The 139,669-nt window shown below is 48.3% G+C and overlaps 1 protein-coding gene, 1 long non-coding RNA gene, 3 other non-coding genes and 2 pseudogenes across 9 annotated transcripts, besides 18 other annotated features; 5 read left to right on the top strand and 2 right to left on the bottom strand.

Annotated features, from left to right (window-relative positions):
- Positions 503 to 726: a silencer, noted in NCBI's record as "fragment chr1:26982412-26982635 (GRCh37/hg19 assembly coordinates)". NCBI's record gives its function as "represses an EF-1alpha promoter that drives an FKBP-Casp9 reporter gene in an ReSE screen in phorbol 12-myristate 13-acetate-treated (for megakaryocytic differentiation) K562 erythroleukemia cells {active_cell/tissue: K562(+PMA)}" and the evidence as "EXISTENCE:reporter gene assay evidence [ECO:0000049][PMID:32094911]".
- Positions 14,258 to 14,361, top strand: LOC124904813 (small nucleolar RNA U13). The gene has a single exon (XR_007067409.1). It is a non-coding gene; the product is annotated as a small nucleolar RNA U13 (small nucleolar RNA).
- Positions 34,694 to 35,409: an enhancer, noted in NCBI's record as "H3K27ac hESC enhancer chr1:26947729-26948444 (GRCh37/hg19 assembly coordinates)". NCBI's record gives its function as "activates a minimal SCP1, AML or CMV promoter by ChIP-STARR-seq in naive H9 embryonic stem cells {active_cell/tissue: H9 hESC(naive)}" and the evidence as "EXISTENCE:reporter gene assay evidence [ECO:0000049][PMID:30033119]".
- Positions 35,387 to 35,606: an enhancer, noted in NCBI's record as "active region_514". NCBI's record gives its function as "activates an Ori minimal core promoter by ATAC-STARR-seq in GM12878 lymphoblastoid cells {active_cell/tissue: GM12878}" and the evidence as "EXISTENCE:reporter gene assay evidence [ECO:0000049][PMID:35858748]".
- Positions 35,647 to 35,786: an enhancer, noted in NCBI's record as "active region_513". NCBI's record gives its function as "activates an Ori minimal core promoter by ATAC-STARR-seq in GM12878 lymphoblastoid cells {active_cell/tissue: GM12878}" and the evidence as "EXISTENCE:reporter gene assay evidence [ECO:0000049][PMID:35858748]".
- Positions 36,007 to 36,316: a silencer, noted in NCBI's record as "silent region_485". NCBI's record gives its function as "represses an Ori minimal core promoter by ATAC-STARR-seq in GM12878 lymphoblastoid cells {active_cell/tissue: GM12878}" and the evidence as "EXISTENCE:reporter gene assay evidence [ECO:0000049][PMID:35858748]".
- LOC124904769 (U7 small nuclear RNA) lies at positions 54,215 to 54,278 on the top strand. The gene has a single exon (XR_007067342.1). It is a non-coding gene; the product is annotated as a U7 small nuclear RNA (small nuclear RNA).
- On the top strand, positions 63,101 to 63,402 carry RN7SL679P (RNA, 7SL, cytoplasmic 679, pseudogene; annotated as a pseudogene).
- Positions 73,642 to 73,711: an enhancer, noted in NCBI's record as "active region_512". NCBI's record gives its function as "activates an Ori minimal core promoter by ATAC-STARR-seq in GM12878 lymphoblastoid cells {active_cell/tissue: GM12878}" and the evidence as "EXISTENCE:reporter gene assay evidence [ECO:0000049][PMID:35858748]".
- Positions 76,628 to 76,757: an enhancer, noted in NCBI's record as "active region_511". NCBI's record gives its function as "activates an Ori minimal core promoter by ATAC-STARR-seq in GM12878 lymphoblastoid cells {active_cell/tissue: GM12878}" and the evidence as "EXISTENCE:reporter gene assay evidence [ECO:0000049][PMID:35858748]".
- RPS6KA1 (ribosomal protein S6 kinase A1) lies at positions 81,622 to 126,886 on the bottom strand. Of its 5 annotated transcripts, none has more exons than NM_002953.4 (22): positions 126,664 to 126,886; positions 119,678 to 119,722; positions 109,664 to 109,780; positions 109,377 to 109,458; positions 105,170 to 105,250; positions 104,924 to 105,003; positions 103,150 to 103,256; positions 102,396 to 102,433; positions 101,909 to 102,051; positions 101,426 to 101,496; positions 101,022 to 101,110; positions 99,929 to 99,993; positions 99,547 to 99,649; positions 97,710 to 97,840; positions 95,796 to 95,921; positions 95,513 to 95,602; positions 94,984 to 95,142; positions 85,037 to 85,198; positions 84,722 to 84,798; positions 84,354 to 84,471; positions 83,286 to 83,423; positions 81,622 to 82,568 (listed from the first exon to the last, which is right to left on the bottom strand). In NM_002953.4, the coding sequence occupies exons 1-22, from the start codon at positions 126,724 to 126,726 to the stop codon at positions 82,446 to 82,448; spliced, it is 2,208 nt and encodes a 735-aa protein (NP_002944.2). In that variant the 5' UTR covers positions 126,727 to 126,886; the 3' UTR covers positions 81,622 to 82,445. The 5 variants fall into 5 exon arrangements, with proteins under 5 accessions (NP_002944.2, XP_024304639.1, NP_001317370.1 ...); XM_024448871.2 differs by lacking the exon at positions 126,664 to 126,886 and adding an exon at positions 125,209 to 125,246; NM_001330441.2 differs by lacking the exons at positions 119,678 to 119,722; positions 126,664 to 126,886 and adding an exon at positions 113,426 to 113,535.
- Positions 102,054 to 102,105, bottom strand: MIR1976 (microRNA 1976). Its single transcript, NR_031740.1, has one exon. It is a non-coding gene; the product is annotated as a microRNA 1976 (primary transcript).
- Positions 110,020 to 110,069: an enhancer, noted in NCBI's record as "active region_510". NCBI's record gives its function as "activates an Ori minimal core promoter by ATAC-STARR-seq in GM12878 lymphoblastoid cells {active_cell/tissue: GM12878}" and the evidence as "EXISTENCE:reporter gene assay evidence [ECO:0000049][PMID:35858748]".
- Positions 110,740 to 110,929: a silencer, noted in NCBI's record as "silent region_484". NCBI's record gives its function as "represses an Ori minimal core promoter by ATAC-STARR-seq in GM12878 lymphoblastoid cells {active_cell/tissue: GM12878}" and the evidence as "EXISTENCE:reporter gene assay evidence [ECO:0000049][PMID:35858748]".
- Positions 111,000 to 111,169: an enhancer, noted in NCBI's record as "active region_509". NCBI's record gives its function as "activates an Ori minimal core promoter by ATAC-STARR-seq in GM12878 lymphoblastoid cells {active_cell/tissue: GM12878}" and the evidence as "EXISTENCE:reporter gene assay evidence [ECO:0000049][PMID:35858748]".
- Positions 113,668 to 114,312: an enhancer, noted in NCBI's record as "H3K27ac-H3K4me1 hESC enhancer chr1:26868826-26869470 (GRCh37/hg19 assembly coordinates)". NCBI's record gives its function as "activates a minimal SCP1, AML or CMV promoter by ChIP-STARR-seq in naive H9 embryonic stem cells {active_cell/tissue: H9 hESC(naive)}" and the evidence as "EXISTENCE:reporter gene assay evidence [ECO:0000049][PMID:30033119]".
- Positions 114,555 to 114,604: a silencer, noted in NCBI's record as "silent region_483". NCBI's record gives its function as "represses an Ori minimal core promoter by ATAC-STARR-seq in GM12878 lymphoblastoid cells {active_cell/tissue: GM12878}" and the evidence as "EXISTENCE:reporter gene assay evidence [ECO:0000049][PMID:35858748]".
- Positions 114,985 to 115,034: an enhancer, noted in NCBI's record as "active region_508". NCBI's record gives its function as "activates an Ori minimal core promoter by ATAC-STARR-seq in GM12878 lymphoblastoid cells {active_cell/tissue: GM12878}" and the evidence as "EXISTENCE:reporter gene assay evidence [ECO:0000049][PMID:35858748]".
- Positions 115,045 to 115,094: an enhancer, noted in NCBI's record as "active region_507". NCBI's record gives its function as "activates an Ori minimal core promoter by ATAC-STARR-seq in GM12878 lymphoblastoid cells {active_cell/tissue: GM12878}" and the evidence as "EXISTENCE:reporter gene assay evidence [ECO:0000049][PMID:35858748]".
- Positions 117,478 to 117,657: an enhancer, noted in NCBI's record as "active region_506". NCBI's record gives its function as "activates an Ori minimal core promoter by ATAC-STARR-seq in GM12878 lymphoblastoid cells {active_cell/tissue: GM12878}" and the evidence as "EXISTENCE:reporter gene assay evidence [ECO:0000049][PMID:35858748]".
- Positions 124,458 to 125,369: an enhancer, noted in NCBI's record as "H3K27ac-H3K4me1 hESC enhancer chr1:26857769-26858680 (GRCh37/hg19 assembly coordinates)". NCBI's record gives its function as "activates a minimal SCP1, AML or CMV promoter by ChIP-STARR-seq in primed H9 embryonic stem cells {active_cell/tissue: H9 hESC(primed)}" and the evidence as "EXISTENCE:reporter gene assay evidence [ECO:0000049][PMID:30033119]".
- On the top strand, positions 125,249 to 127,527 carry LOC124903884 (uncharacterized). The gene is made up of 2 exons (XR_007065558.1): positions 125,249 to 125,449; positions 126,086 to 127,527. It is a non-coding gene; the product is annotated as an uncharacterized LOC124903884 (long non-coding RNA).
- Positions 125,370 to 126,280: an enhancer, noted in NCBI's record as "H3K27ac-H3K4me1 hESC enhancer chr1:26856858-26857768 (GRCh37/hg19 assembly coordinates)". NCBI's record gives its function as "activates a minimal SCP1, AML or CMV promoter by ChIP-STARR-seq in primed H9 embryonic stem cells {active_cell/tissue: H9 hESC(primed)}" and the evidence as "EXISTENCE:reporter gene assay evidence [ECO:0000049][PMID:30033119]".
- Positions 126,522 to 127,001: a silencer, noted in NCBI's record as "silent region_482". NCBI's record gives its function as "represses an Ori minimal core promoter by ATAC-STARR-seq in GM12878 lymphoblastoid cells {active_cell/tissue: GM12878}" and the evidence as "EXISTENCE:reporter gene assay evidence [ECO:0000049][PMID:35858748]".
- DPPA2P2 (developmental pluripotency associated 2 pseudogene 2) lies at positions 136,383 to 137,530 on the top strand (annotated as a pseudogene).

The following is a 139,669-nucleotide window of genomic DNA, read 5'->3' as shown; positions in this document are numbered from 1 at the left end:
CAAAAACTGCAATCGCTTTTGCACCAACCTTAGTATGTTTAATGTTTGAGGAATCACCAAGCTGTTTTCTAGAATGCTGCACCATCTTACATTCCCATTAGTAATGTATGAAGGTTCCAATTTCTCCATATCCTTACCAATACTTATTATTACCTATTTTTTTGATTAGCATCATTCTAGTGGATGTGAAGTGATATCTCATTGTGGTTTTGATTTGTATTTCCCTAACATTTACTGATGTTTAGCATCATTCATGTAAATTATTGGCCATCTGTATAGCTTCTTTGGAGAAATATCTATTCAAATCCTTCGTCCTTTTTTTTTTTTTTTTTTTTTTTTTTTTGAGACAGAGTCTCGCTCTGTCGCCCAGGCTGGAGTGCAGTGGCACAATCTTGGCTCACTGCAACCTCCGCCTCCCAGGTTCAAGCAATTCTCCTGTCTCAGCCTCCTGAGTAGCTGGGACTACAGGCGCACGCCACCACACCCAGCTAATTTTTTGTATTTTATTAGAGACAGGGTTTCACCATGTTGCCCAGGCTGTTCTCGAACACCTGAACTCAGGCAACCTGCCTGCCTCGGCCTCCCAAAGTGCTAGGATTACAGGCGTGAGCCACCACGCCTGGCCTGTCCATTTTTTTAGTTGGGTTTGTTTTTCAGTCAGTGAGTTCTAGGAGTTCATCATGTGTTCTGGATATCAATCTTTTATCATATATATGATATTCAAATATTTTCTCCCATTCTGTGTGTGGCCTTTTTACTTTGTTGACAGTGTTCTTTGATGCACACAAGTTTTAAATTTTGATATAGTTCAATTTATTTATTTTTTTCTTTTCCTTTTTTAAAAATTTGTTTATATACAGGGTCTCGTTCTGTTGCCCAGGCTGGAGTGGTCAGTGGTGCAATCATAGCTAACTGTAACCTCGAACTCCTGCATACAAGCGATCCTCCCTCCTCAGCCTCTCGAGTAGCTAGAACTGCAGGCACACTCAGAGATGGGATCTGGCTAACTTGTCCAAGTGGTCTCAAACTCCTGGCCTCAAGTGATACTTCTGCCTTGGCCTCCCAAAGCGCTGAGAATACAGGCATGAGCCCCATGCCCCAATCCTCAATTTATCTATTTTTTTCTTTTGTTGCCTATGCTTTTGGTGTCATATTCAAGAATCATTGCCAAATCCAATGTCATGAAGCTTTTCTCCTATGTTTTCTTCTGAGAATTTTCTAATTTTAACTATGATATTAGATCTTTGACCCATTTTGAGTTCATTTTGTATTCAATGTAAAGTAAGAGTCTTTTGCTTATGGATATCCAATTTTCCCAACACCATTTGTTAAAAAGACTGTTCTTTCCCCTATGAAATGATTTTTTTTTTGAGACAAGGGTCTCCCTCTGTTGCCCAGGCTAGAGTGCAGTGGCACGATTATGGCTCACTGCAGCCTCGACCTCCCAGGCTCAAGAGATCCTCCCATCTCAACCTCTTGAATAGCTGAGACCACAGATATGTGCCACCATGCCCAGTTAATTTTTGTATTATTTGTACAGATGAGGTCTCATCATGTTTGATCTTGAACTCCTAGGCTCAGCTTCCCAAAGTGCTGGGATTATAGGCATGAGCCACTGTGCCCGACCCCATTAAATGATCTTGATACCCTTGTTGAAAATCATTTAATCATATACTTGAGAGTTTATTTCTGGGCTCTCTATTCTATTCCATTGGTCACATCTGTCTTTATGCAGAATAGACTTTTAAAGATACCATTTTAAACTATTTGGGTTATCAAATCATTCAGTACTAGAAAAAATGTGGGGAGATGAGAATTCTCACACATTGCTGGGGGAAATAAAAATTGCTATCTCCTTCTGGAAAGTACTGTGGTAATATCTTTAAAAATGTAACACATAATTTTAATGCAGCAATTTCACTTTTGGGAATCTTTTCTATAGATATAAAAACACCAAGGGAGGGAGGGGAGGCAAAAAAAATTAAACATCAATACGTAAGACTATGCATACAAATATATTTATTGTGGCATCCTTTTTTTTTTCTTTTCTGAGACAGGGTCTCACTCTGTTGCTTAAGCTGGAGGGCAGTGGCATTGTAGCCCACTTTTTTTTTAGAGACAGGGTCTTGCTCTGTTGCCCAGGCTGGTCTCGATCTTCTGGCCTCAAGCAATTCCTCCTGCCTCAGACTCCCAAAGTGCTAAGATTACAGGTGTGAGCCACTGTGCCCAGCTTCTTGTGGCATCCTTTGTAGTGGGAAGAGGCTGAACCGGAAAACAGTCGAGTACCTACTCTCTCTCCATCTTTCTTTCCCTGGAGTCACATGCATTTTAATCTCTGTTTCTTTTTGTATTTCTTCCTGAACTTGTAGGTGGACCAACAATATCAGTAGGCTGATTCTCTTTGATCTTTACATATTTCAGTGCTCACTACTGTCTCAAGCTAGAGTTTCTATTTTGTTCACTTATAAATCTACTATTAATATATTTATATTTATTTTTATTTTTAGAGAAGGAGTTTCACTCTTGTTGCCCAGGCTGGAGTGCAATGGCGTGATCTCGGCTCACTGCAACCTCTGCCTCCCAGGTTCAAGTGATTCTCCTGCCTCAGCCTCACAAGTAGCTGGGGTTACAGGCACCTGCCACCACACCCGGCTAATTTTTTGTATTTTTAGTAGAGATGGGGTTTCACCATGTTGGCCAAGCTGGTCTTGAACTCCTGACCTCAGATGATCCACCTGCCTTGGCTTCCCCAAGTGCTGGGATTACAGGCATGAGCCACTGCGCTCAGCCAATATATTCCTTTTTAATTTCAGTTTTTATAATTCCAGTTCTCTGCCAAATCTTTCAAGTTTGGCTTTGATCTCCTTAAACATAGTACACAGAGTTGTTTATAGTCCGTATCTAGTCATTGCAGAATATGGAATCCCTGTGGGTCTGTTTCTATTATCTGTTATTTGTCCTCCTTATTTCTGGTATTTTGTCTCCTTGTGTGCCTGGTTGTCTTTTTGTTTAAGCTATTTTGATTCTTGTTCCTAGAAACCTGGTTATTCTTGTACTGAACATTGTATTTGAAAGAAAATTATAGGCTGGGTGCGGTGGCTTGTGCCTGTAATCTCAGCACTTTGGGAAGCCAAGGCGGGCGGATCACTTGAGGCCAGGAGTTTGAGACCAGCCTGGCCAACACAGTGAAACCTTGACTCTACTAAAAATACAAAAACTAGCCGGGCGTGGTGCACACACCCGTAATCCCAGCTACTCAGGAGGCTGAGAGGCAGAAGAATCATTTGAACCCAGGAGGCGAAGGTTGTAGTGAGCTGAGATCGTGCCACTGTTCTCCAGCCTGAATGACTGTGTCTCAAAAACAAACAAAAAAGAAGGAAGGAAGGAAGGAAGGAAGGAAGGAAGGAAGGAGAAATAGGAAGGAAGGGAAAGAAAGAAAATTACAGAAACAATTGAGGCCTGGGATGATGTTATTTTTTCTCCAAAGTGGATTTGGTTTTACTCTTGCCACTAGCAATTAGGGGCAACTTAATGTAAGTTCAGGCCTTGAGATTTTTCTGGGCCACTTAGATGATTTGAATTCAGTCTGCAGTCTACATGAGAGTTACTTTACTTGTACTCCCTTATACCTACAATGCAGGGTTTTAAAGTCCTAGGCCAAATCCGAGGGTGATATAGAAGGGCTGCCACCCTTTATTAGTCCTGGACTCCAACTTTTGTCCCCATGGGCTCTTAAGGCTGCCAAACATACATCTTAGCTTTCTAATTACTTGTTCTGCATCAGCAAATGCCTCAGACAAAGCATCGAGTGCTAGCTCCTCACTTCAAATTCCTTACCAATCCAAAATCTTGGCCCAGTTAATTCCTCACTATTTCGTTAGTTATGATATACTTTTAGAGGATGCATTTTATTTTTCATCCAGCTGATTAGCTGTATTCAGTAGGAGGGCTGGCTGAAATTACATTGTATGCCATTAACAACAATGAAAGTCTATACAGTTTACTTTATTCCTGAATGATAAAAATCTCGTTAGCTCTAGTCAAGGGCTCATTCCTGATTTTGTGGCCAGGACTACAGAGCCATTCAATATATAGGGTATCCACTATGTATTGACTTTGGGAAGGGCAGGTTGCTAAGAAGGGGATGCAAGTATAGGAGAAATGACTGGCATCTCTTATATACCAAATTACATTCTCTTCTCTAAATATACCCTCCTATATCATATTCCAGTGCTTTTTCATATGCTATCCCTTCAGCCAGAATTTCTTCCCATCCTGTTCACCGGGTAAACGCCTGTTCCTTTTTGAAGACTTAGCTCAAGTATTGCAACTTCATCTCAAAAACAAACAGGCTGGGTACAGTGGCTCACACCTGTAATCCCAGCACTTTGGGAGGCTGAAGCAGGCGGAACACTTGAAGTCAGGAGTTCGAGACCAGCCTGAGCAACGTGGTGAAACCCCGTCTCTATTAAAAATGCAAAAATTAGCTGGGCATGGTGGCAAGTGCCTATAATCCCAGCTACTGGGGAGGCTGAGGCAGGAGAATCGCTTGAACCCAGGAGGTGGAGGTTGCAGTAAGCCAAGAATGTGCCACTGCACTCCAGTCTGGGTAACAGAGCGAGACATCATTGCAAAACAACAACAACAACAACAACAACAACAACAACAACAACAAAAAACCAGACAACTCTTCATCTGTATGCCCTTTGAAACTTGCATAAAGCTTTTCATAGCGGTTATTTTATCCTTCAGGATCGGAACTATTTTTTCACCTATGTGACCTGAGATTTTGCCAGGCACACTCAACAAATACTTGGTGAATTAATAAATGAATGAATGAGAGGGAAGAACACTAGATTAGTTTTATGAGACAATTTCCAAGTTTCTTCAGATCTTATGTTCCATGATTCTATGAAATTCAAGCTCAAAAAATAACTTAATTCACTGGTTTGTCATTCACTGGACCTTAATACTTACAAAAAATAGTTCCTCTTCCTTCTAAGAATAAATAAACAGGTGTGTAGGCTTGATGCGGTGGCTCACTCCTGTAATTCCAGCACTTTGGGAGGCTGAGGCAGGTGGATGACCTGAGGTCAGGAGTTCGAGACCAGCCTGGCCAACATGGTGAAACCTCGTCCCTACTAAAAATACAAAAATTAGTCAGGCATGGTGGCGGCTGCCTGTAATCCCAGCTACTGGGGAGGCTGAGGCAGGAGAATTGCTTGAACCCAGGAGTCAGAGGTTGCGGTGAGCCGAGATTGCACCATTGCACTCCTGCCTGGGCGACAGAGCAAGACTCCATCTCAACAATAAATAAATAATTAAATTAAATTAAATTAACAGGTACGTTTTGAGAAAGAACTGACAATGATATAATTTAGAGGCAATTTCCTAATGTCTTTTACTCTACTAGACTTGGCACTCTCAGATTCTGAACGAGTCATCAAACACATTAGTTAGCTTTATGGCTACTTCACACTTTTCCCATCTCCCTCTCCATCCTTACAAATTCCTATTTTTTTTCTTCTCACATTTTCATCCCTTTTAATTTTCTTTTTTCTCTCTCTCTCTCTTTTTCTTTCTTTCTTTATTTTATTTATTTATTTTTTTTAGACAGGGTCCTGCTCTGTTACCCAGGCTGGAGTGCAGTGGTGCGATCTCGGCTCACTGCAACTTCCGTCACCGGGCTCAAGCGATTCTCCTGCCTCAGCTTTTTGAGTAGCTGGGACTACAGGTGTGTGCCACCACTCCCGGCTAAGTTTTGTATATTTAGTAGAGACGGGATTTCACCATGTTGGCCCTGCTGGTCTTGAACTCCTGACCTCAGGTGATCTGCCCGCCTCGGCATCACAAAGTGCTGGGATTACAGGCATGAGCCACCGGGCCCGGCCTTCCCTTCTAACTTTCTATATTTTCTTCCATACAAATAATATTTATTATTATTATTATTATTTTTAGACGAACTCACCCTCTTGTCCCCCAGGCTGGAGTGCGATGGTGTGATCTCAGCTCACTGCAATCTCTGCCTCTTGGGCTCAAGCGATTCTCCTGCCTCAGCCTCCCAAGTAGCTGGGATTACAGGCACCTGCCTCCACGCCCAGCTAGTTTTTGTATTTTTAGTAGAGATGGGGTTTCACTGTGTTGGCCAGGTTAGTCTTGAATTCCTGACCTTGTGATCCACCTGCTTTGGCCTCCCAAAGTGCTATGATTACAAGTGTGAGCCACCGCACCCCCCACCATAAAAACTTCTTAATAAATTGGCCAGGATGATCTTGTTCTTCTCTTCTAGCCATCTGTTAACATTCTACTACCAGTGTTTCCTGAGCCAACCATATTCCTTGAAATAATGCTAGGTGTTCAGGGTGAAGTAAATTTAGTAAATACTGCATATTATATCCCTCTCTTGGATATAGTCATAATTCATATTAGTATAATAAAGGCCCTCAGAAGGTCTACAGTGAAAGAAATCTGCTTAATTTTGTTTAGCTTATTGTACTTAGTAAATACCTTTTTTTTTTTTTCTGAGATGGAGTCTGGCTGTGTTGCTCAGGCTGTAGTGCAGTGGTGCGATCTTGGCTCACTGCAACCTCTGCCTCCCAGGATCAAGTGATTCTCCTGCCTCAGCCTCCTGAGTAGCTGGGATTACAGGTGCGCACCACTATGCCCGGCTAATTTTTGTATTTTTAGTAGAGGCAGGGTTTTACCATGTTGGTCAGGCTGGTCTTGAACTCCTGACCTCGTGATCTGCCCATCTCGGCCTCCCAAAGTGCTGGGATTACAGGCGTGAGCCACCATGCCTGGTCTATACTTAGTAAATACTTTCTAAGTGGCAAGTTGCAATTCAAATGTCACTTTTTACATGAATCTTTTTTTTTTTTTTTTGAGACGGAGTCTTGCTGTCGCCCAGGCTGGAGTGCCGTGGCGCCATCTCGGCTCACTGCAACTCCGGCCTCCCAGGTTCACGCGATTCTCTTGCTTCAGCCTCCTGAGTAGCTAGGATTATAGACACCCACCACCATGCTTGGCTAGTTTTTTTGTATTTTTAGTAGAGACAGAGTTTCACCATGTTGGCCAGGCTGACCTCAAGTGACTTGCCTACCTCGGCCTCCCAAAGTGCTAGGATTATAGGCATGAGCCACCGTGCCCGGAATGAATCCTTTCATGACTCCCAGAGGCAGAATTCAACGTATCTACCACTGAATTCACATAGCTCAGAGTTACATTATAAAGTGCTATAAAAATAATGGTTTCTGATCAGGCATGATGGCTCACACCTGAAATCCCAGCACTCTGGGAGGAGTTTGAGACCAGCTTGGGCAACCTTGTCTCTACAAAAGAAAAAAAATTTAATTAAAAAATTAGCTGAGCGTAGTGGCGTGCACCTGTAGTCCCACCTACTGGGGAGGCTGAGGTGGGAGGACTGCTTGAGCCCGGGAGGTTGAGGCTGCAGTGAGCCATGATCACGCCACTGTACTCTAGCCTGTGTAACAGAATGAGAGTCTGTCTCAAAGAAAAAAAAAATAGTTTTCGTTAATATTGTGGTGTAATATTTTTATAGCAAACAACAGAAAAATCATCTTGAAATATCTCTTTTTTTTTTTTTTTGAGACGGAGTTTCTCTGTCGCCCAGGTTGGAGTGCAGTGGCGCGATCTCGGCTCTCTGCAGGCTCCGCCCCCCGGGGTTCACGCCATTCTCCTGCCTCAGCCTCTGGAGTAGCTGGGACTACAGGCGCCCACCACCTCGCCCGGCTGATTTTTTGTATTTTTAGTAGAGACGGGGTTTCACCGTGTTAGCCAGGATGGTCTCGATCTCCTGACCTCGTGATCCACCCGCCTCGGCCTCCCAAAGTGCTGGGATTACAGGCGTGAGCCACTGCGCCCGGCCTCGAAATATCTTAAACAATTAAGGGAATTTAGTCATCAGCTGAAAATTCAGGCAAAGCTTTGTCCTCAGTGTTAAGGCTCAATGATGTTACCAAAGACCTGGTTTCTTTCCATTTCTCCTTCTGAAATATTTGATATCCCTAAATTTGTGTGTGTGTGTGTGTGTGTGTGTGTGTGTGTGTGTGTGTGTGTGTGTGTGTGTTGGAGACAGAGTCTCCCGCTGTCGCCCAGGCTGGAGTGCAATGGCGCAATCTCAGCTCACTGCAACATCCGCCTTCGGCGTTCAAGCAATTCTTCTGCCTCAGCCTCCTGAGTAGCTGGGATTACAGGCACCCACCCCGCACCCAGCTAATTTCTGTATTTTTAGTAGAGACAAGTTTTCACCATGTTGGCCAGGCTGGTTTCGAACTCTTGACTTCAGGTGATCCACCTGTCTCGGCCTCCCAAAGTGCTGGGATTACAGGCGTGAGCCACCACGCCCGGCGCCTAAATTTGTTCTTTTGTGACGTCAGTATGGTTACAGCAGCTTCTAGAAGGGCTATCTGTGTTTTCTTCACCTCAAATAGGAAGATAATATCTCTCAAGGAAACTCCTTCAGAATAACAAGAAAGTATGCTTTCCAGAAGCCCCAGCAAAGGTCTTTTTATATCTCACTGGCCTGAATTAAGGTCACCTGTTCATCACTGATCTAGTCAATGTCTATGGGGATAAGCGTGTGCCGGGCTTAAGCCAAGTTACCCCTGGATGTAAGAGTGGAGTCAGCTTCCTTATGTGGTTACACATAAGAGAATACGCATCCTGTTACTAAGAGGAAAGAGAAAGACTGTTGGGCAGTCAAAACCAACAAAAATTCACTGCATGATGCTGACCACATTCAACTACTTCTGTATTAATACTTTGGTTAGTACACTAATGAAAATTTCTGTATAAATTAATATTCACACAAAAACTTGTACATGAACATTCATGGCATCAATATTTTTTGTTTGTGTGTCCATTTTTTAACTCAAAGACTTTGTTTTATTACAGTGCATAGACTGGGATCGATGGGAAGATGTAGATGTCGTGGGCAACCATGGTTAGCATCGTTAGCCCATCCCCATCGTCATGAATGTATCAAAGATGCCTCTACTCTGCATCATGGTTTTCCCAATGCCGCCCATCACCTCCTGATCCTGCATCCCAATCCTGAGACAGAGGGTGCTGAGGAGCACCGTGGCCACCATGGCCACTGTTCAACCCATTATCAAAGCCTATCTCCATGCAGTCAAAGCAGCCTGGCTGAGACTGTCCCTAGGGACCCACAACCACTGGCATCTCGCTCTCAGCCTTGGTCGCTCAGCTCTCCATAGCATTGAATTCATAATAGCCAAAAAGTGGAAACAATTCTAGGGTCCATCAGCTGATGGATAAACAAAATGTGACATAGCCACAAAATGGAATATTATTCAGCAATAAAAACGAGTGAAATACTGATACCTGCTATAACATGCATGGAACTGAAAACATTATGCTAAGTGAAAGAAGCCAGTCACACCAGGCCACAAATTGTGTGACTTATTTTATATAAAATATGTACAAAGTAGATTAGTGATCACCAGAGGCTAAAGGAATAGGGTTTAGGGCATGACTGCTAATGAGTAGAGGGTTTTCTTTGGGGGTGAAAGAATGTGCTGGAATTAGGTAGTGGTGTGAATATACTCAAATCACTGGATTGTGCACTTTATTTTATTTATTTATTTTTGAGACAGAGTCCCAGTGAGTTGCCCAGGCTGGAGTACAGTGGCGTGCTATTGGCTCACTGCAACCTCTGCCTCCTGGGTTCAAGTGATTCTCGTGCCTCAGCCTCCCAAGTAGCTGGGATTACAGGCATGTGCCACCATGTCCGGCAAATTTTTGCATTTTTAGTAGAGACAGGATTTTCCACGTTGGTCAAGCTGGTCTCAAACTCGTGGCCTCAAGTGATCTGCCTGCCTCAACCTCCCAAAGTGGTGGGATTACAGGCATGAGCCACTGCGACTGGCCCTCTTTTTTCTTTTTTCTTTTTTTTTTTTTGAGACGGAGTTTCGCTCTTGTTGCCCAGGTTGGGGTGCAATGGCGCAATCTTGGCTTACCGCAACCTCTGCCTCCCAGGTTCAAGCCATTCTCCTGCCTCAGCCTCCCAAGTAGCTGGGATTACAGGCATGTGCCACCATGCCTGGATAATTGTTTTCGTATTTGTAGTAGAGACGGGGTTTCTCCATGTTGGTCAGGCTGGTCTCAAACTCCCGACCTCAGGTGATCCGCCAGGCTTGGCCTCCCAAAGGGCTGGAATTACAGGAGTGAGCCACCACGCCAGGCCTATTGTCGTTTTTTGGAGACAGAGTCTTGCTCTGTTGCCTAGACTGGAGTGCAGTAGCACGATCTTGGCTCACTGCAACCTCTGACTCCTGGGTTCAAGTGATTCTCCTGCTTCAGCCTCCCCAGTACCCACCATCACACCCATCTAATTTTTGTATTTTTTGTAAGGATGGCATTTCACCGTGTTGGCCAGGCTGGTCTCGAACTGCTGACCTCAACTAATCCGCCCGACTCAGTCTCCCAAAGTGCTAGAATTACAGGCGTGAGCTACCACGCCCGGCCTAAAGAACATTTATTGATCACACTACTGGTTAAGTGGTGCAAAAGAAACACACAACTTTTTATCTACACAGTTCTATAATTTTTATGAAAATCAGGGACCTTGAACATACATCATGTTTAATAAGGAATCAAAGCAATTGCTAACAAATTCAGAGCATTCCTCTGGACTCCTTCAACCGGTTCTAACAGTTGCTCTCCAAGGTAGAGATGGCAAAATGTTGTGATTACCAAGGAGCCACCTTTGAGAAAGATTAAGAGGGCAGTGTGGCCAGATAGGCCATCAGCAATACATTTCATCAGAATAAGGGAAGAGGATGCATCTGTTTAACCATATTCCCAAAAAAGTAGAGACTGGAAAGAAAAACAGAGAGAAAGCCAATAGTGTTAGCAGCTCTTTCAGGGGGAACAAAAAGAGAAGATGAAGTGTGACCAAGTGTACAAAGCTGGAAGGATGCAAGAAAAAATTGCCATCTAGTAGTTGCTTCAGCTCTTTTTTTTTTTTTTTTTTACATATTTCAACTGTTTTATTTGCTTTCTGGGGTGTCAAATGTGAGCGCTCTCAGGGTCCAGCCCCAAGCAGTGTCCAGCAGATTCTTCTCCGCCCAAGGGTCCTGGACATGGAGGTTTCAGACAAAAGGCACTGGCTGGAGCTCTGGAAGTCAGGCAGAAGCCACCCTGAAGCTGGGGGTCTCAAGTCTGCCTTTGGGGAGAGAAAATACATTCACTTTGGCAGGATTGGTTTTTCACTTTTGGATGAGGTCAGGGTCTGAGTCCTCCCAGCTCTCCTTGTCTTGCAATGTGTTCTGCAGATCCTGGTGGCATTTCTGCAACTCCTGGAACCTGGAGACATATGGATCAGAGTGCTCATCCAAGGCAGGAACCCCAGAAGGTTCTCCCCGGGCAAAGGCAGGGCGCTCCACCCTCCAGGGTACCTCTGACAACATCAGTAATATCAGCAGCATCTGAGAGCAACGCCATGGCACAGGTCCTGGCCTGCGCGTGATGGTCCTGGTGCTGGTTGCTATCTAGTTGCTTCAACTTTAATGTGAATATATCCACTGTCTCTAGAGAAGGACCAGTAACCTAAAACTAAAGGAGAAACTAAATAAAAAGAATAATACAAGTTTACCAAAGACTAAATCACAAAGTGGATTTCCTTTTTTCCTAAATTAGCAATAGTGAGAAATGGCCGGGCGCAGTGGCTCACGCCTGTAATCCCAGCACTTTGGGAGGCCAAGGCGGGCGGATAAGAGGTCAGGAGATCGAGACCATCCTGGCCAACACGGTGAAACCCTGTCTCTACTAAAAATACAAAAAATTATCCGGGCGTGGTGGCAGGCACCTGTAGTCCCAGCTACTCGGGAGGCTGAGGCAGGAGAATGGCATGAAACTGGGAGGCGGAGCTTGCAGTGAGCCAAGATCGCAGTGAGCCACTGCACTCCAGCCTGGGCGACAGAGCAAGACTCTGTCTCAAAAAAAAAAAAAAAAAAAGCAACAGTGAGAAACTTCCAGTGTTCCAAAAGTACTAATTTAAACCATTTCTTTAATCCTTTGAAAGGCTTCTTTTTCACTAGTTGCTGCCGTTATCTCCCAGAAACATTAGTGACAACCCATGTGACTTTAATATAATTTCTCAAGGTCTGCATGGGAATTTTCAGTGTATTGTGTTCAAGAAACTCACCTGCTCCAACGCAATATTTGTAGCGAACTATAGAAATGATCCCTGAGGCCAGGTGTGGTGGCTCACATCTGTAATCCCCGCAGTTTGGGAGGCTGAGGTGGGCAGATCACTTGAGGTCAGGAGTTCAAGACCAGCCTGGCCAACATGGTAAAACCCCATCTCTACTAAAAATACAAAAATGAGCTGGGCATGGTGGTGGGCACCTGTAGTCTCAGCTACTCAGGAGGCTGAGGCATGAGAATCACTTGAACCTGGGAGGCGGAGGTGGTTGCAGTGAGCCAAGGTTGTGCCACTGCACTCCAGCCTGGGCGATAGAGCAAGACTCAGTCTCGAAAACAAAGAAGAAATGATCCCTGAAAGTATAGTCTTCAAACCAATATTTGTATTTTTGTACACAGAAAAAAAGTTTTGAAGCTTGGGGGTGGGCTAAAGAAAAGTGAAAATAGACAATACACTTTTTTTTTTTTTTTTTCTGAGACAGGGTCTTGCTCTGTCACCCAGGTTGAAGTGCAGCGGTGTGATCATAGCTCACTGCAGCCTCAACTTCCTGGGCTCAAGCAATCTGTTCACCTCCGATTTCTGAGTAGCTGGGACTACAGGCACACACCACCACACCCAGCTAATTTTTGTAGTTTTTGTACAGACAGGGTCTCATTATGTTATCCAAGCTGTAATACTTTTTTTTGTTTTTTTGAGCTCGTTCTGTCACCCAGGCTGGAGTACACTGGCGCGATCTCGGCTCACTGCAACCTCCACCTCCCTGGTTCAAGCAATTCCCCTGCCTCAGCCTCCTGAGTAGCTGGGATTACAGGTGCACGCCACCATGCCCGGCTAATTGTTTTTGTATTTTTTTTTTTTTGAAACGGAGTTTTGCTCTCGTTGCCTCGTTGCCTAGGCTAGTGGTGCAATCTCGGCTCACTGCAACCTCCACCTTCCGGTTTCAAGAGATTCTCCTGCCTCAGCCTCCCAAGTAGCTGGGATTACAGGCGCCCACCACCACGCCCAGCTAATTTTTTTGTATTTTTAGTAGAGACGGGGTTTCACCATGTTGGTCAGGCTGGTCTCGAACTGCTGACCTCGTGATCCGCCCGTCTCGGCCTCCCAAAGTGCTGGGATTACAGGTGTGAGCCACCGCACCTGGCCCTTTTTTTGTATTTTTAATAGAGACGGGGTTTCACCATGTTGGCCAGACTAGTCTTGAACTCCTGACCTCAGGCAATCTACCCGCCTCGGCCTCCTAAAGTGCTAGGATTACAGGCATGAGCCACCACACCCGGCCTGTAATAAATTTTTAAAGGCCTCTTTGGCAAATGTTTGGTAGATGAACAAACGGCTAGCAGTGAAGAATTGGGAGGGATATCAGGGACAGAGCAAGTGGCTGATTACCCTTTGAGCACACTCTTTTTTTTTTTTTTTTTTTGAGACAGGGTCTTACATTGTCACCCAGGATGGAGTGCAGTGGCACAATCTCGGCTCACTGTAGTCTTGATCTCCCAAGTTCAGGTGATCCCCTGCCTCAGCCTGCCCCCTAGTAGCTGGGACTACTGGTGTGAGCCACCACACCCGGTTAATTTTTGTAATTTTTTCTTTCTTTTTTTGAGACAGAGTCTTGCTCTGTCGCCCAGGCTGGAGTGCAATGGCATGATCTCAGCTCACTGCAACCTCCGCCCCCCAGGTTCAAGGGATTCTCGTGCCTCAGCCTCCCAAGTAGCTGGGTCTACAGTCATGTGCCACCACACCCAGATAATTTTTGTATTTTTAGTAGAGACGGGGTTTTGTCATGTTGGCCAGGCTGGTCTCGAACTTCTGGCCTCAAATGATCTGCCCGCCTCGGCCTCCCAAAGTGCTAGGATTACCCTACCAGCCAAATTTTTGTACTTTTTGTAGAGATGAGATTTCACTATGTTCCCCAGGCTGGTCTTGAACTCCAGAGCTTAAGCATCCCAAAGTGCTAGGGTTACAGGTGTGAATCACTGAGCCTGGCCTGAGCACATTCTTTATTGAACAAGTGGCCACTTATATAGTATTTTTGCCAAAAATATTTACCTTTAATTATAAAGAAATAATCAGATCATTTTGTAGTTCATAAGCATGATGATTGGGCATTCACATGGATGTGTGAAATGTGCCATCCACAAACATTGTTATGATGTTGGCACATTACCTGTCTGACATGAAAAAGAGGAAAAAGGGCTGGGCGCAGTGGCTCACGCCTGTAATCCCAGCACTTTGGGAGGCTGAGGCGGGCAGATCACGAGGTCAGGAGTTCGAGACCAGCCTGGCCAAGATGGTGAAACCCCATCTCTACTAAAAATACAAAAATTAGCCAGGTGTGGTGGCAGGCGCCTGTAATCCCAGCTACTTGGGAGGCTGAGGCAGGAGAATCGCTTGAACCCGGGAGGCGGAGGTTGCAGTGAGCCCAGGCAATGCCATTGCACTCCAGCCTAGGCAACAGAGTGAGACTCTGTCTCAAAAAAACAAAAACAAAAAACAAGGTAATAGTGTTTTTAAAACAATGTAAATATTATAAGCAGTAATCAGACAAAACTAATTCAAAGCTGTAGCTGAACTCTTTGCTTTCAAAGTTGAAAAGGAAATGAAAGCAATTTTTTGCAGGTAAATCAGTAAAATAAATACTATGGAAATGAGGAAAACATGGACTAATCAGTTCAATTCTGTAATGATATGTGACCAAATGGCATCTATGCAAGTGACAAATCACAAAATAAACCAACTAAAGAATAATCTTCAAATGTACTTTTAGTTCTTAGCTGCAAAGATGCTGGTCTGCATTCATGTGCATTGCTAATTTAAGAAAGAGAGCCTGGGCCAGGTGCGGTGGCTCACACCTGTAATCCCAGCGCTCTGGGAGCCCAGGGCTGGCATATCACCTGAGGTTGAGACTTTGAGACCAGCCTGACCAACATGGAGAAACCCCGTCTCTACTACAAATACAAAAACAATTATCCAGGCATGGTGGCGCATGCCTGTAATCCCAGCTACTTGGGAGGCTGAGGCAGGAGAATGGCTTGAACCTGGGAGGCAGAGGTTGCGGTAAGCCAAGATTGCACCATTGCACCCCAACCTGGGCAACAAGAGCGAAACTCCGTCTCAAAAAAAAAAAGAAAAAAAAAGAGGGCCAGTCGCGGTGGCTCACGCCTGTAATCCCACCACTTTGGGAGGTTGAGGCAGGCAGATCACTTGAGGCCACGAGTTTGAGACCAGCTTGACCAACATGGAAAATCCTGTCTCTACTAAAAATGCAAAAATTCGCCGGACATGGTGGCACATGCCTGTAATCCCAGCTACTTGGGAGGCTGAGGCACGAGAATCACTTGAACCCAGGAGGCAGAGGTTGCAGTGAGCCAATAGCACGCCACTGTACTCCAGCCTGGGCAACTCACTGGGACTCTGTCTCAAAAATAAATAAATAAAATAAAGTGCACAATCCAGTGATTTGAGTATATTCACACCACTACCTAATTCCAGCACATTCTTTCACCCCCAAAGAAAACCCTCTACTCATTAGCAGTCATGCCCTAAACCCTATTCCTTTAGCCTCTGGTGATCACTAATCTACTTTGTACATATTTTATATAAAATAAGTCACACAATTTGTGGCCTGGTGTGACTGGCTTCTTTCACTTAGCATAATGTTTTCAGTTCCATGCATGTTATAGCAGGTATCAGTATTTCACTCGTTTTTATTGCTGAATAATATTCCATTTTGTGGCTATGTCACATTTTGTTTATCCATCAGCTGATGGACCCTAGAATTGTTTCCACTTTTTGGCTATTATGAATTCAATGCTATGGAGAGCTGAGCGACCAAGGCTGAGAGCGAGATGCCAGTGGTTGTGGGTCCCTAGGGACAGTCTCAGCCAGGCTGCTTTGACTGCATGGAGATAGGCTTTGATAATGGGTTGAACAGTGGCCATGGTGGCCACGGTGCTCCTCAGCACCCTCTGTCTCAGGATTGGGATGCAGGATCAGGAGGTGATGGGCGGCATTGGGAAAACCATGATGCAGAGTAGAGGCATCTTTGATACATTCATGACGATGGGGATGGGCTAACGATGCTAACCATGGTTGCCCACGACATCTACATCTTCCCATCGATCCCAGTCTATGTACTGTAATAAAACAAAGTCTTTGAGTTAAAAAATGGACACACAAACAAAAAATACTGATGCCATGAATGTTCATGTACAAGTTTTTGTGTGAACATTAATTTATACAGAAATTTTCATTAGTGTACTAATCAAGGTATTAATACAGAAGTAGTTGAATGTGGTCAGCATCATGCAGTGGATTTTTGTTGGTTTTGACTGCCCAACAGTCTTTCTCTTTCCTCTTAGTAACAGGATGCGTATTCTCTTACGTGTAACCACATAAGGAAGCTGACTCCACTCTTACATCCAGGGGTAACTTGGCTTAAGCCCGGCACACGCTTATCCCCATAGACATTGACTAGATCAGTGATGAACAGGTGACCTTAATTCAGGCCAGTGAGATATAAAAAGACCTTTGCTGGGGCTTCTGGAAAGCATACTTTCTTGTTATTCTGAAGGAGTTTCCTTGAGAGATATTATCTTCCTATTTGAGGTGAAGAAAACACAGATGGCCCTTCTAGAAGCTGCTGTAATCATACTGACGTCACAAAAGAACAAATCTAGGTGCTGGGCACAGTGGCTCACGCCTGTAATCCCAGCACTTTGGGAGGCCAAGGCGGGTGGATCACGAGGTCAGGAGTCCAAGACCAGCCTGGCCAAGATGGTGAAACCCCGTCTCTACTAAAAATACAAAAATTAGCTGGCCGCAGTGGTGGGCACATGTAATCCCAGCTACTCAGGAGGCTAAGGCAGGAGAATCGCTTGAACACCAAAGGCAGAGGTTGCAGTGAGCTAAGATTGCGCCATTGCACTCCAGCCTGGGCGACAGAGCGAGACTCTGTCTCCAAAACACACACACACACACACACACACACACACACACACACACAGGAATATCAAATATTTCAGAAGGAGAAATGGAAAGAAACCAGGTCTTTGGTAACATCATCGAGCCTTAACACTGAGGACAAAGCTTTGCCTGAATTTTCAGCTGATGACTAAATTCTCTTAATTGTTTAAGATAGTTGGAGATGATTTTTCTGTTGCTTGCAATCAAAATATTACACCACATTATTAAAGAAACTTATTTTTTTTTCTTTGAGACAGAATGTCACTCTGTCACACAGGCTAGAGTATAGTAGCATGATCTTGGCTCACTGCAGCCTCAACCTCCCGGGCTCAAGCAATCCTCCCACCTCAGCCTCCCCAGTAGGTGGGGAGTAGGCACCCCAGTAGGCACCCCAGCAGGTGCACGCCACTAAGCTCAGCTAATTTTTTAATTAAATTTTTTTTTCTTTTGTAGAGACAAGATTGCCCAAGCTGGTCTCAAACTCCTGGGCTCAGGAGATTCTCCCACCTTGGCCTCCCAGAGTGCTGGGATTTCAGGTGTGAGCCATCATGCCTGATCAGAAACCATTATTTTTATAGCACTTTGTAATGTAACTCTGAGCTATGTGAATTCAGTGGTAGATACGTTGAATTCTGCCTCTGGGAGTCATGAAAGGATTCATTCCGGGCACGGTGGCTCATGCCTATAATCCTAGCACTTTGGGAGGCCGAGGTAGGCAAGTCACTTGAGGTCAGCCTGGCCAACATGGTGAAACTCTGTCTCTACTAAAAAAAAAAAAAAAAAAAAAAAAAAAAAAACTAGCTGAGCACGGTGGTGGGTGCCTATAATCCCAGCTACTCAAGAGGCTGAAGCAGGAGAATCACGTGAACCTGGGAGGCCAAGGTTTCAGTGAGCTGAGATGGCGCCACGACGGCACTCCAGCCTGGGCGACAGAGCAAGACTCCGTCTCAAAAAAAAAAAAAAAAAAAAAAAGATTCATGTAAAAAGTGACATTTGAATTGCAACTTGCCACTTAGAAAGTATTTACTAAGTATAGGCCAGGCATGGTGGCTCACGCTTGTAATCCCAGCACTTTGGGAGGCCGAGGTGGGCGGATCGCGATATCACGAGTTCAAGACCAACCTGACCAACATGGTAAAACCCCGCCTCTACTAAAAATACGAAAATTAGCCAGGCATAATGGTGTGCACCTGTAATCCCAGCTACTCAGGAGGCTGAAGCAGGAGAATCACTTGAACCTGGGAGGCAGAGGTTGCAGTGAGCCAAGATCGTACCACTGCACTCCAGCCTGAGCGACAGAGCGAGACTCCATCTCAAAAAAAAAAAAAAGTATTCACTAAGTACAATAAGCTAAACAGGCCCGGTGCCATCTGGCTCACGCTTGTAATCCCAGCACTTTGGGAGGCCGAGGTGGGCGGACCACGAGGTCAGGAGATCAAGACCATCCTGGCTAACAGAGTGAAACCTCGTCTCTACTAAAAATACAAAAAAATTAGCCAGGCGTGGTGGCAGGCGCCTGTAATCCCAGGTACTTGAAAGGCTGAGGCAGGAGAATCACTTGAACCTGGGAGGTGGAGGTTGCGGTGAGCTGAGATTGCACCACTGCACTCCAGCCTGGGCAACAGAGCGAGACTCCGTCTCAAAAAAAAAAAAAAAAAAAAGGGGTTATAGGAGGAAGAAAAAGATTAACTAATAAAAGAAACTCAAAGACTATTTCTAGAAAAGCCACATGGCAGAAGGAGGAAAATCAAAAACATTGACCTTTCTCTTTAGAAGTAAAGCCTCCCCCAACCCCAAAATAATAATAATAGTAACAATGATAGGCCGGGTGTGGTGGCTCATGCCTGTCATCCCAGCACTTTGGAAGGCTGAGGTGGGCAGATCACCTGAAGTAGGGAGATCAAGACCGGCCTGGCCAACGTGGTGAGACCCCATCTCTACTAAAAATACAAAAATTAGCTGGGCATGGTGGCGCATGCCTGTAATCCCAGCTACTCGGGAGGCTGAGGCAGGAGAATTGCTTGAACCCCGGAGGCGAAGGTTGCAGCGAGCCAAGATCACACCATTGCATTCCAGCCTGCGCAACAGAGTGAGACTTCGTCTCAAAATAATAATAATAATAATAATAATAATAATAATAAAATAAAATGAAAGAAGTAAAACCTCCCTTGACTTCTTACATCTATCAATCAGTACTTATCCAAACTGTTACCGGAAAGGGGTCCCGATCCAGACCCCAAGAGAGGGTTTTTGGAACTCTCGAAAGAAAGAATTTGAGGTGAGTCCATAGAGTGAAGTGAAAGTAGGTTTAATAAGAAAGTAAAGGAGGCCGGGCGCGGTGGCTCACGCCTGTAATCCCAGCACTTTGGGAAGCCGAGGCGGGAGGATCACGAGATCGCCACCATCCTGGCTAACATGGTGAAACCTCGTCTCTACTAAAAATAGAAAAAATTAGCTGGGCATGGTGGCGGGTGCCTGTAGTTCCAGCTACTCGGAAGGCTGAGGCAGGAGAATGGCGTGAACCCAGGAGGCGGAGCTTGCAGTGAGCCGAGATCGTCACTGCATTCTAGCCTGGGAGACAAGGAGACTCCGTCTTAAAAAAAAAAAGAAAGAAAGAAAGTAAAGGAGTAAAAGAATGGCTACTACATCGGCAGAGAAGCAGCATGGACTGCTCGACTGAGTATACTTATGGTTATTTCTTGATTATGTGCTAAACAAGGGGTGGATTATTCATGAGTTTTTCAGGAAAGGGGTAGAGATTTCCCAGGAACTGAGGGCCCCTCCCCTTTTTAGACCATATAGGGTAACTTCCGAATGTTGCCATGTCATTTATAAACTGTCATGCACTGGTGGGAATGTCTTTTAGCATGCTAATGCATTATGATTAGCATATAATGAGCAGTGAGAACAACCAGAAGTCACTTTCATTGCCATCTTGGTTTCTGGGGGATTTTTGTTTGAGACAGTGTCTCACTCTGTTGCCCAGGCTGGAGTGCAGTGGCACAAACACAGTTCACTGCAGCCTCAACCTCAGGTGATCCTCTCACCTCAGCCTTTTGAGTAGCTGGAATTGTAGGCGGTTGCCACTACACTTGGCTAATATATATAATATATAATATTATATATATTATATATTTTATATATATTTTTATATATTATATATATTTTTATATATTTTATATTTTATATATAATATATTATATATGTTATATATATTATATGTTTTATATATATATAATATATATAATATATATATAAACTTCTTGTAGAGATGGGGTTTTGCTATGTTGCCCAGGCTGGTCTCAAACTCCTGGGCTCAAGCAGTCCACCTGCTTCAGCCTCCCAAAGTGCTAGGATTACAGGCATGAGCCACTACGCCTGGCCACCATCTTGGTTTTTGTGGGGCTTGGCTGGTCTCTTTACATCTTATTTTATCAGCAAGCTCTTTGTGACCTGTATCTTGTGCCGACCTCCTATCTCATCCTATGACTAAGAATGCCTAGCCTCCTGGGAATGCAGCCTAGTAGGTCTCAGCCTTATTTTACCCAGCCCCTATTCAAGATAAAGTCACTCTGGTTCAAATGCCTCTGACATATTTCTCCCCTCCCTTTTACAAGGGGACTCTTAATCCTAAGGGTTTTAGAGGGACAAAAATCCATCTTCCGTAACTTCTTCAGGCTAAACAGGGACAATGATATTCCTGCCTAACTACTAGGGTCTCTTGTATTCAGGGTAGAGAGGAGCTCAGTCAGGAAGCATCAGTATAGTAAGGACCATTCATAACTATGAATTTCGACAAAAGGGGATATCTGGAAGATTAACAAGGATTAAATTTAAGAAAACATTGAGGGGGAGGAGAGGTTGGAGGAAAAAAAGAAAAAAGAAAACATTGAGTAAGCTTATCCTGCATTCCTACACAAAGGGTACAACAGCAATATATTCCACAACAGTAAAGCAAAATAAGAAAAATTATCCCAAGTAAACTAAATAAGAAGGCTTTCCATTAACTGAGCAATTGCTGGAATCAAGCTAATATGGAATCACTAGCTGATTCCAGTACGTGCCCAGAATTAGAATACTGATCCAGATTTTTACACTATCCATCCCTCTTGTTTCTTCTGAGCTGCAGTCAGAGATCACTGGTTGATTGGCAGGAATAACCAGGGTTGGTATAAATTGCAGAAAAAAAACCCTCAAAAACAACTGATGAGACTAGACTCTAATAACAGGTGTAGCATATTTCTTAAAACATAATTTTTTGGGCCGGGCGCGGTGGCTCACGCCTGTAATCCCAGCACTTTGGGAGGCCAAGGCGGGCGGATCACAAGGTCAGGAGATCGAGACCATCCTGGGTAACACGGTGAAACCCCGTCTCTACTACAAATACAAAAAATTAGCCGGGCACGGTGGCAGGGGCCTGTAGTCCCAGCTACTCGGGAGGCTGAGGCAGGAGAATGGCATGAACCAGGGAGGCAGAGTCTGCAGTGAGCCGAGATAGCGCCACTGCAGTCTGGCCTGGGCGAAAGAGTGAGACTCTGTCTCAAAATAATAATAATAATAATAATAATAATAATAATAATTTTTCGGCTGGGCGCAGTGGCTCACACCTGTAATACCAGCACTTTGGGAGGCTGAGGCGGGCGAATCACAAGGTTAAGAGTTCGAGACAAGCCTAGCCAACATGGTGAAACCTCGCCTCTACTAAAAATACAAAAAATTAGCTGGGCGTAGTGACAGGCGCCTGTAATCCCAGCTACTTGGGAGACTGAGGCAGGAGAATCGCTTGAACCCAGGAGGCAGAGATTGCAGTAAGCTGAGATTGTGCCACTGGACTCCAGCCTGGGCGACAGAGTGAGACTCTGTCTCAAAAAATACAAAAAACAAAAAACAAAAAAAAACTACACATAATTTTTCTCTCTCCAGTCCTCATTTTTATTAAAAACAAATCATGATAGGACTAATTTGTTTGCAAAATAAGCTTTAGTCTTATTATACTTGGCCTGATTATTTGCATAAAGCACAGCAAGAATAATAATTTCCCATATAGGCTCATTTGTAAATTGGCTTTGATGGAACTTTGTTCCATGAGAAATCTCAGGTAAGAATTTTTTTTTTTTTTTTTTTGAGACAGAGTTTCGCTCTTGTTGCCCAGGCTGGAGTGCAATGGTGCAATCTCGGCTCACCTAAACCTCCACCTCCCGGGTTCAAGTGATTCTCCTGTCTCAGCCTTTCAAGTAGCTGGGATTACAGGCATGTGCCACCATGCCTGGCTAATTTTTTTGTATTTTTAGTAGAAACGGGGTTTCACCGTGTTAGCCAGGATGGTCTCGATCTCCCGACCTCAGATGATCCACCTGCCTCAGCCTCCCAAAGTGCTGGGATTACAGGCATGAGCCACCATGCCTGGCAAGATAAGACTTTTTAAAGCCTTAAGCTCGGCCATGGGTTTGTGCCATCAAATACCTATATGAGTAAGGTAAATTCCTCTCCTCTTGAGGTCCAAAGATAACATGGGGTTCCTAGGCTTGTCAGAACGTGACATTCTTTACTTATCATCATAGGTCAGGAACCCTGTAACCCTGCACAGGGCCTGCGTAGACAAGGTATGAGAACATTTTTTTCCCCAAGTGTTTTTTTTTTTGGAGACAGAGTCTTGCTCTGTCACCCAGGCTGCAGTGCAGTGGCATGATCCCGGCTCACTGCAACCTCCGTGGCCCAGGTTCAAGCAAATCTCCTGCCTTAGCCTCCTTAGTAGCTGGGATTACAGGCATGCGCCACCATGCCTGCCTAATTTTTGTATTTTTAGTAGAGGTGGAATTTCACAATGTTGGCCAGCCTGGTCTTGAACTCCTGACTTCAGGTGATCCACTCACCTCAGCCTCCCAAAGTGTTGGGATTACAGGCGTGAGCCACCGTGCCTAGCCCCCAAGGGTTTTTTGTTTGTTTGTTTTTTGAGACGGAGTCTCACTCTGTCGCCCAGGCTGGAGTGCAGTGGCGCGATCTCGGCTCACTGCAAGCTCCGCCTCCTGGGTTCACGCCATTCTCCTGCCTCAGCCTCCTGAGTAGCTGGGACTACAGGCACCTGCCACCACGCCTGGCTAATTTTTTGTATTTTTAGTAGAGACGGGGTTTCACCATGTTGGCCAAGATGGTCTTGATTTCCTGACCTCGTGATCTGCCCACGTCGGCCTCCCAAAGTGCTGGGATTACAGGCATGAGCCACCGCGCCCAGCTCCCCCAAGGGGATTTTATTAGCTCTATAAGTCAACTTCAATTCCTTAAAACAGTCTGTTTGTACCTGAAAGCATGCCATTTCAGTCAAAGCCTTGATAAATTAATGAGTATCTCCAACTGTGTTCTGTTACAAAAGACAGATTTTTTTTTTTTTTTTTTTTTGAGATAGTCTTGCTCTGTCACCCAGGCTGGAGTGCAGTGGCACGATCTCAGCTCACTGCAACTTCTGCCTCCCGGGTTCAAGTGATTCTTCTGCCTCAGCCTCCAGAGTAGCTGGGATTACAGGCACCTGCCACCACACCCAGCTAATTTTTGTATTTTTAGTAGAGATGGGGTTTCACCATGTTTGCCAGGCTGGTCTTGAACTCCTGACCTCAGGTGATCCACCTGCCTCGGCCTCCCAAAGTGCTGGGATTACAGGCATGAGCCACCACGCCCAGCCAAAAGACAGATTCTTATTGCACTTATGCAAATAACTGTATTGCCATAAGTAAGAATACTTACAAACAGTTTCCAAAGTTTGGAGAAACCAGGGAGAAAGGAAGATGCTCCAAATTTTGTTTGTAGGAGTATACTTTAAAAACAATTCAGTTGACTGAGAATAAAAGAACTTTTTTTCTTCAGAAAAATAAGATCCAAGAAGTGAAAAAAGCATAAAAACCTTTTAATATATGCATAGTTTGGATATCTACTTTTAATTAAGCTGACTTAACCAAATCTTTTATTATCAGACTCTAGCTAGGCCAAACAGCCTATATTTCTGGCTTTTGAACTTTACCAAAGGTAACCTCCCAGGTGTTCAGAGAAGAAAAAATTCAAGATGGGAAGTCAGAAGTTGTACATAGAGGGGAAGGAAATCAACAAGTGGCAAAGGTCACACAAATATCAACCAGAAAGTATTTATTCTCTAGGCTGAAAATTTAACCCAGGGTGCCATTGTGAAAAGACAAAACCTTAGCTACTAAGCTACAGCATTAGGCAGTTTCCATTGCTCTTCCCAGACGGAGCCTAGAGCAGTCAATTTTGAGCTTGCAAAGGCTTTTAACTACTCAAGATAATTTTTAGAGCTAACTATGACATGAACTCCAAAATTCCTGTCCTCTGGATGGCGGAAACCAAGAGAAAGTACCACCACGTGGTTACAAGGTCAAGCTCCCAAGGACATAAAACAAGACAAGAGGGAAATTTTATCCAGTTTTTGTTTCAGGGACCTCCAACAAAGTTTGTAACTGACCAGTTTGCCAGGCTGGCTTGAACAGCAGGCTTATGAGGCCCTAAGTCCATGTTCTATCCTAAGGTACTTCTTTTTATGACAGAACAATACAGAAAGATAAATTCATAGCACAAAGCACACCACATTTGCTATAGCTTAAGACTAGCCTCATGAATCTTTAATTAATCAAAAATTTGCAGAGGAGACAATGATTTTTACTGTTCCCACAACCAGTTTGCACAGAGGAGAGGCCAGAAGTCTGACTGGTAAGAAACTCTTACCCTTTTGCCAGCATGCCAGGTTTCTGGGGTTCCCTTTTCCTTTTTTTTTTTCTCTTTTGTGAGATGGAGTCTCACTCTGTCACCCAGGCTGGAGTGCAGTGGCACGGTCTTGGCTCACTGCAACCTCCACCTCCTGGGTTCAAGCGATTCTCCTGCCTCGGCCTCCCAGATAGCTGGGATTACAGGTGCATACCACTATGCCCAGCTAATTTTTGTACTTTTGTACATGTTGGCCAGGCTGGTCTTGAACTCCTGACTTCAACCTGAACCACCACTCCCAGCCGGGTTCCCTTTTCCTGAGTGGCCCTAGCAACCCTGCTTGCTGCACCATAGCCCTGGGGGCCTAGCCACAATACAAAGGAAAATCATCGCTGGGCACAGTGGCTCACGCCTATAATCCCAGCACTTTGGGAGGCTGAGGCGGGCGGATCATGAGGTCAGGAGTTCCAGGCCAGCCTGGCCAACTTAGTGAAACCTGGTCTCTACTAAAAATACAAAAATTAGCCAGGCATGGTGGCGCATGCCTGTAGTCCCAGCTAGTCGGGAGGCTGAGGCAGGAGAATTGCTTGAATGAGGAAGGTGGAGGTTGTCGTGAGCCAAGATCGCGCCACTGCACTGCAGCCTGGGCAACAGAGTGAGCCTCTGTCTCAAAAAGAAAGAAAGAAAGAAAGAAAATCATCGTTTTCCATTTCACGGAACCACAGGCAAAAGCCTCTCAATTTTGCAAGATGCCACCCAACTAGCTGCATGGGGGAACCAAATTAACCTTTCCCATTCCAACCAGAGCAAAATACGTGTCACAAAACATAGACATTAGCCATTCCCCTTAGTGGCCAATATTTAACTGGCAAAGCTCAAACTTGCCTCCGGTTGGGCCCTGTCATCTTTGATCCACTCAGTATGGGGTGGAATGACCTCCAACCAGGAATTTCAACATGTGGTCTCTGGGCAAGAAGGAAGAATAGACAGTTGCCCTGAGTACAGAAAAGACAGGAAAGGGAAAGGAGTCAGAGAGAAAGAGAAGCATTGCCTGCAGTGGGGTGGGGAAGGCTAGGAGCTAGGGAGGCCAGAGAAAGGCCCACCCATTGCAGCGACACTGAATCAAAAGCTCAGGTGGCTGCTTGTGAGTCAGGAAGGGATTTTTTTTTTTCCAGCAGTCCCATCAGCTCTCAAGTTTCTCCCTTTGGGGAGAAAAAAAGCTCCCCATATCCCGTGATTCTATACTTGCCTAATCCTGTCACCCACAGCCATCAGCAAAGATTGCAAGGCAGATTAATCCAAACAGAATGGTGGTTAACATCCCATAGTGCCAAATCCACTTTTAACCAAGAGGGACTTTACCGAGGGAGGCCTTGTTTTTTTATAAATTGAGACGAGGTCTCACTATGTTGCCCAGGCTGGTCTCAAACTCCTGAGCTCAAGTGATTCTCCTGCCTCAACCTCCTAAAGTGCTGGGATTACAGGTGTGAGCCACCGCACCCAGCCTAACCCCATAAATCTTAGGAAGGACTCTAACCTTCCTAAGTTGGGAGGCTGAGGTGGGAGGATCACCTGAGCCCAGGACGTCAAGGCTACAGTGAGCCATCATCACACTGCTACACTCTAGCCTAGGCAACAGGGTGAGACTGCATCATAAATAAATAAATAAATAAATAATCTAAGGTCCAGATAGAATGTGGGTGCTGAGAGGCTGGGCGAAGTGGCTCACACCTGTAATCCCAGCACTTTGGGAGGCCGAGACGGGTGGATCATGAGGTCAGGAGTTCAAGACCAGCCTGGCCAAAATGGTGAAACCCCATCTCTACTAAAAATACAAAAATTAGCCAGGTGTGGTGGCGGGCACCTGTAATCCCAGCTACTCAGGAGGCTGAGGCAGGAGAATTGCTTGAACCCAGGAGGTGGAGGTTGCAGTGAGCCAAGATCGTGCCATTACACTCCAGCCTGGGCCACAGAGCAAGACTCCGTCTCAAAAAAAAAAAAAAGAAAGAAAGAAAAAGAAAGAAAAGAAGGCTCCCAGGTGGTGAAAGCTAATGTAAGCCAAGATGGAAATTTGGAGGAATCTGAAGCCTAGCAAGAATCTCATAGCGATTGTCAGCATAGAAGAACAGCCAAGGTAGGGAAAGAAAACTGAGAAGTTGGAGAATAAAGAGCAGGTGACTCTTGAGCTGTCTTTAAGTGCTTCTACTAATGAAGTAAGAGAAGAGAAAATATGCCACTACTTCGTAATATCATTACTGATATTAGGTTGAACCATATGAAATTGTTGATATTCGATTGCTATGAAAATGACAATTTCATATGGTCTAACTTAATATTTTACATTATCTCATTTGGAGACAAGGAGTGCTCACACTGACGACAATTAGCAGTTAGCCGATTTATGTGGAAAATGATAGATTTGATTTCTTAATTTTTTGACAAAGCTGATATTACTCAGTTAACCACTAAAACTATTAAGTTCTATTATTGTGATTAGATTAAACCCTTTAAGAATGTAATTTTGATGCAACCATAAAAAAGAACATGATCCTGTCTTTTGCAGGAACATGGATGGAGGTGGAGGCTATTATCCTCAGCAAACGAATGCAGGAACAGAAAACCAGACCGCATATTCTCACTTATAAGTGGGAGCTAAATGATGAGAACTTATGAACACAAAGAAGGAAACAAGAGATACTGGGGTCTATTTGAGGGTGGAGGGTGGGAGGAGGGAGAAGAGCAGAAAAGATAACTATTGGGTACTGGGTTTAAGCAGAAAAGATAACTATTGGGTACTGGTTTCATCCTGGGTGATGAAATAATCTCTACAACAAACCCCCATGACATGAGTTTACCGATGTAACTGATATTTACATGTATCCCCAAATCTAAAATAAAAGTTTAAAAAAAGAATATAATTCTGAGATGCTATATTCTCCTTTTTTTCAGTATATTATGCCTTAGTTGTCTACCAATTAAGGAAACTGAGTCATAGAATCACAGAAATGAAAACCATGCAATTATCTTTTTATTTTATTTTATTTATTTTTTGAAATGGAGTCTCTCTGTGTCGCCCAGGCTGGAATGCAGTGGCACGATCTCGGCTCACTGAAACCTCTGCCTCCCAGGTTCAAGCAATTCTCCTGCCTCAGCCTCCCAGGTAGCTGGGACTACAGGTGCACACCACCACGCCCAGCTAATTTTTGTAATTTTAGTAGAGATGGAGTTTCACCATGTTGGCCAGGCTGGTCTCGAACGCCTGACCTCAAGTGATCCACCTGCCTCAGCCTTCCAAAGTGCTGGTATTACAGACATGAGCCACTGCACCAGGCCAATTATCTTTAGAGTAGATAATATTTATGAGACCTTGAAATGCAGTGGCTTACAGAAAGAAATTTAAACAATAATACATCATTATATGGGAGAGGGAGTACAAATAATACCATATAAAAGAAACAAACCATATGCAGGAAAAGGCTGGCAATAAGAAAGACATTGAGCCTACAAAAGGTAAAGGATATTCCAAACTCCACAGCTCAAAAACTTCAAACTGATCTTTGCCTAATCACGAAGGAACTGAAAGAAGCATTTAGTTACGTTACTCTGGTTCCCTAATAAAAGGAACTAGCTCTAAGGAACTAAAAAACTAAAAAAGAGAAGTAAAAAGGGGTGGCTCAACCTTTGCCATCCAAAAAAACACCAAAGGATTCAGTTGGTGTTGTAAAACGAGGACTGACTTCTGCAGATCTGGGTTTTGGCCCTAACTCTGCCACTAAATTGTTGTGTGACCTTCAGCAAATCTTCATCTTTCAAAATCTGAATTTTCACCTCTTCAAAATGAAGATGTGGAACAAATGATCTAAAACAATATAATTTCCAACTTAGAGAAAAATTTCAAGAACAGTACAAGAAACTCCCAGAAGTCCTTTATCCAAATTCATAAATTAATTACATTTTGCTCCATTTGCTTTATTATTCTCTCTTTACATACATAGTTATAAATATATGCACATTTTTTCCTGAAATATTTGAGATATATTCGAGACTCATTACCCCTGAGTGTATTTCTTAATAACAAGGTCGGCCGGGCGCGGTGGCTCAAGCCTGTAATCCCAGCACTTTGGGAGGCCGAGGCAGGTGGATCACGAGGTCAGGAGATCGAGACCATCCTGGCTAACACGGTGAAACCCCATCTCTACTAAAAATACAAAAAAATTAGCCAGGCGTGGTGGCGGGCGCCTATAGTCCCAGCTACTCGGGAGGCTGAGGCAGGAGAATGGCGTGAACCTGGGAGGCAGAGCTTGCAGTGAGCTGAGATCGCGCCACTGCACTCCAGCCTGGGTGACAGAGCGAGACTCCGTCTCAAAAAAAAAAACAAAAAAAAAAACAAACAAGGTCATTGTCTTATGTTACCACAGTATAGATATAAAAATCAGGACATTTAACATTGATGTAATACTATCAACTAATTCATAGTCCATATTACATTTCGTTAGTTGTCCTAAAAATATTATTATTTTGATAGAGACAGAGCCTTGTTCTGTTGCCCAGCTGGAATGCAATGGCTGAATCATAGTTCACTGCAACTTCAAACTCCTGGGCTCAAGCAATCCTCTTGCCTGCCAAGTAGCTAGGCCTACAGGCATGTGCCACCACATCAGGCTAATTTATAAATTTTTGTTGTAGAGAGTAGGTCTCACTATATTGCCTAGGCTGGTCTCCAATTCCTGGCCTTGAGAGAGAGCCTCCTGCCTCAGCCTCCCAAAGTGCTGGGGTTATAGGCATGAGCCCTAAAAATATGATATAAGACTATTTTTTTCCTGGTCTGGAATCAAATCCAAGATCACATACTGCCTTTAGCTGTCATGTCTCTTTTGTCTACCTTAATCTGTACTAGTTCCTCAGTCTTTTCTTTCTGTTTTCTGACCTCGACATTTGTGAACAGTACAGGCCAGTTATTCTATAAAAGGCCCTCAGTTTGGGTTGGTCTGAGATTTTCTCGTGATTAGATTCAGCTTGTGCATTTTGGGCAGGGTTACCATTGAAGCAATGTTGTGTCCTCAGTGCTTCTTATTAGGAGGCCCATGGAAGTCAGTTGGTCCTAATATCAGTGATATTAGGTTTCATGACTTGGTTAAAGCAGTGGTAATGAGGTTCCTCCACTATTTTCCCTTGTAACTATTAAGTAACTTATGGACAGATACTTTCCTATGTAAATAACCCTCTCCTTATCAAACTGCCACCCACTAGTTTTAGCATCCACGAATAAGTTTCTTACTCCATCATTCTATCTATATTTACTAGTTATCATCCTATTGTAAGGAAAACCTTGCCCTTTCCCTACATTTATATTATTATTCACCTAGAGGCTGATGATAAAGGAAATGTCTGAATTCCATTATGATAAAGCTGACAATTGCTATCAATTTTTCTATAGGTGTTGGTCTACAATGTGATTTTCCCTCAAGAAATTAAATAGTGCCACTGCTCTCCAGTTCAGTAATACATGAACCACAGCATTTTGACTCTAATGTACATGGGCCATTGTTGTAGGTTATGAATATCAATACAGTAATATACAAAGGTTCTTAAAATTAACCTTGGATTTAATAAGAGGTAACACATTTTCACATATAATTTTTTCATTTTACTTAAGAAAGACAATGTTCTTGGGGTTCTTCCGATTAAAGTTCTGAATTTAAATATTAGAAATAAAATAGGACTGAAAACCCAGTTACATTATCTTATAGCACCAACCCCATAAGAGGTATCAGTTTGCAGACCAGGATGTAACAATGAGGTTGAAGTTGCAGTGAACTCTGGACACAGAGGCAGAAGCTTGGCAGAAATATTTTAAAGGAGCCAAAAGAAACTAAAGCTCATAAGGTCACATCAGAAAGGTAAATTTGAAAAATACAGTTTAAATGCAACGCTTTCTAAATTGGTCAAAAAGTACTTAGGTTTCAGTTATATGTTCAATCACTTGACTGTAAAGTGATTTTCTTTCTTTATTTAATTTTTTTTCTTTTTTTTTGAGATGGAGTCTTGCCCTGTCGCCCAGGCTGGAGTGCAGTGGCGTGATCTCGGCTCACTGCAACCTCCATCTCCCAGGTTCAAGCAATTCTCCTGCTTAAGCCTCCCAAGTAGCTGGAATTACAGGAATGCCCCACTATGCCCAGCCAATTTTTTTGTATTTTTAGTAGAGATGGGGTTTCACCATGCTGGCCAGGCTGGTCTCGAATTCCTGACCTCGTGATCCTCCCGCCTCGGCCTCCCAAAGTACTGGGATTACAGGCATGGGCCACTGCACCCGGACCTTTAATTTTTTTTTTTTTTTTTGAGACGGAGTTTTGCTCTTGTTGCCCAGGCTGGAGTGCAATGGCGCATCTCGGCTCACTGCAACCTCCACCTCCCAGGTTCAAGCGATTCTCCTGTCTCAGCCTCCCGAATAGCTGGGATTACAGATATGTGCCACCATGTTTGGCTAATTTTGCATTTTTAGTAGGGCTAATTTTGTATTTTTAGTAGAGACGGGATTTCTCCATGTTGGTCAGGATGGTGTCGAACTCTTGACCTCAGGTGATCCACCTGCCTCAGCCTCCAAAAGTGCTGGGATTACAGGCGTGAGCCACCGTGCCCGGCCTCTTTATTTAATTTTTATACAGACAGGGTCTCACACTGTTGCCCAGAGTGGAGTGCAGTGGTGTGATCATACCTCACTGCAGCCTCCAACTCCTGGGTGCCAGCAATTCCCATGCCTCAGCCTCCAAAGTAGCTAGGACTACAAGTGAGCACCACCACACCCAGCTGATTTTATTTTTATTTTTATTTTTTTGTAGAGACAGGGTCTTGCTATGTTGCCCAGGATAATCTCAAACTCCTGGGCTCAAGTGACCACCCCCCAACCTTGGCCTCCCAAACAGGGATTACAGGCATGAACTACTGTGCCTGGCCTGTAAAGTGGTTTTCTTTGAGGGGTGAATGGATAAGAGCTTGGGGTCTGCCAGGCACGGTGGCTCGCGCCTATAATTCCAGCACTTTGGGAGGCCGAGGCAGGTGAATCACGTGAGGTCAGGAGTTCGAGAACAGCCTGGCCACCATGGTGAAAAATATCTGTACTAAAAATACAAAAAATTAGCTGGGCGTGGTGGCAGGTGCCTGTGGTCCCAGCTACTCGGGAGGCTGAGGCAGGAGAATGGCGTGAACCCAGGAGGCGGAGCTTGCAGTGAGCTGAGAACAGGCCATTGTACTCCAGCCTGGGCGACAGAGCAAGACCCCGACTCAAAAAAAAAAAAAAAAATTGGCTGGGCGCGGTGGCTCACTTCTGTAATCCTAGCACTTTGGGAGGCCGAGGCGGGCGGATCACCTGAGGTCGGGAGTTCCAGACCAGTCTGACCAACATGGAGAATCCCCATCTCTACTAAAAATACAAAATTAGCCAGGAATGGTGGCGCACGCCTGTAGTCCCAGCTACTCAGGAGGCTGAGGTACCAGGAATGGTGGCGCACGCCTGTAGTCCCAGCTACTCAGGAGGCTGAGGCAGGAGAATCGCTTGAACATGGGAGGCGAAGGTTGCAGTGAGCCGAGATCGTGCCATTGCATTCCAGCCTGTGCAACAAAAGCGAAACTCTGTCTCAAAAAAAAAACAAAAAACAAAAAAATTAGCTGGGCATGGTGGCGGGTGCCTCTAATCCCAGCTGAGGAAGGAAAATTGCTTGAACCCGGGAAGCGGAGGTTGCAGTGACCCGAGATGGCGCGACTGCACTCCAGTCTGGGCAACAAGAGCGAAACTCTTGTCTCAAAAAAAAAAAAGAAAAAAAAAAAAAAGGTTTTGGGCCTGTCAAACCTAAATCAAAGGGTTCTGCCCCCTTCCTACTTTAGGAAAGTTTGAAATCCAGTGTAAACTAGATTTAATACTGGTCTTCCTTAGAACTCCTCATCAAATCTATGTATGTAGGCAAGTGCTTAAATCCAAGACAATTTCATCCTTCCTCAATTAAAAGCTATGTATGTGAACACATATGTAAAGCTAAACAGTACATAATTCCTAAGACTTTACCATCTTTCTTCAGTATTTTAAATCTTAGCCGGGCATGGTGTCTCATGCCTGTGAACCCAACACTTTGAAAGGCCGAGGCAGGAGGATTGCTTGAGGCCAGGGGTTGGAGATCAGCCTGGGCAACATGGCAAACCTCCCCGCAATCTCTCCAAAAAAAAATTTAAAAATTAGCTGGGCATGGGTTATGATTGAGCCACTGTTCTCCAGCCTGGGCAACAAAGAGAGATCCTGTCCCTAAAAAATTAAAAATTAAAAGTTTTTGGAGAGCTGGCCACCCTTACACTTACATTTCTCTTTCCTGCCATTCATTCCTATCATCTTATTTTTTAACATCGGACTGTGTCATCATTCTTCATATTCCTATTACATCACTGCCTACTCCTGTTTCTTTCTATTTGGACAATTCTTAGTTATTTACTGTTCCCATCTCTTCATCTACATATTCAGAACCTGAGCCTGGCGCGGTGGCTCACGCCTGGAATCCCAGCACTTGGGAGGCCGAGGCGGGCGGATCACGAGGTCAGGAGATAGAGACCATCCTGGCTAACACGGTGAAACCGCGTCTCTACTAAAAATACAAAAATTAGCTGGGCGTGGCGGCGTGCGCCTGTAGTCCCAGCTGCTGGGGAGGCTGAGGCAGGAGAATGGCATGAACCCGGGTGGCGGAGCTTGCAGTGAGCCGAGATCGCGCCACTGCACTCCAGCCTGGGCGACAGAGCGAGACTCTGTCTCAAAAAAAAAAAAAAAAAAGAACCTGAGAGCAGCACTTAAGGAGAGAAAAAAGCATTTTGGAAACCTCCAATTAATATATAACTTAAGCGATAAAATAATGGAATATTAAGGCTGGGCACGGTAGCTCACGCCTGTAATCCCAGCACTTTGGGAGAGCGAGGTGGGCCGATCACCTGAGGTCAAGAATTCGAGAACAGCCTGACCAAAATGGCGAAACCCCGTCTCTACTAAAAATACAAAAATTAGCCGGGGCCGTGGTGGCACGCACCTCTAATCCCAGCTACTTGGGAGGCTGAAGCAAGAGAATCGCTTGAACACGGGAGGTGGAGGTTGCAGTGAGCTGGCGCCACTGCACTCCAGCCTGGGTGACAGAGGGAGACTCGGTCTCGAAAAAATAATGAAATACTCTAGACGAAAACAATGAATTTTTACCCATATAAGCCTGTGGTGGAGAAAAGTTTTATCTCTACCACTAGATTGATTACTTTTTAAAAAATTTTTTATAAATAAAACCAACCATATTAACAAAAAGGAAAAGGTATCTTTTATTTTATTATTTATTTATTTATTTATTTTTGAGATGGAGTCTTGCTCTGTCGCCCAGGCTGGAGTGCAGTGGCGTGATCTCGGCTCACTGCAAGCTCCGCCTCCCGGGTTCACACCATTCTCCTGCCTCAGTCTCCCGAGTAGCTGGGACGACAGGCGCCCGCCACCACGCCCAGCTAATTTTTTGTATTTTTAGTAGAGACGGGGTTTCACTGTGTTAGCCAGGATGGTCTCTATCTCCCGACCTCGTGATCTGCTCGCCTCGGCCTCCGAAAGTGCTGGGATTACAGGTGTGAGCCACCGCGCCCGGCCAGGAAAAGCTATCTTTTAAAATTAAAATGGTAGTTTGGTGTTTTTTTGAGGGGTCACATTTCATGAAAATGTTCTCAAACCCTAAGGAACAGTGTTGAGCCGGGACAGCGAATAGGATAATTACAAAATCTAAGAGAAAGCATTACACATCGTGCTTAAAAACGACTTTACGTTTAAAAGATAACCTGTCTCACGTCTATAAACCCCGTATGCCAGCTAAAATCTCTCACTGGCCCTTCTTCTAACGTAAGTCATCGTTACACAGTTGACCTGCGATGTACATTATTTCTATGGCTTTTGCTAACTGGGCTGGTGGTGTTTGGTCAGAAAGCTTGAGGGTCCTAAGAGGAAAGGTTTAGGCGCTGGTTTTCTAAGGTTGCTTAAATTAGAGAAAGTCGAGGGTTTATCCTTCTAGCGGCAGTTACGGTGCTGGATTTCGGGAACTCGAGGAGCCTTTAGGGGTCAGGCCGTCAGAGCCGTGGACCTTAATTTCCCCATCTCTAAAATGGGGAAGGAGGCTGCTCTCTGAGGAAGGCAGGAATACAGGATCATAACCCGCCGCCCAGCCAACGTGAGAGCAGCCATCCAGTAAGAGCAAGGAGGCGGCGGGGCGGAGAGGAGCGAGAACAAGGCAGTTTGCAGGAAGTGCTTCAGGGTTGGGAGGGGAGACTGAGGGCGGAGGCGGGAATGTGAAAGCTGAGCTCTAGCTGCGGAGTTTGTACCGAAGCTCAGGAAAGGCGGGTCGAAAAAACTGGGGTGAAGGGGTTATTCAGTGGATGGGCAAGACGGGCCGCCTCTCCCGAAGAGAGAGAGCTGGATGCGGGGAAGGCTCTGAGGTGGCGGCTGAGGAACGTGGGGGAAAGGGGGAGGTGAACGCGCTCAGAAAAGGGGCGGGAAGCGCGCGCCCAGCACCTCTAGTCCGCAGACCCGGGTTTCTGACCGCGCGCTCAGCGTCGACGGTGCGGACGCTAGAACGGCAGCCGCGCGGCCCTCCTCGCCCCGCCGGGATCTGAGAGGCCCGCAGCGTGTCCCTCGAAGTGGCGGGCGGGCTCCTGTCTCCTCGGCCGGGAGTTAGGAAGCCGAGGAAGGGAACACGTTGTTCTCTTTTGCTCTTTTCGTTCCCCTCCCCCACGAAGAATAGGGCAGGAGGCCCTGGGCGTGTCGGAGCGAGTCCGCTCCGGGTTTTCCCGCCCACTTCAACTCTGTGAGCCCTTCGACCGCGCGGCGCTTCACTCCACCGGGCGCGCCCGAGCCCTCCGCCGGAACTCGTTCCGCCTCCCCCACACATCCTTCTCCAGGAATGGAAGTGGGCGCTCAGACCTAACTACCTGAGATCCTGCTGGCTGGGCCGCTACCCCTTATCTCTTCGGGGTTCCAACTCCGACAGCCCCTCGCAACTAGAATTCCCCTCTAACAAGGTCGCTCTGAGGGACTACTTGATGTCTCCGTGCGCTCGGTGGTGCGGCCGCGCTCTGAGCTCTTCCTGGAAACTCCCGCCTCGGGGAGCCAGGAGAGCCGGGCCGGGGGGAGGGGTGCGGAGGGGACGCACACGCCCCCTGTCCCGCGGGAGGGCTCCGCGCCCCCGCCCTTCTCTCCGCGGATGGGAGGGAGGGCGCGAGCGGGGGAGGGGAGGGAGTGGGGCGCGGAAACGGAGGGGGGGCGGCTTCCCGCCCCATCCCCCGCCTCTAGAACAACGGGTTCCCGCTGCTGCCCCCTGCCGCCCACAGTGCTCTGCGCCCCTGCGGGGCTCCGAGAGGGGCGTCGGGGGCGCAGCTGCCGCCGGGGCCGTGGGAACCAGAGCTGAGAGACACAAGAACTGACCGGTTTCCTGTCAGAAAACTTCCAGTTACTTTAGAGAAGCACGTTGGGCCAACTTGTCCCAGTCTGCGTGGGCCACATTTCACTCGCCTAGTGACCTCCCTTCTACTTTAAAACAACGGGGAGTAATCTTGGGGGAAACGGTCGGTTGGTAAAACGAAGAGCAACAAACGCCACGCTGCTCTGCTCTGAGCCAAATGAATTAAAGTACTGATTGTGGAGAATTTTTAAAGGGCTACCAACAGAAGGAACTCGGGTTTTTCGAGTGACAGCTTTTCCCCCGTCTGTACACTAAGATTTAAGTCACGAGAGTTTTTTACAGCAGTACATTCGCTTGTAAGCTTACTTGAGTTTGTGATTTTTAAAAACCTCATGAACTTTTCAAAAGAGAGGCGTTTGTTTCTGAATCCAACAGGAAAAACACGAATTCGAAAGAGCCTGAAAAAGTTCAATTAGAATAGCAGCCACATTTCAACATTTCCCAGATTTTGCAATATTAAACTGTGAGGGTTTGTGCCAAATGTTAAGGCAAGAATTCTTACTGCCAAATTACAAATTTCTCAAAATGAGGGGTGATCAACCAAATTGCTGCCAGACCCCATAAACAGGCACTAACAGCACTGCTATAATTACACCTTATTATCTCCCTCGCAGCCTTATTTGATTCACTGCCGGATAAAATTTTCATCCCGGGTGTCACTAGCTGGCCTTTTTCTGGGGCTGAACAATCGCACACCTCCCATGCCTCAGTTCGTTCAAGGAACCCAATAACCCGTCGCCCTCTATTCTATTCTCTAGTACATCTCTTCCTCAAATGCAACTCCAATCAGATAGGATATTTTCACCCAACGTCCCTTGGGACTGAAAAATGAAAACAAACTTATCAGAATCACAGGAAAATTTCTTCTTTGAAGAAAAAGATTTAGGCCAAGAAACCAAATTTGTTGTTTAACTTGAGCCCCCTAAGGGGATTTAGCATAGTGGGCTGAATGCGGTTAAACCAGCTTAATCACTTTCTTTGTTCTGGGCTCTTTGCATTTATTTAATGTGTTTTAACACGATTTAACACAATCTAAGCTAATTTCTTCAGTGTTAGTGTAGCATCTATATTGTAGACCATACAACACAACCAAACGTAAGTTTCTGTGGAACCCATGACATTTTGTAGACTTCTGTACTAAACTGCTATATGACCAAGACTTTAAAAGTGGGTTTTATTCGGGGGCGGGGTGGGGGGGCGGGGAGTGGAAGGAGGTCATGTTTTCATGTTTTTTTTTAATCCAAATATTTAAAAAGCACAAAATATTGTCCACGTAGACCACTTAATTCTTCTGTTAGATCAGCTAGGAGCCACAATTACACATTTTTGTCTGAAAAAAAAATTTTTTTTTTTGCAACAGGAAGAAAAGGAAGAGATCATGCTGGATCTCATCTGATAGATTATGATTCTTCTGGCATTTACGCTCCCTCTTAAATAACAGTTCTACCCTGCTCTTAACCAGCCCAAGATTGAGGGGCATTCATTCACAAATGACTCTTGAGCCTCTTTCTGAATGTCTACTTCCTTATAAAGCCAAAACCTCAATACCAACGCTTCAGTAATCCAGGCTTGTAAAGATGCAGGCAGAAAACCCAAGTGCCTGGAAGAAATAATTTTTCTGTTCTACCTTTAACTTATCTTACAAACATGCAGGAATAATAATAGCTGTGAGCCAGACACTGTTTGTTCTAAGCCCTTTATAAGAATTAACTCCTCAAATCGCTTGAGCCCAGGAGTTCGAGACTAGCCTGGGCAACACAGTGAGACCTTGTCTCTATTAAAAATAAGAAGTTACCCAGGTGTGGTGGTGCATGCCTGTGGTCCCAGCTTACTCAGGAGGTTGAGGCAGGAGAATTGCTTGAGCCCGAAAGGTCGAAGCTGCAGTGAGCCAGGTTGGGGCCACTGCATTCCAGCCTGGGTGACAAAGGAAGACCCTGTCTCAAAAAAATAAAATTAGGCTGAGTGTGGTGGCTCATGCCTGTAATCCCAGCACTTTGGGAGGCCGAGGCAGGTGGATCACCTGATGTCAGGAGTTCGAGACCAGCCTGGTCAACATGGTGAAACCCCGTCTCTACTAAAAATACAAAAGTTAGCTGGGCACGGTGGTGCGTGCCTATAGTCCCAGGTACTCGGGAAACTGAGGCAGGAGAATCACTTGAACCCAGGAGGTGGAGGTTGCAGTGAGCCGAGATCGTGCCACTGCACTCCAGCCTGGGCGACAGAGTGAGACTGACTCAAAAAAAAATTAAATTAAAAATTATTTTAATTAGCCCAAACAGGGCTAAGAAGTGAGTACAACTGAATTGTTGCCACTATTTTACAGATAGTACATGGAGACACAGAGCAGTAAGCTGGCCCAACAACACCTAGCCTGGAAGGAACAGAGCTAGGATTTGAACCCAGACTGTTTCCATTATGTTTTCCACATCACCCAAGCTGTTTATAAGTTTAAATGTCCATAGAGTGAAGAGTATCATTAATTTACCACCTTTTGCATTCATAATATCTCCTATATGAGTAAGTCCTGGGCCATATTTTTTTCCTTTGGAACTCTGATAAAGTGAAATATGTGGAGATCTACTTAGGAAAAGCATTCCCAAATCAGATTACTTTCTTGGAAGCTAGCCTCAGACTGTCAGGATATGCATTGTAAGTGCTAAGCAGGACAAACACACCCAGCCTCACTGGTTAATAATGTTTCAAGCTGGGCACAGTGGCTCACGCCTATAATCCCAGCACTTTGGAAGGCTGAGGCTCAGAGGTCGCTTGAAGCCAGGAGTTCGAGACCAGCCTGGCCAACATGGTGAAACCCTGTCTCTACTAAAAATACAAAAATTAGCCAGGCATGGTGTCATGTACCTGTAGTCCCAGCTACTTGGGAGGCTGAGGCATGAGAATTGCTTGAGTCTGGGAGGCAGAGGTTGCAGGGAGCCGAGATGGTGCCACTGCACTCCAGCCTGGGTGACAGAGTGAGACTGTCTCAAACAAGACAAAAATGTTTCAGAACACGTCTACCTTACATTATAAAAAAGCAAGACAGTTTTTCTGACTTGGATTCTCTGATGTTGGAAAGGTAGAAACCAGGAGGTAAAGTGGGATGAGAGAAGGCGATGGAAGGAAACTGAGAGAAAATAAGTGTAACATATGTGCACATGGAGAAATCAGTACCACATGCAAAGAATGAGGATCAAGGTCATGCAGAATAGAAGTGTGTGGGTGTGTTATGACAGAACTAGAAGAGGAGCATAAACATGAAAATCAAGTACATGGCAAGGGGAGGTGGTGGGGAGTCAGGTTGGTGGTTTTCTTCAAATAAGTGATGGTATTAGAAGATGAGACCAAAAGAAAAAAATTAATTCAAATTTTAGCCTGTATTAATAGAAATATAGCATCTGGAACATGGAAAGAGCCTCAATTTATTCTGTATTAGACCACACGTAAGCAATATGTTCTCTTTTAGAAGGATGTAATAGAACAACCAACCAAGATGGTGAGGGAACTTCTTCACAAACCCTGGCTTATGAAGAAGAGTTGAGAATTCATGAGTGATCAAAGACCATCTTGAAACACCTGATGGACTATTATGTACAAAGAAATTAGACTTGTCCTGGGAGGCCCCAAGGCTCCGGAACTAAGAGATAGGAACTTCAGAAACATATGTTTTAGCTCAGAATATGGAAGAAGTCATGTGAATATGAAATAGGCTGCCTTGGAATGTAACAAGCTGCACATCACTCAGTGGAGGCAAAGTGTGAATTGTCACTGTCCTATATAATGTTTAAGGTGCCTTTCATCCTTATTCTGTGCTTCACTTGGACACTGTAAAGAGGGGGAAAATAACATAACCTACCTCATTAGGTTGTTGGAAAGCACCTAGCACTCTCCAAAAGTCAGCTGATAACATTCTTGAAGTTCTAAGGTTCAATATTTCTGAATTTATCAGTGGGTAATTATCCTGTGTTTATAGATCACTTCTCTGACATTATCAATATTATCCTGAATGGTGGCTTTGGTATCACTCAGCATCCTTGGGATATTCTTGTGTACCTAAAACTTACTTAGTAGTGTCCAGGGAGCAATATTGTGACTTCTACACCACTAGAATCTTAAAAATTGAATTGTGGCCAGGCACAGCAGCTCATGCCTATAATCCCAGTACTTTGGGAGGCCGAGGTGGGCGGATCAGTTGAGCCCAGGAGTTCAGGACAAGCCTGGCCAACATGACAAAACCCCATCTCTACTAAAAATACAAAAAAAAATAGCCGGGTTTGGTGGTGGGCGCCTGTAGTCCCAGCTACTCGGGAGGCTGAGGCATGAGAATCGCTTGAACCTGGGAGGTGGAGATTGCAGTGAGTGGAGATCAAGCAAGACTCTGTCTCAAAAAAAAAAAATCGAATTGTAACACCACACTGCAATTCTAGAGGCCAACAACATGTTAAAATAATGTGGGCAGGGCACAGTGGCTCACACCTGTAATCCCAGCACTTTGGGAGGCCAAGGCGGGCAGATCACGAGGTCAGAAGTTTGAGACCAGCCTGGCCAACATGGTTAAACCCTGTCTCTACTAAAAATACAAAAATTAGCCGGGCATGGTGGCGTGTGCCTGTAGTCCCTGCTACTTGGGAGGCTGAGGGAGGAGAATTGCTTGAACCCAGGAGGCGGAGGTTGCAGTGAGCCGAGATTGCACCACTGCACTCCAGCTTGGGCGACAGAGTGAGACTTTGTCTCAAAAAAAAAAAAAAAAAAAGAAGATAATGAAAAAAGATAATGTGAACTGGCCAAGAATCGCTTGAACCCAGGAGGCGGAGGTTGCAGTGAGCCAAGATTGTGCCACCACACTCCAGCCTGGGCAACAGAGTGAGACTCTCTCTTTCTCAAAAAAAAAAAAATAATAATATTAAATAATCAGGTAATGTGAAGTGAGTGGCTATAGGAAGGGTGAGGAAAATAATCAAATCTGGCAGACTAAGAGAACTCAAGCAGTGCAGCTTTGCGTGGATGGTTGAAAAGCAGTAGCAACTGAGATCAGCCTTATACTTCACATACAAAAATCAGATGAGATGACTCATCTTGAGCAAAAAGTGTCATGAAGCCCATGAAACCAACTAGAAAAGCTGGGTACTGGGAGACAAAGACAAGCCAACCAGTGAGCTGGTTACCTGTTCACCCTGGGAAACTGGTTCTCTAAAAATTGTTATTTTATGGAAAATAAGGCTGACCTCAGCAGCATCTTTAGACAAAAATAAGACACCCATGACTGTTAAAAGAAACAATGAAGTTGTCTTAACAATCAGAACCAAATTCTTGGTTCCTCCAATCCAAAAGGGAAAATTGAGAGGAGGCAGTATGGCTCTGTAGTCAGACAAACCTGAGACTAGAATCCCACCTCTGCCTCTGCTAAGTGACTAGAGCAAGTAGCTTTACCACTCCAAGCCTCAGTTTTGTCATCTGTAAATGGGAATAATAACACAAAGCATGTTGCAAGGATTATTTGATACTTTAAATGTAAAGCATACTTAGTACAGTTCCTGACATGTAGAGCCCAATGTTATCAAAATAAAGTTTTATTGGGGGGAAAGGGGAAGAAAATGTGACCATATTAGTGTTTGTGATATAGACTCTGCTATATAGAGATAGTGACATTATACAAAGGAAATGGAGAGCCATGATCTCCTATCTTAGGTGATCACTAAAGGGCCTAACTAAAGCTTAGAATTTCCATAGCTTGTGGGAGAAAGCCAGCTGAAATAGAATTGCAAGTGTCCTTGCTCCAAATGCAAGGTAAATGATTTCCCTTCTTTCTCCTTTGGTTCTGTTTTTCTCTTCATGCTTTAATCATTTTGACACCAAGCTGTACAAAAGTAATTTGAAATTAACATGTCTGACACTTGGTAGCTAGCAGAACCTGATTCTGAACCCTGCCCCCTCTCCAGGGCAGCCAGAAGTCATCTTTCATTGGTTACTGGTCCTGCAGCAGCTGATGAAGGGCCCAGGAAAATACATCCAACAATTAATTTGCTAATTTAGTTTTCTGTTTAATCTGAAACCAGAAAATCTTCTATCACCCAGAAGCTTGGCTTTCTGGCTTGAACATTGACTTCTGAAACTTCTTGTTTAGTGAGCAAAGAAATAGAAGAGAAAGGGAAAAAGCCTAACTACTTAGGTACATATCGTTACCCCTGTGCCCGTCTATTTTCAAAATGTTTTTCTGTAGGATCATAGAGTTCACAATTTCTTTTTCTTCTTCTTCTTCTTCTTTTTTTTTTTTTTTTTTTTTTTTTTGGTTAGAGACAGGGTGTATGTTTCTCAGGCTGGAGTGCGGTGGTGCAGTCACAATTCACTGCAGCCTCAATCTCCCAGGCTCAGACAATCCTCACACCTCAGCTCCTTGAGTAGCTGGGACCACAGGTGCGCACCACAATGCCGGGCTAATTTAAAAATTATTTGTAGAGTGGGTGCGGTGGCTCATGCCTGTAATCCCAGCACTTTGGGAGGCCGAGGCAGGCGGATCACCTGAGGTCGGGAGTTCGAGACCAGCCTGACCAACATGGAGAAACCTTGTCTCTACTAAAAATACAAAATTAGCCAGGCGTGGTGGCGCATGCCTGTAATCCCAGCTACTCGGGAGGCTGAGGCAGGAGAATCACTTGAACCCGGGAGGCGGAGGTTGCGATGAGCTGAGATCACGTCATTGCACTCCAGCCTGGGCAACAAGGGCAAAACTGTCTCAAAAATAATAATAATAATAAATTAAATTAAATTATTTGTAGAGTTGGGGTGTCCCTATGTTGCCTAGGCTGGTCTTGATCATCCTGCCTTGGCCTCCCAAAGTGCTGAGAAGCCACTGTGCCCAGCCTTTTTTTGTTGTTGTTGTTGGGGGTGGGGCTGGGGGGCGTGAGGTACAGGGTCTTGCTCTATTGCCCAAGCTGGTCTCAAAGACTTGGCCTCAACTGATCCTCCTGCCTTGGTCTCCCAAAGTGCTGGGATTACAGGGGTGAGGTACTGTGCCCAGCCCCACGAGTTATTTTACCAGGAGAATTGGAAGCAATACCTTCATATTCAGTGTAGGTAAGTGCTTTGTGAGCTATGGAGAATTTCCAGACCAATATATGTTTAAGATTTAGAAAACTACTTTAGGGTTTCGAACAGACCCAGATGAGTTTCTAACATTTGAAGTAAGTATTGCTCTAAGTTGTAAAGCAGCTTTCAGCTTCCCTGGAAACTTTCCACTGATTTCAATAGGAAGAGGCAAAGGAAATTTGTATCAGAGATTGAAGAGATTTGTATTTGACTCTTGGCCCAGAAGACAGACAACAGGTATGCTATGACAGGTTCCTCTGGTAAGTTTTCCCTTACTGCCTTACTGGAGAGTAGTTCAATTAACAGGAAAAAGGGGCAGGCTTAACTTTTTTTTTTTTTTTTTAAAGAGATGGGATCTCGCACTGTCACTCTGTCACCCAGGCTGGAGTGCAGTGTCACAATCTCAGCCCACTGCAGCCTTCGCCTCCCGGGTTCAAGTGATTCTCCTGCCTCAGCTTCCCAAGTAGCTGGGACTACAGGCGTGTGCTACTACACCCAGCTAATTTTTGTACTTTTAGTAGAGATGGGGTTTCACTATATGTTGGCCAGGCTGGTCTTGAACTCCTGACCTCAGGTGATCCGTCCTCCTCAGCCTCCCAAAGCACTGGGATTACAGGTGTGGTGTGAGCCACCGTGCTTGGCCCGCTTAACTCTCTTTCTTTCTTTTTTTTTTTTTTTTTTGAGATGGAGTCTCATTCTGTCACCCAGGCTGGAGTGCAAGTGGCACGATCTTGGTTCACTGCAACCTCCACCTCCCAAGTTCAAGCGATTCTCCTGCCTCAGCCTCCTGAGTAGCTGGGATTACAGGCATGCACCACCACACCCGGCTAATATTTGTACTTTTAGTAGAGATGGGTTTTCGCCATGTTGACCAGGCTGGTCTCCAACTCCTGACCTCGAGCGATCCACCCACCTTGGCCTCCCAAAGTGCTGGGATTATAGGCATGAGCCACCGCGCCCGGCCAGCCCGCTTAACTCTTAAGTATGTACCAAAACCCATGCCCTTTCTATTACTCAGAATGTATTTTACTCAGTTGGTGATTTGATTTTACTTCCTATTTTCCCATCTCAGTCACGTTAGACTTTTTTGCCTGACTTCTAAGACCTTGTGTATTCTGTCCCAACCCTACTTATCAATCACTATTTCTAACTCTTCATCAAAGTGTCTATTCTAATTTGGCCAAACTCACCGTTCTGAGAACGTGCCCCTATGTTCCTGCCTCCGAACCTTTGTTCATTTCCCTACTGATTTTCCTCCACATGCTTCTCTCTCCTTTATTCAAATCCTATCTGAACCTTGAGGCCCACCAGGGTCTTATTTCCTCAACTCAGTCTTCCCCACTACTAATTTCTCCCTTCCTGTACATCGATAGCATTATGTAGTGTTCCAAATTGTTGACCACTCTAGTGAAAATCATGTTCAGTTATTTCATATCTCAGGTCTAACTTTACAAATAAACTATATTTTATATACCTTTATAAAATATATAAAGGTATTTCTTGGGTATCCCTTACAGGGATTCCTCACTGGCCATTCATGATAATCACTGGATGCTTATTTAAAAAATAGATGATCAGGTTGTATCCTCCCAGAGATTTTGTTTTGTTAGAACTAAGATGGGCTAAGGAATCTGTATTTTTTGCATACATTCAGGTACCTAACTAATCCCCTGATAGGAGTTGGAGAATCACTGCTCATAGCACTTGCCATAGAAGACACTCAACTTGAGTATAAACATTTGGGTGTTAATTACATATACAGTATATACTTATTTATACTACATGGTGACCTCATAGGTGGGCACTCTACAACCAAGTCTACACTTTAGGGCACAAGTTGGAAGGCAGATAATCTGGTTCACTCTCCGTGGCACCGGTTTGGTATGTTTGAAAACAGAATCTCCTTTAGGTCTGTGATCTCTTGGTAATTACGTTTGCAGAGTAGAACAGGTTGATAGAATTGTAGCTGATTAAAAACAGTTTCCTATTCTCAATCAATTGCAGTCTGTAGCATTTGTTTGTGGAGTGATATTTAGGGGGAAGGAGACTGATGTGGGAAAAAGCTGGTCAAATTCTGCCCCAGGCATTACAAAATTAGTAAAATGAATCTTCCTGCCCACTCCTCACCTCATATCCTAAATCCAGCTCAAGTGTTAAACGAAGAAGGATTAAGCTGTGATTCCCCTCCTGGGGTACTTGTGTTTTAGAGGGAATCCTCTGAAAGTGAGAAGAGAGGATTATCTTAATGACCCCCAATCTTACTTGACAGGCAGACTGCCCAGAGCCCGAGATTTGGGAGAGCATTCTCTTACAAGATGACCCCCTGGACACCACTCTGCTTCTTCCTATAGTTTACAATTCTAAGTAGAATAAACAGTGACTAAAAAAGTTTCCATTATTCTCAGAGCTGAGCAATTTAGATGTGGACATGCTGGTCTGCTATGGGTATTGTTAGAAGAAACATTTGGGTTGCAAAGTCCCATCACTGTTTTGCTGAAATGCCATATTGTGGATTTTCCATATTCTCACACTATTAGATTCAAAGAGAAAACTCATGAGTGTTCTTTATATTCGTTCAGCAAATATTGAGTGCCTATTATGTCTCAAGTATTGTCCTATATGCTAGGGATAAAACAGTGAACAAAATTCATGGAGGTTACATTATGGGAGAGACAGCAAAGGGGTGATGAGAGAGATATATAAACAAAATAATGATATATGTTAAATGATAAGTGCTGTGGAGGAAAAATAAGCAGAGAATGGAAATGAGTGTTGGGGGAGGGTTTAAATTTTAAATTGAATGGGCAGGGAAGATCTCACTGAGAAGGTGACACTACAGTAAAGAAGAGGGTGAGGAAGCAAACAAGCTATGCACATATCTGGGAAAACAAAGTTCCTAACTGGTTTAATACTTCTCAGATCCTAGGTTAAGACCTTTAATTTGTTAATTTGAACCTAATTCTAGCACCATTGCTAAATGCATAATTTTCCCTTTGAAAGCTACTCAGTCATCAAAAATATAAAGTCCCATGAGTCTTGGTTGAAAATTTCATATCAAAAAGTAAATTTTGGCCAGGCACAGTGGCTCACACCTGTAATCCCAGCACTTTGGGAGGCCGAGGCGGGCAGATCACCTGAGGTCAGGAGGTCGAGACAAGCCTGGCCAACATGGTGAGACCTCGACTCTACTAAAAATACAAAAAATAATAATAATAAATTTTCTTTTTTTCAAGATGGAATCTCACTCTGTAGCCCAAGCTGCGTGCAGTGGCGCGATCTTGGCTCACCACAACCTCCACTTCTGAGGCTCAAGAGATTCTCGCGCCTCAACCTCCCAACTAGCTGGGACTACAGGCATGTGCCACCATGCCCAGCTAATTTTCTTGTATTTTAGTAGAGACGGGATTTCGCCATGTTGCCCAGGGTGGTCTTGAACCTCCGAGCTCAGGCGATCCACCTGCTTTGGCCTCCCAAAGTGCTGGGATTACAGGCGTGAGCCACCATGCCCGGCCAGTTTTGTGGGTATTTTTTAAGTAAAAAAAAAAAAAAAAAAAAAAAATACCAGGCCAGGCACTTGTGGCTCACACCTCTAATTCCAGCACTTTGGGAGGCTGAGGCAGGACAATCACTTGAGCCCAGGAGTTCAAGACCAGCTTGGAAAACATAGTTAAACCCTGTCTCTACAAAAAAATAAAAATAAAAATTAGCCAGGTGTGGTGGCATGTGCCTGTAATCCCAGCTACTCAGGAGGCTGAGGTGGGAGGATCCCTTGAGCCTAGGAAGTTGAGGCTGCAGTGAGCTGTGATCACAACACTGTACTCCAGCCTGGGAATGAAAAAAATAAACAAACCAACAAAAGAATACCAATAAGAGCCTTATATGTCGCTCAGCATTTCAGCAAATATTTATTGATAATCTACTATGAGCCAAGTATTGTATTAGGCATTGGATATACACATGGTGGTCCCTGCCTTCATAGAATTTACAGTCTAGAGGAAGAGACAGACAGTAAACAGGTAAACAGAATTATAAATTGTGATGAACTTTTCTGAATGAAAAGAACAAAGCCTGAAAGAGAGAATAATGGTATGAACCTCCTTCAAGATTGATGGTCAGGAAACGCCACTCTGAGGAAGTAAAATTTCTGGCAGGATGAGAAGGCACCAGGGTGAGGGTCATTCCAGGCAGAGAGAAGAGAGTATGTGTAATTTTCTGTTTGTTTGTTTGTTTTTGAGACGCAGTCTCACTCGGTCGCCCAGGCTGGAGTGCAGTGGTGTGATCTCAGCTCACTACAACCTCCACCTCCTGGGTTCAAGCAATTCTCCTGCCTCAGCCTCCCGAGTAGCTGGGATTACAGGCGCATCCACCCGGCTAATTTTTGTATTTTTAGTAGAAACGGAGTTTCACCATGTTGGCCACGCTGGTCTCGAACTCTTGACCTCTGGTGATCCACCCGCCTTGGCCTCCCAAGTGCTGGGATTACAGGTGTGAGCCACAGTGCCTAGCCAGTGATAGTTCTTAAGATGGAAAGTTACGGCTAGGCATGGTGCCTCACGCCTGTAATGCCAGCACTTTGGGAGGCTGAGGAGGGTAGATCACCTGAGGTTAGGAGTTCGAGACCAGGCTGACCAACATGGTGAAACCCTGTCTCTATTAAAAATGCAAAAATTAGCCGGGCATGGTGGCACACACCTGTAATCCCAGCTACTCGGGAGGCTGAGGCAGGAAAATCCCCTGGACCTGGGAGGCAGAGGTTGCAGTGAGCCGAGATCGCACCATTATACTCCAGCCTGGACAACAAGAGCGAAACTCCCTCTTGAAAATAAAAAAAAAAAAAGATGGAAAGTTATCAAATTCTGGCCGGGTGCAGTGGCTCATGCCTGTAATCCCAGCACTTTGTGGGGCCAAGGTGGGAGGATTACTTGAGCCCAGGAATTCAAATGGGCAACATAAGGAGACCCCCCAGTGTCTACAAATATATATATATATATATATATATTTTTTTTTTTTTTTTTTTTTTTTTTTGAGAGGGGTCTTGCTCTGTCTCTCAGACTGGACTTCTGTGGCATGATCTCGGCTCACTGCAGCCTCTGCCTCTTGGGTTCAAGCGATTCTCCCGCCTTAGCCCCAGAGTAGCTGGAACTATTGGCGCGAGCTGCCACACCTGGCTAATTTTTTGTATTTTAAGTAGAGACGGGGTTTCACTATGTTGGCCAGGCTGGTCTCAAACTCCTGGCCTCAAGTGATCTGCTTTCCTCGTCCTCCCGAAGTGCTGGGATTACAGGCATGAACCACTGTGCCCAGCCTACAATTTTTTTTTTTTAATTAGTTGAGTGTGGTGGCATGTGCCTATAGTCCCGGCAATTCAGGAGGCTGAAGTGGGAGGATCACTTGAACCTGGGAGGTCAAGGCTGCAGTGAGCTGTGACATGATCTCTGATCTCACTTCTGCACTTCAGCCTCGGTGATGGAGCAAGACCCTGTCAAAAAAAAAAAAAAAAAAAAAGAAAGAAAGAAAGAAAGAAAGAGAGGAGAGGGGAGGGGAGGGCAGGGGTTGGGTTACCAGGTTCTATTTGTTACCAGACGAACACAAAAAGAAGCTCAATGTAGCTGACAGGTTGGAGAGGTAGGTGAGGCCAGTCCATACAGGGCTTTCTTGGACCTCAAAGGAGTTTGTATTTTATTCTAAATACAGTGAGAAGCCATTAGAGAATGGTAAGTTAACAAAGAGAGAATTGAGAAGATCCTAGAGCCACAATATTTCAAAAGGTTTCTTACTGATGAAGAAACTGATGCTCAGAGAGGTTCGGTGACTTGCCCAAGATTACACAATCCATAAACCGTGGAATTGAGATTTAGTCTCTCACAGCCTCTGATTCAAGGACTCTGTTCTTTCCACTATTATCTAATACTTGCTTGGGCCAAAAGCTTCACAATATTCTTGACTCCTCTCTATTTCTCTTATATTCCTCATCATATCCATCAGCAAATCCTGGCACCTCTACGTCCAAAATATGACCACTTGTCACCACCTGCACTGCTATCACCCTGACCCAAGCCACCATTATTTCTTGCTTTGATTCCTGCAATTGCCTCCTAACTGGTCTCCCTGCTTCAGCTCTTCCACTCCTACCTTCTATTTTCTACACAGCAGCCATAATAATCCTTTAAAAACATAAATCATATTTACAACTATTATGTACCCATAAATTTTTTTAGAGGCTGAGTGTGGTGGCCTGTGCCTGTAACCCCAGTGTTTTGGGAGGCCAAGACAGGAGGATCACCTGAGGCCAGGAGTTTGAGACCAGCCTGGGCAACATAGTGAAACCCGATCTCTTCAAAAAAATTTTAAAATTAGCTGGCATAGTGGTTCACACCTGTAGTCCTAACTACTTAGGAGACTGAGGCAGGAGGATCACTTGAGCCCAGGAGTTCAAGGCTGCAGTGAGCTATGACTGCGCCACTACACTCCAGCCTGGGTGACCCCGTTGTAAAAAAATTAAATAATTTTATGTCATATCATAAAACATAAGTCTTTCCCCTACTAAAAACCCTCCAGTGGCTTCTCATCTCACTCAGAATAAAAAACAGAGAGGTCGAGCACAGTGGCTCACACCTGTAATCCCAGCACTTTGGGAGGCAAAGGCGGGCAGATCACTTGAGCCCAGGAGTTCAAGACCAGCCTGGCCAACATGGTGAAACCCTGTCTCTACTAAAAATATAAAAGTTAGCTGAGTGTGGTGGTGCACACCTGTAATCCCAGCTACTTGGGAGGCTGAGGCAGGAGAATCGCTTGAACCTGGGAGGCGGAGGTTGCAATGAGCCAAGACTGTGCCACTGCACTTCAGCCAGCCTGGGCAAAAGAGCGAGAGTCTGTCTAAAACAAAACAAAACAAAATAAACAAAGACCCCACAATGATTTACAAGGCCTTACAAGTCTGTCCCCTCCACTCCCACTTTCCTGACCTCTCTTACATCTTTCCCTTGGCTTATTCTATTTAGCTACAATTGGTCTCCTTCAACAAGGAAACTCCTGTGTCAGGACCTGTGCATTTGCTGTGCCCTCTGCCTGGCAAGCTCCTCCCCCTCATATTTATATGGCTTGTTCTCCCTCTTCTTTTATGTCTCAGCTCAAATCACCTCATCAGTGAGTTCTTTCTGTCTACCCTTTGTAAACTAAAAAAACTCTGTCCAGCCGGGCGCGGTGGCTCACACCTGTAATCCCAACACTTTGGGAGGCCGAGGCGGGCAGATCACAAGGTCAGGAGATCGAGACCATCCTGGACAACATGGTGAAACCCCATCTGTACTAAAAATACAAAAAATTAGCTGGGCATGGTGGCGCGTGCCTGTAATCCCAGCTACTCAGGAGGCTGAGGCAGGAGAATTGCTTGAACCAGGGAGTCGGAGGTTGCATTGAGCTGAGATCACACCATTGCCCTCCAGCCTGGCAAGAGAGTGAGACTCCATCTCAAAAAAAAAAAAAAAAAAAAGACTCTGCTCAAACCATAATTTCTATCTCCCTTAACACTGCTTTATGATTCTCAATACCCTCATTATCATTTAATACACTATAGGTCTACTTACTTATTATTTTGATCCTTCCCATTAGAATGTAAGTTGCATGAGAATAAGAACTTTATTTTATTTTCTGTTCTTAGAACACTGTTTTCAGCTCTGATAACACTGCCTGGCACATAGTAGGTGAATAGAGGCAGTTGACTAAAGAATAGGACCGATGTTTTCAATGACTGAATTAACAGAAAGACAAAGTCATTCTTCTGAGGATGGGAAAGCATGTTGTAAACTAGGAAATGATATAAAAAGTTTATTTCTTCCAGTTGGTTCTTGATTTCTAAGTCTTATGATCCTCTTTGAAAACCTTTACTAAATAGAGTAGACTCAAATGATCTTGGATGCAATGCTGACTCTTGGTAGGCCACCAAATACATAACTGGGTGTCAGGAAATGCGGTCTTGCCATCTTTCTCAGGCTCACTGCCATAGCTAGCAAGGACCTCTTGCTCCTTTCTTAGGTATCCTTGCATGCCTTTGGCTTTTCAGAATTTTTTATTCTGGGGAATGGGAGTGATGGTTGATGCCCTGTCTGTAGTTGAGATTCTGTACAGGGAAAGTCATTCAGTTAAATCAAGCAGTATTGAATTCCTAATTGACACAAATGAGACAGACAGACAGCTGGAGGAGTGGGGGAGGGACAGAGAGCAGGTGCCCTGAATAATGGACAAAGAAGAGAGGCAGAATATAAATTGAAGCTAATGGTGAAGAAGCTCACTGTGAGTCTAGATTTTGTGCCACAAGAAAAGTAAACTTTGCCACAGCTTACTTTACGTAGAGCGGAAAGGATCCAGTGGTGTTTTTGCCAAGGATAAGGCAACAAGTTCCAAATGCTTGTGCCATTTTGGCTGCCCTGATGGCCAAGTTTGCCTCTTTTCAGGTACCATCATTTGTGAGAATCACTCTTAGTAAAGTCCTCATTCTGTGTTTTTTTCCAAAACAAACTTAATCACGTAGTGTTTGAACGAAAGAAACTGCTTTGAAAATTCTATTTGTCAAACAAAGGGATTCTTAACACGTAAGTTAGGAAGGTGAAGGGAAGGATGTTTCTAGATCTTCAAATGCCAGACATAGGGGGCATTCCTGCAGAGAAGGCATGTATCTTGTCAACTCCAGAATTTCCTCTGAGAATGCTGGGGGCTTTTTTCCTCTCAGTCCCCTCTTGATCAGAGCTTTGACTCCCCAGCTCAGACAGTTCTTTTCTGTAGCCATGGGAATTGCTCCCATAATTAGCAGTGTCTCCTGCCTGGAACTCAGACAAGTAAATGTTCAAACCTGGCAGCCGATCCTGGGAAGGAGAGCTGATTAAATCTTTCCTGTCGAGAGGCACCTTTTTGATTTGAATGTGACACCTACATCCCCCACCTCAGGTTTGTCTGGGGGAAGCAGTTTTGCCCATATCTTCATAACTGAAGATCCTGGTATTTTAAAGACACATTTAATCTTAAAAGGAGCCCATTGGTTTCCCAAGTTAAGTAACTTAGGAAAAAGCCTAGGCTTTTTTCCTCTCCTGGCCCCTTCTCCACTAAACACCACCCTGTGTTTGGTATGATGAAAGCTCCTGCTACACAGGTATCATCAAATGCCAGAGGCCTTGAGAAATAAAACGAGTTCAGAACACCACTAAGTACACATAAGTATTAACTACAAATGGAGGAGTGAAAGAGCAGGCAAACTATTTCTTTAGAAGTTTTAGTAAGACGGGCTGGAACCATCAAGCCCCAAAGTGAATACTCTTGGTGATATTCCGTTCCAGGAAAGCTTTCTACAGGCGGAGGTGTATTCTTATCTGGATGTAGCTGGATTATGTACTACCATTCAAACACTTTTGGGAGAGACAATATCCATTTTCCTACTGACATCAAGGCAGCCTTTTAAGTTTATCCAGATTTATTTTGGTTAGTGCAATAAAAAAGCAAGGTTGGAGAATTATGTTTAACAAAAATAAAGTCATTGTATGCTTAAAGTTTCCCACTGAAAGCTGCTTTTAAAGCAGTTTGCTGCTGCTCAGCTCCAGTCACCTCAGCAATACTTGCATTCAGTCAGATTGGCTGTGAACAAAGCAAATTTACTTCACACACAACAGCCCTAAACCTCCACTCTCAGGACAGAAGTCTTCCTTAGCAATGTTTTCTACATGGCTCTGGTTAAGGGCCATTCACTTACCTCTAACCTCTTTCTCCTGGGAGACAAAGGCACCTTTGGGCTGAAGTGACACAGGAGAGTTAGAATCAGATTTGTTATCGACATTGCAGCCTTCAGTTTCAGTAAGAGGCTAAATCTGTCTATTCCAACTACAGGAAGGCAATCTTTATAACCCCTGGAGCACTTGGCCAATTATGCACCTGCAAATATACCATACAGGACATTTCAGGTTCCTAGGCACTTTGAAAACCGATACTTAAACAGACTCAAGGGATGCTATCACCCACCTCGAATAATAGCTGCTTTGGAATCTGTTATTGGCACCAGAAAAAGAAAGAGTCCTCTGAAGTCATTCTAAAGCCATTTTTATTGTGCATTTTCAAACAAAGAACCTCACCAAAAGAACTTCTGTTACAAAATCAGGGTAGAAAGTCAAACTCATCTCATCTAAGAGTCAATTACCCTGGCAATTTTGTGAGGCGATGGGAAATGAGCGTTAGAGGAGAGGACTGTGGGGAGGAGGTGGGATTGGCTTTTAAAATCCCCTGGGTGAGAAGGGTGTTCCCACTGACTCTAAACCCTAACAATTGCAACAGAAGGGCCTCTGTGACTTTCTGGCTATAAACTTTTTATGATTATTAACTGAGGAAACCTAGAATATGTGGAATTTTAACAGTTGGCTTTCAACCTCCATTTGCTCCTTTCTCAGAAACTTGGTTTTGCACAGTGTAATAATCTAAGGCTCAGAATTTATGTTAGTTACCTTGCTGTTCCTTGATAAAAAGCTACCTTCTTACATATCTTACTTCCAATAAAGAGGCAGATTCCCTATGTACTGTTTATCTCGGGAAAGAAATACATGTGGGAAAAGAAGCAATTTTCTTCTCATTGCAATTAAATTAAATCATGACCACCTGTTGTGGGATTATCCTGCCATCTGCTGTTCAAAAGAGAAACAACAGCAGAGAACCAGAAAGAAGAGGCAAAATGTTGGAAAGCTTTGCTCCCAGATGTCCATCAGTTGATTACGGTTATTGGTATAGTTAAAATTTTCAGTGTTACACCTCTTTTAGAATTTATCTATCAGGTTTTCCAGTGTTCACTGAAATTTGTCTCTTAGACAAGTTCTAAAAGAGCTGTAACACTGAAGATGGTTCTCTTCTCTGGAAAAACTTCCCACGGGAAAAACAAAAATCTTCCTTTAAAAATTTTTTTAAAGGATCTCACTTTCTTTCTTTCTTTCTTTTCTTTTTTTTTTTTTTTTTTTGAGATGGAGTGTCGCTCTGTTGCCCCGGCTGGAGTGCAGTGGCGTGATCTTGGCTCACTGCAACCCCCACCTCCTGGGTTCCAGCGATTCTCCTGCCTCAGCCTCCAGAGTAGCTGGGATTACAGGCATGTGCCACCATGCCAGACTCATTTTCGTATTATTATTATTTATTAATAATAGCTATTGTTTTAGTAGAGACGGGATTTCACTATGTTGGCCAGGCTGGTCTTGAACTCATGACCTCGGGTGATCCACCCGCCTCGGCCTCCCAAAGTGCTGGGATTATAGGCATGAGCCACCAAGCCCGGCCTCACTTTCTATTTATTTAATTTTTTTGAGACAGGGTTTGCTCTGTTGCCCAAGTTGGAGTACAGTGGCATGATTATGGCTCACTGCAGCCTCTAACTCCTGGGCTCAATTGATCCTCCCACCTCAACCTCCCAAGTAGCTGGGACCACAGATGTGCGCCACCCCAACCAGCTAATTTTTGTTTTTATTTAAAAAATTTTGTTGAGACAGAGTCCACTCTGTTGTCCAAGCTGGAGTGCAGTGGTGTGATCATGGTTCACTGCAGCCTTGACCTCCCAGACTCAAGTGATCCTCCCACCTCAGCCTCCCAAATAGCTGGGACTACACCACTATGCTCAGCTAATTTTTGTATTTTTTGTAGAGATAGTGTCTCCCTATGTTGCCCAGGCTGGTCTCGATCTCCGGGGCTCAAGTGATCCTTCTGCCTCGGTCTCCCAAAGTGCTGGGATTACAGGTATGAACCACTGTGCCTGGGCTGATTTTTTTTAATTTTTAAATTATTATTATTATTTTTTTGAGACTTGCTCTGTTGCCCAGGCTGGAGTGCAATGATGCAATCTTGACTCACTGCAACCTCTGCCTCCCGGGTTCAAGCGATTCTCCTGCCTCAGCCTCCCGAGTAGCTGGGATTACAGGCACGCACCACCATACCCGGCTAATTTTTGTATTTTTAGTAGAGATGAGTTTTCACCATGTTGGCCAGGCTGGTCTTGAACTCCTGACCTCAGGTGATCCGCCTGCCTTGGCCTCCCAAAGTGCTAGGATTATAGGCGTGAGCCACTGCTCCCAGCCCTGATTTATTATTAATATTTTATTTTGTCTACAGGTTTTCCCCAATCTTTTTTGTTTGTTTGTTTGTTTTGTTTTGTTTGAGACAGAGTCCAGGCTGCAGTGCAGTGGCACGATCTCGGGTCACTGCAACCTCTGCCCCCCAGGTTCAAGTGATTCTCCTGTCTCAGTCTCCTGAGTAGCTGGGATTACAGGCACGTGCCACCACGCCCGGCTGATTTTTTTGTATTTTTAGTAGAGACGGGGTTTTGACATGTTGGCTAGGCTGGCCTCGAACTCCTAACCTCAGGTAATCCACCCACTTCTGTCTCCCACAGTGCTGGGATTACAGGCGTTAGCCACTGTGCCCGGCTGTTTCTCCCTAATCTTATCCATATCCCTGGTTTCTTCCTTGGGATTAATAGGGAAAATATGAAACTTTAATTTTCCCTCACTCTTGGCAAAATAATAATAAGATTTATAATCCTATTAAAAGGCATATTCTCCACTCAGTAATCTAAGTCATATGAGTGCGTCCCCTGGGCTTTTCATTGTCTACCACTCTAATTGTCTCCTATCTGGTCTTCCTTTCTCCAGGGCATTGTTCACACCACTGCCAGTCAGAGTAATCATTTTCCAATGCAAAATTGGTCAAGCCATTCCCCAGCTCAGAATCCTTCAATGGCTCTCACTTTCTTTCTTTCTTTTTTTTTTTTGAGTCTCGCTCTTGTCACCCAGGCTGGAGTGCAATGTGCAATGGCGCAATCCTCTGCCTCCCCGGTTCAAGTGATTCTCCTGCCTCAGCCTCCTGAGTAGCTGAGATTACAGGTGCCTGCCACCATGCCCAGCTAATTTTTGTATTTTTAGTAGAGATGGGGTTTCACCATGTTGGCCAGGCTGGTCTCGAATTAAAGTGCTGGGATTACAGCCATGAGCCACTGCACCTGGCCGGCTCTCACTTTCTTGTAGGATTAAGTTCAAGATCCTAGTCCTGACATTCAAGGCCTTTGGGTTGAATTTAAGTTCCCTGATTTATCAGGTTATTTTATACCTCTTTGATTTTGCTTGTGCTGTTTTCCTTGCCAGAAACACCCTTTCTGGCCATATATACCTGACAAACCATGCCCATCTTTTAGGTAGCTGGATGTCAGCTCTTCTGGAAATCTCTCTTGGTTTTCTGCCCCCTGATAGAACTGGTCATATCCTCTTTTGTGCCACTGGCTCCCCTTCCCCAACATACTTTAATGACATCACTTATCCCAAGGTCATATAATTTTCTATTTCCTTTTCTGTCTCCCTCACTAGAATAAAAAGCTCCTTAATAGGTTATGAGTTTCCTACTAGATTATGTATCTCAGCACCTAGAACTGTGCCTGGTTTATAGTAGATGTTTAGTAAATGTCTGTGGAATAAATCCTGTAGAATTTATCTAGCATTTTAACTTTTTTGTTGTTTGTTTGTTTAAATTTAATTAATTTACTTATTTTTGAGACAGAGTCTCACTCTGTCACCCAGGCTGGAGTGCAGTGGCACAATCATAGCTCACTACAGCCTTGACCTCACGGTCTCAGATAATTCTCCCACCTCAGCCTCCTGAGTAGCTAGAACTACAGGCACCCACCACCACACCCAGCTACTTTTTGTATTTTTGGTAGAGATGGGGTTTCGCCGTGTTGCCCAGGCTCTTCTGGAACCCTTGGGATCAAGCAATTTGCCCTCCTTGGCCTCCCAAAGTACTGGGATTACAGGCATGAGCCACCACGTCCAGCCTAGCATTTTAACTTTCAAAGGGCTTTCTCTGCACTGTTTCATTTTATCTTTTTTGATCCTGCGAGAAAGTAAGGGCAGGTATTAATTTACTGTGACCACTTTATGGATGAAGAAAGGGAAACAGCAGACAGCTGGTAAGTGGCAAAGCAAGAATTTGAGCCCAGTTTTTCTGAGAAGAGAAAACCACGACCCTGTATACTGTCGCTCTGCCCAGATCTTCTCAGATCTTCTACCAGTTCCTCCTGACCCTCCCTTGGCTTCTGTTTGTTTTTGCTCCCAGTAACCAGCTCCTGAGACGACACTTCAAAAGAGGAAGATCCTCAAGTTACTAGAATGGTTTTGTTCCTTACTTATTCCCTGGTCTCTAGCAAATGATTGATTAGATGCAGGAGTCTGAAAGACTGGCATTCTTGCCTCTGGGTAGAGTTTATACTCTTGAGCTCCTTCAGGGATTAATAGGGATTAAACTACTCTCTTGAGGACTTTGCCTGAAATCTCACCTTTGCGTGGCTTTTTGCTTTTTCCCTTCCCAGCTCAACTTCTCCTATGCCCTACTGACTTCTTGGAGCGTTTCCTTAAGACCCTGTCCCCCACCCCACCCCCGCCAAAAAAAAAAAGAGAAAAAAAAGGCTGGGCATGATGGCTCATGCCTGTAATCCCAGCACTTTGAAAGGCCAAGGTGAGGATCACTTGAGCCCAGAAGTTCAAGACCAACCAGAGCAACACAGTGAGATTTCATCTCTGCAAAAATTAAGAAAATTAGCTGGGCATGGTGGCACATGCCTGCAGTCCCGGCTACTCGGGAGGCTAAGGCAGGAGGATCAATTGACCTGGGAGTTAAGTCTGGCTGCAGAGTCATGATTGTGCTACTGCACTCCAGCCTGGGTGACAGAGTGAGACTGTCTCCCAAACAAACAAACAAACATCTCTTACTGAGAAATCCTGTTTCAGGGTCGGCTTCCAAGTTTCCCGAGGCATCCAACTAAGTGTGTCCTTAGCTCCTACTATATGTCAGAACTTGTCAGGTGCTTTTACAAAAGCTAGTTTATTTACACAAACTCTCTAAGAGTAAAGTACATATATTTAATTGTTTTTTGAGGGTAAGACTGTGTCAAAAAAAAAAAACCTTCATTAAAATAGTCTCTTTTTTTCTCCTACTATGAAATTACCTTTCATTAACTATAAATCATTCTAATGGCCATGTCTTCTTTGGCAAGTTTCCTCACCTCTAGACCCCAATATTTTTACCTTTAAAGTGAGGAAATAAGATAATAAGAATACCTATCATAATAGGATAGGTTAATGGAAAACAGAATAGCGCCAAACATGTTAACTTAATAAATGTTGGCCATTGTTATTATTTTAGTACTTCTACTGCTACTTGTAAACAGGTTATGCTCCAAAGGCTGTGAATCCTTTTGTTCATATGTGTGTTGTAGTGCTCAACCACAGAGACTCAGGATAGTCAAAACACTAACACTAAGTCATTTGTGTAAGTCCCAGATCTAACATACCAAGAAGGGGCTGGTTGCTCGGATATCAAATAGTTATTTCCAAGTGGGTAGATCAGAAATATAATTGAATTGTCCTCACAAGCCACAAGAGTAAATTTCTATTCCCTCTTGTGGTGACTCTGAGAATTACCATTACCGCTTTCATCAGAGACCTAATAGTACCAAATTTGCAAGGAGACCACTGAGAAACTACACTTAATTCAGAAGCTCCCAAGTTGGAGTTCCAAATCCCTACATGTCAGAGAAGGTGCTAATGAATATTTTCAAAATTTCAAAAAATAGAGCAAAAATCATTCAATTACTTATGAAAAAGAAGAAATATTTTCACACATATTAACTTTTTTTTTAATTTTTATTTTTTTTATTGATCATTCTTGGGTGTTTCTCGCAGAGGGGGATTTGGCAGGGTCATAGGACAATAGTGGAGGGAAGGTTGGCAGATAAACAAGTGAACAAAGGTCTCTGGTTTTCCTAGGCAGAGGACCCTGCAGCCTTCCGCAGTGTTTGTGTCCCTGGGTACTTGAGATTAGGGAGTGGTGATGATTCTTAACGAGCATGCTGCCTTCAAGCATCTGTTTAACAAAGCACATCTTGCACCGCCCTTAATCCATTTAACCCTGAGTGGACACAGCACATGTTTCAGAGAGCACAGGGTTGGGGGTAAGGTCACCGATCAACAGGATCCCAAGGCAGAAGAATTTATCTTAGTACAGAACAAAATGAAAAGTCTCCCATGTCTACTTCTTTCTACACAGACACGGCAACCATCCGATTTCTCAATGTTTTCCCCACCTTTCCCCCCTTTCTGTTCCACAAAACCGCCATTGTCATCATGGCCCGTTCTCAATGAGCTGTTGGGTACACCTCCCAGACGAGGTGGTGGCTGGGCAGAGGGGCTCCTCACTTCCTAGTAGGGGTGGCCGGGCAGAGGCGCCCCTCACCTCCCGGACGGGGCGGCTGGCCGGGCGGGGGGCTGACCCCCCCACCTCCCTCCCGGACGGGCTGGCTGGCCGGGCGGGGGCTGACCCCCCCACCTCCCTCCCGGACGGGGCGGCTGGCCGGGCGGGGTGTTGATCCCCCCACCTCCCTCCCGGACGGGGTGGCTGGCCCGGCAGAGGGGCTCCTCACTTCCCAGTAGGGGCGGCTGGGCAGAGGCGCCCCTCACCTCCCGGACGGGGCGGCTGGCTGGGCGGGGGGCTCACCCCACCTCCCTCCTGGACGGGGTGGCTGGCCGGGCGGGGGGCTGACCCCCCCACCTCCCTCCCGGACGGGGCGGCTGGCCGGGTGGGGGGCTGACTCCCCCACCTCCCTCCTGGACGGGGTGGCTGGCCAGGCAGAGGGGCTCCTCACTTCCCAGTAGGGGCGGCTGGGCAGAGGCGCCCCTCACCTCCCGGACAGGGTGGCTGGCCGGGCGGGGGGCTGACCGCCCCCACCTCCCTCCCGGACGGGGGGCTGACCCCCCCACCTCCCTCCCGGACGGGGCGGCTGGCCGGGCGGGGGGCTGACCCCCCCACCTCCCTCCCGGACGGGGCGGCTGCCGGGCGGAGACGCTCCTCACTTCCCAGACGGGGTGGCTGCCGGGCAGAGGGACTCCTCACTTCTCAGACGGGGCGGCTGCCGGGCGGAGGGGCTCCTCACTTCTCAGATGGGGCGGCTGGGCAGAGACGCTCCTCACCTCCCAGACGGGGTCGCGGCCGGGCAGAGGCGCTCCTCACATCCCAGACGGGGCGGCGGGGCAGAGGCGCTCCCCACATCTCAGACGATGGGCGGCCGGGCAGAGACGCTCCTCACTTCCCAGATGGGATGGCTGCCGGGAAGAGGCGCTCCTCACTTCCTAGATGGGATGGCGGCCGGTCAGAGACGCTCCTCACTTTCCAGACTGGGCAGCCAGGCAGAGGGGCTCCTCACATCCCAGACGATGGGCGGCCAGGCAGAGACGCTCCTCACTTCCCAGACGGGGTGGTGGCCGGGCAGAGGCTGCAATCTCGGCACTTTGGGAGGCCAAGGCAGGCGGCTGGGAGATGGAGGTTGTAGCGAGCTGAGATCACGCCACTGCACTCCAGCCTGGGCACCATTGAGCACTGAGTGAACCAGACTCCGTCTGCAATCCCGGCACCTCGGGAGGCCAAGGCTGGCGGATCACTCGCGGTTAGGAGCTGGAGACCAGCCCGGCCAACACAGCGAAACCCCGTCTCCACCAAAAAAGTACGAAAACCAGTCAGGCGTGGTGGCGCGTGCCTGCAATCGCAGGCACTCGGCAGGCTGAGGCAGGAGAATCAGGCAGGGAGGTTGCAGTGAGCCGAGATGGCAGCAGTACAGTCCAGCTTCGGCTCGGCATCAGAGGGAGACCGTGGAAAGAGAGGGAGAGGGAGACCGAGAGGGAGAGGGGAGAGGGGAGAGGGGAGAGGCAGAGGCAGAGGCAGAGGCAGGGGCAGGGGCAGGGGCAGGGGCAGGGGCAGGGGCAGGGGCAGGGCTGGTCTTAAAGGGAGAAGAGCCACATATTAACTCTTTTAATCCTAATAGCCCTTTGAGGTAGGTACCATATAATCATTCCCATTTTACAGATGGAGAAGTTGATTCCCAGAGACTTTGAATAACTTGCCCAAGGAAATGAATAAGGTTTGAACCCAGTCAGTCTGGCTTTAGGGCATGTATACTTAACTACCCAGCTGTATGTTTGCAGTAATATAAGCTTCATTTCCCCAGTGCTTTCTGTGTGCCAGTCCCCAAGCTAAGCTAACACCATACATCCTTACAACTAAGCTGCACTTTGGAGATGGAAAAGCTCAGACTCAAAGGGGCATGAGGGCCCGGGTGCGATGGCTCATGCCTGTAATCCCAGCACTTTGGAAGGCTGAGACAAGCAGATCACTTGAGGTCAGAAGTTCAAGACCAGCCTGCCCAACATAGTGAAATCCCATCTCTACTAAAAATATAAAAATAAGCCGGGCGTAGTGGCAGGTACCTGTAATCCCAGCTACTTAGAAGGCTGAGGCAGTAGGATCACTTCAGCCTGGGAGGCAGAGGTGTAGTAAGCCAAGATAGAGCTACTGCACTCCAGCATGAGTGACAGAGCAAGACTCAGTCTCAACAAAAAAACAAAACAAAACAAAAAACCGCAAAACAGGCTGGGCGCAGTGGCTCATGCCTGTAATTCCCAGCACTTTGGGAGGCTGAGGCGGGCGGATCACCTGAGGTTGGGAGTTTGAGACCAGCCTGATCAACATGGAGAAACCCTATCTCTACTAAAAATACAAAAATTAGCTGGGTGTGGTGGTGCATGCCTGTAATCCCAGCTACTCGGGAGGCTGAGGCAGGAGAATCGCTTGACCCTGGGAGGTGGAGGTTGCAGTGAGCTGAGATCACGCCATTGCACTCCAGCCTGGGCAACAAGAGCGAAACTCCGTCTCAGAAAACAAAACAAAACAAAAAAACCCAAAACAATCAAAGGAGCATGAGGAAGCTTTTGGGGATGATGGATACACTCATAATCTTTATTGTAAAGATAGTTTCACAGGTGTATGCAAATGTCAAAACTCATCAAATTGTACCCTTTGCAGTTTATTGTATGTCAATTCAATACAGCTGCTTAAAGAAACAACATTGATATATCACATTATACCATTAGATTGGCAAAAACTAGAAATCTGAGTAATGCTAAGTGTTAGCCAAAATGAGGTATATAGGGACCCTGATGGGAGTATAGATTAGTGCAGCCATTCTAGAAAGCAATCAGCCAGTACATAGTCAAATTAATTTTGACAATAGTTTCTGTGCCAATTATTCTGCTCCTAGGTTGATATTTAAAAAGAAGATAGCTGGTCCAAGTGCAGTGGTGTTTGCAACTAATTGATCACAACCAGTTACAGATTTCTTTGTTCCTTCTCTACTCCCACTGCTCCACTTGACTAGCCTTATTAAAAAAAAAAAAAAAAAAAAGAAGAGCCGGGCACGGTGGCTCACGCCTGTAATCCCAGCACTTTGAGAGGCCGAGGCAGGTGGATCACTTGAGGTTGGAAGTTCGAGACCAGCCTGGCCAACATGGGGAAACCCCTTCTCTACTAAAAATACAAAAAATTAGCCAGGCATAGTGGCACATGCTTGGAATCCCACCTACTGTGATGGCTGAGGCAGGAGAATCCCTTGAACCTGGGGGGCAGAGGTTGCAGTGAGCCAAGATCGCGCCATTGCACTCCAGCCTGGATGACGAGTGAAATGTCATCTCAAAAAAAAAAAAGAAGAAGAAGAATCTCATCATAATGAAACTGCACAAAATCAAGGGGGAGAGAGAAAATTTAAAAAAATAAAAGAGCCAGGTGCAGTGGCGCACCCTGTTGTCCCAGCTACATGGGAGGCTGAGGCAGGAGGATGGCTTGAGTCCAAGAGTTCTGGGCCATAGTGTGCTACGTCCATCAGGTGTCTGTTTGCACTAAATTCTGCATCAATATGGTGACCTCCTGGGAGCTGGGGGACCACCAGGTTGCCTAAGGAGAGGTGAACTAGCCCAGGTTGGGAACTGAGCAGGTCAAAACTCCTGTGCTGATCAGTAGTGGAATTGTGCCTGTGAATAGCCACTGCACTCCAGCCTGGACAATGTAGTAAGACCCTGTCTCCTAAAAAAAAAAAAAAAGAAAAGCAGGGGGCACGGGCATGATGGCCCATGCCTGTAATCCCAGCACTTTGGGAGGCCAAGGCAAGAGAATTGCTTACCTAATTGCTTACATGCCCTAAAGCCAGACTGCCTGGGTTCAAACCTTATTCATTTCCTTGGGCAAGTTATTCAAAGTCTCTGGGAATCAACTTCTCCATCTGTAAAATGGGAATGATTATATGGTACCTACCTCAAAGGGCTGTTAGGATTAAAAGAGTTAATATGTGTGAAAATATTTTTCTTCTTTTTCATAAGTAATTGAATGATTTTTGCTCCATTTTTTGAAATTTTGAAAATGTTCATTGCCTAGGAGTTCAAGACCAGCCTAAGCAATATGGGAGACCCCATCTCTATCCCTCCAAAAAAAAGATAAAAGAGAGGAGGACTTAAGCTACCCAGTTTCAAGACTGAGTTATAAGCACTGTAAAGCATGGTAATCAAAACTGTGCTATTAGAAAGATCTGTAGATCAATAGAATAGAGAGTTCAGGAACAGACTCACACATATGTGGTAAGTTGATTTTCAACAAAGATGTTAAGAAAGGGTAGTCTTTTCTAAAAATGGTGCAGAAACAATTAGATATCCATAAGGAAAAACAATTTCAATGCTTATATCATACTCATATAGTATATGATACCATAAAAATTAAATGGAAATGGATCATAGGCCTAATCGTAAAAGCTAAAACTTTTGCAAGAAAACAAGAGAAAAATCTTTGAGAACTTTGGGTAGAAAAAGCTTTCTTAGAAAAAAAAGAAAATTAACCTTAAAACAAAAACTTGAGCTGGGAGCAGTGGCTCACACCTGTAATCCCAGCACTTTGGGAGGCCAAGGCAGGTGGATCACAAGGTCAGGAGTTCGAGACCAGCCTGGCCAAAATGGTGAAACTCCATCTCTACCAAAAATACAAAAATTAGCCAGGCGTGGTGGTGCGCACCTGTAGTCCCAGCTACTGGGGAGGCTGAGGCAGAAAAATCGCTTGAACACAGGAGGTGGAGGTTGCAGTGAGCCAAGATCAAGCCACTGCACTCCAGCCTGGGTGACAGAGCAAGACCCTGTTTCAAAAAAGAAGAAGAAGGAGAAGGAGGAGAATAAGAGGAAGAGGAAGAGAAGAAGAAGAAGAAAGAAAGAAGAATAAGAAGAAAAAGAAGAAAGTTTGGGTAATTTGCTCAAAGTCACACAGCCAGTGGGTGGTGAAGCTAAGGTTTCAAACCTGGATTTGTCTGGATCTGGATCTGTCTGATCTCAGAGCCCAGTTTAGGAGAGCCCAATTTAATTGTGAGAAGGGGATTCCTTTTTTTTTTTTTTTTTGAGACAGTCTTGCTCTGTCGCCTAGGCTGGAGTGCAGTGGTGCAATCTTGGCTCACTGCAACCTCTGCCTCCCGGGTTCAAGCAATTCTCCTGCCTTAGCCTCCTGAGTAGCTGGGATTACAGGTGCCCGCCACCACGCCCAGCTAATTTTTGTGTTTTTAGTAGAGACGGGGTTTCACCATGTTGGTCAGGCTGGTCTCGAACCCCTGACCTTGTGGTCCGCCTGCCTCGGCCTCCCAAAGTGCTAGGATTACAGGCATGAGCCACCGCGCCCGGCGAAGGGGATTCCTTTTTATCTGTAGTCTTTATTTATATCTAATCTCATTTCTATAAACCACATAAGAACAACAAATTGTTATTATTTTTTTTTTTTGAGACAGAGTCTCGCTCTGTCGTCCAGGCTGGAGTGCAGTGGTGCGATCTTGGCTCACCACAAGCTCCACCTCTGGGGTTCACACCATTCTCCTGCCTCAGCCTCCCAAGTAGCTGGGACTACAGGCAACTGCCACCACGCCCGGCTAATTTTTTGTATTTTTAGTAGAGACGGGGTTTCACCGTGTTAGCCAGGATGGTCTCCATCTCCCGACCTCGTGATCCACCCGCCTCGGCCTCCCAAAGTGCTGGGATTACAGGTGTGAGCCACCACGCCCTACAATAAATTATTTTTAATGCATCATCTAATAGTGTATGCTTTTCACATAATTAGTGACAAATGTTTGCTTGAATAATACATGTGCAGTGTTTACAGGTATAGGAATTCCTTTCAGACCTTTAAAACAATCTTTTGAGATGATATAATCATTAAAAAACTTAAAGCTGAAAAACAAATGAAACTAAAGCTCAGAGCTGTTCAGTGGCTGTAAGATCACAAGATCACACTGTAAAAACAAGATGTGAACACAGGTTTTCTAATGTGAAGTACAGTGCTGGTACCAGCTCTACCACTTTCTAAAAGGATGACCTTGGGTATTAGGTAATTTAACCTCATACTCATTAGTAAGATGAGTATAATCAAAGCCTTCACTCCATAAGGAAATAGAGGCAATAATACTTATAAAGCATTTATTACAGTGCTTGGCACCTGATAAGCACTCAATAAATGTAAACTATTGATTAAGGGATTAAAGTTTTTTTATTTAAGTTGATTCCATTTGATTTAAGTTATCTGATATTCCATTTTATTCATGTATAAAAGGAAATAATAATATCCACTTAGCTAGGTTGTTTTGATGATTAAATGAATCAAAGCATTTAAAGCTTCTAGTAAACTGTTTAGCATATGGTAAATGGGAGGAAGGAACAGAGAGTGCCTTTTGACAAATAGCAAACCAAAGTCATAAATTTCCCCCAAAAAAATTACATGCCAGGTGAATGCTCAAGAAACGTTTGTTGAACGACAAATGAGCAGATGCCAGATGCCATCATTGCAATATATGGTGTAATAAATAAACTTATTTTTTTTCTTTTTTTGAGACAGAGTCTCACACTGTAGTCCAAGCTGGAGTGCACTGGCACAATCTCAGCTCACTGCAACCTGCGCCTCCCAGGTTCAAGCAATTCTCCTGCCTCAGCCACTGGAGTAGCTGGGATTACAGGCACACACCACCATGCCCAGCTAATTTTTGTATTTTTAGTAGAGACAGGGTTTCACCATGTTGGCCAGGCTGGTCTTAAGCTCTTGGCCTCGTGTGATCTGGCCGCCTCAGCCTTCCAAAGTATTGGGATTACAGGTGTGAGCCACTGTGTCCGGCCCTACTAAGTAAATTTCATTGTTCTTTCCTTCTTTTTTTTGGAACAGGATCTCTCTCTGCCACCCAGGCTGGAGTGCGGTGGTGGGATCTCGGCTCATTGCAGCCTCAACCTCCTAGGCTCAAGCAATCCTCCCACCTCAGCTTTCCAACTAACTGGGACTACAGGCGGATGCCACCATGCCCAGTTAACTTTTTAAGTATTTATAGAGACGGGGTTTTGTCATGTTGCCCAGGCTGGTCTCAAACTCCTGGGCTAAAGCACTCCACCCGCCTAAGCCTCTCAAAGTGCTGGGATTACAGGTGTGAGCCAGCACACTCAGCTAATTTTAGCTTTCTAAAACACATTGAGGGCTACGCGCGGTGGCTCACACCTGTAAACCCAGCACTTTGGGAGGCCAAGGTGGGTGGATCACCTGAGGTCGGGAGTTTGAGACCAGCCTGACCAACATGGAGAAACCCCGTCTCCACTAAAAATACAAAATTAAGCTGGGCGTGGTGGCGCATGCCTGTAATCCCAGCTACTTGGGAGGCTGAGGCAAGAGAATCACTTGAACCCAGGAGGCGGAGGTTGCAGTGAGCCGAGATCATGCCACTGCACTGCAGCCTAGGGGACAGAGCAAGACTCTGTCTCCAAAAAAATTAAATAAATAAGTAAAACATGTTGCACACCAGGTGTGGTGGCTCATGCCTGTAATCCCAGTGCTTTGTGAGGCTGAGGTAGGAGGACTGGTTAGGCCCAGGAGGTTGAGGCTGCAGTAAACCATTATTGTGCCATTGCACTCCAGCCTTGGTGACAGAGTGAGACCCTGTTTCAAAAAAAAAAAAAGGAAGAAGAGAAGAAATAACCTGAGTAGCCATATATCTCAGGAATGAAACGGTGGTTTAACATTTTAAATCTATCTATGTTATTCACCTCATTAACCAACTAAAAAACAAAGCAAAACTTATGATCATCTCAATAAGTACAGAAAAAAGCATTTGAGAAAATTCAACATTGATTCATGGTAAAAATTCTCAGCAAAGTAGGAAGAGAAGGAAACTTCTTTAGCCTGATAAAGAGTATTTAGAATAATACAGATAACATCATACTTAATGATGAAAGATTGAATGCGTTCCTCCTAATATCAAGAAGGTAAGGATATTTTGTTTAATGTTGTACTAGCAATTCTAGCTAGTGCAATAAGGCAAGAAAAAGAAATAAAAGGCATATAGATTTGAAAGGAATAGGTACAACTATATTTATTTGCAAAGAACAAGATTATCTTGGCCGGGTACAGTGGCTCATGCCTGTAATCCCAGCACTTTGGGAGGCCAAGGCTGGTGGATCACCTGAGGTCAGGAGTTCAAGACCAGCCTGATCAATATAGTGAAACCCCAAACCCCATCTGTACTAAAATTACAAAAATTAGGGGGCATGGTGGCACGTGCCTGTAGTCCCAGCTACTCTAGAGCTGAGGCAGGAGAATCGCTTGAACCCGGGAGGCGGCGGTTGCAGTGAGCCAAGATTGTGTCACTGCACTCCAGCCTGGGCGACAGAGCAAGACTCCATCTCAAAAAAGAAAAAAAAAAAGATTATCTCTGTAGAAAATGCTAAGGAATCTAAAAATAGCTATTAAAACTAAGTAAGTTGGCCAGACATGGTGGCTCATGCCTGTAATCCCAGCACTTTGAGAGGCCAAGGTAGGTGGATCACTGGAGGTCAGGAGTTCAAGACCAGCCTGGCCAACATGGTGAAAATCCTGTCTCTACTAAAAATACAAAAATTAATCAGGTGTGGTGGCACACACCTGTAATCCCAGCTACTCAGGAGGCTGAGGCAGGAGAATCACTTGAACCCAGGAGGCAGAGGTTGTGGTGAGCTGAGATGGTGCCACTGTTCTCCAGACAGGGAGACTCCATCTCAAAAAAACAAAAAAAAAATCAATTATAATCCTATACACTAGCAACACAAAATTGGAAACTAAAATTTTTTAAAAAAATAATGCCATTGACAATATTATATTTAAAATATCAAATACTTCAGGACAAATTTAACAAAAGACATATAAATGCTGTACACTAAAGTCTATAAATTGCTGAGAAAAATTAAATAAAATCTAAATAGATATTTCATGAATTGGAAGATTCAATATTGTTAAGATGTAAATTCTCAAGTTAAGCAATAGATCCTGTGCAATCCTATTAGGAAACTTTGCAGATCTTTAAAATTTCCAGGCTAGGCCGGGCATGGTGGCTCACGCCTGTAATCCCAGCACTTTGGGAGGCCAAGGCGGGTGGATCACAAGGTCAGGAGATCGAGACTGTCTTGGCTAACACAGTGAAACCCCATCTTTACTAAAAATACAAAAAATTAGCCGGGCATGGTGGCAGGTGCCTGTAGTCCCAGCTACTTGGGAGGCTGAGGCAGGAGAATGGCATGAACCCAGGAGGCGGAGCTTGCAGTGAGCCAAGATTGTGCCACTGCACTCCAGCCTGGCCTAAGAGCGAGACTCCCTCTAAAAAAAAAAAAAAAAAAAAAAAAATTCCAGACTAACCATCACCTGGGTCTTAAATTACAGAGATGGTAAAGCAGTAAGGATTAGGAGCAGGAAGTTCCAGGTGAGTCTGACCTGGATTTAATCCCAGCTCTGTCTCTTACTACCTGTGTCCTTGAGTAAGTTATTTAACCTCTCCTCTTGTAGGTTTCTCATCTTTTTTTTTTCTTTTCGAGACTCAGTCGCCCAGGCTGGAGTGCAGTGGCATGATCACAGTTCACTGCGGCCTCTACCTCCCAGGCCTAAGCAATCCTCTCATCTCAGCTTCCCAAGTAACTAGGACCACAGGCATGTGACACCATGCCCAGCTAACTAAAAAAGTTTTTCCTTGTAGCAACAAAGTCTCACTATGTTGCCCAGGCTGGTCTCAAACTCCTGGGCTCGAGTGATCCTCCCATCTTGGCCTCCCAAATTGCTGAGATTGCAGGCATGAACCACCATGTGTGGCCAACAACACAACTTTTTATTTTTATTTATTTATTGTATTATTATTATTATTTGAGACAGAGTCTTGCTCTGTCACCCAGGCTGGGGTGCAGTAGCGTGATCTTGGCTCACTGCAACCTTCACCTCCCAGGTTCAAGCAATTCTTCTGTGTCAGCCTTTCAAGTAACTGGGATTGCAGGCACCTGTCACTACGCCTGGCTAATTTTTGTATTTTTAGTAGAGATGGGGTTTCACCATGTTGGCCAGGCTGGTCTCAAACTCCTGACCACAGGTAGTCCACCCTCCTCGGTCTCCCAAAGTGCTGGAATTACAGGTGTGAGCCACCATGCCCAGCCAACACAATTTTTTTTTTTTGTTTTGTTTTGTTTTTTGAGATGGAGTTTCGCTCTTTTTGCCCGGGCTGGAGTGCAATGGCTCGATCTTGGCTCACTGCAACTGCCACCTCCCAGGTTCAAGTGATTCTCCTGCCTCAGCCTCCCAAATAGCTGGGATTACAGGTGTGTGCCACCACACCTGGCTAATTTTGTATTTTTTTTTTTAGTAGAGACTGGGTTTCACCATGTTGGCCAGGCTGGTCTTGAACTCCTGACTGCAGGTGATCTGTCCGCCTTGGCCTCCCAAAGTGCTGGGATTACAGGCGTGAGCCACTGGGCCCGGCCCCAACACAATTTTTTAAATGGCTCAAAAGTTTTGAATAGATGAAAGAGTATACAGGAATAGTCAACAAGCACATCAAAAGATGCTTGATGTCATAGTCATTAGAGATATGCAAATGAAATCCTCAAAGCTAAATCACTTCATACCCACTTGAATGACTAAAGTTAATATCACAGGGTGTGGCGGGGCGTGGTGGCTCACGCCTGTAATCCCAGCACTTTGGGAGGCCAAGGCGGGCAGATCACAAGGTCAGGAGTTTGAGACCAGCTTGGCTAATATGGTGAAACCCCATCTCTACTCAAAATACAAAAATTAGCTGGGCACGGTGGTGCATGCCTGTAATCCCAGCTGCTTGGGAGGCTGAGGTGGAAGAATCACTTGAACCTGGGAGGTGGAGGTTGCAGTGAGCCAAGATCGTGCCACTGCACTCCAGCCTGGGTGACAGAGCAAGACTCCATCTTAAAAAAAAAAAAATCACTGGCATGGTGGCTCACACCTGTAATCCCAGCACTTTGGGAGGCCGAGGCAGGTGGATCACCTGAGTTCAGGAGTTCAAGACCAGCCTGGCCAACAGGGAGAAACCCTGTCTTTACTGAAAATACAAAACAATTGGCAGGGTATGGTGGTGCACACCTGTAATCCCAGCTACTCAGGAGGCTGGGGCAGGAGATTTGCTTGACCCTGAGAGGCGGAGTTGCAGTGAGCCGAGATCGCGCCACTGCACTGCAGCCTGAGCAACAAGATCAAAAGCTCTGTCTCAAAAAAAAAAAAAAAAAGATTAATAATACCAAAGGCTGGCAAGGGTATGAAGCAACAGGAACTGTAATACATTCCTGGTGGGAGTGTAAAATGGCACAACTGTTTTGGAAAACAATTTAGTAATTTTTTTTTTCTTTTTGAGACGGGTCTCACTCTGTCAGCCAGGCTGGAGTGCAGTGGTGTGATTATGGCTCACTGCAGTCTTGACCTGCTGGGCTCAAGCAATTCTCCCACCTCAGCCCCCTGAGTAGTAGGGACTAGAGGTTCGTCACCATGCCTGGCTAATTTTTTTTTTTGATAGAAATGGGGTTTTACCATGTTGCCAAGGCTTGTCTCAACTCCTGAGCTCAAGCAATCCATCCACCTTGGCCTCCCAAAGTGCTGGATTATAGGGGTGAGCCACCACACCCAGCCTAGTAACTTTTTATATAATTAAACATTCACCTATCCTGTGACACAGCAATACCACTTCTATTTACCCAAGAGAAATATAAACGTGTGTCCACACAAAGATTCGTACATAAATGTTTATATTAGCCAAAAACAAGGGGATAAAAAGAATGTCCATCAACAGATGAATGAATTAAACTATGGCATTTTCATTCAATAGAATACCACTTCAGCAACAACAGAGAATGAGCTACTGACATACAGCAAGATTGGTGAATCTTGACGGATGCTATGTTGAATGGGAAAAGTCAGACACAAAAAGTATACACTGGACGATTCAATTTTTATTGAGTTCTAGAACAGGCAAAACTAACTTATGGTGACAAAAATCAGAACAGTGATTGCCTCTGGCTCTGAAGGAATTGAGAGGGGATGCAGGGAATGCTCTGTGTAATGAAAACGTTCTATACCTTGAGAGTGGTGTGGGTTTCATAGGTGTATCAGTTTGTCCAAACTCATTCAATTGTACATTTAAAATCTATGCATTTTATTATTGTTATTATTTTTTATTTTTTAATTTACTTATTTATTATTATTATTTTTTCAGACAGAGTTTTGCTCTTGTTGCCCAGGCTGGAGTGCAATGGCATAATCTTGGCTCACCACAACATCCACTTCCAGGTTCAAGCGATTCTCCTGCCTCAGCCTCCTAAGTAGCTGGGATTACAGGCATGCGCCACCACGCCTGGCTAATTTTGTATTTTCAGTAGAGATGGGGTTTCTGAGGCTGGTCTCGAACTCCCGACCTCAGGTGATCTGCCCACCTCGGCCTCCCAAAGTGCTGGGATTACAGGCTTAAGCCACCACGCCTGGCCAATCTATGCATTTTGTTGTATGTAAATTAAACCTCAGTATTGTTGATATAAATACACACGTGGAGCTCCCTCATGGTCTGTCAGCCTGCAGTCAGCAAGATAACCCCTTCTCCCTGAATCATGGGTGATTAACAACCCCAGTCAATCTACAGGCAGCTCATCAGCACCCCCAGGAGGTGAGCTGGTAGCTCACACTCATCTCCCTGGCAGAGGCCCTCAATGTGACCTCAACCAATGACCATTCCCAGGCCTTATAGAATGCTGATCTTGTTGGTCTCAGCCAACAGAAGGAACTTGACCCCTGAGAAGGCTCCTTTATCAAGACACAAAGTGGCCAACTTTGCAGTCAGAGACTTGGGGGTCCAATTCCAGCATCAGGCTTCCTTCAGCACTGTGTGACCTTGGCTAAATCGATTAACCTCTCTGAAATTCAATGCTCCAGAAAGTCAAGAAGCCAATTGCTCTCATTTTAGTATCTTCCGTGTCTGGAACATAAGTTTTTAATTTTTGTGTTTTTTAAATTTAATTTAATTTTTTTTTTTAATGCCTAGTCTCTCTCTGTCACCCAGGCTGAAGTGCAGTGGCACAATCACAGCTCACTGCAGCGTCAACTTCCCTGGCTCCAGGGATCCTCCCACCTCAGCTTTTCTCAGCTTTCCAAATAGCTAGGACCACAGTCACACCCCACCATGCCTGACTAATATTTTTGTATTTTTGGTATAGAGGGGGTTTCACCATGTTGCCCAGGCTGGTCTCAAACTCCTGGGCTCAAGCAATCCACCCACCTTGGCCTTCCAAAGTGTTGGGGTTACAGGTGTGAGCCACCGTGCCCAGCCTGGAACGTTAAGTCTACTGAAAGAACTATCGCACAGTGCTGTGGCAGGACTGCTGTTCTACATGCTTGAAAAGTAAAAGTGTTATCTGCTCCCCTGGATAAAATGTTTCTTAACATCTAGGAGATCTTGAATTCCTTTGAGAATCTGATGACAAACCCTGTACCCTCTCCTCCCAGGAAGATATACAGGTCATTTTACATATATCCCCATGCCTGGGATGCCATGGGCCCTGAATTAAGATCCCTTGGTTCTGGAGCATCTCACTTAGGCCTGAAGGTTCTATCAAGCATTCTTGCAATTCAGCCATCATTTGTTCTGGATCGGATTCCTGCCAGAGCCTTTATCCTCATTGTTTCTTTTTATCTCCTCCATGACTCTCTGATGATGGTCTGCAGATGAGGGAAATAAGACTTAGGCCAAGTGACTTGCCCAAGATCATATAGTTAGTGATGGCTGCTGTTGAGATTTGACCTCATTTGTGTCTTCTGATTCCAACCCCCACTCACAGAAGCCCACAAAGGACCCAGTAGCTGAAAAGCTTCCTAACGACTGCAGGAATGACTTTGCCCAAGTCCAGGTCTGGAAAGAAGATTCTGCAACGGATGAGTGACCCCAGGCCCATCCTAAGTGCAGGCCTCATGCCCAGCTCCAACATGTGTCATCACCCCTCGGTTTCTCAACTCAGCCCACAGCGGGCGGGGGTGGTGGGGAGCAGAAGAAGGGAAGAGAAACAGAGGAAATTATAAAAAGAAGTCTCAGACTGAGTCATAAACATGAGTTATAACTCAGAGAGAGGTTCTGGAAAGAGAGTAAAGGTCATAATGAAAGGGCTCCCTCTTTTCATGGGGCAAGGATGCTTAAATGAGCTGACCTGTCCAGGTTCTGGATATGATTCCTTCTACTTAAACCGGTGAGAAGGCCAGGCGTATTGGCTCAGACCTGTAATCGCAAGGTTTTGGGAGGCTGAGGCAGGAGGATCAGTTGAACCCAGGAGTTCAAGACCAGTCCAGGCAACATGGTGAGAACCCAGCTCTACAAAAAAATAAAATAATAAAATATAAAATAAAAATTAGCCAGGCATGTTAGTCCGTGCCTGTGGTCTAAGCTACTGAGGAGGCTGAAGTGGGAGGATTGCTTGAACCTGGGAGGTCGAGGTTACAGTGAGCCATGATCATACCACTGCACTCCAGCCTGGGTGACAAGGCAGAGTAAGACTCTGTCTCTAAAAAATAAATAAATGAATCATATGAGTAAATCAAGGTAGAGAGATTAAATGGCTTGCCCAAGATCCACAAGCAAGTGGTCAAAGTTGGATTGTAAGCCAGGGTTGTTTGTCCCTCAAGAAAAAAAGTTTAACAAAACCAGGACAGCTTAATCCCAGGTCTGCACTTAACCACACTACTCTAGCCTGCTTCCCACGTCCTCATGTTGTTTGCTTATAACTGAGCAGCTCCGTACACACTTCACACGCTCTCTCCTCTTTATTATTTATTTATTTATTTATTTTTTCTGAGACAGTTTCACTCTTGTTGCCCAGACTGGAGTGCAGTGGTGCAATCTTGGCTCACTGCAACCTCTGCTTCCCAGGTTCAAGCGATTCTCCCGCCTCAGCCTCCCAAGAAACTGGGATTACAGGCATGCGCCACCATGCCCAGCTAACTTTGTATTTTTAGTAGAGATGGGGTTTCGCCATGTTGGCCAGGCTGGTTTCGAACCCCTGACCACAGGTGATCCACCCGCCTCAGCCTCCCAAAGTGCTGGGATTACAGGCGCGAGCCACTGTGCCCGGCTATTATTTTATTATTTTATTTTGAGACAGAGTCTCACTCTGTCACCCAGGCTAGAGTGCAGTGGCACGATCTCGGCTCACTGCCGTCTCTGCATCTCAGGTTCAAGTGATTCTCGTGTCTCAGCCTCCCAAGTAGCTGGAATACAGGCACTTGCCACCACGCCTGGCTAATTATTTATTCATTTTTTGTATTTTTAGAATAGATGGGGTTTCGCCATGTTGGCCAGGCTGGTCTCAAACTCCTGGCCTCAAATGATCCGCCAGTCTCAGCCTCCCAAAGTACTGGGAATACAGGTATGAGCCACCATGCCCGGCCAACACTCTCTCCTTTAATGCTCACTATCGCTCTGTTTGACAGTTGAAATGTCAGAATAGTGAAGCAACTTGCCCAAGGTCACATGGCAGGTCAGCATTAGGGCTGGGATATGATCTCGGGTCTGTCTAGCTCTGCCTGTTCCCATTACCCACTGCTGCCTTCACAGATGAGTGGGGCAGGAGCTGAGGCGGGAGGGAAAAGGTGGGGACCACTGCAAAGGCCCTGGGAAATGATGGCCCACGAGGGCCTCCTGCTCACTTCTCTGGGTCTTTCCCTCTCCTTGGAGTAGCCTTAGTACCACTCCTTTGCCTGCCACCTGCAACTACCTCCACTGGGGGTGGGGTGCTCATGTAGATCTCTCTCCTGCTTCTGTTGAATCATTTCTCCCTTGGGTCCCCAGGAGTTAGTGGGAACCCCCCACAAGAAGTGGAAGCTACTCAGAAGCCCTCAGTTCAAAGTGGAGGAACTTTCCAACTGTGTGGGGGATTGCCTTGTGATGTGGTGGATTCTCCATCACTGGTGGTATTCGAACAGAAATTGGAAACCATCTGTGGGAGATTCCTATAGTGGGTGGAGGTTGAGTCAAGGCCTTTAGAGCCCTTCTGACTGTGAGATTTTTTGAGTCACTGTGGGAAGATATTTAGCCTGTGCACCAGGGTTGGTTGAATAGTAGGACACACATGAGCTTGGAGCCAGATAGGCCTGGGTTCAAAACCTGGCTGAACCACTTCCTTGCTTGGAGATTGTGGGCAAGTGTCCTCCCTTAGCCTCAGTTTCCTTGTTATAAAATGGAAATTGTAGGCCAAGTGCAGTGGCTCACGCCTGTAATCCCAGCACTTTGGGAGGCTGAGGCGGGTGGATCACGAGGTCAGGAGTTCAAGACCAGCCTGGCCAACATAGTGAAACCCCATCTCTACTAAAAATACAAAAATTAGCCGGGCGTGGTGGCGTGCACCTGTAGTCCCAGCTACTCGGGAGGCTGAGGCAGGAGAATCATTTGAACCTGGGAGGTGGAGGTTGCAGTGACCCGAGACTGTCCCATTGCACTCCAGCCTGAGTGACCAAGCGAGACTCCATCTCAAAAAAAAAAAAAAAATAAATAATGGAAATTGTAATACCTCCCTCATTAGATTGCTTTTCATATTAGGGATGATGTGTATACTCTGCCTGGTTAAAGAAGGAACTCAAGACCTTGTGCCTACCACGGCCAATGAACAAATGACCAATCATGGGTCGGCGTGTTCTTTGTGGCCTTTCATTACGGGGTGAGTGAGTGAATTAAATCCATGTGTTAACCAAGGTGCTAACTGGTTGAATTATTTAACATATGTAGGAAACCAGTCTTTTCTCTGTGGGGGCCTGTCTCTGAAATAATCATGGAAAACATGATACATAAGTGGGTAAAATGCAAAAAATGCTCAGGGATTTTGATGTCTGCATCAACAATTGAGAATCTGAGTCTCTGACCCAAAGGGGACATGTGAGATCATCTAAACTGTCCCCTATGGGAAGAGGAATCTCCTCTAAGACCTCAACACGTCATTAGTGCGCTGTGTATGCAGCACAGGGGATGGGAATGCTCTACCTTCTGAGAATGTCTGCAGGAAACTCCCCAAATTCCCCATCTTGTTTTTTACAGCTTGCCAGCTGGGAAATAGAACTTTCCTACTGTGTCCTCCAATTGACACCAGACCCCAATGTTATGGGACCTTTATGATCACCTGGCTGGCTGAGGGGAAGGGTGGTCACCAGACAGATCTGTGGCACGTGTGACTAGGTCTTGGGCATTTTCAGAAGCAGAGAGGCTGGACAGCACACTGGTGAAGTGTGAGTTTCAGAAACATAGAGATCTCAATTTGAGTCCTGCTCTGCCTCTTAGCTGGGTCCTCGGGCAAGTCATTTAATTTCCAATCCTCAATTTTCTTGTGTGTGAAATTATCACATCTCCCTCATAATGAGGATCAAATGAAATAAAGTAAGGGAAGCACTTGGTGCCCAGCACTCCCATCACGAGCATTTGATTGATAGATGGGAGCCACTATTTTATGGGAGGGGACATTCTGCAGGGTGAGTGCTCAGGGGTTGTTATTTGGGCATTAAAGGGAAGAGTGGCCAGCCTGGGCAACATAGCGAGAACCCGTTTCTACAAAATAAAATAAAATAAATTAGCCAGCTATGGTGGTGCACACCTGTAGTCCCAGCTTGTTAGGCTGAGGTGGGAGGATCACTTGAGCCTTGTAAAGCAGAGGTTGCAGCAAGCTTGGGTGACAGAACAAGACTCTCAGAAAAAAGGAAGAGTGACTGTGGAACTTGGGGACATGAGGATTGATCATTTGTTGTCCCAAGCTGGGTTATTGCTATTCGTGTTTTTTTTTTTTCACTTATTTAAAATATTTCCTGGGAGCATAGATTCAAGTTGCCTTGAATATACACTCTCATTAGTGGGTTTAAAAACATTTTTACTTTTTTTTTCTTTAAATAGAAACGGGTCTTGGGTCTCACTACATTGCCCAGGATGGTCACAAACTCCTGGCCTCAAACGACCCTCCTGCTTTGGCCTCCCAAAGTGCTGGGACTATAAGCGTGATCCACCATGCCCAGCCTATTAATGGGTTTTGTCCAGGCAGTCAGCACTCAGAGAGGAAAGTTCCTACTGGAGGTGCTGGTGGCTGGGAACTGCGTTTCTGGAGTCCAGTGAGTCCCTGGGGGGCTGTCCCGACCTGTGAAAACTATAATGAGCCTAATTGCAAAGCTTTTTACCTTCCTAAACACATTCATATTCACACACTCATTTGATCTTCAGGTGATGCTGTGAGGTGGGCAAGAATTATCCCCATTTAGCAAGTGCGGAAACTGAAGCCCACAGAGGTGAAGTATTAGGGTTTTGGGGTTTGGCTGCTGAGAAACCTATGGACTCCCACCCCACCCACCCATCCACCATTTCCTGGTTCTTGGATCTTCCTTCTGGTGCCTGGGGCAAGACACTAACAGCTCAATGCCTCAGAGCACCAGCTTCCCTTCCACCCCAGATGCCTTTCCAGGCTCCAGCTCTATGCTTCCCCCAGCACCATCAAGTCTGCTCTCTCGTTCACTCACCCATTCAACAAACACTAGCTGAGGACCAAAAAACTGTGTGCCAGGTGCACAGGATATGGAATGAACAAAGCACAGCCCACACCCTCAGGTTCACAGACTAGTGGGGAGAAAACACATCATCAGCTGTTTCCAAAAGTGTGGTATACGCAGAAATGGGGCACAGAGCGGGGTCTGAGGACCCCAAAGGAAGGTCACCAAACAGTTTGTGGTGTCCTAGTTGGCTTCCTGGAGGTGTCATTTGAATTTTCCTAAAGGATGGGAAATTAGCAGGGCACACGTGGCAGCAGAATCCAGTGGAGGCAGAAGCACGGCAGGTTTGGGTCTTGTGAGCAGTTTGGGGACAAGTTACAGAGTTGACACTGGGATCTTGGTGGGGGCCAGATCACACAGGACACTGAATTCAAGCGAGGATGCCTCAGCAATATCTTGTAGACAGTGACGAGTCACTTCAGGGCAGATGCTGGGTCAGATTTGTGATTGTAAATGGAGGATGTTGGGGACACAAAAGTCTGGAGAGATTTAGTAGGCTACTGGAAGAACAAAAATATGAGAAGGGCAGGGAGGATGGAGAGGAGGGGATGGATCCTCCAAATATTTAGGAAACAGAATTGATGGTGGCAGGATGCAGAAGTGGGGGGAAGGAGGCAGGGTGATGCTCAGGATTCCAGCTGGGTGATGGGGTCCAGGGGAGACAACCCTGGATGATGGGTGGGACAGGAAATGTTGGTTCCAAGATGGGGAAACCAAGTCTCCAAGAAGTGAAACACACAGGACATGGGTTGGGGCTAAGTACCACATAAGTGTCACTGGTTGCAAAGGAGGGCTTCCTAGCCCATGGGGCCCCAACAGCACCCTCCTTGCTCCTGTGGGGAGGCTGCCGGGCTTAGAATCCGTACACTTAGGCCAGCCCCAAAACTTAGCTGCTGTTATCAGAATCTCCTTCCATCATAACAGGACTTATTCACTTCTAAGGCCCTAGCTTTCTAAAATCTGTAAAGTGGGGCGGCCGAGACATAATGGAAACCAAGGCCTGGTTCATAAGGCTTGGAATCTTGCCAGACTGGGGGTGGGGGGGTCCTCTGGCTGTCATCCCTGAGTGTCCCTTGCTGGTGCTCCAGGGCTCAGCACAGGCATCCCCCCACCCCCTCATCTTTGCTCAGGCCCTAGAACAGCACTTCTCAAACTTTAATATGCACAGAAATCACATGTAGACCTTGTTATAAGATAGATTCCTATTAACCAGGTCTGGGGACAGGCCTGAGATTCAGCACTTCTACCCAGCTCCCAGATGATGCTGATGCTACTGGTATGTGGACCACACTCTCAGAAGCCCCGTCTCTTGGCTTTGCAAACTTTCTCCAAGCTAATGACTTCCAAATTTATCTTTCCAGTTCAGATCTCTCCCTAGAACTTCAACTTCTAATTACAACTCTTATTTGACATCTCCATTTGGATATTTTTATTTATATTTATTTATTTATTTTTTGAGATGGAGTCTCGCTCTCTCACCCAGGCTGGAGTGCAGTGGCACGATCTCGGCTCACTGTGAGCTCCATTTTCTGGGTTCATGCCATTCTCCTGCCTCAGCCTCCTGAGTAGCTGGGACTACAGGTGCCCGCCACTAGGCCCGGCTAATTTTTTGTATTTTTAGTAGAGACAGGGTTTCACCATGTTAGCCAGGATTGTCTCGATCTCCTGACCTCCTGATCCGCCCGCCTCGGCCTCCCAAAGTGCTGGGATTACAGGCATGAGCCACTGCGCCCGGCATAATTTTCTATTATTTTTAGTAGAGACGGGGTTTCTCCATGTTGGTCAGGCTGGTTTCGAACTCTCAACCTCAGGTGATCCACCTGCCTCGGCCTCCCAAAGTGCTGGGATTACAGGCGTGAGCCACCATGCCCAGCCATTTGGATACTTAAAAGTTACCTCCCACAGAGCTCTAAAAATTTTCCTCAAACCTATTTCTCTCCAATGCTTCCCCCAAAACTCTTTCCCCAAAAATCTAGAAGATATCCTTGAATCTTCTGTTTCCCTTATCCTCTGCATGCAAACTGCCAGCAAGTGCTGTCTACTTTACCTCCAAAGCATATCCTGACCCCATCTACTCCATCCCAATCTCCATCCCACCACCCTAGTCCAAGCCACCTCATCTCTTGCCTGGGCTACTGCAGTAGCCACCAACCTGGTCACCTTGCTTCCCTCCTGCCTCCCCACCTCACTGTCCAAATTCTCTACAGAGCAATCGGAGTGATCTTTTATTTTTTTGAGACAGTCTCGCTCTGTCGCCTGGGCTGGAGTGCAGTGGTGCGATCGCGGCTCACTGCAACCTCTGTCTCCCAGATTCAAGCAATTCTCATGCCTCAGCCTTGCGAGCTGATGGGTGGGAGCATGCGCCACCACACCCAGCTAATTTTTGTATTTCTAGTAGAGAGAGTTTCGCCATGTTGGCCAGGCTGGTCTTGAACTCCTGACCTCAAGTGATCTGCCTGCCTCGGCCTCCCAAAGTGGTGGGATAACAGGCGTGAACCACTGCACCTGGCCCAGAGTGATCTCTTAAAAATGTGAATCAAATCATGATCAAATCATGTCACTTTCCTGCTCAAATTATTTTAGGAGCTTGCGCCTCACTCAGAATTAAATGCACGCCTAATCCTGGCTTACAGTGCCTAGCATAACTGGCCTCTGCCTCCTTTCCAGCCTCATCTTGGGCAAACGCCTGGCTCTGGGGTCACAGCTACATCAGCCTCCTCTCATCCCTGAGCACACCGAGCCTGTTTCCCCCTCATGGCCTTTGTCCTGACTGCCCTCTGCCTACCAGTCTTGGCTGACCCCTTCTCACCATTCAGATCTCAGCTCCTGGGTTACCTCCCCAGAATGGCCTTCCCTGATTACCCAATATCTCACCCCAGTTTAATTCTGTATGTGTCTTATCAGTAGCTGACCATGGCTTGTTAAGTGTCCGTTTCCCCTACTGGGAAGTAAGACCCCTGGACACAATGACCTTGTTCTTTACCTGGTTCACCAGCATCCAGAACAGGGCCAGAATGAGTGCTCAGAAAATACTGCATGAGAAAATGTCATTCCCCAACTTGAGCCTGTTTCCCCATCTATAAAACAGGGATAATACAGAGCATCTACCTCACAGGGTTAAGATTAAATGAGATATTCATGTGAGGCCCAGGCATAGTGCCTGGCACTTGGTCACCATTGGCTAATAATACTGTTATCAATACCATAATGGAATCCCCTGGCAGGAACACGTGGGCCAGGCCAGCGGGATTCCCACACACTCCCCAGATGACCTGGTTCCAAGCAGCTGGGCTAACTGGCCCTGGCCCATTTTCTGTCACTGCCAATGTCTTCAACATCCGATAGCAGAGAGAGGGTAAATTCAGGGATGAAGAGTGCAGGAGAGCGTGCTTCAACTCAACAGTTTATTAGAAAGGCCATGGACAGATGAACCCTGAGTAACCAGCTGAGGAAGAAATGAAAAAAGACCCTGTCCCTCATGGCCCGCCCACTGGCCTCCTGTGAACTCTGTCCTGTTGCCAACCCCAGATGAAGTCAGCCAAAAAGTGCTTTCCACATCCTCTCTCTGGGGCTGCCCAGCCTGACCGCAGGGGATCCACTGGCAGAGCCAAGGTGGATGCTGGTGCCTGAAGCTGGAAGCCAGCAGGACATGAGACCCCTCCTGTAGCAGGAAGTGGTTCTAGAACTCCCAGCAGAACAGAACGGAAAAGGAGCTGATTGGGGATAGAATGAGTTCTGCTAAACAGCCAGATGCTCTGAGAGAGGTGACACTGGACTGTCTCGGAGGTGTGTGCAGATGGCTACAGGTGGCCAATCGTGGGGGTCCCCAGGGTGGGATCCCAAAGCTGCTCTAAAGAGTCTCAGAGAGCCCCAGCGTGACTCAGTTCCCCTCCTGGGGCCGCAATGGCTGTTTCTGCTCCCAGAAAGGCAAATGGATCTTGTAAAAATCCATGGTGGTTGATGCCATTTTTTTCATAAAAAAAAGTTTATACAGTGAATCGCTTTCCACCAGCAGAGCCTGAGCCGAGAAGAGTCCATCCTGGGGAAGGAGAAGGCACTTCTCACACCCTCATTAGGGGTGTTCTGGGCTGGCAGCTTCCCCGGCCCCTCGGGTTCCAGCTCCCTCTGGCCCTGTGGTTCCGGCCTGCTCCCTCTGGGAAGCATGCTGACTGTGTCAAGCTAGCACCGCCCTGTGGCCCGAATGCCCTGGTGCCTCACAGGGTGGTGGATGGCAACTTCCTCACTCGCCGCTGGGCCAGGATGGATGACTCGATGGGCTTCAGCTGGGGGGTGGGCTTGGAGCTGTTGAGTGCGGAGTACGTGGCAGCCATGGCTCCCTGAAAGAGAAGTGGGGAGGTCAGGTCACAATGGTGGGAGATGTAGCGGGGAGGGGATCCATGCCCCAAGGGTAGGCCAGCCCCTCTCAGTGTTCCACAGCCCACTTTTTTTGGTTTTGTTTTTGTTGTTTTTTTTTTTTTGAGATACAGTCTCACTCTGTCACCCAGGCTGGAACGCAATGGCACAATCTTGGCTCACTGCAACCTCTGCCCCCAGGGTTCAAGCGATTCTCCTGTCTCAGCCTCCCAAATGGCTGGGATTACAGGCGCTTGCCACCACACCTGGCTAATTTTTGTATTTTTAGTAGAGATGGGGTTTCACCATCTTGGTCAGGCTGGTCTTGAACTCCTGACCTCGTGATCCACCCACCTCAGCCTCCCAAAGTGCTGGGATTACAGGTGTGAGCCACCGCGCCCAGCCTAGCCCACTGTTAATCCAGCCTCAGTGGTCCTTTATGGTCATGGGTCCTGCCTCCCCCATCAGACTGGAGGGTTCAGAGGTCAGCAGCTGTGCCTTCCAGAGGATTGGGGGCTGTGAGTGCACCGTGACACTGTAGCATGTTAGGCTCCCTGACGGCAGGGCTGTGTCTTCTTCTCCTATGTTCCACCTCATGGTGCTTGGTACAGACATGGCATTGCCTGGCTCTTCCACAAGTCCCTGACCATGCCACCTTGGGCTGACCCCCCAGATGCCCAGCAGCCCAAGGGTGGCCATACCTTCACAAGCTGTAGGTCCTGGTGGGACAGCTGGCTTTGGGGAAGCTTGTCTTTCTGGGTGACCCATGGATGCTGCAGAACCTGCTTAGCTGTGAGGCGCTGGTGGGGATCCACGTGTAGCATCTTGGACACCAGGTCCTGGGGACACAGTGGGCAAGGGGGTTGGGGGAGGGCTGCAGGGGAGCAGGCCCCTGATGGGGCACAGGAGGGCAACCATCTCCTGCTAGCTCCCGCCTGAACCCTTGCGGCAGCCCCTGGGATCCATTCTCCACTCTGCTCCAGGGCTCCCCGCACACAGCCAAGGTTCCTGTCGCTGGGCCTTTGCTGCTCTAGGCCCTTCGTCCTGGAACACCCTTCCATTTCTCCTTTGCCTTCAAAAAGCCATGTGGGAAGGTGGGAAAAGCCTCAGGTTTGGGCTCAGACAGATTCAGGTTCAAAACTTGCCTTCTGCACTCATCAAATGAGTGCCCTGGGCAAGTTCCTTCAACTCTCTGAGCCTCAGTTTCCCTGCTGAGAAATAGGAATAACCACTCCCTGCCTCACAGGTTGATGTGAGGTGGCCGGCCGTACATAGAGGGTTCAACTCTGTCTGGCATACAGGTTCCCAATGACCAAAAACTGTTGCTAATACTGAAAGCTCACATGCTACTTCCTCCGAGGAGGCTCTGCTTGGCATGGCCAGTTGCTCTGCTCTGTGTCTCCACGGTCCACACCCCTGGCCAAGAGCGTCCGCCTATCTGTGCCTCCAGGCATCTCTGCCCCTTGTGTGCAAACCTGTATCCCTCACTACACTACGTTTCCACAAAGCCGGGACTGTGATGATGCAGCCCTCAGTGCCCCACAGGGTCCAGAATGAGAAGGGCCAATGAATGATCACCAGGTTACCCCAACAAGGTACGGAGGTGGTGGTGGTCTGCCTGGGAATCTTCCGCTTGGAGAAATACAGCAACAGGGATTTGTGGAACATCCGCTTGGAGAAATGAGGCTGTTCATGAACTGCTGAAAAGCCCTAGGATGGGACCCTGCCTCCCTCCTCCAAATAAGCCCACGCAGGCCGTACAGACTCACCTTGGCTGTCTCTGAAACTGTGTTCCAATTTCCCCCACTGAGGGTAAACTTCCCACTGCCGATCCGGGTTAGGATTTCCTCTGGTGTGTCACTGGGACCGTTGGCAAATGGAGTATATCTGCAGAAAAGCCCGCACGGTCTGGGTACAGACTCTGGCCTCCATACTGGGGCTGGGGCTGCGGTGGGAGACTGTGTCTCCCCCTCAGATGGGGTACTCCCAAGGTAGAGCTCCTGGAGGCAGGAGCATGTCCCTATTTCCAGACCATCCTGGGGCGGGGCTGGCTGAGCCATTCCTATCAGACAAGCACCACTCAGCCCAAGTGCTAGGGCTGCAGGAGTGGGGAAGGGTCCAGGCCAGGGGCACTCACCCTGCCAGCATGGTGTACAGCAGAATGCCCAGGCTCCAGATGTCGCAGCCTTCATCGTAGCCCTGGCGCTTCAGCACCTGGCAACAGGGCAGGGGAGGTGGTCAGTCTGGGGGGGCAGTAGAAAGTCGCCACAGATGTTTCCTGCTACTCCCCTCAAGGGCAGGACAAGGGTCCCAGGCACAGGCTAGATCTTCCCTTGCCAGCTGGGCCAAGGTCACAGAGACTGGAGTCCCGGCTAATGTGGGGCCTCTGGGAGGGGGCACAAGGCCTCCAATTCCCCCTCACTCTTACAGCTGAGGAGGCTGGGCCACTCACCTCAGGCGCCACAAAGTTGGCTGTGTAGCAAGGTGTCATGAGGAGCCCATTCTCAGCCCGCAGCTGTTTGGCAAAACCAAAGTCACAGATGCGCAGGCACTCGGGATTCCCGGACTCGTCCACATACAGGATGTTGCTGGGCTTCAGGTCCCTGTGCACAACCTAGGGGCAGGGGGCTGGGGTCAGTTCTCAGTGTGGGGAGGTGGCTAGTGGCCCAGGTCAGCGGCCAGAGATTAGAAAGCTACACAGACAGGGTGCAGAGGGACGGGTGCATGGACTTGGCATCCGAGAGAAGGGGAAGGGGCTGAAATGATGGTCTTATTGCTGCTGCTACTGACTCTGTGTAGGTGTCTACAGGTAGCTCTAAGTTAACCTGTCAAAACTGAACTCTCAATTCTCCCCTAAAACCTACTCATCACATAATCTTACCTTGTGGCAACTCCATCCTTCCTGTTACTTAGGTCAAAATCTTAAAAGTCTTTTTTTTTTGAGATGGAGTCTTCCTCTGTCACCCAGGCTGGAGTGCAGTGGCACGACCTCAGATCACTGCAGCCTCCGCCTCCCGGGTTCAAGCAATTCTCCTGCCTCAGCTCCCAAGTAGCTGGGATTACAGGCACCCGCCGCCATGGCTGGCTGATTTTTGTATTTTTAGTAGAGATGGGGTTTCACCATGTTGGTCAGGCTGGTCTCAAACTCCTGACCTCAAGTGATCTGCCTGCCTCGGCCTCCCAAAGTGCTGGGATTACAGGCGTGAGCCACCACGCCTGGCCCTATTTTCCTTATCTTTAAAATCAAAGAATACACTGCTTTACTTTTATCTGTAGCACTTCCCACTACTTAACATAATATTTAATTTGTTTTCTGAGTCTGCCCACCGGCATGTAAGCTCCCTGAGTGTTTTGCTCACTGCTGTATCCCAGCACTTAAACTAGCTCCTAGTACATGGCAGGTATTCAATAAATATCTGTTGAATGAATGGATGAATGACACTTACTGCTGAGGCCATAAGCAAACGGCTTTCCTCTGGGCCCTGTTTGCTCATCTGTAACTTGAGGGGGCTGAACCACCCCACATTTCATTCTTCTCCTCCCCACACTCTGTAAGGCTTTTTTGTTTTGTTTTGTTTTGAGACAGGGTCTGTGTTGCCCAGGCTGGAGTACAGCAGCATGATTCATGGCTCACTGCAGCCTCAATCTCTGAGCTCAAGTGATCCTCCCACCTCGACCTCGCAAGCAGCTGGGACTAGAGGCATGTGCCACCATACCCAGCTAATTTTTAAAACATTTTTTGCAGAGACAGGGTCTCGCTATGTTGCCCAGGCTGCTCTTGAACCCCTGGGCTCAAGTGATCCTCCTGCCTGGGCCTCTCAAAGTGCTGGGATTAAAGGTGTGAGTAACTGTGCCTGGCCTGTACAGTTCCATTCATAGTCAATCCTCTAACTATCAACTACCAATACCTCTCAGATCTCTAACCCTAGTCCAGAACTTTTCCTGAGTCTTGGCTCATAAATCCAACTGCCTACCACAAGGCAACCACTGGATGTTCCACAGAGCCTCAAACTCAACACATCCCACACTAAACTCCTCATGTTCTCATCTTCCTGCTCCTCCTCCCCTAAGCTAATGGAACCTCCCTGGGCATTGTCAAAAAACCTTCAAAGGCTCCCTACCTGCAAGATAAAGCCCAAAGTCCCTACCCTAACATGGGAGGCACAGCCATCATCTGTTCCAGCCTCACTGTCCATTGCATCCCTCAGGTGCCCTGAGCTCAGGCCACCAGGGGCTCCTTCGGTAACGATCATAACCCTATGTCTGTGGAATGCCCGTTCACCTTCAGCACCCAGTGCAGGGCCTAGCACAGAGCAAATGCTAAGTGAACTTTGTGCAATGAATGAACAAATCACACCTCTGAAACACAGAGACAGATACCTTGCAGGTTAGATTAGTAGAGTTTTGCAGGTTAGTTGGTTTTATTCAGATAGTCTTTTCATAGTCTCAGTTGATCTCCAAGCCCTCCAGCAATGCCCGTGGAGCCCGTGGAGTAGGTAGACATGGCCCAGCACAGTCCACCTCCATAGGGAGAAGAGTGCCAGGTAGATGAGGGGGAAAGGGCCACACTGTTAGGGTAGCCCCAGCAACACACTGTATCCAAGCCTTGGAGAAAGTCCCGTGGGCTCCCTCCTTCAAACACAATCGTATGCCCACAGCACAAGGCCAGGCCCCCAGGAATGTGGACTCTACCTAGAGGTCAGGGATGCTCAGCTTGGCTGAGGACACCAACTACCCTGCACAAGTGAACTTCCAGTTTACAAAGAATGTTACCAGTCGTGATCTCACTGGAGCCATCCACTGCACCTCGGCGGGTGGACAGGAATTATTAGCTCCATTTTACAGAGGAGAAAACCAAAGCTCTGAGAGGACAATTTTCTTTTTTTTTTTTTTGAGATGGAGTCTCGCCAGCAGCACAATCTTGGATCACTGCAACCTCCGTCTCCCAGGTTCAAGCAATTCTCATATCTCAGCTTCCCAGTTAGCTGGAATTACAGGTGTGCACCACCATGCCTGGCTAATTTTTGTATTATAGAAACAGGGTTTCACCCTGTTGGCTAGGCTGGTTTTAAACTCTGGCCTCAAGTGATCTTCCCACCTTGGCCTCCCAAAGTGCTGGGATTACAGGTGTGAGCCACTACGCCCAGCCTGAGAGGACAACTCACTTGCATGTAGGTTAGAGGCAGAGGCAAGACCAGAACCCAGTTCTGACCTGAATTCCATAGTCTTTCCAGTTTAGTGTGGCACACATGACACTACTGGGACACAGGGATATGGAAGTTGACCTTTTTTTTAAATTAATTTATTTTTCTGAGATGGAGTTTTGCTTTTGTTGCCCAGGCTGGAGTGCAATGGCGTGATCTCGGCTCAGTGCAACCTCTGCCTCCCAGGCTCAAGCAATTCTCCTGCCTCAGCCTCCCAAGGAGCTGGTATTACAGGCATCTGCTACCATGCCCAGCTAATTCTTTGTATTTTTAATAGAGATGGGGTTTCATCATGTTGGCCAGGCTGGTCTCGAACTGCTGACCTCAGGCAATCCACCTGCCTCAGCCTCCCAAAGTGCTGGGATTACAGGCGTGAGCCACCACGCCCGGCTCAAGTTGTTGATCTTTTTTCCTACCCTAATACAACATAGAGAAACTACAAATTCCTATAGGAAACTGTCTCACCACTGCCAGTGGCAGAATAGTAGGGATGGTGAGTGGGGGAGGGGAAGTACAGCTTTAAAAAGCCCCACAGGTGATTCTGATACCTGACCCTCAGGAGTGTATGTTGGGGGAGGAAAAGTATAGTCTCACATCTCACCGCATGGAAAATCACAACAGGCTGGGCAAGTAATGAGTGAAGCCAGGCAGAGTGGGAACCTCCAAGCAGTCCACAGAGGACAGCAGCTACCTGGCTCCAGCTGACAGTCACTACATAGCAACTCGGACCCAGTGTTTTTAAAAGCAGCCAAATTACCAAACCTTACTAAACCATACCTCAAATCAAAAAACACCCCTTATCTTGCAGGCCAAACAAAATATATGTGTAGGCCAAATGCAGGCACTGGAGCAATAGGCCGTGACCTCCAGGAGAGTTGGGATTCCAGTCACAGGAAGGAGTCGGGCAGGCCAGGGTGTGAATCCTGGCTTTACTATCCACTCACAGCTGTGTGGTTTTGGGCACGACATTTAACATCTGTAGCCCTCAGTTTCCTCACTTGTAAAATGGGGCTGATAATAGTATTCAACCCCAGGCTTATAGAGAAGGACAGGAATATTTAGCAAAGGGCTTGGGAAATGATGGACATCACAGTAACCCCAGAACTGCCTTGGACTGAACCCCTCTATCATGCTGGATGTTAAGACACAGTGACTGCTTGGGAAGAAGCACTAGAGACCAGGCCAGGCATGGTGGCTCATGCCTGTAATCCCAGCACTTTGGAAGGCCAAGGCGGGCAGATCACAAGGTTGGGAGTTCAAGACCAGCCTTACCAACATGGAGAAACCCCGTCTCTACTAAAAATACAAAAGTTAGCCGGGCGTGGTGGCATGCATCTGTAGTCCCAGCTACTCGGGAGGCTGAGGCAGGAGAATCTCCTAAACCTGGGAGGCGGAGGTTGCAGTGAGCCGAGACTGCGCCATTGTACTCCAGCCTGGGTGACAGAGCTAGACTCCGTCTCAAAACAAACAAACAAACAACAACAACAAAAAACCCTAGAGACCAGATGCTGTCCAAAGCAGCACAGGCTCTGGGCTGGGTGCAGTGGCTCACACCTGTAAATCTCAGCAGTTTGGGAGGCTGAGGTGGGAGAATCGCTTGAGCCCAGGAGTTTGAGGCCAGCCTGGGCAACATGGTAAGACCCTGTCTCTACAAAAAAAAAATTTTAAAATTAGCCAGGTGTGGTGGCACGCCTGTAGTCCTAGCTGTGTGGGGTGCAGGTTGCCGAGGAGGAAGGATCACTTGAGCCTGGGAGGTCAAGGCTGCAGTGAGCCATGATCATGCCACTGTGCTCCAGCTGGGGTGACAGAGTGAGACCCTGTCTCAAAAAAAAAAAAAGTTAATATGTAAAGTGCACAGAACCCCGCCTGGCCTGTGGAAAGTGGCATATGGCATTAGCTGCCATTAGCAGCAGTGGCAGCAGCATCTTCAGGAGCAGCGTGAGAGGATGTGCATTTAGGCACCTGTGACCAGCCAAAAAAGAGGCGAAGTTGTTCTAAGTGAATCACCTGGTTAAAGGGAGAAGCCCTCTATTATAGAGTCCATAACCTTATAGAAACAACACAGAGGGAGCCTGGCGACTTAAGAAGACTCCACATATTAAATCATGAACTCCTGCCACGTAGGATGCAAAGGAAAGACAACCAATTTTTAAAAATGGACAAAAGACTTGAAGAGGCATTTCATAAAAGAGGCTGTCCAAATGGCAATAAACATATGAAGAGGTCCTCAACTTCATTAAACATCAGAAAAATGCAAATTAAAACTACAATGAGCCGGGCACAGTGGTTCATGCCTGTAATCCCAGCACTTTGGAAGGCTGAGGTGGGCGGATCACCTGGGGTCAGGAGTTCGAGAACAGTTTGGCCAACATGGTGAAACCCTGTCTCTACTAAAAATACAAAAAAATTAGCTGGGTGTGGTGGGTACACGCCTGTAATCCCAGCTCCTCAGGAGGCTGAGGTAGGAGAATCACTTGAACCCAGGAGGTAGAGGTTGCAGTGAGCCGAGATCGCACCACTGCACTCCAGCCTGGGCAACAGAGCGAGACTCTGTCTCAAAAAAAAAAAAAAAAAAAAAAGCTACAATGAGATACCACTCCACACCCACCAGAATGGCAATGATTGAAGAGATTAAAAATACCAACATTGGCAAGTACCAGAACTCTCACACACTTCTGTTGGGAGTGTAAATTAGCAAAAGCACTCTGGAAAACTGTTTGGCAATATCTGCTAAAGACGAACACACAAACACTCTGACCCAGCAATTCCATTGCTAGGTATACAATCAACAGATAGAATGTCACAACAGCATTATTTGTAACAGTCAACAATCTAGTAACCATCTGGTGTCTATTAACAGGAGAATGGACAATTATACATACAGTAGAGTTGTACACAGCAATGAAATGAATGAACAGCAGCCACAAAACAATGTGGATGGATCTCAAAGACAACATTGAATGGCAGAAGCCAGATACAAAAGAGAAAGTTTGTATGAAATTCCAAAACGGGGCCGCGCCTGTAATCCCAGCACTTTGGGAGGCCGAGACCGGTGGATCACTTGAGGTCAGGAGGTCGAGACCAGCCTGGCCAACATGGTGAAATCCCGCCTCTACTAAAAATACAAAAATTAGCTGGATGTGGTGGCAGGTGCCTGTAATCCCAGCTACTTGGGAGGCTGAGGCAGGAGAATTGCTTGAACCTGGGAGGCAGAGGTTGCAGTGAGCCAAAGACCATGCCATTGCACTCCAGCCTGGGCGAGAAGAGCAAAACTCCATCTCAAAAAAAAAGAAAAGAAAAGAAAAGAAAAGAAAAAAATAAATTCAAAAACGGGCAAAATAAACCTACTAGAATTTAGCTTAGGATGGTTATCCTCAGGTTGCGGGGGCTCCAGGAGAACTGGAAATGCTTTGTTTATTGAGCTGGGTACTGGTTACACAGGTGTATTCACTTTTTGAAAATTTATTGACTTGTCCGTTGTGATTTGTACACTTCTCGGTGTTCATGCAATGCTTCAATACAAACATAATATTCAAACAAACAGGGGTCCCAGTGGACCCTGCTCCCTGGTCATCCCCTTCCCATCCCTCAGCTCCTGTGGGATTCCCAGCTTACAGACCACAGCTACTGCTGCTGACAAACCAACCCAGAGGATCCACTCCAAATATCTCAATAAGAAGAGCTTCCCATTCCTCATCATCTGCCCCGGTATTAGCAAACAGCCAGAAACTTTGGAGACACATACACTCCTAGCTTCAGGAAGGAGACGACTTCCTCCAACAACATCCTCACCAAGTGGTTATCTATACTTGGAGCTTTGCACATCCCTAGTGGAAGGAGCTCACTGCCTCTGGAGGCAGCTCCCCTCTTCAGAAAGTTCCTCCTTACTTTTAGCTTCAGGTGACCCACGGGTACACTGGCTTGCCTGTCTTCTAAACCATTTTAAGTTTAACGAGTACTCACTTAAGAACAAAACAGAAAAAAGGAAAAACATTTACTCTCTGACCTGACATGTTTAAATATTAGTCTATTGCACTGGCATTTCAAAAACCAAAGCCACTTCAAACATGACAATTAAAAGCACAGGGGGTAACCAAACTGGAGCTTTGGTTAAGAGGTAAAGTTCTTTTTTACAGAATTTCCCCTAAAAAATTAGACATAATCAGGCATCGCCACTTTCACAACCCTAATGAAATACTCGACTCATGCAAGATTCTGAAAGGATGAAACCATTAGATGAGGATCTTTATAATAAGGAGATCGGACGGTTACCACCTGCCATGGTTAAAGGTGGGCAGCGTGGCCGGGCGCGGTGGCTCATACTTGGTATCTCAGCTCTTTGGGAGGCCGAGGCGGGCAGATCACAAGGTCAGGTGATCGAAACCATCCTGGCTAACACGGTGAAACCCCGTCTCTACTAAAAATACAAAAAATTAGCTGGGTGTGGCGGTGTGCGCCTGTAGTCCCAGCTACTCGGGAGGCTGAGGCAGGAGAATGGCGTGAACCTGGGAGGCGGAGCTTGCAGTGAGCTGAGATCGTGCCACTGCACTCCAGCCTGGGCGACAGAGAGAGACTCCGTCTCAAAAATAAATAAGTAAATTAATTAATTAAATAAAATTAAATTTAAAAAGGTAGGCAGCATGACACTGTGCACTCGTGGATGTAATGCACTGTGAAGTGTACCTCCATAGATTGGATGACGTTGGCCTTCTTTTTTTTATTTTTATTTTTTATTTGAGACAGGGTTTTGCTCTGTCATCCAGACTGGAGTGCAGTGGTGTGATTTCAGCTCATTGCAACCTCTGCCTCCCAGGTTCAAGTGATTCTTGTGCCTCAGCCACCAGAGTAGCTGGGATTACAGGCATGGGCCACCATGCCCAGCTAATTTTTGTATTTTTGGTAGAGATGGGGTTTCATCATATTGGCCAAGCTGGTCTTGAACTCCTGGCCTCAAGTGATCTGCCCATCTTGGCTTCCCAAAGTGCTGGGATTACAGGCATAAGCCACCATGCTCAGCCCAACCTTAGCCATCTGAACCTCATTCCCATCCCCCCCAAAAAACTGAAGCTAATAATGATGTTAGAGCAACTTGCAGTTTACAGGAAATATAGACAATGGAGAAATAATGTAAATGATCCAGGAGGCAGCCGACAGACAAATTCAGAATGTGAGACATTCCACAGAACTCATATACAATATGTCGGTGGCATAAAAAAGGGAGGTCTAATTGTGGAGGCGACATGGGTGTACACATTTAACAAAATTCATCAGAATGTACCCTTGAAATCTACTGTATGCAAATTTTCCTCCAGTTTTAAAAAAGAAGAAAAGAGGCTGGGTAAGGTGGCTTACGCCTGTAATCCCAGCACTTTGGGAGGCCAAGGTGGGCAAATCACTTGAGCTCAAGAGTTCAAGACCAGCCTGGGCAACAAGCCAAAACCCCATCTCTACAAAAAATACAAAATTAGCCAGGTGTGGTGGTGCGTGCCTGTGGTCCCCGCTATTTGGGAGGCTGAAGTGGGAGGATCATTTGAGCGCAAGGAGGTCAAGGCTGCAGTGAACTGCAATTGTGTCACTGCATTCCAGCCTGGGCAACAGAGTGAGACCCTGTCTCAAAAAAAAGGGGGAGAGATTTACCAACTGAATGAAATGTGTGGAACTTACAGGTATTCTAATTTCAATAAACCAGTCAAAAAAGACATTTTTGAAAGGACAATGGGGGCCGGGTGTGGTGGCTCACACCTGTAATCCCAGCACTTTGGGAGGCCGAGGCGGGCAGATCACCTGAGGTCAGGAGTTTGAGACCAGCCTGGCCAACATGGTGAAACCCCATCTCTACTAAAAATACAAAAAAATTAGCCAGGCATGGTGACAGGCGCCTCTAATCCCAGCTACTTGGGAGGCTGAGGCAGGAGAGTCACTTGAACCCGGGAGGCAGAGGTTGCAGTGAGCCAAGATCGTGCCACTGCACTCCAGCCTGGGCGACAGGAGCAAGACTCTATCTCCAAAAAAAAAAAAAAAAAAAAAAAAAAAGGACAATAGGAGAAAAATGTGTCTATGGACTGGGTACTATGTGAAAACAAGTTAACAACCTCATACACCAAGACCTGGACTCAGCCAGGTGGATTCATAGCCTGCATTCTTAACCCCCATGTTGTCTGATCAGATGCACCCTAAAACATTATCTCATGCAGAGAGAAGCTAATGCTACTGTTTTGGGCTTTAATCCACTGTAATGAACTTTCCTACCTCACCGTCATCTAGTGCTCACCTGCCTTGTGCAGTAATAAAGGCCAGACCCTGCCATTTGGACCTATACCTCTTCTGCAGTCCCTGCTACGTTTCCAGCAGAATTTCCTCCTGCATCCATTTCCTCTGCCTTAGCAACTGAACCCAGTCAAATTCACCTCCCTGAAGCCTTGCAGCTCCCCCACGGTGACCCTGCCACTTCCTAACTCAAAAGCCACTCCCCACCTAAATTCTTCAGTCTGAAATTCTTCCATTCTTCCCGGGCTATGTGATATTTAGCAAATGAACTTTCATCTCTGAGCTCCGGTCTTCTTACCTGTGAAGTGGGGCCAGTAACAGCATCTATCTCAGAGTTGTTGTGAAAATCAATTGAGATAATGTAAATCTTATTTATGTATTTATTTATTAGATGGAGTTTCGCTCTGTTGCCCAGGCTGTAGTGCAATGGTGTGATCTTGGCTCACTGCAACCTCCGCCTCCCGGGTTCAAGCCACTCTTCTGCCTCAGCCTCCCAAGTAGCTGAGATTACAGATGCCCCCCACCACACCCGGCTAATTTTTTTGTATTTTAGTAGAGATGGGGTTTCACCATGTTGGCCAGGCTGGTGTCAAACTCCTGACCTCAAGTGATCCACCTGCGTTGCCCTCCCAAGTTGCTGGGATTACAGGCGTGAGCTACCATGCCTGGTCTGGAAACTTCATCTTATGCTAAACCTTACCATGGTGCCTGGCACACAGTAGATACTGAATAACTTTCCATACCTTCCCTTTCACAATTGGCCACATCTCTCCCTCCTTCCTTTGCACGCATCCACCCACCCAGCCCTAGTGTCCCCTCAGTTTGGCTAGCTGGAGGCTGCCATTCCTGGGCCAGCAGGTGGTTCATGTTCTCTGCTGATGATATGACCCTTGGCATCCCCCTACTGCCTCCCCGAATCCAGACTCACCCCCTGTGAGTGCAGATACTCCACAGTTTTGCCAATGGTGTGCAGGACAAAGCTGGCCTCCCGCTCTGAGAAGAACTTCTGCCGCAGGATCTTGTCCAGCAGCTCCCCACCCCGCATCAGCTCTGTCACCAGGTACACGTGTTTGCCATCATCATACACCTGCCGAAGACCTCACCATCAGGCTCTTCTCCCCAGTGTCAGGCCTGAGCCCCCTGGTCAGCAGCGCCCCAGAGCAGGGAAGAATGACATGAGCCTTGGGCAGGTGTTCTGCTTGCTCTTCAGTGGTCCTGCCTTCCCCAAAAGGAGGATGCTGACACTGGTCTCCTGATACGCAAGAAGGTCCTCAGAAAATGTCTGAGTCTGAAGGAGGGCCCTTGGGGTATGGGCAGACTGAAGGGACCAAGGGACCTCCTTCCCCTCCACATGACCACTGGAAAGAGGATGAGAAGTCAAAGGAATGGCAATCCTGAGACAAATCCTGAGAGTTGAGTTCCTGGTCCCCACCCCAGTCTTAAGGACCCCCACTCACATCTTTCAGAGTGATGATGTTGGGGTGCTGGCCATACCGCAGAAGAATCTCAATCTCTTCTGAAGGATCCCGCTTGCTCTTATCAATGACCTGAAGAAAGGGGGTGCATGTGGCAGTGTCAGGGTGACAGGGTCCAGGGTCCTTTCTGGCCATGGAGCAGGCCAGGAGGTCTCGGCCACACACCTTTCATACATCTGCAGAGCTCAGGCACCATCCCTCCCCACCAGACGGGGACCTGCCCCCAACCCAGCAGCCTTGGCCGAGACGTGGTCAGGAGGCCCACCTTGACAGCATACTCCATGTTGGTGGCCTTGTGGACACAGCGCTTGCACTCAGAGTAGGAGCCCACACCAATTGTCTCCTTTACCACGTAGCCGTCACTAAAAACCAGGTTCTTCCCATGGAGTTGCTGTAGGAGACCAAAAATTGTGGCTGACCCCTGGCTCTAGAGTGCTAGGGGTCATCCCCCAGGACCTAAGGTCTTGGCTCAGTAGAGACAGCACCAGGGAAGGGCCAGGAGACTTGGGGTAGAGTGTTGGCCATGTGACCGCAGGTGACAGCCTGCCCCTCTCTGGGCCTCAGTTTTCTACTCTATATAATGGGCATACTCACTGGCTCCCAGCCTGCCTGGACTGCAGCCTGTGGTCAGAGGGCAGTGTAGGGAGTGGGAAACAGGGTCACAACACACATGGAGAGGACTTTAGTTCTGAAAAGTCTGGGCAGGCCTGGGAGGGACGCAGGAGCCCTGAGCTGAGTTCCAGCTGTGCCACTAAGTACGGCTTTGAGTGGCCTGCCTCCCTTTCTGGGGTGTCACAGCTCAACTCATGGGGTGTCTCAAGGTTCTGGGACATTAGCCGTAGCAATGCTGAATGGTGCTTAGTGTGTGCTGTGTGCCAGGCACTATTCTAAGCACTTTCATCAGGTGACTGCATGCCCCACGGCCAGCCCTGGCTTGCGCATGCGGTCCTTGCATCCAGTCTGATTTAATATTTGTCCTGGACTAAGATGTCCCAGTTTGGAAAATAAATTACATAGTCACCTTAACTTTATTTTTTATTTTATTTATTTATTTTTTGAGACAGAGTCTTACGCTGTTGCCCAGGCTGGAGTGCAGTGGTACGTTCTCAGCTCACTGCAACCTCTGCCTCCCAAGTAGCTGGGACTATAGGCACGCGCCAACACGCCCAGCTGATTTTTGTATTTTTAGAGACGGGGTTTCGCCATGTTGGCCAGATGGGTCTGTTTAAATTCCTGGCCTCAAGCAATCCACCCTTCTTGGCCTCCCAAAGTGCTGGGATTACAGGCATGAGCCACCGTGCCCAGCCCACATGAACTTTACATGTATTAACTCTAATAATCCTCATAACAGCTCTATGGAGGAAGCTTCTATCATTTCCCCCATTTACAGATGAGGAAACTGAGGCACGAGGAAGGGAGTATCTCATCCAAAGTCCATTATCTGGTCAGGTGCTCATGTCTGTAATCTCAGCACCTTGGGAGGCTGAGGTGGGCGGATCACTTGAGGTCAGGAGTTTGACACCAGCCTAGCCAACATGGTAAAACCCCGTCTCTACTAAAAATACAAAAAAAAAAAAAAAAAATTAGCTGGGTGTGGTGGTGTATATCTGTAGTCCCAGCTATTCGGGAGACTGAGGCAGGAGAATTTTTTGAACCTGGGAGGTGGAGGCTGTAGTGAGCTGAGATTGTGCCACTGCACTCCAGCCTGGGCAACAGAGCAAGACTACGTCTCAAAAACAAACAAACAAAAAACCCCAAAGTCCATTATCTTGTGAATCTGGAACCCATGCAATGAGCTCCACAGTCTACATTCTTGCCTCTCAACCTGAAACTTTCATTAGCAGTAGAAGTGTACAAATGGGGAACAAGTGTGATGAGATCCAAGTCCTTCGCTACACTTATGCCGGAGACACGACAGTCACTCGGCACCACCACCCTGGGCACCTCCTGACATGTACCCAGACCCTGGCTCTGTGCTGGGAAATGTACACCCATATCATCATCCAATTATCAGGGCCACTGTGTGAGGTGGGCCTTACTGTCCCTGTTTTATGTTGGAGGCCCTACTGGTCCCACAGTGGCATGAGGGTATGAACCTGGTTCTGTCCAACTCAGAGCCTGTGTACTCAGCCATTCTTTAGAAAAGGATAATGGAGCAGCAGCCCCCTGCCCCCCTCACCTGTACCACCGAGTGCAGGGGTGCCTGCGGGGCACGAGGCTTGCCGTCGTCTTCCATCAGGCCGGTGGCCACGAAGCTGAAGCCCCGGAACAGCTGATGGGCCCCAGCGCTGGGGGGGATGCCTGGGGAATCTGTACGGATGGAAGGAGAATGTGAGGGTACCTGAGGAGGTCCCCTCGACCCTGAGGCAGCCCAGCAAAGGGGGAGCACAGGGCCTCCAGACCTGCCTCAGGGGCTGGCCGTGGCGGGAGCCTGCAGAGGGCCTGTCCATCACAGGCCTTGGCCCAACTGCTCATATGTGTTTATTAGACCAGCCCAGTCCTGTCGCATGAGGAACAAAAAAGACTCTCACATCCACCTCCATCCCAGGCCAAGACAGTTCATCCCTTCCTGGATGCTTCCTCCCCAGCTTCCCCATCTTACGTCAGCCCCTTCAGGTCCATCTCTGCACAGCAGCCAGAGGGAAGGTTCCAACCACAAATCTGCCACCCTGCCCACACCTTTCAAAGGTTCCCGTCTGCCTTCAGGAGTAAGTCCAGCTCCTGAGTCTGGCAATTGAGGGCCCTGTGATCCTCACCTCCTCTCTCTCCATACCACAGCTGAGCCATGTTGGACTTCTCAGATCCTTAGAGGGGTCTCTGAGCCCTTGCACACACTGTTCCCTTTAACTAGATAATCCACTCCTTGCCTATCCTTCAAGACTCAACTCGCACGCTCCCTCCTCTGAGAAGCCTTGCCTGATGCTGCTCCTCCGGCCCCTGACTCCTACGAAGCTGCACTTGTCACGTTGCCCAGCGGACTGCTTGGAGAAGTGCTGTCTCTGTCATCAGAGGCGTGCAAGTGCAGTGAGAAAAGCACCCCCTTGTGGATCACCTGAGGTCAGGAGTTCGAGACCAGCCTGGCCAACATGGTGAAACCCCGTCTCTACTAAAAATACAAAAATTAGCCAGGCGTGCTGACACATGCCTGTAATCCCAGCTACTCGGGAGGCTGAGGCAGGAGAATCTCTTGAACCCAGGAGGTGGAGGTTGCAGTAAGCTGAGATCACGCCATTGCATTCCAGCCTGGGCAACAGAGCGAGACTCCATCTTGAAAAGAGGAGAGGAGAGGGAAGGGAAGGAGAGGGAAGGGGAGGGGAGGGGAGGGGAGGGGAGGGGAGGAGAGGGGAGGGGAGGAGAGGAGAGAAGAAAAGCACACCCTCTCCTAAAACATGCCCTTATAGGAGGTTTCCCAGAACATTCCACCCCACACCCACTGTCAATATCTGGCCAAAAAGTTAGGATTCACCAGGTTCCTTCCCAGAAGCTCCCTCACTGGCTTCTTGTAGCAACCCCAGGGAATGAGTGGGTTTGTGGCTGTGCCCTTGTTCCAGATAAGTACACGGAGGCCGGGCAGTCAGGGCAGCCAAAGCTGATTCCCATGCCTGTCCCTGACCTATGGGCACTGTCACCTCTGCTCAGCCACCACACAGTGTGGCTGGGTCAGATTCTTTCTCCCTGACGTGATGGTAAGCCTGATGTGTTTGGTCTTCCCAGTGGGCTGGAAGGTGCCCCGGGCAGGGGTCCTGGCTTTTCTACTGTGGCCTTCACCACCCACACATCCCCACTCCCACTCTCTCACCAGACACAAAGAGACCCACAGAGCCCCATAGTGAGAGAGTCGGGCGGAGTGAGACAGGGACAAAGTCAGTCCCACGGAGCCAGAAACTCACCCGCCTGCCCACCCGCATACCTCGGCCTGTCAGTGTCCCTGACTATCTCTGCCCCCCAAGCTGCCACCGACTCCCGGCTTCCCTCCTGTACCAGCCCAAGACAGACAAAACAGATAAGGGACGCACCCTTGGGTGTGCGGGACGTGAACTCGGTGTCAAAGTAGAAGGTGTCATCAGGCTGAGCCACTGCTGGCTTGAAGGGTGGCTTGATCTCACGACGGTATAGCTTCTGCACAGTGGGGTGGGCACTCTGGTCACCATGGCATCCTCAACAGCCCACCAGGAGCCCCATGCAGGAGGAGGTGCTGGGCTTGGAACATAGGCCATATTGCCCAGCTCTCGGAATTGCTTGCCCTCAGGAGGCCAGCCCTTGTCTTCAAGGGCAGGCTGTGACCCTCTGCTCCTGCGTCTGGGGCCCTCGCTGGCAGAGGCTCCCCTCCCACCACCCTTCCTGTGGCCAAGATGGCTGAGCCCTGGCCAGAGCCCTGGTGTGGGTGGACACACTCACATTCCAGTCAATGGTGGAGTAGAAGACATGCCGCTTGATTTCCTCTGCCCCATCAGGGCCGGAGCCTGAAAGAGCCCAAATGAAGGGTCTGTCCCTGGCTGGCACAAGTCCCAGATATTACCCTGCCCACCAAGCAGCCTCACAGGGCTCTGGGACCAGCTGCTGGAGCAGAGGGGAAAATGGGCTCACTCAGCCTCAAATCTACCCAGCCATCACCCTAAGGCCTGTCACCTACTCAGCATTTTCCACTTTCTGGAGCTTCTGATGAAGAAATTCCAATGTACCAGTGGGAGGAGGAAGGCCCAGAGACTTTAGGCAACTTCTCCAAGGCCACACAGTTAGAACAGAAGCTGAGCTTGTTCTGAGACCTACAGAGAGCCCCACCTCATTCCAAGGCAAGCCTCATCTCTGTTCCTCTTATCCCATTGACCTTTTCAACCATAGGACAGGCTGTTACTCCATTCGACCCCAGGGGCCTTGACTGGACCTTACACAGCTGGTCATGGACCAGATGAACCCAGGAGCCAGGGAAGCCAGCACACACTGGACACCTACTACATGCCGGCATGTTCACACAACCTCATTTCATCAACAGAGCCCTGAAGCAAGCTTGGGATCATCATCTCCCATTGAGACGAGGAACCTGCGGTGCAGAGAGGTGAAGTCACCTGCCTGGGGTCACTTAGTTCATAAGTGGCCTCATTCGTTTAACAAATATTTATAGAGGGACTGTTTTGTGCCAGGCAGTGGGGACCTGACACAGAGCCGGGATTGGGACCTATGCCTTCTGACTCCTGAGCTCATGCTATTTCTCTTGTGCCAGCAGCCTTGGCGGAGAAGCTGTGTGGGGGCCTCTGTCCTTGTCCCCAGAGGGAGTAGGGATGACTCAGTTCCTGCCTTCCCCCTACACACAGGTCAACTCCCCCCTCCACAACACCACACATGGAGCCAGAAAGCAGGGTGGCCCGCGGCATTGTCTGCCCACACAAAGGACAACGGCCCCTTTCAGCCCAGATGTGGCCCTGTGGCCTAGGCTGCAGCTGTACCCGGCTCCCCATCGCCACATCCCCTCCCCTGAGCTGGGGCTGCTTACCGAGCCGGTTGGCAGGATTCCGCTTGAACAGGGCCCGCAAGAGGCTCTGGGCTTCAGTGCTCAGAAACTGGGGCATGCCTAGCTTCGCCCTGAAACAGCCCCCGGGACTCATCAAGGCTGAGCCCTGCCCCAGAGGCCCCATCTCCCCCGGCCCCTGTCCAGATCTAGTTCCCAGCTCAGTCTAGACAAGCCATCCACTAATTCACTTCCCAAAGGCTTCAGGGATCCTACCCACAGGCCCCCAGGGATGAAAGAGGGGCTCTGGAAGGTATAATGTTTAACCCAGAGGAGAGTCTCATTAGAGAGGGTAGCTGAGGCAGGGACAGGGTAATAATATTCTGACCCCCAAACTGGGGCTGGGGCTTGGAGGAGTCCATTGTTATCAGGGCAGGGCTGGGGCTTACTTCAGAATCAGTGTCATGGTCTCCTTCCGGTCCTTCCCCTGGAAGGGCAGGGAGCCCGTCAGCATCTCAAACTGCAGAGGACAAGGATCTATTCAGGCTCTGATCCCTGTCTCCGACACACCTCCCGCCTCCTCCCAGTCAGACCCCTCTGCCCCAGTCCCAGGATTCTTGCTGATACATCCAAGTCAGCCTGGAGCAAGAATTATGCCCGTCCCTCTTGCCTCTGCCAACCAGACCACCAGGAGCAGCGGTGGGGGCGCGAGGCTGGGGAGAAGGCCAGCACTGGGTTAGGCGCGTCCCAGGTGGGGTCAAGCCTGGGATCCTTCCAAGGAAGAAAACTGCAGGTGCATATAGGGTGAGGCCAGCTTGGCTGTGAGAGGAGACGGGGAGAGCCCTAGAAATGATCAACCCCCTCACTGTACAGATAGGGAGACTGAGGCCAGAGGCTTGGGCTGGATCCTTTACCCCTGTCTGGGCACTCACCATCAACACCCCATAGGACCACCAGTCCGCACTATGGGAGTGGCCCTGGCGGTTGACGACCTCAGGGGCCATGTACTCCACTGTCCCGCAGAAAGAATAGGCCTTCTTCTCGTGGTCAATGGCCTCTTTGCTCAGGCCAAAGTCTACAGCAAGGAGGGCAGGAGGACACACCTTAGGACCCCTGCCTTCCTTGCTGCCACCCTTTGCACACCCAACCCCCGTGCCCAGAGGCCAGAAGGCATCACCCCCATGACACTCAGGAGGAAGCTAAGGCCCAGAGAGGTCAGGTGACTTGCTCAACGTTACACAATGAGGGGCTGGGATTCCAGCTGAGGGTGTTCCAAGTCTGAGGCCTGAGTTTTTGACCACTTCCAAGTAACTGGCACGGCTTCTCGGGAAGAATGAGCCCCCAGCACTCAGCCGAGACCTATCATGACCTTGTCCTGTCCTCCCCTGGGTCCCGAGGGGGCAGGCGCCCTCCACTCACCAGTGAGTTTGATGTGGCCCTCCTCATCCAGAAGGATGCTGTAATAGAGAAATAGTGGTCAGGGCCCCTCAGCTGTGGCCGTGTGGGTGATGGTGTTACCACAGGGCTGTGGGAGTTGGGTTCAGCCCAGAGGAGGTGCTCCACCCAATTCTCTCTGATGACTGGGCGGGTGTTGCAGGGTGGTAGCAGTACCACGCAGGGGTGTTGCCTATCTTTTTTGCTAATCCTTGAAGCAACTGTGTGAGGCAAGTACTATTAGGGCCCCGTTTTGCTAATGGGAAAACTAAGGCTCAGGGCAGTTAAGTAGCTCTACAGTCATTGAGCTAGTAAGTCTAGCTAGTAGGTGGAGACAGGATTTGAATACAGGGCTGCCTAACACTAAAGCCAGATCTTATTCCAACTCACCACCTGCCCCTGGCTCCTTAGTTATCATTTGAGGGTAGTTAGATATTAGGGAAAATTCTATAGGGCTTTATCAAGGAAAGACCTCTAAAGGTGGCATCTCAAATGTCACACTAGATTAGCAAAAAAAGACGGGCAACATTACCTGCATGCAAAGTACCTGGCCCTTGGTAATGGTAGCATTAGTGACTGGGCAGCTGGCACTACCACCCACCCCACTCACCCATCCCTCAGATTGCCCAAGAGAGGGAGACGTTTCTGGAGAAAGCCATGCCCACCCACCTCAGGATGGCCCTGTCCTAGAAGAGGCCTCCCCTGGGGAGGCTGGGGTGGGGCTGGAGGCTTCACTCACTTCTCAGGCTTGAGGTCTCTGTAAATGATACCCAGGCTGTGCAGGTGATCCAGGCCCAGAGCCAGCTCAGCCAGGTAAAACTTCACATCCTCCTCCGTGAACATCACCTGCAAAAGACAGGAGGGGCCTTCAGCAGGGACCTCCTCTTCCTTAAGAGCTGGGGCACTGGGCAGTCAGCAGCTTCCTGGTCCTGAAGAGCCACCCTGGGAGGACCCTTGGAAACCCCAGGCCATATAGCCTTCTCATCATACAAAGGATTTGAAGTATGAAATGACTAATACGCAAGCCACTCATTGTGGCACCATTCAGAAATAGAAGGGGTGGGAAACAGGCCTAGGGTCCAAGAGTAGAAGGCTGGAATCAGCCCTCTCCCCTGCATAATGGAGTGCTTTGCAGCCATGAACTGGAACAAGGAGTTTCTCCGTGTTCTGACATGGAGTGAGCTCCAAGATATACTATCTTGAAAAAAGCAAGGTACAGAACAGTGTATACAGAATAGTACTTTTTACATAAGGAAATGGGGGTAGGAATGAACATATATCGGATTTGTTTGCAAAAGAAACATGGGAAAGTTAAACAAGAAACCAATAAAAATGTTTACCTATAGATGGGAATAGAGGGGGCTGGGGTGGGAGGAAGACTTCTTCATGAATATTTTTCTTTTGAATCATGTATATTACCTATTCAAACATTAAAATCACAATTTAAGCCGGGCACGGTGGCTCACACCTATAATCCCAGCCAGCAGTTTGGGAGGCTGAGGCAGGCGGATCACCCGAGGTCAGGAGTTCGAGACCAGCCTGGCCAACATGGAGAAACCCTGTCTCTACCAAAAATACAAAAATTAACCAGGCGTGGTGGCGTGCACCTGTCATCCCAGCTACTCGGGAGGCTGAGGCAGGAGAATTGCTTGAACCCGGGAGGCGGAGGTTGCAGTGAGCTGAGACCCCACCAGTGCACTCCAGCCTGGGTGACAAGAGCAAAACTCCATCTGAAAAAAAAAAAAAAATTACAATTAAAAAAAAAAAAAGCTAGATTCTCTTTAAAGTTTGAATTGTACGAATGGTCCCATTTTCTAGCTCAAATCCTTTTTTTTTTTTTTTTTTTTTTTGAGACAGAGTCTCGCTCTGTTGCCAAGCTGGAGTGCAGTGGCGCGATCTTGGCTCACTGCAACCTCTGCCTCCTGGGTTCAAGCGATTCTTGTGCCTCCGCTTCCTGAGTAGCTGGGATTACAGGCACACTCCACCATACCCAGCTAATTTTTGTATTTTTAGTAGAGACGGGGTTTCACCATGTTGGGCAGGATGGTCTTGATCTCCTGACCTCCTGATCTGCCCACCTCGGCCTCCCAAAGTGCTGGGATAACAGGCGTGAGCCGCTGCGCCCAGCCTCAAATCCTTTTATATTGGTTCAAAATCCTTTTGGATGACATACGCAAGATGACTGCTAAAGTCTCTGGCTCTCTGGGTGACTTTGGGCTTCTCCCCTATCTTCACACCTCTGCCCAGAGCAGCCCTGGAAGAAGGCAGGTGCAGAGGTGAGAGGAACCCTTAGCTCCCTGGAGTTTCCTTGGGAGAAACTCTCAGAGACCTTGCCAGCGTATGGCCTCCATTCCAGGGTGCGTGGTATTTCCTGGGCCAGGGGCTGCTAGGCAGGCCTGGGTGGTTCCAGGTTCAAGCCATACCAAACACATTCTGTACAGGGCCCTGGGATGGGAGGACTTGTCGTCCCTCAGCTCCATCCCGGGGCCCTCTGGCAGTAGATGTCAGCTCACCTCTTTTGAGAGCCGGGTGAAGAGGTCCCCACCACGCAGGAAGTCCAGAATGAGATAGAGCTTGCCCTCGGTCTGGAAGGCTGGGAAGAGGGAGAAAGGCAATGGTAGAGTCGGCGCGGCCTTATGATCTGCTTCTCCGGCCCTGGCTCCCTTGGCCTGCCAGGCAGGCGGTGGGACAGTGTACAGACCACAGGCAAGGGCGAAGGATGGGTGGGGTAGGAGCTCAGGCAGGGCCAGAAGCTTTACCATAGTGCAGCTTCACCACGAATGGGTGATTTACATCAGCCAGGATGTCTCTCTCCATCTTGGTCCGGACGCGGTCACGTACTGGCCAGACGAGAAAGGAAGTCACCAGTAGCCTAGACACTCAACACAGCCACTCCCAAGCCCCCGCTAAGGGATCTCTTTTCCACTTGTTCCTCCAGGCCTGAGCTCCCAAAGCCCCCTCACCCAGGGCTTTGGGGACACTCAATCCTCAGGTTTCCTCCTTGCCAGTCTGTTTCTGGCTCCTTGGCTGGCTCCTTGTCCCCACCCCTCACAGCAGTGCCCACAGCTGGGGCCTTGGCACCCTGCCCATCTCTCTGGTCCCTTTTCCCACCAGACCCCATCAAGACCTGTTAATCAGCCAGTCTGAGCAACCTGCTCCCCCAGGGTTCTCTGCTTTGTCAGATCCTCAGACTTTGCCTCTGCACCTCCCCCTGGCATGCCTTCACCAGCTCTGCTTTCCATCTGGCATAAAAATTCCCAAATTCTGGTCTCGGGGCTGGTAAGAACGGCTACCTGGTGAGCTGGATCCCTGGGCCTAAAATCCCGATCTATGGGTCTGGGTGGGCACCCTTCATATTATTTATTTATTTTTTTAAATAATACAAGTTATTGGGCAGTTCTGATTCTCAGCAGGTTCTTTGACTCAGCTTAGGCCTCACCTTCTCCAGGAAGCGCTCCTTAATTTGCCAAGCTGGGTTAGGGCCTTCTGGATTCCTACAGTGCTTGTGCTTCTCCTTTGGAGCACTTTTCTCTTTTTCAGGTTGCCTTCTAAATTTATTGAAGCCCACCAAGTATCATGTTTTATTGATTTCACTAGTCTGATTAGAACAGGCTTTTGGGCCGGGCACAGTGGCTCATGCCTGTAATCCCAGCACTTTGGGAGGCTGAGGCAGGAGGATCACTTGAGGTCAGGAGTTCGAGACTAGCCTGGCCAACATGGTGAAACCCTGTCTCTATTAAAAATACAAAAATTGGGACCAGGCGTGGTGGCTCACACCTCTAATCCCAGCACTTTGGGAGGCCGAGGCAGGCAGATCATGAGGTCAGGAGATCGAGACCATCCTGGCCAACATGGTGAAACCCTGTCTCTAGTAAAAAATACAAAAAATTAGCCAGCCTGGTGGCACGTGCCTGTAATCCCAGCTACTCAGGAGGCTGAGGCAGGGGAATCGCTTGAACCCAGGAGGCGGAGGTTGCAGTGAGCCGAGATCACGCCACTGCACTCCAGCCTGGTGACAGAGTGAGACTCTGCCTCAAAAAAAAAAAAAAAAAAAAATTGGCCAGGCGTGGTGGCTCATGCCTGTAATACTAGCACTTTGGGAGGCTGAGGAAGGCGGATCACCTGAAGTCAGGAGTTTGAGACCAGCCTGACCAACATGGAGAAACCCTGTCTCTACTAAAAATACAAAATTAGCTAGGCGTGGTGGCGTGGGCCTGTAATCCCAGTTACTCGTGAGGCCGAGGCAGGAGAATCACTTGAACCCGGGAGGCAGAGGTTGTGATGAGCCGAGATTGCACCATTGCACTCCAGTCTGGGCAACGAGAGTGAAACTCCGTCTCAAAAAAGAAAAAAATATATATACAAAAATTAGCCAGGCGTGGTGGCATGTGCCTGTAATCCCAGCTACTCAGGAGGCTGAGGCAGGAGAATTGCCTGAACCTGCGGAGCGGAGGTTGCAGTGAGCCGAGATCACACCACTGCCCTCCAGTCTGAGCGATAGAGTGAGACTCCATCTCGGGAAAGAAAAAAAAAAAAAAAAAAAAAAGAACAGGCTTTTGGACATGGCTGCCTAGGTTCATTTTGGGCAGTGTGTTTCAACTAAGTTTATCACAATATTGATTACCCCTTGACTGAGACCTCTCATGTGTCCTTTGACTTTTTTTTAATGGGACAGGGTCTCACTCTGTCACCCAAGCTGGAGTGCAGTGGTGTGATCTTGGCTCACTGCAACCTTTGCCTCCCAGGTTCAAGCGATTCTAGTGCCTCAGCCTCCTGAGTAGCTGGGATTACAGACACACCAAACCTGGCTCATTTTTTTTGTATTTTTAGTAGAGACAGGGTTTCACCATGTTGGCCAGGCTGGTCTTGAGCTCCTGACCTCAAATGATCCACCCACCTTGGCCTCCCAAAGTGCTGGGATTACAGGCATGAGCCACCGCACCCAGCCTTGACTTTTATTAAAAGGAGAGGTGGAAGGCTAGGGAGTGCTTACTAAGACCAGACAAAATGTCTGAGCAATACACACAATGCAAAACTAAAGGCTTTTTTGGTCCATGTACTGGATTGGCAGTTTCCTCTCCAGCCTCATAGTCCCAAAGCCTTCACTAGTCCATCCATCTAGTATGAATTCTATTCATTCGTCACTGCCATTCCAGAATTGATGCTCACAGCTGCTTATCTTAGGAGATCTGGCCAATGTACTCCTCCTGCATGTCTTTCCGGAGTCTTGTTCAGGACACAATCCTTGGCCCTTGCTACAAGTAGAAGCTGCAGCTGCCTTCCAACACACCTTCTATGTCAGCACACAGGGCTGCAGGAGCTGGTCCCCTTCTTCTGTTTTAATTTTTGTGTTTTCCTCATTAGACATGACAAGGACCACACCGGAGTTAACTATTTTGGTCACCTTACATTTTCTTTTTTCTTTTTTTTTTTTTCTGAGATGGAGTTTCGCTCTCATCGCCCAGGCTGGAGTATGGTGGCGCGATCTCGGCTCACTGCAATCTCCACCTCCTGGGTTCAAGCAATTCTTGTGCCTCAACCTCCTGAGTAGCTGGGACTATAGGTGTGCATACCAGCATACCCAGATAATTTTTGTATTTTAGTAGAGATGGGGTTTTCCCATGTTGGCCAGGCTGGTCTCGAACTCTTGACCTCAAGTGATCCACTCGCCTCAGCTTTCCAAAGTGCTAGGATTACAGGTATGAGCCACAGCACCCAGCTTACCTTACATTTTCAAACCACCTCTACACTTTAGTTCAGGCAAACAGTTTCTCCTTCCCAGGGTCCCCTTCCTCAAACATTTTTGGTCTAGAGAAATCCACTCATCCTCCAAGGCTTCCCGCTCCTTAGGTGTCCCCTTGGCCTCTGGGCCCACCCTCTACAAGACTACACCACCACTCCCAGCTCCCCAGCGCGTCGGATATCCACGCACACCAGTCACAGCACCGGCTGCACCACACTGTCGGGTATGCTTAGCCTCTCCTGCCCAGCCTGTGAGCCCTTCACAGCAGGGACCCAGGCTTTTCATCTTTCTCCTCCCTCTGAAGCTGCCACCATACCTCCTGGGGGATGACTTCCACACCCACCAGGCTGGCCTTAGGATACCAAAGCCACCCATAACGTCCTTAAGGCTGACGCCTCCTACTGCCCCCACTACCTCCCCAGCTAGGATTTGGCTCTGACTGGGATCAGAGGTGCACACCACCACACCCAGCTCATTTCTTTGTATTTTTAGTAGAGACGGGGTTTCAACATGTTGGTCAGGTCTTGAACTCCTGACCTCAAATGACCCGCCCACCTCAGCCTCCCAAAGTGCTGGGATTACAGGTGTGAGCCACCGCGCCCGGCCTTGACTTATTTAAAGAGAGACTTGGCTATGACTCTGCCGGGTCAGTGGTCACACTGGTTCCCAGGCCAAGTGGTCAGTATCCAACCCAAAGCCCACTACCAACCATCTTCACACCCTTTGTAAGTCCCCAGAACTCTAACCTTGGCTCGGGGCTCCCTTCTGAACCTCTCTGCCATCCAGCTCTGTGGCCCTGCCTGGACTCACCCTCTCTTGCCTAGCCCAGCTGCCTCCCTGGGCTCCCTGCCTCTTCACTCACGCCCTTCTCTCAGGCCCCTGAGTTAGGGGCCACAGAGGTCTCCCCCAGACTCTTCTAGCATCAACAGTCAGAATGCCTCTGCTTGACCAGCTTGGTAGTTGAGGGCCCCGCCCCCTGACAAACACATTGCATTTACCCTATTACCACCTTCCAGACCTTCACAGCCAGTCACTAGCACTTGGCTTAGGGGGAGGAGGATTGGCTGGCGAGGGATAGCTGAGAAATAGGCCTGTTTCTCCACCTTTGAACTAGGTGCTCCTGAAGACAGAGCTGTCTCCCTTGCCAGACCCAAGGCCCTTGAAGTCTGGGCTGCCTCCCTCAGCCAAGCCTGGGTTCTGCACAGGGAGGTGTCCCCACTCACCTTTCAGCGTTGCCTTCTTCAGCACCTTCATAGCATACAGGTGCCCACTGTCAGGCCGGGTGACTTTCCGCACCAGGAAGACCTGAGAAGGCAGAGCAGGAAGCAGGGCAGAAGATGGGAGAGGTCTGAGTCCAGGCTGACCTCTATCTTCTCTGAGCCCCAAGCTGACCTTTTTGCTCTCCCTGGGTACCAAGGTGACCTCTGATCCTTTGGGCCCCTAGGTGACCCTTGACCCCCACCTCTAACATGACGAGTGTTGCCTTCACAGCTATGGGCTCATGACTCACTTTGCCAAAGGATCCCTGGCCCAGAACCTTGAGGAGCTCGAAATGGGATGGATCAGCCTTCTCAGAGCCAGCCTTGACGTGGTGCGTGATGGAGATCTCCTTGAGGACGCCCTCATCCTGATGGAGGGACAGAGCTGGTGGGCATGGTGGGCCCCATCCAGGCAGCAGGAGGCTCCCCTGCCCAAGTCCATTCCCACCAGACCACAGCAGATGGAACCTAAAGGCCCAATAGACGACTTCCCTGAAGGGCTAGCCTCCAGGGTCATCGATTTCAAAAGAGCCTCAAAGTCTGGGGAGGTCAAACCAGAACAGGCACCGCTCCTATTGCTCACGATGCTCTGGCCTGGTTAGGCCCAAAGGGATGCCCAGGCATGGCCAGGCTGAGTCAACCCCAGGCTCTGGCTGAGACCCAGAGACCTGCCCCAGGTCCGCCCGTGGGGCTTCCCTCCCCCTGTTGTTTTAGTGTTGCCACAATAGGAAGTAGGCTTGTTCTCATATGGGGAGGTAGAGCTGGGCCTTCGTTCCTGGTCAGGATGGGATGAGGGGATCCCTCTGGTCAGCAGGACAGGGCTGACGTGCACAAAGACCCAAGAGTCACCCAAACTCCCCCATCAACTAGGTAAGTGCTGGCCTGGGGCAGGTCAGAGTTAAGGCCAAAGACTGCATGGCTCAACTTCCCAAACTTCCCTCATACAAACCTACTGGAAGCCCCTTGCCAGGTCCTAGCCTTTCCAGGACTCTACCCTCCCTCCAATCTGCTGCCATTGCCTTGAAGCCCTGAAGTGCCTCCTCACTTCCCCAGGAAGCAAGTCTGGGCAGGGTCCAGTCACCCTGCAGGGCCAGGCCTGGGCCAGGACAGCCCAAAGCCAGCTTATGTTAAGCTGGCTTCCCAGGCACCTGCTGCAAGGGACACAGCCAGGTCAGGACCAGACATTCGGGCACACTCACCGAGTCCCGCTGGGGGCCAGAGCCAGGGCCAGGGACAGGCAGAGAGGTCTGGCTGATCCTGGGCCGCTGCTTCCTGGGAAGCCAGGGGATCAGGGCCCAGAGCCGCAGACGGGGCGGCTTGGGATCCTGCTCCATCCGCCCAGCAGGGCCACGGCACCATGGCAGGAGCAGGCAGAGTCCGGGGCTGCCGCAGTGGTGGCCGGGACCAAGGCGGATGTGCAGGGTAAGGGCGGGGGCTGGGCCTGGCCCAGGGCAGCCAATCACTCAGGGCCTGTGGTTTCCCAGCACCAGGCCTACACCCTCACCACGTTCCCTTCCTCTCTCTCCCCCTCTCCTCAGAGCCTGAGGGCTGCCCTCTGGCCGTTCCCCCATCCTCCCTGTGGGCCTACAAAGGGAAAGTCCCCTGCCAATGCAGCTGCTGAGCAGACTGGTACCCAACAGCAGAGAGGTACCCAATAGCAAACAGGTACCCAACAGACAAAGACAGGTGCCTGATATGTGGAGGCAGACGAAGAGAGACACCCAACAGGCAGAAGCAGGCACCCAACAGGTGGAAACAGGTAAGAATGGCATCCATCATGCCTGTAATCCCAGCACTTTGGGAGGCTGAGGCGGGCGGATCATGAGGTCAGGAGATCGAGACGATCCTGGTTAACATGATGAAACCCTGTCTCTACTAAAAATACAAAAAAAAAAAAAATTGGCCAGGCGTGGTGGTCAGCTCCTGTAGTCCCAGCTATTCGGGAGCTGAGGCAGGAGAATGGCATGAACCTGGAAGGCGGAGCTTGCAGTGAGCCGAGATAGCGCCACTGCACTCCAGCCTGGGTGGCAGAGCAAGACTCCATCTCAAAAAAAAAGAAAAAGAAAAAGAAAGAATGGCATCCAACAGGCAGGGGCAGGAGAGAACACATACCCAACAGGCAGGGATGGAGGATAAGGACACGCACCCAACAGGCAGAGGCAGGAGGAATTCATATCCAATAGAAAACAGATGGAGACACGTACCTGACAAGGGGAAGCAGGAGGGGACTCATATCTAACAGACAGAGGTGGACAGAGACTCATCCCCAATGTGTGTAGGCAGATAGGGACACAAGCCCAACAGCCAGAGACAGATGGGGACATATACCCAATAGGTAAAGACAGATGGGGACATGTACCCAACAGGCAAAGGCAGGAGGAACACATCTCCAATAGGCAGAGACAGAAGAGAATACCAACCCAACAGGCAATGACAGAAGGGGACATAAACCCAACAGGCAGGCTGGGCGTGGTGGCTCACGCCTGTAATCCCAGCACTTTGGGAGGCCGAGGCAGGTGGATCACGAGGTTAGGAGATCGAGACCATCCTGGCTAACACGGTGAAACCCCGTCTCTACTAAAAATACAAAAAATTAGCTGGGCGTGGTGGTGGGCACCTGTAATCCCAGATACTTGGGAAGCTGAGGCAGGAGAATGGCTTGAACCTGGGAGGGGGAGGCTGCAGTGAGCCAAGATCGCACCACCGCACTCCAGCCTGGGCGACAAAGTGAGACTCCGTTTCAAAAAAAAAACCAACAGGCAATGACAGAAGGGGACATGTATCCAAAAGGCAGAGACAGATGGTGACACAAACCCAACAGGCAAAGACAGAAGGGGACAGGTATCCAACAGGCAGAGACAGATGAAGACATAAACCCAACAGGCAGAGACAGAAGGGGACATGAACAACAGGCACCTAACATGTGACATGTACCCAAAAGGTGAAGTCAGGCACTTATCAAGTGGAGACAGAGATTGGAACCCAACCACAGACAGAGGTAGGCAGCAAAGAGAGACAGCGGGAGAGTCAGCGAGCCCCAAGCAGACTGACAATACCTAGGGCAGATAGGTCTGACACCTGGCAGACACACGGGCAGGCAGCAGGGCAGGGATCCCCAGGAAGGGGTTAAGGGCAGAGCTGTGGGTTCTTGCTGCTGTACCTGGGGTGGGGAAAGAGATGAGGGGAGACAATCTGCAAACTCCCACCACTCAGGAGAGGACTCTCGTATTTCTTGCAGACCCACCTCTGAGATCTCCCATTTCCCTAGGATTTTCCTCCTATGCCAAGACCTGAGGGGGACCCAGACAGTAGCTGAGAGGACTATCTCCTGAGTGCAATCTGATGTCTTTGACTCTGATCATATCCTAAAAACTGTTATCCTCATTCCAGGAATAGGAAACTGAGGCCCAGAAGACAGTGACTCACCAAGGCTCAAAGCAAACAGTGGCAGAGGTAGCTTGGACCCAGGCGCCTCCCTGCTTACTGCCTGGCCTGGGGTCAGCAGGCATCAAATGCCAGGAAAGTGTGGGCAGGTCAATCAGCCAGAGCCACGTCCTGCCCACCCACATCTGCCTAAAACCCCTTCTCCTTCAGTACTAGGGTCCGTCTGTGACCTCCCACTGTAGGTCCTGGCCCTCGGAGACACAATCTTATCTTCAGGGGAAGATACCTAACCCTTCCTGACAGATGGAGGAGTGGGTGGAACAGCCCCACAAAAACACCACAAAACTGCAGTCAAATCAGACCCCTGAGTGTAACCTCCTGGCGGGACAGGCAGAAAGCCTGGCTCAAAGAGGGACTAAGAGGGGGCCAAGCCCACATGGCAATACCTGCACACCCCACCCTGAGATCTGAACCTCCACCTCACCTGTCTGCCTCTGACTGAGAGCACTCCCTGGGGACAGAGACAGGAAACCACCCAGAAATCCCAAGGGACAGAGCCACCCCCAAACCCATTCCTTGCCCAGTCATGGTGACAGACACCGCTGGAGGCAGGCGACTCTTCTGCTCACCTTTCTGGGACAGGGAACCAAGTCTCTCTCAACCCTGGGGAAATCTGCTGGGGTCTGCATGGTGGGGCTCAAGCCGGTGACCAGAGGGCCCCGTTACTCTTCCTACTTCTGCTTTTTTTAGCCTTCCTGGCCCAGAAGGCAGGGTCTCTGGCCCCCCTCCTTCTCACTTCCCCCTCTGCAGGGAGGAGGGGCAGATGATGGGTCAGGCTCCTCTATAGAGGAGGGGACACTGCAGACCCCAAGCCCATGACCCCAGGGAAGGCCCAGGGGCACACCTCTCCCTATGTCCTCTGACTCTAAGGAGGAGAGACAAGAGCAGAGACAAAAGTCACAAGGCGATAACGCAGTGTCACAGTGGGCATATCAGCACCCGCAAACATCCACGTGAGGGGAGGACCTGAGAGAATGTGGGGCAAAAGTCAGCAAAGGCCACTGTCCGACTGTCCAGTCCAGAGCTTAGATACTGTGTCCCACCCCTCCATAGCATCCTTCCCATGGCTATGCCCACCCACAATGGCAGCCCAGAAAGCAGGCACCAGTGGCCCCCCTCCGGTCCTGCCCTGCTCAGCTGCCCCGAAGAAGGCTGCCAGTCCCAAGCCCCAGGATGGGTAAGGCGGGCAGAAAGCCTGACCAAGGACCTCACAGAGGTCTGAGAGGAGGAGCAGGCAGCTATGGGGCAGGGGTTGACCAGGCCCAGCCCCTTTCTACGTGGCCTCATTTCATCACTCATACCAGCACAGCACAGGCACTGACATGCACACACACACACTCAGGCCGATGATCGGAAACCCTGTCCGCAGACAACCCCTATGCAGAAACACATGCCCCCACGCACACACGGACTTCCCCTTCCCTGTCCTTGCAGAGTCTCTGCGGGTGGATGGCTGCCGGGAGATTGTGAAAGATGCCTCCCTCAGCCAAGCCTCTCATTGCTCTCCAGCTTCCTCAGACAGGGGTTTGGAGGCTGGGGCAGCTCTCGGAAGCCCCAAAGCTCACCCTCCCTACCAACCCCTGGTCCCTCAGATGCAAAGAAGGTAGAGAGGTAGCTACTTTGTGGGAGGAGACTCTCCAGATACGGGCTGAGATAAACCAAGGGGCCTAGTCCACACGAGCCTCTGTGGCCAGCAGGGTACCAGAAGGGGCAACAGGAAGGAAACAGTCTCAGAACTGCCTTTGCTGAAGGCTGTGTGGGCCCTGAGGCCTCTGGTGGCGGGCGGGGGGAGGACAGCCACCAGCCCACATCCCTTGGTCCCTGCCCCATCCCCCGCATAGGGACTTCCTCTTTATTTACTTCCTCCTACAGGGCAGCTGGAAGAGAAGCCCAGAGCCCCCAGGCCTGATCCGTGGTCTCTAGGGTTCCCACCCTGCCAGCTGTAGCCAAGCCCACCTGCCAATCCTGGCCCTAACGGACACCAAAAGCCCCTTCCCCAGCTGGCAGCATTTGCAGGGCCCTTCCAGGCGCTACCCCCTCCCTCAGTGGGACAGATGTCCTCAGACACATCTCCCAGCGTGCCTCCAGGCAGGTGAGGAGGGGTCCACAGCTCCCTGGCAGCCTTGAGGGGGAGCTGGCCTCCAACACTAGGTCAGGACTGGCATGGAGAGATGATGGTAAGTGTGCCTCCTACTGATTGAGCAGTTGCTGCACGCACACAGCCTTTTTTTTCTTTGAGAGGGAGTCTCACTCTGCTGCCCAGGCTGGAGTGCAGTGGTGAGATCTCAGCTCACTGCAACCTCCGTCTCCTGGGCTTAAGTGATTCTCGTACCTCAGCCTCCCGAGTAGCTGGGACTACAGGCACACTCCACAATGCCTGGCTAATTTTTTGTATTTTAGTAGCGACAGGGTTTCATCATGTTGCCCAGGGTGGTCTCAAACTCCTGAGCTCAGGCGATCTGCCCGCCTCGGCCTCCCAAAGTGCTGGGATTACAGGTGTGAGGCACTGTGTCCGGCATTTTTTTTTTTTTTTTGAGACAGAGTCTCACTCTGTTGCCCAGGCTGGAGTGCAGTGGCATAATCATGGTTCACTGCAGCCTCTTGGGCTCAAGCGATCCTCCCACCTCAGCCTATGGAGTAAGCTGGGAGGACAAGTGCGTACCACCACATCTGGCTAATTTTTAAAAAATTTTTTGTAGAGGGCCGGGCGCGGTGGCTCATGCCTGTAATCCCAGCACTTTGGGAGACCGAGGTGGGCGGATCACCTGAGGTCGGGAGTTCGAGACCAGCCTGACCAACATGGAGAAACCCCGTCTCTACTAAAAATATGAAATTAGCCGGGCATAGTGGCATATGCCTGCAATCCCAGCTACTACGGAGGCTGAGGCAGGAGAATCGCTTGAACCTAGGAGGCGGAGGTTGTGGTGAGCCAAGATCGTGCCATTGCACTCCAGCCTGGGCAACAAAAGTGAAACTCCATCTCAAAAAAAAATTTTGTTTTTTGTAGAGGATGGGTCTCCCTGTGTTGCCCAGGCTTGTGTTGAACTCCTGGCTGGGCATAGTGGCGTGCGCCTGTAGTCCCAGCTACTCCGGTAGCTGAGGTAGGAGGATCACTTGAGCCTAGGAGGTCAAGGCTACAGTGAGCTGTGGTTGTACCACTGCACTCCAGCCTGGGCAACAGAGGGAGGCCCTGCCTCAAAACAAAAACAAAACCAAAAAACCACAACTATCCTGAGACAGCCATAATCAAGGTGTTGTGGGTGCCCAGAGGTGGTGACTATTTGCCAGTGCATGAAGTCAAGAAAGACCTTCCAGAGAGGGGCAGCCCAGCTGGGTCCTGAGGATGAACAAATGTTGGCCAGGCAGAAAGGAGGAAAAAAAGACACTCCAGGTAGAGAAAGACCTGTGTGACCAAGGGGCTTAAGGCCAGGAGGGTAGAGTGGGAAGTCAGGAAGAGCTGGCCACTCACTAGCTGGGTGCTCCCGGGCAAATCTGTTTCCCTGTCTGAACCTCGGTTTCCTCCTCTGTAAAATGAAGGTTAGAACAATATGCTCCACTCTCAGATTGTTTCTAGAAGCAAAATGGGCCACAGAGACAAGGGGATGTTGGAAACAGAACTTCTCCCAGGTTTACTTAGTCTTACTGCTGTGGGGTCTCCCCTGGGCAGGCTGAAGGGACAGAGCCCAGCCACAGGGCCCCAGGTACTAGGAGGGTGGCTGGCCTTCTCTGACCAGGCCAAGGGAAGTTCCTCCCAACACCTGAGGCTGCCCAAGGCTCCCTGAAGTCCACAGTCACATCCTGCCTAAGCTCTGGCCAGGGGAGCATGAGGGATCCGGGAGGGATCAGGGTTTCATAAACAGGAAGAGAGGAGGGGAGGGGAGACGCTCAGCTCTCAAAATAGACCTGCAGGCGCTTCAAAGGGGTCCAGCTCCGGAGATAGCTGGGGGAGGGGGCCTGGGATGCCCAGTCCACTCCCAGAAGGGAGGGAGGGCAAATGGAGCCCCGGTGTGCCTTAGGGTACCACGTGCACCTAGGTGCTGAGGGGATCCAGAGAGTTCTCACCCTGGATGGCTATCCACACTATTGCTGCTAAAAGCCAAATCCCAAATCCCAAATCCCGCTTTCTGCCTGAAATGAATAAAATAAACAAGCATTAAACAGCAACATTGTGCCACAAGCCCTGTTAGATACTTTAATTTATATGTACCACATTCTCTTTTCCAGGTAGCCCTGAGAAATAGGCTTTATTCTCCTTTCATTTTTCAGGAAAGAACCCGAGCCTCAGCAAGGCAAATGACTTGCCCAAGGTTACAAGGCAAATAAAAAATAGGTGCAGGATTCTGAACTCAGAATCCCTGACTCTCTTCCCTGCCTCTTTGCCACCTGGAAGGCCCAATTCTTTCTCCAGCTGCCCAAATCCTGCCTTTTGAGTCCCAGCCAAATGCCAGTTCCGCAGGGAACATGGCCTGTGCCCTAGAGCCCACCCCAACTCTTCTTCCTCGGCCATGCACGGCAATGACCATGTCTCTGGTCCACACTCAGCCCTGAACTCAGATGCCATCAGCTGGGTTCCCGGGGACGTGCTCATCTCGTCATGCTACGGAGAGAAATGTGGGCACCTGGAAGGTGGTGGTATACGTCTCTGCCCAACATGGGCCTAGCACAGAGCAGAGGTTCTATGTGCCCACAGCTGTGCTCTTGCCCCATCATAGCGCCTACCACATGGCTTTCCTGTCTCTACCCTCTGCCCAAAGATTGGAAGCTTCTCGAAGGTGGGGGATATTGACTTCATTTTAGGCCCTCCTGTGAACAACAGGGTGCACCGAATGTCTGATTAGGATAAAGTGGCCCATTGCCAGCTCATTCCACTGCACAAAGTGATGAGGTCCGGACCACAGGTTGAGCGCCCCCTGGTGTATTAAGCCCAGAAGTGGGCATTAGGGACACTGGTGGCTGGGACAACAGATGGATGAGCAGGTGCCCAGGACTGGTCCCACTTGGAATCACAGAAAGCCAGTGCTCCTCCTCTTCAGCACTCAGGGTTCTCTGGACTATGAGGAATGACCTTGAAGCCAAACAAGACTTGTCTTCATTGCCCACCAGCTATGTGATGTTGAACCTCAATTTTCTCATCTGTAAAATGGGGACAGTAACAATCTACCTCCAAGGATGTAGTTAGAACTAAATGCAAAGCACCTGGTATGATGCTAGGCATAGGTTAAGCTCTTTCTCTTCCTTAAGTGGCATTCGAGACTCCATGTCCCATCCATCTCCAGCCCTGTCTCTCTTCCTACCCCAGGATCTTCTGCTCTAGAGCAAGAGTCATAGGCTTGGGAGCAAAAGGTTACCTGCCTCGGCAAGCTCCTGCCATCTCCCAGTAAGCTCCTCCAGTTCTTGAGGTGAGAAGCTGTACTCAGCACAGGTCCCTAAATGCTGCAAGCTCCTCTGCAACCCCCAGAACCTCAGCCCTGAGATCTGAACACCGTGTTTCTTCACTGGGAACCTACAGTTCTTCATTTTGTTACTAGGCAACAAGAGGTAGCTACTTTGTGGGAGGAGATTCTGCAGACATGGGCTGAGCTAAACCAAGGGGCCCAGTCCACACTATTTACTGGCCTCTGCTGGTCCAAGGTTGCCACAGCAACCCACAGAGAAGTGGTGCGAGAATACTTCCCTCACCTGCCCTATCCTACCCAGCTCAGTCACCTCATCTTAGGAAGCTGAGTCAAGGTAAACATCAGGACTAATCCTGCATCCATCTCAAAGGTCAAGCTTATGGCAGGTCTGGTGTTCAAGCCAACCTAGGTCTGGAAGGTGGGGTCACTGGCAGGAAGCTGAGCTGAGCAATATACTAGGACATTTTCGGTGCTGGCACCGAAGCTGCCATGTGCCAGGCAGTTACTATCTCATCGTCCTTCACATTGCTCCTGTGAGACAGACACTGTTTCCCCAACTTACAGCTCAGGAAACTGAGACTCAGAAGGGAGAAGAGCTTCTGGTTAAATGGTGGGGATGGAGCCAGGACTGGAACCCGGATTTGCTCTAACACCATGCTCTGTCCCTGCCTAAGCAGCTTCCAAAGACCCTCCATAGCCAGCATCTCCTGTGACCTCACAGCCACCCTGTGAAGGGGATGTGGTCTTTTCCAATATACAGATGAGAAAGCCAAGGCCCAGAGTGTACAAGGAACCTCCCCAAGGTCACACCACTGTCACCTAGTCCTGGTGCTTCTGGCAAAACACAAAACCAGCAACAGGGGCTAGGGGGCTACAGGAAGGGGCCCAGGGGAAGCAGAGATAGCAGGGGTGAGGGAATGACCCTCACACTGGGAAGTGGAAGCCCTAAGAAATGCCATGAGTGCCACATGCCAGGCAATGGGCCTGGTTAGCCTTGAGCGGCCACCAGCACCCCCTTTCCAGCTCACGTGCCCAGATGCTCACTTCCAGGCTCTTGGCAAGCGCAGCTCTACCAAAAGGAGCAGGACAGCTGGCCTGAGCCCCTCCCATCACTCCTTAGAGCCAGCCCAAATTCCATGAGTAAATAAACTGCAGGGGCATCCTGGCCTGGGTGACAGGTAACCAGAGCCCTGACCTGGATTCTGCTCCTGACCCTTTCTGGGCCACAGTCGCCTCACCTACAAAATAGGAAGGTTGGAACAAGTGATTTCTATGCCCAGGGTTGCCACAAGGATTCGGTGGGCCCTGAGAAGGACGGCTGAGTTGGGCAAAGGGGCTAGAGGCTGGAGCCCTCAACCTCCTCCAAAGCCATGCAAACAGGATCCCCCACAGCCCCTCGCTCAGGGTGCTGGCCATGGTCCTCACCTTGGACGGCTGAAGTCCAGCTTCTTCCCCTGAGGTCTGTCCATTCTGGAAAAGAGAAAGGAGATTGGGGGAGCACTGTCAGAACTTACACGCTTGGGAGAAAGACTCTGTGGGGCACCCCCACCCTTAGGTGCTCCCAATAGCCATGGAGGCCATGGTGGTAGGGCAGGAGTCCTGGGTGGGTCCCTCCACCTCCACTTTCATGGTGTAGGCACAGGGACCAAGTATTCTGGCAATGGCGCCTCATGACTCAGGCAGAATATTCCCAGGGACCAGCATTCTGACCCTCATGCTGTCTGCCTGGCAAACACTTCATCTCTGAAGACTTAGTTCAAATGTCACCTCCTCCCAGGGAGAAGGGAAGGGTCATGTGTGGCTTCCAGCTCTACCAGATACAAACCTTGTACAAACTAGTCAACTGTGAGAGGACTCAGTTTCCCCATCTGTAACATGGGGTGGGGTAGTTACACTGACTTCCCAGAGTTGCTGCAAGGGTGGAAGGAGACAAAGTCTGGGAAAGCATGCAACCCAGAGATGGTGGCTATCCTTGCCCTGCCCCACTCTGGGACCCCTCCCCTGACCTTGCCAGGCAGAATGACTGCTGCCTCCACTTCAGCCTTCATTGTAGCACTTGTCCCACTGCAGGGACTATTTACACACAGGCCTGCCCTTCCTAATAAATGGGGAGTCCCACGAGGGCAGAGACGAGGGCTTGGGGCTAACAGCTGCTCTCTTCCAAGCCTCTGCCACATGGCAGGCACTGGGCTCAGTGCCTCGCACCTGTGGCACCACTTTTTTTTTTTTTTTTTTTTTTTTTAGACAGAGTTTTGCTCTGTTGCTGAGGCTGGAGTGCAGTAGTGCAATCGCAGCTCACTGCAACCTCCGCCTCCCAGGTTCAAGCGATTCTCCTGCCTCAGCCTCCCAAGTAGCTGGGATTACAGGCGTACGCCACCATGCCCGGCTAATTTTTGTATTTTTTTTAGTAGACACGGGGTTTCACCACGTTGGCCAGGCTGGTCTCAAACTCCTGACCTCAGGTGATCCGCCCGCCTCGGCCTCCCAAAGTGCTGGGATTACAGGTGTGAGCCACTGCGCCTGGCCCCTGTGGCACCATTTAATCCTCATGACAGCCCTGGGAGGTAGGCCCTGGCCCCATGTGGCAGAGAAGGAAACTGAGGCTCTGAGGGGACCTAGTGATGATGCCTATGGTCACACAACTGGTGAGTGGGGATTCAAAATCTGGTCCCAAATCCAGGAGGTGCTCCAAACAGGTCAGCTGAGAAACAGCCCAGAGCCCAGAGCCCCCCTCTGGTCAGTCTTGCCTTTTCCAGCCCCCAGACTTCACTCTCAGGTGGTTATTAAATATGCTGGGGTGTGTCAAACCCAGCCCATCTGTTTCCTGTGTGATGTGAGGCAAGTAACCTACCCTATCTGGGCGTTTGGAAGCTGAAAGAAATTGCCCCACCCCTCCTAGAACAGGGAGAGTGTGGTGAGGCAGACAGGAGGTTCCCAACAGCTAGGAAGGCCTGCTCTAGAACAGGTCTGGATCTGGACTTTGGAGCCAGGAGCTGGGTCCATGGGGCAGCTGTAGCCCTGCTTGGCTACAGCTGGGTAGGCACAGCTGTGCTCTACCCATTACATAATCTCCCTGCCCCTGGAACAGCTCCCCATTGCCACTCCCAGGACATCCTGCCCCCTGAGCCCCTTTAATGCCCCTAATCTCTCCCCAGGGGCCAAATGTTCTACAGGCCCCTCCATGCACACATCCATACACACACTGTCATCTCTCAGCAGCCTGGGGAGAAGGGATGGGTTGGTCAGGGCCCAGGGGCTGGGCTGTGGTAGGGATGCTTTTGTAGACTGAGCTCCACTTCACCCAGCATTCTAGACTCTTGACATAATTCCTGCAGATGATCAGAACAGCCTACCCACCAGCTCCCTGCCCCACAGCCTTCCCCACTCCAAACCCTCATCATTCCTAAAATCAAGTGCAACTGCTGCACTCAACTCACTCAGTCAACATTTGCTGAGAACCTTCTATGTACCAGGCCCCAAACCCCTCTGTGGCTTCCACTGCCTGTAGAATCAAGTCCCAGCTCCTTAGCATAGAAATCAAGGCCATCATCTTCAACTGCCCAGCACAATAACTAGGAATGTAGGTTTTGCAACCTGACCTTGTGGGTTCAAATTCTGGCTTCTACCACCTGCGTGACCCCTAGAAGGTTAGTTCATTTACTGGGGCTTCAGTTTCCTCATCTGTGAAATGCGGATCAAAGTAACATACCTCAATGGTGGCGGCAAGAAGCAAATGAAATAATGCCTATAAATATATACACCTGACATGTAACTGGCCTACAAACAATAGCCATTCTTATCATTGGGCCCTATTTTTGAGCTAAACTGAACAACCACAGACCCTGAAAACAGTCTATTTTATATCCCCAGCATTTGTATGGTGGCTCCCTCTACCAAGAAAGCCTTTCCTGCCTTGTCACTTTGGCAAACTCCTGATCTTTTATCAGGACTGAATTCAAATGTCACCCCTGTCCACACAGCCTCATGTTCTTTCCTCCCTCCTCTCTACCCCCATAACCTAAGCATGCTGCAGGTTAACTCGGGAAGGGGCCATGGCTTGTCCATCATCAACATCTTGGCACCCAGCCAGAGTCCAGCATGTGGTTTATCCAGTGAAAGTTCAACCCAGCAAAGACAGCAAGGAGGCCAGAGCAGGTTCTATTACTCCTATTTTTCAGATGAGGCTCAGGAGAGTTAAGGGACTCACCGAGGTCCCTCAGCAGGCAGGTGGCAGACATGTGACCATAACCCAAAGTCACGTGGCTGCAAGCCTACTGAGGGTGGGGAGGAAGGGGTAGGTGTACCTAGAGGTGTGGGTTTCTTGAGCAGTGGCCTGGATGACTTAGGGACCCCCCGCTCTAAGGCAGTCTGGCTGCCTCTACTCCCTGGATCTCTGGCTTGGGTGTCATTCTTATGGAACGCCAAACCTGTAAGAGTAAGGGAACAGGCAGCCCTGGAGAACAGACTGGTAGGGGGGTCAGGGGGGTTGTGGGGTGCTGGCTTCCCACTCAGAGCCTGGGTCCTGGGTCCGGGGTCATCTGCCCCTCTGGCCTGACTGCTGCATAGCAATCCTTGAAAGAACACAGCTGTGCAGCCACAAAGATACAGCCACTAATCCTAGCTCTGCCAGCCACTTATTCTGCCCTTGGGTCTGTCATATCACTTTTTATTTTTATTTTTATTTATTTTTTGAGACAGTTTCACTCTTTTGCCCAGGCTGGAGTGCAGCGGCGCAATCTCAGCTCACTGCAACCTCTGCCCCGCTGGGTTCAAGCAATTCTTCTGCCTCAGCCTCCCAAGTAGCTGGGAATATAGGCCGCACCACCACACCTGGCTAATTTTTGTATTTTTAGTAGAGGCGGGGTTTCGCCATGTTGGCCCAGCTGGTCTCAAACTCCTGACCTCAGGTGATCCACCCGCCTCAGGCTCCCAAAGTGCTAGGATTACAGTCATGAGCCACCACGCGTGGCCTCATATCACTTTTTGAAGTCTCAGTTTCGGCCAGGCGCAGTGGCTCATGTCTGTAATCCCAGCACTTTGGGAGGCTGAGGCCAAGAGGCCTCACAGATCACGAGGATCACGAGGTCAAGAGATCGAGACCATCCTGGTCAACATGGTGAAAACCTGACTCTACTAAAAATACAAAAATTAGCTGGGCATGGTGACACGGGCCTGTAGTCCCAGCTACTCAGGAGGCTGAAGCAGGAGAATCACTTGAACCCGGGAGGTGGAGGTTGCAGTGAGCCGAGATCACGCCACTGCACTCCAGCCTGGTGACAGAGCAAGACTATGTCTCAAAAAATAATAATAGTAATAAAGTCTCAGTTTCCTCATCTGTATCACGAGGGCAGGTGTGTCTTGCTGACATCTGCACTTTGTTGTCTGAAATAGTACTTATCACCTAAGTGCTAAATAAATGACTGAATGGGGACAATGGTGCTGACCTTGCAGAGTACTGAATGAAGGACTTTGTCTTAGGAGTCCTTTGGCCTCTTAGAGGTTGAAGACCCACACTCCTCCCTCTTCCTCAGAGAGCACTGCTCATGAGGACAGATGCCCAGGGCCCCAGACCACTGCCCCCAGTTCTGAGATGTCAGAAATGGGTTCCAACTGGCATCATTCCTTCCCACCCAAGCAACTCTGTCTTAGAAAGAGGGGCCCAGGGCAGCGTCTGGAGAAGCTGGGCAGCAGATGGAGAAGGACAGCACGTGCCCCACAGGCAGGAAGCAGCCCCAGGAGCTGGGTTCTGAGCCCAGCATTGGCAGCCCTGCTCACTGCTGGAGGCTGGGGGCCAGGTGCCAGGGCTGGCTGGCACTGCCAGCCCTCGGCAAAGACTGGACGAGGGCCTTGCAGGATAAGGAGAGTCCGCCAACATCCGGAGCCTCTCTTGGAGCACCTTCCACCTGGGCTAGTGTGGCTCCAGCCCTTCCCCATCCCTGAGCCTCTCTCCCACTTGGTGGAAGAGAGAGATCTTGGTTCCAATCCTGGCTCTGATATTAACACATAAGCCTGAGTTTTCAGTTGTCCCATCTGAAAACAGGGGTAATAATCCCTATCTTGAGAAGCTGTTGTGAGAATTAAAGTGGGGTGACATTCGTAAGGCAGAGTGGGTGGCACATAGTAAAGCTCTGTACGTGGCAGAACTGGGCCTGGGGACAAGGCTACTGCTTTCAACAGGGCTAAGCGAGGCCCAGGCAGAATCCTCACCCACGCTTCCCATAGATTACTCCACCTGGGCTGCACCCTGGGCCAGGCCCTGCCTCCCAGCGGCCCATTTTCAGCAGCATTAAGGGAGGGCAGGGCAGTCCAGATCCTAGGTCCCTGTGAAAAGTCCCCCACCAGCCCCTCACCTGCCTCCTTCCTGGCTAGGAGCTGCCAGCAGTGGTGGTGCCTGTACGTGCAGGTCAGGCGGCTGTATCGCTTACATGTCACCTGGGCTAAGAACAGCGAGGCCCTGTTCTCCAGTGAGAACAGCCCAACCTGCGCCGTGGCTGCCCTGTGGCTCCTGTTACCCAAACAATAACACCCAGTCGCCTGGCACCTCCAGGAGTGGGGGAGGGGGGACCAGACAACAGTACCCAGCGCTCTGCACCCTCTCAGGCCCAGGAAGTGGAGGCTAGAACCTAGCACTTGCCACTGGAGAAGCAGAGGCCCAGACAGGCTGAGGACTGACTGAGGATCACACATCGTTTCTGGAGCGAAGCTCCTGAGGAAATTGCGTCCCCCTGCCCCACCAATCCCAGGAAGTCCGCTGGTCTTCCCCTCTCACAGACCTGAGATGTTACAGAACTCAAAACTGAGATGAGTTTCCCAGTTAAACCTGGCTCCCTGGTGAAGCTGGCCCCTGCCTCAGGATTCCCTAAAGAGAAGCAGGAAGTGGTGCCCCAGGATCGAGCTCCTGGGTGTCCACCCTCCCTATCAGCATAAAGTCACTCCCCAGCCTCTCCCAGCCCTACCTTCTCCTTTGGAGGCCTGGTCCCAGGGGCGTGCCTGGGCAAAGGAATCCACCTCTGAGCACCACCCCCAGGACCTTGCGCCCCGGTCCTAGTAGCGGGGTGGCAGTACAGGGGCTGCAGAGGGCAGTGTTCCTCACCTCAGAGGGTGAGTCAGCGAGAGAACCTCTGAGCAGCCTAGCAGTGCCTGTAAAATCCCCATGGCAGGAATCCCAGAGCAATTTACTCCAAATTGCTCCTTCAGGTTGGTTACCTAATCCTGCCGCGCCCACCCTCCAATAGCCAGTGTCGGCCATCCCTTTAAAGGGGCAGCACACCCTGGGGGCTGGGGACCCTGGGTGCTCACCCTGATCTAAGCCTGTGGTCCTGAGAGGCAGGACACTTGGTGGCTGCCCTAGGTAAGAGAGGGCAGAGGAGGGGACTGAGACAGGGGCTCCAGGCCCAAGCTGGGAGAAAGTCATCTCAGCTCCTGGGCTCAAATGAGGTCTCCATTCCCTCCCTGCATACCCCCAACAACCACCTGGGAAGGAGAATATCACCTGCTTCCTTCCCAGCAAGAGGTTAAGGAGGAAGTTTTCCACCAGCTCATTCAGGGGCTTGACCTTGACCCTGGGGTCAAAAGGCACAGGAAGAGGTGGCCTTCTGCACGCTTAGGGACTGGAGCCACAGAGCCCTCAAGGGAGGTCAGGAGCTGCTTCTGAGAGAGAAGGAGCTGGGTTGTCTGGGGAGTCTGGGCTGGCAGAAGCCAAACTCCCCAAGGGCCCAGCCCTTCCTACCGGAAGGGGCATAAGAAGGGAGGCAGGCACCAAGGTCCCCCCACGCCCTGCCAGGAATCATCTTCACAAGGTCTAAGGGCTCTTCCCCACTCTCGTCTCCACAGCCTGGGGTAGGGCACACAGGTGTCCTCTGGCCCTAGCCTCAGGGCAAAGAAAACCAGGAGTTCCAGCCCCAGACGGGTGGTGCCATCCCACACTCCGCATCCGCCAGGGGTCAAGAGGAGCAATCCTTCTAGGCTCAGCAGCGGTGAAGCCAGAAGCAGGGAGCTCTTGGCGGAGGGCCCTGGGAGAAGTGGGGGTCCCATAACCCCTGTCTCTGGTAGAATCCCAGACATCTGGCACTGAAGATCTCCCCGTCTGCATTAATGGAGGAAGCTCCGACAGCTCTGGACAGATGCCGGGACGGGTCCTAGGTGTGGGGTGAAGGCGACCAGATCTCAGCGCCCCATAGGATCCCCTCTCCTGGCTATGGCGGGGAGGTAGTCGGCGCTTGGCGGAACTGTCCCTCGCACACGCACACCCGGGCATAGGGGGGTGGAGCCGGACAGTGGGCAAGAGATCGGAGGGCACTCGCGCCCTCGCGGGCGCCCGCCGGACTGCAGCGGCGCTTCGGGCCGCCCCGCCCCTGTGAGGATCCGGGCTCGCCGGCCGCGGGCGCCCGTCCCCCGCCCCGCTCACTCACCTCCGGGTCCAGAGGCACTAGCTCCATGAGCGGCCAGGGCTCCTTGAGCTGGGCGAGCGGCATCTCGCCGCCGCCAGGTCACCCGCGCTCCTCCGGCGGCCCCGGCTGCGCCGCCTCCCGGGTCCTGGGGTCCCTGGCTCTGCGACCCGAACCGCCGCGCCCCCCCGAGCCCCTCGCGCTCCGGCTGGGCCGTCCGCCGCCGCCGCCGCGGCACTAGCACTTCGGCTCCCTCCGTCACCCGGCGCCGCCGCGCCCATTGGCTACCTGCGCGGGGGCGGAGCCGGAGAAGCCCCGCCCCAGCCCCCGCGGCGCGGCATTCCCAGCGCGGACCCCCGCCCCCGCCGCGCCCCGAGGGCCGGCCCCGCCCCTGCCGCGAGCCCCCGGCCCGCGCTCGGCTCCGCCGGAGAGGCCCTGCTGGCTCCTTCCCTTCCAGTGGTGTACCCCTGGACACACCACACCAGGGCCACCGTTCTCCCCCGCTCAGCTCTTTTGGAATCCCAGCCCAGATGTTCCTTCTCCTTCCAACGGGAGAGAAGCACCTTATCCCCGACCCCAGCACACACATTCACACTGGGTTCCTGGGCCTGATCTAGGCTGAGGCTTGGAAGGAGCCTGAGACCCACTCCCCTTAGGCCCTCAACTCACCAGGCCCTAGAGATCCCCTATCCTCTAATTTCTACCCCGCCCTGAAGCTAACACTGTGATCTCCGGGCGATCTCAGTGCCCCAGGCCAAGATGGGCATCAGCAGTTGTTACCACCATCAGGACCCATAGTGCCACCACAGAGTGATTGATTGATCGATTGATTTTACATAATGTATATAAATATTACATATATAAATAAATATGTATAAATAAATATTATATATATGCACATATATGTATGTATGTGTGTATATAGTGAGAGAGAGAGAGACACGAAGTTTCGCTTTGTTACCTAGGCTGGTCTCTGACTCCCCGGCTCAAGTGATCCTCCTGCCTCGGCCTCCCAAAGTGCTGGGATTACAGGCATGAGCCACCGCGCCCGGCCAAGAGTGATTTCTTAATATGCGTTTTTGCAATCTGTGCTCTGCCCTATCACTTGAAGGGGGTCCTTTCAGGTCAGGTCTCCCTGGAGTCACCTGCAGCCCCAGCTCTGGACTAGTTTGGGTTTGCGACTCTCTGAGGAGGGACCAGGCTCCCAGGATGAACCGAGGCTTGGTGGGACTTGGAGTGAAAGGCCAGGGAGACTGGTTGCCCCAGAGAGATTCAGCCTCCACCTAAAGAGCCTTAGGGGTCCGGGTGTGCTGAGATGTATTCACATGTGAGGAGTGAGCTTGCTGGAGGGACAAGCTTGCTGGTTTCGCAGGAAGACTGGTCAGTTATTTGCAAAGCTGTTCTAAGGCAGGGGAATGGGAAGGAATGTTTATCAAAAGCTTCCTGCGAGCCATGTGATTTCCTTGAATGATTACCACCACCTAGTTTACAAATCCTGAAACAAGCTCGGAAAGATGAAGTGACTTACCCAAGGTCACACAAGAGGTTGAGAACAGACTAGGGCTTAAAAAAATCAAAGTGTCACACCTGTAATCCCAGCACTGGGAGGCCGAGGCGGGCGGATCACGAGGTCAGGAGATTGAAACCATCCTGGCTAACATGATGAAACCCTGTCTCTACTAAAAATACAAAAAATTAGTAGGGCGTGGTGGCAGGCACCTGTAGTCCCAGCTACTCGGGAGGCTTAGGCAGGAGAATGGTGTGAACCCGGGAGGCGGAGCTTGCAGTAAGCGGAGATAGCCCCCACTGCACTCCAGCCTGGGCGACAGAGACTCCATCTCAAAAAAAAAAAAATCAAAGTGGATAAGGATTTCTCCAGAATCCACGTGCTCCCCCTTTTCCATGGCTTTCCCAGGGTAGGACCTCAGCTGTTGAACTGAATTTTGAGTGAAAGGACTTTGGAACCCAACAATTCTGGGTTTGAATTCCAGCTCTGCTACCTTCTTAACACAGGGAAACTCATTTTATGCCTCTAAACCTCAATTTCTCCATCTGTAAAATGGGAATTATAATCTCAATCTTTCAGGTATATAGGACAAGATTCATTTTAATTCAATAAATTTACAGCTATATATTTTTTATTTGTTTTTTAGAGACGGAGTCTCGCTCTGTTGCCTAGGCTGCAGTGCAGTGGTAAAATCGTAGTTCACTGCAGCCTTGAACTTCTGGGCTCAGGCGATCCTCCCACCTCCCACAAGTAGCTGGCACTTCAGGTGTGTGCCACCATGCCCAGCTAATTTTTTTTCTTTTCTTTTGAGACAGAGTCTTGCTCTGTCAACAGGCTGGAGTGCAGTGGCTCAATCTCAGCTCACTGCAACCTCCACCTCCCAGGTTCAAGCAATTCTCCTGCCTCAGCCTCCTGAGTAGCTGGGACTACAGGTGCGTGCCACCACGCTTGGTTAACGTTGTGTATTTTCAGTAGAGACGGGGTTTCACTGTATTAGCTGGGATGGTCTCAATCTCCTGACCTCATGGTCTGCCCATCTTGGCCTCCCAAAGTGCTGGGATTATAGGCGTGAGCCACTGTGCCAGGTCCCCAGCTAATTTTTTATATGTTTTGTTTTTGTAGAGATGGGGTTTCACTATCTTGCCCAGGCTGGTCTTAAACTCCTGGCCTCAAGCGATCCTCCAGCCTCCCAAAATGCTGGAATTACAGCCACCACACCTGGCTTATTTATGGCTATATATTACACACTAGACCCTCTTTCTGAGCATGTATTGTAAGCCAAGCCTTCTTTTTATTATTATTATTATTATTTTGAGATGGAGTCTCACTCTGTCGCCCAGGCTGGAGTGCAGTTCAGTAGCCTGATCTCGGCTCACTGCAACCTCCGCCTCCCGGGTTCAAATGATTCTCCTGCTCAGCCTCCCAAGTAGCTGGGACTATAGGCATGTGCCACCACACCTGGCTAATTTTTTTTTTTTTTTTGACGGAGTCTCGCTCTGTCACCCAGGCTGGAGTGCAGTGGTGCGATCTCGGCTCACTGCAAGCTCCGCCTCCCGGGTTCACGCCATTCTCCTGCCTCAGCCTCCCGAGTAGCTGGGACTACAGGCGCCCGCTACCACGCCCGGCTAATTTTTTGTATTTTTAGTAGAGACGGGGTTTCACCGTGTTAGCCAGGATGGTCTCGATCTCCTGACCTCGTGATCCGCCCGCCTCGGCCTCCCAAAGTGCTGGGATTACAGGCGTGAGCCACCGCGCCCGGCCCACCTGGCTAATTTTTGTATAGGCGTGTGCCACCACACCTGGCTAATTTTATATATATATATTTTTAGTAGAGACGAGGTTTCACCATGTTGGCCAGTATGCTCTCAATCTCCTAACCACATGATCTGCTCGTCTTGGCCTCCTAAAGTGCTGGGATTACAGGCATAAGCCACTGCGCCTGGCCTATTATTATTATTATTTGTAAAGATGGGGTCTCGCTATGTTGCCCAGGCTGGAGTGCAGTGGCTATTCATAGACGCAACCATAGCACACTACAGCCTTGAACTCCTGCCCTCAAGCAATCCTCTTGCCTCAGCACACCAGGGGATGTGGCTCAGGCTTTCTACTAGATGCTGAGAATATAGCAATGAATAAATTAAAGTCCTTAGCTGGGTACCTGTAATCCTAGCTACTCAGGAGGCTGAGGTAGAATGATCCATTGAGCTCAGGAATTTGAGACTCTAGTGAGCTATGATCACACTATTGCATTCCAGCTTGGGCGACAGAGTGAGACCCCATTGCTAAAAAATAAATAATAAAATACATAATAAATAAAGTATTTGCCTTTACGGAGTTTACATTCATTGTGGTGTAACTAAATAAATAATGACAGCTAACACTAACATAGCACTTACTATGGACCAGGCACTGTTCTATGCATTTTTTACCTGCATAAACTAAGGTAGTCCTTGTAATCTTATGTGTTATGTGCTATTATTCTCTCCAGTGTACAGATGGGGAAACTGAGGGCAGAGAAAGTAAGCATCCCATTACTTGGGTCCCTCCAAGGCCACAGGACTGCAGCCAGGCGCGGTGGCTCACGCCTGTAATCCCAGCACTTTGGGAGGCCAAGGCGGGTGGATCACCTGAGGTCAGGAGTTCAAGACCAGCCTGGCCAACATGGTGAAATCCCGTCTCCCCTAAAAATACAAAAAAAAGAAAAAAAAAGAAAAAAAAAGTAGCTGGGCGTGGTGGCGGGTGTCTGTAATCTCAGCAACTCGGGAGGCTGATGCAGGAGAATCACTTGAACCTGGGAGGTGGAGGTTTTAGTGAGCTGAGACTGTGCCATTGCACTCCAGCCTGGGCAACAAGAGGGAAACTCCAACTCAAAAAAAAAAAAAAAGCCACAGGACTGAAAAATGGCAGAGCTGAGAGACAACCTGACAGTCTGGCTCCAGAGTGTGTTATTAATTTATTTTTTAGACAGAGTTTCACTCTTGTTGCCCAGGCTGGAGTGCAATGGTACCATCTCAGCCCACTGGAACCTCTACCTCCCAGGTTCAAGCCATTCTCCTTCTGCCTCAGCCTCTCGAGTAGCTGAGATTACAGGTGCCCACCACCATGTCCAGCTAATTTTTTGTATTTTCAGTAGAGACGGGGTTTCACCATGTTGACCAGGCTGGTCTTGAACTTCTGACCTCAGGTGATCTGCCACCATCGACCTCCCAAAGTGCTAGGATTACAGGTGTGAGCCACTGCGCCCAGCGCAGAGTGTGTTCTTTTGTTCACATAGTCTCCACCTCCCTGATGAGAAAAGGTGAGGACAAAACAGACGGCAGCCTGGACCAGAGTTGGCAGCCATTATTCACATCAGTGTGGGGATCGTCCAGTTCAGTTACCTGGAAGCAGGTTGTGATGCCCCAGCTCTTGCTGCTCCCAGTTTGAGCTGTTATACTTGAACATATTTTGACTAAAAGTGTATGTGTTGTTTATCTGAAATTCAAATTGGGTATCATGTATTTTGGTTTGCTAGATCTAGTAATTGTACTCAGGAATTGGAACAGATCGCACGTAGCTGCCAGATACCTGGCTTGGAGTCAGCCACATTTAAGTTAGGAAGAGAGACACTGAGACCCACAGGATGAGGGTCAGGGGATGGGCCAGAGAGGTGGGGTGGATGGCAGGAGTAGAGGAGGTGAGGGAAAGCAGGAGTGGTTCTACCTTCAGCTTTCTCCCTTCCTGGGTCCCTGACCCTCTTTCTTCTCCCTCTCAAAGTAATCTCCCTATCAAGAGCATCCTCTCACTTAAGGACTGATTGATTGGTTGTGCTTTCAACCTTTTATGAATAAGCTTCACTTCCTGTGTCCCCTCTCCCATGAGTGGGTCATGCTGGTAAGAGGGGAGCCCAGAGGACATCTGGGCTCTACCTGGAGAGCTTCTCTAGGGGTCAGCTTGCCCATCTCTGGAGTAGGCATAGCAGTCACTCATCAGAGAGCTGTGCAGAACAAACTGTAGCCCACAGGTACAGATGCTGCTAAAGTTTCAGTGCACAAAAGTGTGCTCCACCTCTCTCGTGGCTCCAGCCACACTGGCTTTCCTTCAGTTCTGCCGCAGGGCTTTCGCACATGCCACTCCTTGTACTTGAAACAGTCTTCTTTGTTCTTCAAGCCAGCTCAGCTCTACATCACTTCCTCCAGGACATTTTCCCTCACCTCCGTAGTACTCATACCCATAGCAATCAATACTTGACAGTGCTTCTCAAAGTTGTACTTTTTTACATTTGTTTATGTGACTATTTGATTAACATCTGGCTTTTTTTTTTTTTTGAGACAGAGTTTCACCCTCGTTGCCCAGACTGGAGTGCAATGGCACAATCTTGGCTCACTGCAACCTCTGCCTCCTGGGTTCAAGCGATTCTCCTGCCTCAGCCTCCCGAGTAGCTGGGATTACAGGCGCCCACCACACACCAGCTAATTTTTTGTATTTTTAGTAGAGACTGGGTCTCTCCATGTTGGTCAGGCTGGTCTCGAACTCCTGACCTCAGGTGATTTGCCCACCGCAGCCTCCCAAAGTGCTGGGATTACAGACGTGAGCCACTGCCCCCGGCCTACATCTGGCTTTTAAATTAGACTGTAAACTGTGAGAGGGCAGCTGTTGGGTCTTGTTGGCTCTTCATTGTCTTCCTGACACCTGACACACTGCCTGGCACACAGGTACTCAAAAAGACTAAATGAATGATATGTCCAACATCACCCAGCTATGCAATGGTAAATTTGCAACTCAGACCCAGGCAATCTAATCTCATGCTCTGAAATGCTACACTCTGAGTGATGGATAAATTCTAGCTTTTTTTTTTTTTTTTTTTGAGACAGGATCTTGTTTTGTTGCCCAAGCTAGAGTCCAGTGGTGCAATCATGGCTCACTGCAGCCTCAACATCCTGGGCTCCAGCAATTCTCCCACCTCAGCCTCCCAAGTAGCTGGGACTATAGGCATGCACCACTACTCAGCTATTTTTTTTTTTTTTTATTTTTAAAAGATTTTTGTAGAGACGGGGTTTCGCCTGGCCTTGAGATGTTTGTTAAATGAGTGACTTGTGAGTGTGAAAGGGCTTTGCTAGACACAAGTGAGGCTACCACTCTGCGCCCTGTCAAAGAGGCAGTTCTGGCAAGGAGCAGGGGGCTGAACTGACAGGGGCTGAGGGCCGGGTTTTGGGTCCCTCTTCTGAAGCCTGGGAGGTTTTTCTTTTTCTTTTTTTTTTCTTTGTTTGAGACGGAGTCTCTCCCTGTCACCAGGCTGGAGGGCAGTGGCGCGATCTTGGCTCACTGCAACCTCCGCCTCCCAGGTTCAAGCTATTCTCCTGCCTCAGCCTCCCAAGTAGCTGGGAATACAGGCACCTGCCACCACACCCGGCTAATTTTTTGTATTTTTAGTAGAGACAGGGTTTCACCATGTTAGCCAGGATGGTCTCGATCTCCTGACCTCGTGATCTGCCCGCTTCAGCCTCCCAAAGTGCTGGGATTACAGGTGTGAGCCACCGCGCCCGGCCGAGGTTTTTCTATGATGTTCAAGAGCAGAGGTTCTGGAAAGGACCTGTCCTGGGGAGAGGGTCTGTCATCATTATTCTTTCTTGGCCTCTCAGTAAAGGGTATTCCTGGCTAATGTGTCTTTAACAGGTGGAACAGGATGAGGAGAATAATCACAATGATAGTTACCTTTAATGAGCGATTACAAAGTGCCAGAACAGAGCTGAAACTTTAAATAATAATAATCACAAGTGGGGTGCGGTGGCTCATGCCTGTAATCTCAGCACTTTGGGAGGCTGAGCCAAGAGGATTGCCTGAGCCCAGGAGTTTGAGGCCAGCCTGGGCAACATAGCAAGATACCATTTCTACTAAAAATAAAAACATTAGCCAGGCATGGTGGCGCGCATTCATAGACCTAGCTACTTGGAGGCTGAGGCCAGAGCATAGCTTGAGCCCAGGAGTTTGAGGTTGCAGTGAGCTATGATTGAGCCATTGCCCTCCAGCCTGGGCAAAAGAGCAAGCTCCTGTCTCAAAAAAAATTAAAAAATAATAGTAACAAACTATGAGTGCTTATTGAGAGAGCCCTATGTAGCCTGCCTGGAGCTGAGTGTTTTACAAGTAAGAACTCATCAAATCACCCCAATGATACAATGCCATGAGACAAAAATTATTGTCCCATTTTCCAGATGAGAAAACTGAGGCTTAGAGAGGGACAGGATTGCCCATGGTCAGACAGCCAGTAAGTATTGCAGCTGGGCTGGGAACCCACTTCTCTCAGACCTGAAAGCCAGTGCTCTTGATCACTTCACTATGCTAAGTTCAGAAAGGGGTCCAGGAGAGCTCAGTGTGCACACAGTGGGTGACAGTGATGGAGCAGTGATGGAGTGATGGAGGGGGCAGAGTCTCTTGTCTGTCTCATCCCTCATCTGAGGAATGGGAATGGTGTCATCCTTCTGCTTGAAATCCTCCTGCGCCTCCCCCATCACACTTCAAACAAATCCAAAGTCTTGGCCAAGTCTGTGAACCCCCCAGGCCCCGGCCCACTCCGTCGGGCACTCTCTCCTACCACTCTGTCCCTCGTTCGCCGCTCTCCTGCCACCGGGTATCTTTGCGGATCACTGGACATGCCTGGTATGCTCCTGTCAGGCTCTGCTCCTGCTATGCCCTCCACCTGGAACATTCTTTCTCCATTTCTCAGGGTTCACTCTCTTACTTCATTCACACCTCTGCTCAAATGTCACCTCCCGGAGAGGACTTTCCTTTTCTTATCTTACCTAAAATAGTTCCCCTTGGCCGGGCGCGGTGGCTCACGCCTATAATCCCAGCACTTTGGGAGCCTGAGGCGGGCGGATCACTTGAGATCAGGAGTTTGAGACCAGCCTGGCCAACATGGTGAATCCCTGTCTCTACTAAAACTACAAAAATCAGCCAGGCATGGTGGCGCGCATGCCTGTTATCCCAGCTTCCTGGGAGGCAGAGGTAGGAGAATCACTTGAACCCAGGAGGCGGAGGTTGCAATGAGCCAAGATTGCGACATTGCACTCCAGCCTGGGTGACAGAGCGAGACTGTCTGAAGAAAAAGAAAAAAAAAGCTCTCCATCAGCTATATAACCTACGTTATCTTTTTATTTTTCATGGCATGCTCTTTACTAGCAATCCTGTTGTTTATTTACCTGTTTGTTTCTCCCACTAGAACAAAGCTCCATGAGGCAGGACTTGTCTGTTTACTGCTGTTTCTCTGGATACATTTGATATATTGTAGGCCCTCAAAATGTACTTGTGAATGGAGCCACACCAACCTGGGCTCTAATCCTGGTCTGGCTACCTCCTAGCTGTGTGACTTTGAGTATTTCGGTTAACCCCTCTGAGCCTCAGTTTGTGCCTTAGAAAACTAGAGGTGGCTATGAGTATTAAGTGAGATCAGGCAATAAAATACCTGTGTGGCACCTGGCACACGATAGGTGCTCCATAGAAATGGTAGGTGACAGCCGGGTGTGGTGGCTCACGCCTGTAATCCCAGCACTTTGGGAAGCCAAGGCAGACAGATCACGAGGTCAGGAGATCGAGACCATCCTGGCTAACACGGTGAAACCCTGTCTCTACTAAAAATACAAAAAATTAGCCGGGCGTGGTGGCGGGCTCCTGTAGTCCCAGCTACTCAGGAGGCTGAGGCAGGAGAATGGTGTGAACCCAGGAGGTGGAGCTTGCAGTCAGCCGAGATTGCACCACTGCACTCCAGCCTGGGCAACAGAGTGAGACTCTGTCTCAAAAAAAAAAAAAAAAAAAAAGAAGAAAATAAATGGTAGGTGACAATCACAGACTTCCTTCCTTCCCTCCAAATTCTTCCCCCTGCAAAGAAGGGAGAGAGCCAGAGATTGGGGCCTGGGGTTCACTGAGTGGGTTCTGCACTTGTGTGCAGCGAAGACATGAGGCCTCAGCCTGGAGGGACTCCCCTGACTGTGGTCAGGGGATGAATGAGAACGAAGCCAAAGAGGGAGTGGTCAAGCCTGGTGAAACCCGTCTCTACTAAAAATACAAAATTAGCCAGGTGTGGTGGTGCACGCCTGTAGTCCCAGAGACTGGGGTCTCACCATGTTTCCCAGGCTGATCTCGAACTCCTGGACTCAAGTGATCTGCCTGCCTGAGCCTCCCAGAGCGCTGGGATTACAGGCATGAGCCATCATGCCAGGCCTAATTTTAAAAAAAATGTATCACCGAATGGACAAGACAGGGGTGTTGCTGAAAATGTCAGACTCAAATTTGGATAGCAGCAAGAAGAATTTCTTTGAGGGGGAAGTAGCTGATGAGGAAAGTGTGATTTTGACATTGCTGCCAGTTAAAGATGACCCAAATATGGAACAAACAGAACCAAGTGTTTCTTCAACTTCTGATGTCAAACTGGAGAAACCTATGAAATACAATCAAGGTCATCTACTTCAAACAAATTAACAATTTACAGCTCCACAAAAAGCTAGATGCAAAATACCAGCTCTTCCCTTGCCGACCATTTTGCCTCCCATTAATAAGGTGTGTTGGGACACTTTGCGGGACTGGTGCCAACAACTCAGTTTGAGTACTAATGGCAAGAAAATCGAAGTTTATCTGAGGGTCCATAGGCCTGCTTACCCTGAACAACAGCAAGATATGCCTGAAATGTCACAAGAGACCAGATTACAGCGGTGTTCAAGGAAACACAAGGCAGTGACCAAGAGAGCAAGGCTTCAGAAAACTTATGAGATGAATGAGAGAGCAGAAGAGACGAATACAGTCGAAGTGATAACTTCAGCGCAGGGAGCCATGTTGGCATCAAGGGCAAGAATTGCTGCAAGAGCTGTTGAGCCTGAGGCTGTGAATTCAAGTTCCATTCCTGTTTCTCTTGAGGCCTTTTTGATGCAAGCCGCTGGTGTCAGGTGGTGTGTGGTCCATGGCAGACTTCTCTCGGCAGACACAAAGGGTTGAGTACGCCTGCAGTTTCATGCAGGTCAGGCTTGAGTGCCTACCACTCACAGGAGGATGATTTCTCTCTTCTTGTTACCTGCCTGCATTTTCCCATCCCCAGGCACAGAAGATAATATGTTATGCCCCAACTGTGCTAAGAAGAATAAGAAGATGATGAAAAGATTAATGACAATAGAGAAGTAGCAGCCATCTGTTTGAATGAAATGTACTAGAGAAGGAGGGATGTACTTTCGGACCATGTAAACCTATTATGAAGGAATAGAAGAGGAGACAATTTGAATGAATCTTTGTGATATACAAAACAAAAATCATAGTGACTAGGACTCCACAGTGAAGATGGTTGATAGTGACACAGCCCCATCTGAAAAGCCCCTTTCTGTAAGTCTGAAAACCCTTTAAAATAAAGTCACAGCAATCGGCAAAAAAAAAAAAAAAAAAAAAGAGAGAGGGAGTGGTCAGAGAGGAAGAGGAGGAACAGAAGCATGCAGGTGGGATGGTCCAGGACTGCAGAGGGTCAAGGAGAGCAAGGCAGAGAATTAGGCAGTGAGCTCCTCCACAGAGCGGTACCTCTGACCTGGAGCCTGGGGGTGAGGCCAACTTTGGTTGCTGACATTAGAGAGGACAGGAGGCGACAGCAGAGGTGACACAGTAGCAGGAAGAGTTGGGAAGGGAATTGGAGTTAAAAGGGGCAGAAGAGGGAGCAGCTGATCACCAACAAATAGTTACTGAGCACCAGCTACATGCCAGGCACTGTTCTAGGCACTAGGAATACAGCAGAGGAGAAGACAGTCTCTGCCCTCTAGGATAGAGGCGCACAAACTGGCCCACATGATAAATCTGGCCTACTGTGTTTGTATGCTTGCAAGCTAAGAATGGGTTTTAGATTTTTAAATCATTTTAAAAGTCAAAAGAAGAATATTTCATGACATGTGAAAGTTATATGAAATTCATATTGTAGCATCCATAAATAAAGTTTTATTGGAACACAGCCACGCTCCGTTTACGTATCGTCTATGGCTGCTTTCTCACCACAACAGCAGAGTTGAGTAGTTGCAACAGAGACCATATGGCCTGAAAAGCCTAAAATATTTACTAGCTGGCTCTTTCGAAAAAAGTTTGTTCAGGGGGTGAGGGGTTAGGAGAGGGACAGCATTAGGAGAAATACCTAATGTAGATGACAGGTTGATGGGCGCAGCAAACCACCATGGCATGTGTATACCTATGTAACAAAACTGCATGTTCTGCACATGTAGCACAGAATTTAAAGTATAATTTTAAAAAAAATTAAAAAAAAAAAGAGGCACCAGAGCGGTGGCTCACGCCTGTAATCCTAGCACTTTGGGAGGCTAAGGCAGGCGGATCACCTGGGCAAAAAGAGGGAAACTCTGTCTTAAAAAAAAAAAAAAAAAAAAAAAGAGGCACCAGAGAGCTGCCTTGCCTTTCTGCCATGTGAGGACACATAGAAAGTGCTCTGTATGAGGAACTGGCCATCACTAGACACCAAATCTCCTGGAGCTTTGATCCTGGACTTCCTAGCCTCCAGAACTCGGAGAGATTTCTGTCTTTGATAAATTGCCCACTGTAAAGTATTTTGCTGTAGTAGCCTAGATGGACTAAGACAGTGCCCTAATAAGAAGAGACACCAGATAGCTTACTCCCTCTCTCTCAAGCTCACAAAGAAGAGGTCATGTGGTCATGTGAGCACACAGCAAGATGGTGGCTGATGACAAGTCAAGGGAAGAGTCCTCAGAATGAAATCAACCTTGGCAGCACCTTGATTTTGGATTTCCCAACCTCCAGAACTGTCAGAAATCAATTTCTGCTGTTTGAGCCCCTCCCCCCACAAAAAGTTTGTTGACTCCTGCTCTATCTGGCTAGACACAGTGGCTAATGCCTGTAATTCCAGCAATTTGGGAGATTGAAGCAGGCTTGCTTGAGCCCAGGAGTTTGAGACCAGCCTGGGCAACACAGTGAGACCCCATCTCTACAAACAATACAAAAATGCCTGGTGCCTTGTGCCTGTAGTACCGGCTAATCAGGAGGCTGAGGCAGGAGGATAGCTTGAATCTGAGATGTTAAGGCTGCACTGAGCAATGATTATGGCACTGTACTCCAGCCTGGGAGACAAAATGAGGCCCTGTCTCAAAAAAAAAAAAAAAAAAAAAAGAAAGAAAAAAAAGAAAAGAAAAAGAAAAGAAAAGAAAGAAAAAAAGTTACATTTTCTTTGGGGAAGACAGTTAAACAAGTAGGTGAGCTCTTTTCCGGGTGCTTCCCAGGACAAGAACCAGCGGGTTTCAGTGTTTCTTTGTACCCTGCTCCTTGGCCGCCTTCCCCTGGAAGAGAAGTTCTCTATCCAGCCAGGCTCTGATACAGCAGCAGAGCAGCCTAGGTCATGGTGATCAGTTCCCTGCCTCCTGGCCAAGAGGATCTAGCCTTTTCCTGGAAGGAAAAAAATCTCTCAGTGATTGCAGTCTAGCACCCACCAGATCCCCTTCCCCTCTCTCAGATCCTGGATCCAGGAACAGCTTGTGAGCTCAGAAGAACATAATCACCTTTGTT

Source organism: Homo sapiens, chromosome 1 (assembly GCF_000001405.40).
Source record: "Homo sapiens chromosome 1, GRCh38.p14 Primary Assembly".
NCBI classification, from domain to species: Eukaryota; Metazoa; Chordata; class Mammalia; order Primates; family Hominidae; genus Homo; species Homo sapiens.
The sequence above is the reverse complement of the archived record's forward strand: the minus strand, read 5'-3'. Positions and strand labels throughout refer to the sequence as shown.

Coding starts and splice junctions, on each gene's coding strand:
- RPS6KA1 (NM_001006665.2), bottom strand. CDS start 110,746: ATGGAGCAGGATCCCAAGCCGCCCCGTCTGCGGCTCTGGGCCCTGATC. Junction 105,251..109,376: donor GAAGAAGGCAACGCTGAAAG/GTGAGTGGGGAC, acceptor TCGTCTGGCCAG/TACGTGACCGCGTCCGGACC. Junction 85,199..94,983: donor AGTATCTGCACTCACAGGGG/GTGAGTCTGGAT, acceptor CCCTGCCCCTAG/GTTGTGCACAGGGACCTGAA.